The 144,179-nt window shown below is 45.2% G+C and overlaps 1 protein-coding gene across 1 annotated transcript; it reads left to right on the top strand.

The window, feature by feature from the left end:
• Positions 1-57,165: 57,165 nt before the first annotated feature.
• Tmem178a (transmembrane protein 178A) lies at positions 57,166-123,432 on the top strand. The gene is made up of 4 exons (XM_004660112.3): positions 57,166-57,583; positions 105,113-105,226; positions 108,496-108,633; positions 122,491-123,432. Exons 1-4 carry the CDS (start codon positions 57,172-57,174, stop codon positions 122,730-122,732), a joined length of 906 nt encoding a protein of 301 aa, XP_004660169.1. The 5' UTR covers positions 57,166-57,171; the 3' UTR covers positions 122,733-123,432.
• Positions 123,433-144,179: the final 20,747 nt, after the last annotated feature.

The raw sequence follows: 144,179 nt of genomic DNA, 5'->3' as shown, positions 1-144,179 counted from the left end.
GTTTGCTGATCCAGAGCGCCACCAAGAGTGGAGGAGGATGGGAAGTTAATTACAGGTAGCCATTCCTGTGTGTGTGTGGGGGGGGGGAGTTCATGGGGACAGCTCTGTCTTTCACCCAGTCATGTGTTGCGTCACGTGACCTCTCCAGGGCTCCGCTAACCCCTCAGCCTCCTTCCTTCCGACCGTGTGTTGATGACCAGTCCTGTGGCTCTTTGTACCTTGCCCGCCCCTTCTTCATCTGCTCAGCTTTGCCATCTGTTTCCTACAAAGACCTTGAACATGCTGGGACAATGGGGGCTTGTCTTGTTCACTCTTGATTTCAAGTGTCCTGGCATGAAATGGAAGCTTAATGAAATTCTCTGGTATTCATGAATGGAGTTCATGAATGGATTCAGAATTTGAGGTCTGAAGCATTGGGGAGAATTGTGCTCCCGGAAAGAAACAGAGTAGAAAATGTGGCAGAGACAGAAAGCAGTATTTTCAGTAAGAACAACAACAAAAACTATTATGGCTTAAGTGCGAGACTATGAGACATGAGTCTTAAGAAGAAAAGCTGAGTTTGTTCCCACAGTTCTTGTCAGCTGCGCTATGTTAGGAGTTTTGCCTGTATTATTAATGTGGAGGTAATACCAGTTTGTATGAGCTGCAATTGGATGCTATAACAAAAATACACAAAGCTGCAAAAAAAAAAAAAAAAAAGGGCAGGGGATATGGCTTAGCAGCTGTGAAGCCTAAGGACCCACAATTTCACGTGAGCCAGACACACAAGGTGACATACGCACAAGGTTGCACACACAGACAAGGTAATGCACGCGCCTGGAGTTTGGTCACAGTGGCTGGAGGCCCTGGCATGCCAGTTCTCTTTCTCGTGTTCTCACTCTCTTAAAAGAAAAAAAAAAAGGCCTCGTGCTGGAGAGATGGCTTAGCAGTTAAGCACTTGCCTGTGAAGCCTAAGGACCCCGGTTCAAGGCTCGATTCCCCAGGACCCACGTTAGCCAGATGCACAAGGGGACGCACGTGTCTGGAGTTTCGTTTGCAGTGGCTGGAGGCCCTGGCGTGCCCATCCTCTCTCTCTCTCTCTTTCTCTGTCTGTTGCTTTCAAATAAATAAATAAAAATAAACAAAAAAAATTTTTTTTAAGGCCAGTCTGTGGGGCTTACTTCAAAAAAATACACTATTTTTTTTTGTTTGTCATAAACAACAGAAATTTGTTTCTTAGAGTTCAAGAGTCCAAAATGAAGGTGCCAGTCACTTTCATGTCTGGTCAGGGCCCGCTCTCTGGACAGGTGGCACTGTCTCCCTATGCTCAACTGGTGGCAGGGGCAAGCACTTCTCTGGGGCCACTTGTACCAAGGACATTATCCATGCTCATGACCTTATCACTTTCTGGAGGCTCCACCTCTTACATGATCACATCAGGGTTAGGTTTCCACATAGGAGCTTTGTGGGGGCGGAGAGCACAAACATTCAGACCGTAGTGAATAATGAAGGAGGAAGGTTTCATACCCACTTATTTATGAAAAGCACGGACATGGCATACATCTTTTTAAAGAGCCCTTTGTTTTTATAATGGAAGCGATGAGGCAGATTTGAATAGCACGGAAAAATATTTAAAAAGATAATAAAAGGTGCTTTGAGTTTCAAAACCCTATGATAGTTTTGTCTAGATCATATAATAAAGGCCGTCCCAAGAGCTACCTGTGCCCCAGCGCTCACTGTGGGTGGGTACTGGTGCCCTTAGGCAGCCCCATGGAGTAGGCACGGCCATCATTTCTATTTTGCAAAGGAAGCACCTGAGGCACAGGGAACACATTGATTTTCCAAAGCACAGAGTGCTACTGAGCAATGATTCACACAAGGTGCCGTGGCCTCGTGGACGCCGGGCCTCACGTCTTACCAAGTTATATTGCCGTGTTCGATTTTCTTTTCTTTTTTTTCTTAGTGCTGGGCAGGGCATTGAACTCAGGGGCCTCATGCATACCAGGCAAGCTTTCTGCCAGTGAGCCACAATCTCAGCGCTTTCCCATGTTTGAGTTCTAATATTTGGCATGAGAACATTTACAGCTCTAGATGGGATTTGCTGTGCAAAATGTTTGTGGCTTTGGTGTTAATTTTTAAAACATAGCACTTCAAACTTCAAGAAATGATGATCTTGTTCTAAGTGTCTTTTTCTTTGTGTGGCATGAGTGTCCCTTCACAGTGATTAATTGTGATGGCCTGCCTGCGGTGACTCATCAAACGCGTAAATGGGGTTGGAGGGAAGGCACTTGCTTATTAAAGCCTGTAGGCCTGGGTTCAGTTCCCCAGTACCCATGGAAAGGCAGATATGTAAAGTGATGCATGTGTTTAGACTTTATTTGCAGTGGTAAGATGCCCTGGTGCACCCGTACAAATACACACTCTCCTTTTCTCTCTAGCTCTCTCCTCAGAAATAAATAAAAATATATTTGAAAATGATAGGGGCATACAATCTAAACTGGGCCACTCAAAGCTCCTAAATTCACATCCACGTATGGAGCGTGGGCCACAGGGATGAAGAGTCGGGCTTCCAGTGACTGTCTTGCCCATCATTGAATGTGGCTCATCTGTAGCAGGGGAAAGAAGGCCAACGCAAGCTAAATTAAATAAGCAAACATATCTAAGAGATTCAGAGAACGAGAGGTATAGACAGACTGCCAGGTAGTTAGGTAACTAGTGTGAGGGAGAGAGGATAAGAAAAGTGAAAGTGAACTCTGGGAAATTATTTAAAATTCTTTTTCTTTTCTATTTTCACATGTGAGAGAAAGAGAGAGAGAATTGGTACATCAGGGCCTCAACTACTGCAATTGAACTCCAGACACTTGTGCCATCTAGTGGGCATGTGTGACCTTTCACCTGCCTCACCTTTGTGTATCTGGCTTATGTGGGATCTGGAGAGGCAGACATGGGTCTGTAGGCTTTTCAGGCAAGCGTCTTAACTGTTAGGCCACCTCTTCAGCTCTGTTTAAAATTCTTGATACAGATGTGTTTGAAGCCTCACTCTTGGGCTTCCCAGGCACATAAAGTTTCCTTAGCCTTTCTGTTCTTTACAACTGGAAAGCCATATAGACTTCGTAGTAGAGATAAACCATTGCTTTCTAAGAGATTCTCCAGTGAGGAGTTGGTTGAGTGTCACTGTGGTGCACAATGGTCTCTTCTACTAAGAGTAGGAAAATTCACAATCCCTGTCATGCTTTCTGAAACATATGGCTCAGCGGGCACCTCTTGTTTCTTTACACTTGGATCAGATGCTGGCTGAGATTCAAGCTTTAGGGGAATCATCAAGATGTCAGGATGTTGTCTGCCTCTTGCATGTCTGTCAAGGAAAGAAACAAGCTTCAGTATAAATTGGTCCCTCAGAAAGCAGGAGGTAAGCTTATAACTTCATTAAGAGACACCTTTCTCCCATTAGGAAGCAAAGGTAATCTAAGACCATGTGTGTCAGATGATCAGGAACTCCATGGGACTGCAGGAGCCAATCTCCCTGCCAAACCTGAAGTCAGTGTTGACAGAGCTCGGTCATGGGAGACAGTGTGTGTCTGTGTTGGGGGGGGATATGACTGGGACCCTGGAGGAATTAGAGCAATCGAGAAACCTAATCCTTTAAATCCAACTCCAAACGCTCCTGTTCATTCCATAGAAAAGAGCCAATCAATGGGATTCAGCCCAGGGACAGGGCTTGAATAGTTCTGACTCCACACCAGAGTCACTGGGAGTTTAGCTAAGACTTGCTAAGGGACGAAGAGCCAGAGAACCCAGTCCATAGTTGGTGATAAGACAAGAGTTCCAATGTTTGCTTGCAGAGGTATCCTCAAACAGTCGATGCTGGTTGGCCTGAGATATGACAAGCCAGGGAAGCTGGGAGTTGCTATGTTTCTCCAGCAACAAGACCAAAAAATAGGAGGGATACGCAGGAGAGGGGGGAAGGGACTCAGCCCTGGAAACTATTTCAGGTGTAACCTTGGAGAATAAGGAGTTTGGAGAGAATCCTCAGTGCACAGCCTGGAGAAGCCTGGTTGGTTCCACTGTCAAGATGCAAAGCCTTACCAGGTTCTAGCACAGGTCATATAACCCTTTCTAAATGGAGTTTTTTATTTGTTTTACAGAGAGAGAGAGAGAGAGAGAGAAACATAGACAGACAGAGAGAGAGAGAGAGAGAGAGAGAGAGAGAGACAGAGAGAATTGATGCACCAGGACCTCAGTCACTGCAATCAACCCCCAGATGCTTGCACCACCTAGTGGCCATGTGTGACCTTGAGCTTGCCTCAGCTTTGTGCATGTGGCTTATGTGGGATCTGGAGAGTTGAACATGGGTCTTTAGGCTTTGCAGGCAAGCGTCTTAACCACTAAGCCATCTCTCCAGCCCCTAAATGGAGTTTTAATTGAAGATATACTGTTTCCCTTTATCCTCAGTATAATGGAAGAGTAAGGCCTTGAAGTATTAATCATTTACTCTGTGATTGTTTGACCACATGAGAACCATATGTAGTACCTGGATACCCTAGATACTGAGTCATGTGAGGGTGAGCCATGTGTCTCTGGAGTAGATGTGATTTGGGATACACACACACACACACACACACACACACACACACACACACACACACTTAGGTGGAGGCACTCCTGACATGTGCAAAGTTGTGTTTGAGTGTGTGTTGAGCCAAGCTGTAGGAGGAAAGGAGTGAACCCTTTTGTTCTGTGAAGAAATGCTTTAGGAGGAAAGGAGTGAACCCTTTTGTTCTGTGAAGAAATGGCCTCTCCCCATCTTGCTAGGTTCTGTGGGACTGTTAATCACAGCTTCACATCCCTCGGTTACAGTGGCTGAAGCCCTGGCTAGCAATTCTCTCTCTCTCCTATTGTCTCTTTCTCTCTCACTCTCTCTAAAATAAAAATTAAAAAAATTTTAAAAAAGAAAAATGAAGAAAGGAAGAAGCAAGAGAGGGTTAGAGAAAGGTCCACCTGTACCATATTCTTGTAAAGTTTTGTGAACAAGTATATTGATTTATTTCCACAGAAGTTTGAACTGAGTTTTTAAGAGCTTGGTATCATACTTTTTGCTTTTATATCTGTGGTGTGTGTGCATGTATGTGTGCTTGGGTGTGCATGTGCACATTTGTGCATGTGAGTGGAGGTCAGAAATTAAAACTGGGAGTCTTTCTCAAAATCACTCCTACCGTTTTTTTAATTTTAGAGACAGACAGACAGAGAGAGAAATGGCACACCAGGGCCTCAGCCCCTGCAATCGAACCCCAGGTGCTTGAGCCACCCAGTGGGCATGTGCGACCTTGCACTTGCCTCACCTTTGTGTGTCTGGCTTAAGTGGGATCTGGAGAGTCGAACATGGGTTCTTAGGCTTTGCAGGCAAGCACCTTAACCGCTAAGCCATCTCTCCAGCCCCTCTTCCCCAGGTTTTGAGGCAAAGTCTTTCACTGAATCTGATTTGGCTAGATTAGCTAGTCATTGGGCCTCCTCTCTCTACCGTGTTTACACTGGGATGGCTGGTGTGTACTTCACACTTGGCTTTTACATGGATGCTTGGGGTTTAAACTCAGGTCTTGATGCTTGGGTGGGAAGATCTTTATGGACTCAATCATCCCCACAGCCCCGAGGTATCACACCGTTACAACTTTCATTCCTCAAAGTCCTTTGCTTTTTGCTTAATTTCTTTCCAAAGCAAAGTCAAATGTAAAGTTTCCCTCACTTAAAAAAAAAAAAGTTTACCTGTCTGCATGCTTGAAGAGTTTTTCTTTAATAGTCACTCATACATATGAATTTTTGTTGCAAGAATGCACGTGTGTATGTATGTGTACACACACACACACACACACACATATTTTTTTCTTGGAAACATTGTAAATCTTTTAAACATGCACACTTAAGGCATACTTTTATGATTCATTGTTATTTTCAATTATGTTGTTATTTATGGTTTTCGTTCAATGTACTTTGGCTTTTCGTACCTCAAACTCATACATTTAATATCATAAATTGAGGAAAGTGAGGAATAACATTCTGACAATCTAAAAACCAGCAATAAAGGCAAATATCCAGTTTTTGGATTGGCACCGATCTTGCATTCTTATTCTGGGAAGCCAGCTTATTTCTCTCTCTCTCTCCCTCCATATATTTATATACATATACATATACGTATACATATATGTATACACACACACACACACACACACACACACACACAACTTTTTTAACAAATTGTGCTAGCAAAGTGGATATCCTCTCACACAAACTGCTTCTAGGCCAGTCCTGACAAAGCTATTTCTCACCTTCATAAGCCAAACCTCACAGTCCATAGTTCTTACTGCATTCAGGTCTTTCAACAATGACCAGAATAGTCCATCAAGCTGTACTTACAGCACCACAAGGCATCTCTTAGGCCAAGAATTCAAAGGCATCCACATTCCTCCCATAAATCAGTTCTAAAAGGCCAAGAGGTACACAGTCCGGTTTTCAGCAGCCGCTGTCTCATTTTTCTGATACCAGTTTTACTGTCGCAGTGAGCTTCATGTTTCTGGCACAAAGAACCTGAACAAAAGCAGTTTACGGGAGAAAAGGGTTTATTTTGGCTTACAGGCTCAAGGGGAAGCTCCATGATGGCAGGGGAAAACTATGGCATGAGCAGAGGGTGGACATCACCTCCTGGCTAACATCAGCTGGGTAGCTGCAGGAGAGTGTGCCAAACATGGGCACCCATAAGCCCACCCTCAACAAGACACCCCTCCAGGAAGATCCAGTTCCCAACTTGCCACCAGCTGGAGACTTAGGATTCAGTTTATGGGGGACACTTGAATCAAAGCACCGCATCTCCATAAACTCATGTGTTCTGAATGCTTGGTCTCCCATTTGATGGCCTCTTCCCCCTGCAAATGGACTCCAGATGCGTGCACCACTCTGAGCGTCTGACTTTTCCATGGGTACTGGGCAATTGAACCCAGGCCCACAGGCCCTGCAAGCAAGTGCTTTTAACAACTGAGATATCTCTCCATCACTTATCAAGTACACTCTTTAGCAAAGTTCCATGGTTAATGGAAACGACCTTCCTTTCAAGATATTGTGCTTTTATGTCTTTATCTCCTTCAGATTTGGAGATCTTTTAAGAGAAATTCAGAAAGCTAGTGTCAGATGCTATTTAAAGCTAGAAGGGTTTTTTTTTTTTTTTTGCTGTTGTTGTTATTGATTTAAAAGACAGCTATTGGGACTGGGGAGATGGCTTAGTGGTTAAGGTGTTTGGCTGCAAAGGCAAAGGACCTCCATTTGGTTCCCCAGGACCCACGTAAGCCAAATGCACAAGGGGGCTCATGCGTCTGGAGTTCCTTTGCAATTTGCAATGGCTGAAAGACCTGGTGCACCCATTCTCTCTTTCCCTCTATGCTTCTTTCTCTCTTGCCCTCTCAAAAAAACCTAATACATTAAAAATAAAAGCCAGCTAGACAAAGCACCATGCTTTCATCATGTAGTTAATTAATTCACAAAGTAGCATCATTAGGAACCTTGTATGCACCGGTCCCATGTTTGCTAGGCTAGAAAGTTAAGTATAATGCTAATAATCTCAGTCTTATGGAGCTAGCCGTTTCCAGGCGTTTCCATCATCTTGTGCATCGGGCTTTACGTGGGGACTGGGAAATTGAACTCTGGTCATTAGGCTTTGCAAGCAAGCACCTAAACCATCGAGCCATTTCTCCAACTACCCGAGTTATTTTAAAATATCATATTAGCCAGGCATGATGGTGCACGCCTTTAATCCCAGCACTTGGGAGGCAGATGTAGGAGGATCTCCATGAGTTCGAGGCCACCCTGAGACTGCATACTGAGTTTCAGGTCAGCCCGAGCTACAGTGAGACCCAACCTCAAAAAACTGAAACAAATAAAATATCATATTAAACCTCTGGACTTTCAACCTAGTATTTTCCTTTTTACTCAATGACACTTCATTGTTTGATTTGGTTTGTTTGTTTGTTCAGCTGAATTCTAGTTAAAAGCACTTCCAAAACTGGCAAAAAGATTTATTTTAAAAGTCCACAAGCGGTAATTAGCACCTACACGTAGTTTCTTTTGCATCGTGTACTCAGTCTGATACTTCCTACGCCACCCTGTTTTGTGTTCTTGTATAGTGTCTTGTATATGATTTGTGTTGTCTGAGCAAAAAGACCTTTTTTTTTTTTTAAAGTGGATTTCTTTGTGACTTCCTTTAAGTTCACCACATCTCAGCTCTTCCTTGCCTCTCTGTGGCAGAATGCCAGGCTTCATTTATCATGCCTTTGGCTGTTTTTATCAGCCATTGCAGCAGAATTTTTGCAAGAACCTTATCCACTGTGTGTTGCAATGTCAGCGGCCTTTGCCACTTAGACCTTCTTCACTGCCTTTGAAACTAACGCCGAGACCCTCTCTTAGGCTGCTTATTGCTTCTACAGTGGTACAGCAGTGATTGGGTCATTTATAAAAAAAAAAAAGAGGGGGGCGGAGAGATGGCTTAGCGATTACGCGCTTGCCTATGAAGCCTAAGGACCCCTGTTCGAGACTCGATTCCCCAGGACCCACATTAGCCAGATGCACAAGGGGGCTCAAGCGTCTGGAGTTTGTTTGTAGTGGCTGGAGGCCCTGGCATGCCCATTCTCTTTCTCTGTCTGTTGTTCTCAAATAAATAAATAAAAATAACAACAAAAAATTTAAAAAAGAGAGAGAGAGTTTATTTGAGCTCATAGTTCTGCAGGTCAGAAGTCCAAGATAAGATGGCCAGCCACATCTGGCAAAGACCTTGTGTTGTGTCAAAACATGGCAGTATATATGTATAGGCAAGAAGTCCAGAAGTGGGAGAACCCAGGGTAACGTGCTTTCAAACAACCTTCTCACCATGATTACTCCACTAGCAATGAGATGCCACTGGGGTGAGGAAGGCATCAATCCGTTCATGTGGGCGGCTCTTCCACGACGCACACACCTGTACTCAGCCCCATCTCCATGCTGAGGGGTTAAAGCCATAGTAGGCTTTTCATCTTAAGAGTCACACTATTCCATCTTTAAAAAAAAAATATTTTATTTTTATTTATTTGAGAGAGATACAGAAATAAGCAGGGAGGGAGAGCGAGAAAGAATGGGTGCGCCAGGGCCTCCAGCCATTGCAAGCGAACTCCAGATGTGTGCGCCCCCTTGTGCATCTGGTTACGTGGGTCCTAGGGAGTTGAACCTGGGTCCTTTGGCTTTGCAGGCAAGCGCCTTCACTGCTAAGCCATCTCTCCAGCCCCTATTTCCTCTTCTGTCCAGGGACAATCAGAATTTTCTTGTGCATTTAGTAGAAGCGGATCCTGAATTTTTCATGGTCAAATACATCCCTTTTGCAGTAAGTCAATGCTTCTGTTCCCTAAATCTCATGTTCCTTTAGTTCCAGCTAGGATGCCAGTGGGAGAGGTGCAGTGTTGAACACTCAGCACACACTGAGATCTGGTTCAAATCCTGGCTGTCCCACTTTCGGGTTGTGTCATCTTGGGCAGACCTCTGCAAGTGGATCTGTGAAATGGAATCACACTGTACACATATACCCAATAGAACCGAGAACAGGAAGGATGTGAGAAAGAAGCTACCTATATACATCACGACACTAAAAATGTTAATTTCTGCATTCATCATTCCTGTGAATAAGTCTGGCTGAAGCTTCTGTTTGCTGTCATGCTAAACATTCAGTTGAATGCCACAGATTTATGCATATCTCCGTTTAAAAACATTGTGCATGGACTGGAGAGATGGCTTAGTGGTTAATGTGCTCGCTTGAGAAGCCTAAGGACCCGTGTGTTAGCTCTCTCCAGATCCCACATAAGCCAGATGCACAGAGATGATGCAAGTACAAGGTCACACATACACACTAGGTGGCGCAAGCATCTGGAGTTCGATCGCAGTGGCTGAGACCCTGGCGCACCAATTCTCTCTCTCTCTCTCTCTCTCTCTCTCAAGCTCTGTAACATAATAATAATAAAAAACATTGTGTTAATAATAATAAAAAAATTTGCTTTTGGGGGGGGATTATTTATTTATTTATTTCCAATTTCATTTGCTTTTTTGGGTCAGTGTTTTATTTTTTTATTTTTTAAGTTAATTAATTTATTTATTTTTGTTTTTCGAGGTAGGGTTTCACTCTGGCCCAGGCTGACCTGGAATTAACTATGGAGTCTCAGGGTGGCCTCGAACTCACGGTGATCCTCCTACCTCTGCCTCCCGAGTGCTGGGATTAAAGCGTGCGCCACCACGCCTGGCTCCGGTTCAGTGTTTTACTTATTGCGTGTGTCCACGTATGTGTTTGTGCCAATGCACGGGTGCTGTAGAACATGCATGGAGAGCGGTTGACAACTTTCAGTTTGATCCTTGCCGGTCCATCTCGTTAGAGGCAGTCTCTCTTGATGGATTTAAGCTCTGCTGGTGCTCTTTGCTCCGCGGGCCAGAAGCTCCCAGAAATTCTCCTGTTTCCACCCCGCGTCTCACTGCCAGGGTGCTGGCATGACAGAAGCCTCCCAAAGCTTCTTATGTGGGGATCCAGGGATTGAGTGTGTGACTTCCAGTTTGACCAGCGGGGGCTTAATCGAGTGAGGCATCTCTCCAGACTCCCTCCAATGCTCTGTGCTTCTTTTTTATTTAACCATTTTATCGAAAACTTCCATAAACAAAACAATATGCCATGGTCATAATTCCTTCCCATCACCTTCCCTTCTCTTCTTCCTAGTCCCCCCTCCACTGAATCCCTCCTTCTTTCCCACTGGTCTTTCTTATATTTTGACGTCATCATTTTCCCCCTCCTGTTGTGCAGGCCATGTCAGCCACCGTGAGGACACAAATGTCAAGGCCGCTTTGGATCTAGCAGTCAAGGTTGTAAGCACCCCTCCCCTTCCCTTGGCTCTTACATTCTCCCCGCCACCTCTTCCTCAGTGATGATGTCTCATTTAGTGCTGAACACTTCACGGTCACTTCTCAGCACTTTGGTGAGTTTTGAGTCACCCCAAGTGGCCACCGCCATCTGAAAGGAAAAACTTGTCTCACCAAAAGCGAGAGTAGCATTAATAGATGGATATAAACATAAGTAAGCATTTATAGGGCAGTTTGGTGGGCCTAATATATCCATTCAGCTGACCTCTCAAGCCATAGACTTTTTTTAAAAAATGTATTTTTATTTATTTATTTGAGAGCAACAGAGAGAGAGAGAGAGAGAGAGAGAGGGAGGGAGAATGGGCGTGCCAGGGCCTCTAGCCACTGCAAACGAACTCCAGACCCGTGTGCCCCCTCTTGCATCTGACTTCCGTGGGTCCTGGGGAATCGAGCCTGGAACCGAACCAGGGTTCTTAGGATTCACAGGCAAGCGCTTAACCGCCAATCCATCTCTCCAGCCCCAAGCCATAGACTTCTGAGTAGGTTTTCAGTACCAGGCAGGAATTCCTTCCTGTGAGCAGGCCTCAAGTCTAATCAGAGAGCAAGTGGTTTCTTTCATAACAGACATGCCACCATCGTATGGGTTGTCCCATTCGGATTGGCTGGCCAAATGCTGTATTTCTTGGACACTTTATCCAACACACACACTCTCTCTCTCTGAATTTCATATATCCCAGGCTGGCCTTGAACTTACTATGTAGCTGAGGATGGGCTTGAAGTCCTGATCGTCCTGCTTCTAGCACCCAAGAGCTGGGATTACAGGCATGGGTCACCACATCTGGTTTAGGAAGCACTGGGGATCCAGCCCAGGGCTCCATGCATTCCTGACAAGCATTCTATCAAGTTAACGACATCTCTAGGTCCAACTTTTTTTTTTTTTTCTAAAACATTTTCCCTATTTTGTACCTTAGGAGTTGGCATGGCCTACTACACGCTCTGGTGTCTTTGACTGAAAAGGATGGTCCCACTTGGTCACTTCTCGGGTGTTTTGAGTCCCTTTTCATCTCATAACACTCTGACTAGTCCACATGTCATCTGATGAGGCAGTTTCTGAGAGGAAAATTTTCACCAAGATTGTGGCATAATCAGTTTCTGTCACTGTATAGTGATGTGTCCTGGTACTTATATGGGCTCACTTTCCATTTTTCCTAGGTTCTTAGAAAATGTATTCAAAGACATATTTCTTTTTTCAATCCTGTATCCTTCACATTAGCTCACAGGCTGTGACTGATTACTTTCAGCCTTGTCTCCTGTAGATGAAGGGCGATCACGTTCCTCTTCTAATTTTAAAATTTCTTCTTATATCGAGGAAAAGCACCACTTAACACATATTCATTTATCTTTTTTTAAATATTGAGTTTGTAAAATTTGTTATTTATTTATTTACTTGTACGTGTGTGTGTGCATGCGCACCAGAGCCTCTTACTGCTGCAAACAAGTGTTAGATGCGTGTGCCACTTTGCATCTGGGCTTTACATGGGTACTAGGGAATCAAGCTCAGGGCATCAAGCAGGTTGGCAGGTGTTGCAGTCAGGTTCACATTGCTAGAAGAAATCACCCAACCAAGAGCAGATTGTGGGGAAAAAAGAGGTTTATTTAGTCTTACAGGCTTGGGGGGGGGGGGCTCCATGATGGCAAGGAAGACAATGGCATGACCAGAGGGTGGACATCAGCTCCTGGTCGATATAAGGTGGACCATAGCAACAGGAGAGTGTGCCAAACACTGGCAAGGGGAAACTGGCTACAATGCCCATAAGCCCGCCCCCAACAATGCACTCCCTCCAGGAGGCTTTAATTTCCAATTGCTATCAGCTGGGAAACCTAGCATCCAAAACACCTAAGTTTATGGGGGACACCTAAATCAAACCACCACATTCCACCCCTGGCCTCCGTCAACTGATAACCATACATGATTTAAAATGCAATGCATTCATCCAACTTTAAAAGTCCCCATAGTTTTTATGAATCCCAATGATGATCAAATATCCCCATAGTCCAAGATCTTTCAACTGGGCCATAACCACAAAAAATCCCCCCCCCCCCAAACCATAATGGCACAGAATAAATAACTGCCAAAGATGGCATTGGGCATAGGAGAGAAGCATTCAACCAATACAAGATTTAAAACAACCAGGGCAACCATCAAACTGTAACTTCAAGTCCAACAACTCTAGCCAGTGACAAATCTCCAAGTCCGATAATTCTAACCAGCAACAAGTCTCTGGAATTCCAATTCTGCCCCGCCAGCTAGGCTACTCACACTGCTGGAAAACTTCATTGGGGCCAGCAGCTTTCCTTGGCAGCCATCTTGTGGTCCCAGCATCTCCACTGGGTCTCCACTGCAATCCATGGTTCATCTTGGCTACATTGGGTCTCCATGCAGGCATCCAGCAAACCTGCTTCATACTGCCCATGGCCATTTCCAAAACACAAGACCATGTTGCAAACTCAATGACCCTCTCTTTCCTGCATTTCTTATATACCACAATACCAGGTCGGGTGCCAATTTGTTAATCCAGGGGGGAATAAAGCAGACTCTGAAGAATAGCACATTTCTTGAGCACTCAGGCCCCTTCAAAAGAGTCTACATTCTTCCTATTGTCCTATTGCAGGTCAGCTGGCCCATTCTCAAAGGTTGTAATCTCTCAAAAAATTTGCAGGTGAATAGGTCACAGTTTAGGCCCAAAGATTTCATTTTCTTCTGTGCCATATCTCTCTGTTCACACCAGTGCATTGCTATGCAAAACAATCCTACACAACTTCTCAGGACACAGGCATAACAGCAAGCTTTTCACACAAACTTCTAGGCCAGTCCAAGCAAAGTTCTTTCTCACCCTCATAAGCCAAACCTCACAGTCCGTAGTTCTTACTGCCTTCAGGTCTCTGACCAGAACAGTCCGTCAAGCTGTACTTACAGCACTGCAAGGCATCTCTTAGGCCAAGGTTTCAAATCCTTCCACATTCCTCTGAAAATCAGCTCCAGAAGGCCAAAGCCACACAGTCAGGTTTCTAGCAGCAATCCCACTCCTCAGTACTTTACTGTTGCAGTCAGGTTTACGTTGCTGGTAGAAATCATCCAACCAAGAGCAGATTGTGGGGAAAAAAGAGGTTTATTTTGGATTACAGGCTCAAGGGGGAAGTTCCATGATGGCAGGGAAAATTAAAACATGAGCAGAGGGTGGACATCACCCCCTGGCCAACATCAGATGGACAATAGCAACAGGAGAGTGTGCCAAACACTAGCAAGGGGAATCTGGTTATAACACCCATACGCCTGCCCCCAACCATACACACCATACACAATCTCCAGGAGGCTTTAATTTCCAATTGCCATCAGCTGGGGAACCTAGCATGCAGAACACCTAAGTTTATGGGGGCCACCTGAAGCAAACCACCACAGCAGGCTTTGCAAACTAGCACCTCTAACCACTGAGATACCTCCCCAGCTTCTTGACAAATATATATTGATAATAACAACCACAAATATTCACTGATAACAATAGTCAACCATAAATAAGTTATTGCTTTCAGGGACATGAGGGTAAGTAATCCTTTAGAAAACTCACAAAAATTAAGTTGTTCTTTTTTATACTTAAAAAAACCCCATATCTTTTTAATTTTAATATCATGAAAACTTGGCTTCTTATGCCAATGTCAAAACAGTATTCTAAGTGGCAATTCTCACCACAAAAATTATCTTAAGGGCTACTTGAAGATGAAAAACTTTGGTGCCCTCAAAGAAGTGGTTTACATCGGGATATAATTTGTCTAATTTTTGTATGTGCCTATTTTGATAAAAATGTTTTATTTCAACTTGAAACACTATGGTTACACATGACCGTGGTCTGTGTGCTTGATATTTGGATAGCATAATCACCATAGATTGCCATTTTAGAAACATCTAAGTCAGAAGTTATTTGACCATTAAACGGAGCAGAGAAGGTAGAGATAGAGAAAGGGGGGAAAAAGTCATGAAATCTTATAAGACAGTAATAGCTTCCATCTGGAATGTTCCTCTTATTTCTTTGTGCATGAGCTTTTTAGTTAATTAATTGTAGTAGTTAATTAGTAGTTAATTAGAGTGTTAGGAGGATGAGAGGGAACTTGCTCCGTCCACACAATGGGTTTATGGTGGCACCAAGTCAGCCCTATGTTGAAGTTTCCCCCTTGCCCACCTTAGGGCTATGTAGCACGGGAGAACATCTTGTCAGAATAGAAACAGCTAACCACAGAATCATAACGCTGCAAGGATCTGTATGAGTCAGGGTTCTGTGGAGGAGCAGAACTGATAAAATGAATGTGTATTCTTAGGAGGAGGTGGTGATGGTGGTAGTGGAGGAGAAGGAGGAATTCCAGACACATGCAACCACTTTGTGAGCTGGCTTTATGTGGGCACTGGGGAATCGAACCAGGGTCATTAGGCTTTGCAAGCACCTTAACCGCTAAGCCGTCTCTCCAGCTCAGCTCCATGTTTGATACTTTTTTTAAAAAAATATTTATTTATTACAGAGAGAAAGAGAAAGAGAGAGAGAGAGAGAGAGAATGGGTGTGCCAGAGCCTCCAGCCACTACAAATGAACTCCAGACGCATGCACCACCATATGCAGCTGGCTTACATGGGACCTGAGAATTGAACTGGGGTCCTTAGGCTTTGCAGGCATGCGCCTTAATCGCTAAGGCATCTCTCCAGCCCTTCTGTTTATTTTTAATTTTTATTTATTTATTCATGTTTGGTACTTTTTAACCTGTAAAGTAAACTTGGGGAAATGTTAGTTTTCTGTCCACAGACAACCCTTTCATTCCTTAAAAGAGCAGAGGAAAAAAATCTTAAAAGTTTAAAGCTTAAGGATTCTTGGCAATGTGCAGGCACAAAAGTCATCAAGAATGGTCATCCTGCACTTCTGCCAAATTGAGAGAAAACAGTTTTGGCTGCCAGGCATGACAGATATCACCAGCCAAATATTACATTATAACATTGGCAAATATTACATTATAACATTGGGGGACGAATATTACATTATCACATTGGCAGGCAGGAGGAAGAGTGTGGAAGACATTAAAAAGCCATTCTATGGGAGAATGACTCAACTCAGCTGGAGAAAGATGAAAAAGAAAACAACTAATATTCCTTGGAGGGTTTAAAATTTTTTTTTTGTTTTATGTTTATTTATTTATTTGAAAGTGACAGACAAAGAGGCAGAGAGAGAGGGAGAGAGAGAGAGAGAGTGGGCACGCCAGGGCCTCCAGCCATTGCAAAGGAACTCCAGACGCGTGTGCCCCCTTGTGCATCTGGCTAACATGGGTCCTGGGGAATCAAGCCTCGAACCGGGGTCCTTAGGCTTCACAGGCAAGTGCTTAAACACTAAGCCATCTCTCCAGCCCCTTGGAGGATTTTTAACATTTAGATACAAGTGGACATCTCAAGACCGGCCAGGGTTTCCATGGGTGATTCATGTGATGCTAAGGATGTTGAACTGAATGCTGATCAGTCTCATGTTCCCTCTCCCTAGATTACCCATTTATGCTAGCTCTGCTCTGCCTTAAGAGAGTTTCAGGGGCTTCACAGATTAACCTCAGGGGTGCAATGACTGAACAGCCCAGCGTTGACAAACCCCATGAAAATATGGGTCTTTTGGGGGCACATTCTTGGTCACCAGTCTGGTCTTTTTTGTGGATATAGTAACCATGAAGGTTCATCCAGTTAGATCCAACTGTGCCTCAAGAAGATAAAAACTAATGATGTAGATATTGTTTTGTATTGATAAAGGATTGATCTTGGGCGAGAGAGATCGCTTAGCCATTAAGGCACTTGCCTGCAAAGCCTGAGGATCCAGATGTGATTTGACAGTACCCACATAAAGCCATGCGCACAAGGTGGGCATGTGTGCCTGGAGTTTGTTTGCAGTGCCTAGAGGTCATGGAATGACCACTCTCTCCCCGCCCCCCCCGACTCTCTCTCTCTCTCCCAAATAAATAAATAAATATTTTAAAAGAATTTATCTTATAATTTCACTTCAACCAAATGATTCAAAGCTATGAGTTTCATAAGCAATCTTGGGGAGGGTAGAGCCAAGCATGCATAAGTCCTTGCCTGTCACCTGGCGAAACAACTCCCTCTGCATCGTCTTCGAGGACAAGCACATCTGGGATTTTAGACAAGCAAAGATTCAACATAATTGGTGTTGACAGAGAAGCTGTGCAAACAGACCACAGTGAATTCCCTAGCCTTGGCAGCTAAGTATAATAAAATTGGGGTCTGGGGAGCATCACTGTGCATTCAGGTTTCCCTCCCTCTCAGTGCCTAGGTTCCCAGAAGTTCCGTTGAGGGAGCAGTGTTTACCATGGAGCTGAAACCCTTTCTCTCCCCAGCATCTCTTCCCACAGGGCTGCAGGGCCGGCAGCCATCCCGAGAAGGGTTCTGCACAGAGAGCTGGTTGACAGGAGCATTTTCACTGCAGGCAGGTTCCCCTTGTGCATCTGAAGGGCTCATCTATTCCCTGGGAGGGGGACCACTTGCGCTCACCCAGGCGTGGCCCCCATAAGAAACCCGAGAGACTGGCGAGGCAGTGCCAGGCGAACTGTGAACACTTAAGAATATGTGGATCTGAATACGTTATTCTCTACCATTCTAAGAGGACTCGCTCTTGGGAGAGAAGTTGTTGGAGCAAAGTGTGAGGCTGTGGCCCGAATGGTGAATGGAGGGGAAGGAGAGGGAAAGGAGAGCATAGGATGGAATAATGATGCTATTGGGGCCAAGGGTGGGGGGCGGTGAGATGTTCTTATCAGTTGCCCTAGGTGGAAAGCTTTGGGGGGAGAACTGTCTCAAAGCGATTTTGAGGGACCAGGAGCAATGGCTCGGCAGTTAAAGGTGAATATGTAGGGCTGAAATGATGGCTTAGCAGTTAAGGCGCATGCCTGGGAAGCCTAAGGACCCAGGTTCAATTCTCCAGGTCCCACATAAGCCGGATGCACGTGGTGGCTCATGCATCTGGAGTTTGTTTGCAGTGTCTAGAGGTCCCGGCATGCCCATTCTCTCTCTTTCTCTCTGTCTGTCTGTAACAAATAAAATTATTTTTAAAAAACAAATCTTTTAAAAATAAGTAAATATGTAGTCCTGTGGGCCTTGGCCTAATAAATTTTATCTTCTCCAGAAAGTCTAAAAAAATTGCTTAAAGTTCTCACAGAATCTAGATGGTACAATGACTTTCAAAGCTACCAGTTAGTTAAGGGGAATCCTGTTTGGGGTACAGTTTTTTTTTTTTTTTTTTTTTTTTTGCATTTTGCTTCATGTATTGTGATTAGAAAAATACTGATGCCAGAAAATTTATTTGAGAGTCTATATTCCAGAAACAACACATACTTAACTTAGAAATTTATTCCAGATAATTGAGATAATTGTGTTGTAACTGACAAAGGAAAGTAGTGTTTTTTAAGATGTGGAGTAAGATGTTTTGATACATGTATACATTTTGAAATAATTACCGCCGTTGAGCTAATCAACACATATATCATCTCACACAGTCACCTTGCGTGTGTGTGTGTGTGTGTGTTGGGAAGATTTAATATATGCTCTTAGCAAATTTCAAGTATAGTGTATGATGTTATTAATTACAGTTACCGTACCGTGCATTAGATATTCCAACCTTGTTCTTGGAGGTCTAGCTGCTGTGACTCAAGTTAACTTGAGTCAAGGAGACGTCTTTCACGGTGGGGACGCCTCAGGCCTCCTGGAGCACTCGCTCTGTTTTCCTCCTTTGCTATGTTCTAGTCTAGTCTGTGAACAAGGGTCCTTCTAACTCCTCTCCAGTGGCCAAACCAGCCTTGATTTGAAGATGCCCTTTGGCGATGCCCTTTGGTGCCCATGCCAACAGCTGTGTGAACCTGCTCCTTGCAGTCTACCTCTAATTACCCGGAAGGAGAATTCCAGGCTACTAATTGGCCCCTCACAGCAACCTGCCAAGGACAGGTAGTCATGAGAAGGAAGAACCAGGACGTCGCATTTGAGCGAGAGCTGGGGAGGAGGAGAGCGGTTCCAAACGCAGCCCTTGGTCTCTTCGGGAGGTTGGACCTGGGACTGCTTCCCATTCCACACCAGTGCCTTAACCGCAGAACCATCTCCCCAGCCCTCAAACCAAGCCTTGATTCCCCATCCCTGTCCCGCTGAACCTTCATGAGGAGCTTTCTAGGAAAGCTTGTGACCAAAAACATCTGACGCCAGAATTCCTGGGTGGATTAGAAAGTGAGGGTGAAGGGAGAAAGTGACAGATATTGGATTAATCTACTTGCGCAGACTGTGAAGTTCTTAAAAGGGTTTTTCTTACCATCTTAGTGGCTAAGGAAGAAGAGAGAAATGTTTATGGGATGTTGTCTGCTTCTTTTTCTTTTTTTTTTTTTTAAAGTCCTTGGTGTATGTTTACACTGTGTGTGTATGAGAGAGAAAAAGAGAGGGAGAGGGCTGGAGAGATGGCTTAGTGGTTAAGCGCTTGCCTGTGAAGCCTAAGGACCCCGGTTCGAGGCTCGGTTCCCCAGGTCCCACGTTAGCCAGATGCACAAGGGGGCGCACGCATCTGGAGTTCATTTGCAGAAGCTGGAAGCCCTGGCGCGTCCATTCTCTCTCTCCCTCTATCTGTCTTTCTCTCTGTGTCTGTCGCTCTCAAATAAATAAATAAATAATTTAAAAAAAAAAAAAGAGAGGGAGAGGGCACATGTTAGAGTCTGAGAGGGTAGGCGTATGCATGCTATAGTGTGCACATGCAGGCCAAAGGCAGAGCCTGCCTTCCTCATTACTTACGGCTGGGGCTTTTGCTGGCCAGCGAGCCTGTGAGCTTCTGGGGAGTCTCCTGTCTCTGTCTCCCATCTTGCCATAGAAATCCCTGGCTTATAGCTGCATGCTCTCACAGTCACCTTTACGTGGGTTCCGGTGACCCAAAGTGGCCCTGGTACTTTCTCAGCAAGCACTTTACCCAACGAGCCATCACCACAGCTGGCTTATTTTCAGACCTTTCAACATTGTAAACGTGGACCACCACCTCTGTTAAAGTTGAAGCATATTCTCACAAATAGGTTCCAAAAACTTGAGATGGAAGGATAGAAAATTCCCAGGGTGACAGACTGAGGAGAGGGGAGGCTTGCTGAGAAAGAACCACGGGCCAAGGCATTTTGAGGTGGAGGCCCAGGATGGTGAGAATGGGCCATGCTACTCAGAAACATCCTTCTGTGTCGCCAGTAGCCTCTGTGGTTTGAAGAATCCCCAAGCTTCCTTCATGATAAAAATCACCTGAAGCTCTTACTGAAAACATGCATTCCCAGGCTCCGTCGCTGACTCGCTGTTCAGGCAAGGGTTTGATGAAGCCGGAAGTTTAGAAAATCTGTTTAAATAACTGAAGAAAGGTGCCTTGTGGGAGATAGCTTTTGGGATGTCCTTCTAGCCTATAGGTAGTTTCCAACCAAACACCTAACTCATAGGGAGGACCCTGACAGTCGTGTGTGTGTGTGTGTGTGTGTATGTATCTGTATGTGCAGACCAGGAGACAACTTGGATGCTATTCCACTCAGGCTCTGTCCACCTTTTCTTTTTCTTTTTTGGTTTTTTTTTTTTTTTTAGATTTTATTTTTATTTATTAGAGGCAGAGAGGGGGAGAGTGTGAGAATGGGTGCGCCAGGACCTCTAGTCACTGCAAACAAACTCCAGACGCATGCACCACCATATGCATCTGGCTTACGTGGGTCCTGGAGAATTGAACCAGGGTCCTTAGGCTTCGCAGGCAAGCGCCTTAATCGCTAAGCCACCTCTCCAGCCCTGTCCACCTTTTCTTTTGGAGACATGGTCTCTCATTAGCCTAGAGTTTGCCAAGTAGGCTAGATTGGGTGTCTAGGAGGCGCCGAGTTTCCTCTACAGTGCTGGGCTTACAAGCACGTACCACCACACCTGGCTTTTTTCATGGATTCTGGGGCGCGGGAGGGAATGGGTGGGTGTCAAGCTCGGATCTTCGTGCTTTTAAGTCAAGCACTTTAACAAGTGGCCCCTCTACCCAGCTCCCAAAATTTGTGTCTAAATTACATCATCTCTATGTCCCTGGAGATGAAGGGAGCCCAGGCTGTGTGAGTCAGATACTCTCTGCCGGTGAACTACAGGTGGAATTTAGAGACAGCCAGTCTTCTTTAAAACTCCAACAAGGACTATCAAGAACACGAGGCAGCCTTATGTTGCCATTTGGATGGAGAGGCAGTTCCCATGGCCTACAGGGAAGCAGAAGAGTGGAATGCAGACGAGCTTTTAGCTTGAAGTAGCTCGATTTGATTTCAACGACCTGCATCCCAAGCCTATGACTCTCTCGACAGTCACCCGTACATCACTAAAACTTTTAAGCTGAAGATGAGTTGAAGTTAATGGGCCTTTTCTTTTAACATGCCAATTCTTCTGGGAAATACTATGAAGCATTCGTAATTTAGTATGAATTACTCTATCAGGAGAAGTACAGTGGTGTTTGCAGGGGGAAGAAGTGGGGGGAGGCAACGAAGTGAAAGTAATGGTGAAGCCATGACTGGGTGGAAAGCGGCAGTGGGGGTTTTGGGGACCACAGGGCAGCAGGCATACCGGATGTGGTCAGCACGTCACTTCTTGAGGAAGAGTGCCATCATTTCCAGCATAGACTTAAAAACCTGTCCCCTAGGGCTGGAGAGATGGCTTAGCGGTTGAGCGCTTGCCTGTGAAGCCTAAGGACCCCGGTTCAAGGCTCGGTTCCCCAGGAGCCACATTAGCCAGATGCACAAGGGGGCGCACGCATCTGGAGTTCATTTGCAGGTGCTGGAAGCCCTGGTGCTCTCTCTCTGTCTCTCTCTCTCTCTCTTCCTCTTTCTTTCTCTGTCTGTTGCTCTCAAATTAAAAAAAAAAAAAATCTGTCCGGTTAAGATGGCGGCGAAGGTACCATGCTAAAACAGTCCAGGGGGGAGAAAGACCATAAAAACTCAGCAAAATACACACTTCTACTAAAAAGTGAGGTGTATAGGAAATTGAAGCAGCAGCGGAGAAGTAGGAGAGATCCAGAGCATCCAGAGCCCCCACAGGCGGGAAAAGCGGCTCCGGCAGCTCCGCCAACCGCGGCGGCGGCGGGGCACCAGAAAGCCGCCAGACTCGGCTCGAGCCGCAGGAAAAGCCAGGTGCGGGCGCTTCCCTCACACCGCGCTCTCCGCAACTCGGAAACGTGAGGGGAGAGCGGCAGCGAGCAGCGGAGGAGCAGACCGCGAGGGAGAAGAACACGTGGAGCAGCGAGACAACCAGAGCAGCCGCGGCTCCCTCCCCTCCCCCACCGCCTGAGCCCAGCTCCGGCGAACAGAGCAGCGGCCCGGGACCGGCCACGCCAACTTGGGCTGACAGCGGGACCCAAGCAGGAGCAGAGTTCGGGAGCAACATCAGCAGCTCCGACACCAGCAGCAGCGGCCCCAGCAGCGGCAGATCCAGTAGTAGCAGCTTCAGAGGCAGCAGTCACAGATCCAGCAGCAGCAGTGGAGGATCCAGCAGTGGCAGCAGCAGCAGCAGCAGCAGAGGCGACAGACCCAGCAGCAACAGCTTTAGCAGCAGTGGCGGTTCCAGCAGCGGGGGTGCCAATCTGCAGGGCCACAGTTGCCAGGCTCGGTTTGCCCCACAGGAAAAGCCAGTGCCCAGCTCCAGAAATCAGAACAGAAGCCTGACGACCCAGCCAGCAACTTGACTGAGACCAAAATCATCCAAAAAGGTAACTGGAATTGATTGCACCAGGGAAGGGTCTCTCTTGGTCACAAGCTGACTTGGATCCCTCAACAGACCAGAAATCTTAACCTCTTTGTTGCTACAGGACCTGGTTGTTATAATAACTACTCTTGCATAAATATTCGGTACTGTTTTTGATTGAATGTGTACAGTGTTTAGTTAAATTTTAAATAGTTTCAGATTTTTTTTATTTTTTATTTTTTATTTTTATTTATTTGAGAGCGACAGACACAGAGAGAAAGACAGATAGAGGGAGAGAGAGAATGGGCGCGCCAGGGCTTCCAGCCTCTGCAAATGAACTCCAGACACGTGCGCCCCCTTGTGCATCTGGCTAACGTGGGACCTGGGGAACCGAGCCTCGAACCGGGGTCCTTAGGCTTCACAGGCAAGCACTTAACCGCTAAGCCATCTCTCCAGCCCTTAGTTAAATTTTAGAATCTACCTGTATTTTATTCCACTCAGCATACTTGAATACTCCCATAGCAGGGAAACTCTGAGATACTCTGAGAGCCTTAAGAGCCACACCTAAAAAAAATCTGTCCCCCGTATATGATGTAGCTTGGGTGTCAGCATTTAGGAATTGCTAGGTTCAATTTTCAGCTATAAACAATATCTGGGCAGCATTCTTTTTTTTTTTTTTTTTTGAATCAAAGCTTAAAAACATGAAGAGGTTATTTCAATATGACTTGCCGTGTTCAGCCAGCTGAAGTGAGTTGATAATTAATTGCCTCATCAATCGATACCACTAATGACTTTGCTCAGTCCTTACTCACAGAAATGTGAGCCAGGTTCTCCCTGAACAGACATATAGTTGCCCATCTCTTGAGGCTGAGTATATGTTTGTCCTGGGTATCTTTTTTTAATTAAAATTTTTTTTTTTCATTTTGTGGGGGGGGGGGCGGGTAGAATCAGCATGCCAGGGCCTCAGTCGTTGAAATTGAATTCCAGACCCTTGTGCCACCTAGTGGGCATGTGTGACCTTGTGCTTATTTCCATGCTCCAAGATCACAATTTCTAGATTCTTCTATGAAATTAGTTATGTTCTTAAAAACCTACCATATGGTTCCTGAAATGTCTTTAGTTTTCTGAACAGAAAATCAGAAATACCCCATTCTCAGTCTTTTTTTTTTTTTTTCATGCTGCCATCTCCAGCCTTCTCCCTGGTTACTGTTTATTAGCTTATGTATTAGGCATGCCAGAAGTAGATGGGTTACCCCCTGGGAAGGCTTTTGTTGAAGAGGGAAATATCTTATGTCTCTTTAAAGTTCTTATGTAGATCTTGACAAATATTTTTTTAGAGAGAGAAAGCCAGAGAGAGAAAAAGAATTGGTGTGCCAGGCCCTCAGCCACTGAAATCGAACTCCAGATGCTTACGCCACCTAGTGGTCATGTATGACCTTGCGCTTGCCTCACCTGTGTGCGTCTGGCTTACATGGGATTTGGAAATTCTAACATGGGTCCCTAGGCTTCATAGGTAAGCACTTTAACTGCCCATCCATCTATTTTTTAAAGGGAGCCCACCCCCAAGGAGAGGGGAAACTACTGAACTCTGAAGATATGGACCAGCCTGATAAGAGTCTGATGCACATTTACCTAGGAGATAGCTTCAAGTTTCATTTTAAGCTCCCCTCAAAAATTAACATATGGAATTAGTGTAGAGCGGTGTTTTTTTTTTTTTTTTTGGTTTTTCAAGGTAGGATCTCACTCTGGCCCAGGCTGACCTGGAATTCACTCTATAGTCTCAGGGTGGTCTTGAACTTATGGTGATCCTCCTACCTCTGTCTCCCGAGTGCTGGGATTAAAGGCATAGATGAAACTCCTTGGCTAAAATCTGTGCTTTCTTGACATGGGTACAGCATTACACAATAATTTGCATATAAATGCAACCCTGCCCCTTTTTTAACTTCTTGTTTCGGCCTTTAGGTTCTTTGCAAAGTATGAGCTCCCAATTCTTGTTAAATCTATAAATTATTTCCCTTACTAATGGCTGGGCAAACACGTGTGTGGAGATGACTTTCCTGAGACCTTGAAGTAAGCGGAACAGGCAGAGCTGAGAGCCCGACATCTCTCTGTAGTCCTTGCCCAGCCAGCCTGCCTCACACACGATCTTAGGAGACAGCTGCTGTCCACAGCTTCCCGGAGTAAAGGAGAAAGAAGCCTGGGCACAGATGAAGGAAGAGGAAGTTGTCCCAGCCCAGCACTCTCTACATTTAGTCTATACCTGTTCCACTGGACCCGTAGCACACACTTGATTTAATATAATCATGATGTAAAATTACTGTACAGAAAGTATTTTATAAAGAGAGCATACCAACGTGAATGAACATTGGGTGAGAAAACCGCAGATTCGGGGAAAAATCTAACATATAGTTCATCTACAAAGCGGCAAAGGCTGCTAGTTATTTCCTTCTGTCCAGTGAGAGATTAAATTGAGACCTAAAAGCCTGGAGGGTGCGGGGTCCAGGGTTTAAGGCTTTGGGCTCTTTTGAGGCCCTTCTGCAGACTGACTTACGTGTGAGTTGACGGTGACGTCAGAAATAAAGCGGCGTGATGTAGAGGTGTGTGAGCCTGCGCTTCAGAGGCAAACGGCCTTCGGTTCAGATTCTGAACCTTAGTAATGGTGTCACTGGGAAGTCCCTGTGTGTATCTTTCAGGAGATGAGCAAACAGCGTCTTGCAGATGGGTCGTGGTGATAATCGTTATTAGATTAGTGTACTAGGTAGGTCCTCTAGAGGAGCAGAACTGATTGAACACACACACACACACACACACCCTTGGTTCTAATAGCAGGTGAGGGGTGGGGCCCACGTGCCCCACATCACAGCTGGAGTATAGCATTTGATAGCAGCTGGCTTCCAAACCAAAGCAAGCGTTATTGTTGCTATGATGCTATGATCAGATTTGCATTTTGCATATATGTTTTTTAAAAAATTTTTTATTAATCAGTTTTGTATTCAGCAAATACAGTCAGTTTAGTACCATTATTAGGCTCATCCATGACCTACACCCTCCACTTGGCCCCTCCTTGTTGAGGTATACAGGTCCTGCATTGTGGAGTTAGCCCACAGTTAAGGGTAGGATAAATGTCTCTGCATATCATAATCTAACATGTGGCTCAGACATTCTTTCTGCCCCCTCCTCCGCAAAATTTCCCTGAGCCATGTTGGATTCTCTTTTGGTCTGCTTCAGTGATGAGGTTTTGGGGGCCTCTGGGTCTCTGGCTCTCTGATTTGGTAGGAGTTGATTTTTCTCTGTGTTGGTCTCCTTCACCTTTGTGCTGGTACCCAGTTCACCACGAAAACAGCACCCTTGCTTGTTTCACCAATTTTTCTTAGTTTTAGCCCGGGCCCTTTTGAGGTATGATGGGGTGGCTCTCTCCTTAGGATCCACATATATCTGAAAAAAGAGAAGCAGATTCTCCAACGGAGAGTAACTTAGCACCAGGACAAATGAGATAACCCTTACTTTTTTTTTTTTTTGTAGAGAATTTAATAGGTGTAGGCCCTCTTGTAGCCCATGATTGATGGTAGCTTGATACTGGATAGCAGGCTTATGTTTGGATATGGTTCTGACTTGCTTCCCAGCTCCAGCTATGGGTCCCATACCACTGAGGGGATCAGTTAACTAAATCAAGAGCAGCTGGTTCCCCACCATGGCTGTGCGTCACTATTGCACTGTGTGGGCATCGCAACAGGTTATTTGCTGTTAAGTAGGTTAGACCATGAGTTGCTTGGACAGATATTGGTAATTTTCCCCCAGTCACCCATGTAGCACCTTCTGGCACTAGACGCGCTGACTGTCTGGGGACTGACTCTCTTCTAGCTTCCAGCCATGCCATTCCATTTTACGTGTCAACCACATAAGGTGTCTTTAGCAGTAGGGTCTTACCACTAACCTTTGGTGGGTCATCAAGTACTCAGATGAAAATCTGTCTTTCTTTTAGGAAACCTTGCATATATTTTTAAAATTATTTTTATTTATTTGAGAGTGATAGAGAGAGAGAGAGAGAGAGAGAGAGAATGGGTGCACCAAGGCCTCCAGTCACTGCAAATGAACTGCAGATGCGTGTGCCCTCTTGTGCACCTGACTAACGTGGGTCCTAGGGTCCTTAGGCTTTACAAGCAAACACTTAACCACTAAGCCATGTCACCAGCCCATTTTTTAAAAAATGTGTAACTTCACTGGCTTGTTGAACAGTCATTCAATCATTGTGTGGCTGGTGTGCTACAGGCATCTTTAATAAGTACATTAGCCTGCTGGACATTGATGCTGGACCACATCAGGACACCACATCTATGACTCGGTAATTCTCTGGTGAACTGTAAGCATGATTGTGAAAGTAGAGATGACATTCATTCTTTTCTTTTCTTCTTTCTTTATTTATTCCTTCTTTCTTTTCTTTCATCCTTCTTTCTTTTTTTAAATTTTCTTAAATTATAATCTTTCCTCTACCAGCCCCAGCCCCTGGAAAGGAGACTGTGTCAGGAAGCATGCCCTGAGTGGCAATTTCAGAGATAGGAAAAAGTTTAAACATTGGATGTTTTGCCTGCTAATTTGTGGCATTTAATTTGTGGTGTATTTCTTTGGGTTATAAAAGAATTGATTGAGTTTATGAAACTAGAGTCAGACCATGTCTGTAAGTGAGTCATTTTTGGTATTCAGTGAGGAGACCGGTGTTCACTGAAGTTTGAAAAGTCCTACTTTTGTAAAAAGGAGGGAATAATGTACAGGAGAAAGAAAGCATGTTGGATTGTTAGATGGGAGACCCGAGTTCAAGCTCTGGGCTCTTCTTTGATGAGCCTGTAGGTATTTCTTTGCCAAGGCATCTTATACTTGTGTACCTCAGTATTTTAATCTGTTAGCTATGTTGATTTTAGAAAATCTTACTTAATCTTATTGTTCTCCATTTGCACCATCTGTAAAAAGGGCACAAGCCACAGCCACGTTTGTCCTACAGGTTAAATGTGCTTAAAAGTGTAGAACCTGAGGCTTGGAGACATAGCTTAGCAGTTAGGGCACTTGCCTGTGAAGTCTAAGGATCCGTGTTCGACTCTCCAGATCCCATGTTAGCCAGACGCACAAAGGTGAGGCATGCACAAGGTCGCACATGTTCACTAGGTGGCGCAAGCGTCTGGAGTTTGATTGCAGTGACTGTGGCACGGATGTGCCGGTTCTCTGTCTTGTTGCCATTCTCTTAAAAAAAAAAAAAAAAGTGTAGAGCCTGGCACATTTAACCCGTCAATAAATAGGTATTATCAGTGTTATGCACCCTTGTCACATCTATATCATCACCTGCCTAAATAATCAGTTCAGGAAGAAAAAATTAGATCCCTTTGCAGTTTTACAGAAAAATAAAATATTTGCATTCAGCTGGCCTTATTTTGGTGAGCGTAGGGCTCCGCTGCAGTGTGACCATTCTCGAAGCGAGGAGGCATCATTAGCTCTTGCTCAAATGGATGTTCATAGTCAATTTCATCCACTTAAACCACGAGTTGGCATCACCAAGTGCCTTCCAGCTTCTTGACATTCAGCTGACCTCTGGGGAATGCTGCTTGCTGCCGTGGGGCTTGTGGTAGAAATGGCAGAATTAGACATAAGCAGTGTGCTACTTAATCAAGCTTCTTCCCATCTTCGGAGCTCGGGAGCCTGGACCAACTTTTAAGTTTGCTCGAAAATCAGTTTTCTCAGTGATGTTTATGTCACTACTCGTGTTACTAAGTCCATTCAACCTCAGATTTCCCTTGTAGAAGCCTAAACTTGGGAGAATTCTTCACTTATAACAAAACCGTTTCTTATAGTTATTTGACACAAGCAAGCAAAGGAAACAGGAAGAGGGACACTCCAGTTCCAGTTCCAGGTATCTCGGTGGTTAAACGTATTAGCTTGCAAAGTCTGCAGGCCTGAGTTTCATTCCTACAAGCCAGATGCGCCAAGGGGCCAAGGGGCACATGCGTCTGGAGTATGGTAGCAGTGGCAAGAGGCCGTGCCTCTCTCTCTCTCTGCTTGAAAAAAAGAAAAACCCATATATATATTTAAAATATTAAACACAGTTAATAGTTGCTGGGAGAAGGGGAGTCACGTTCATAGAGGTGCAGCCACTGGTATAAGTTGTCCATTCCACAGTAAACAACCTCCCAGTCATGATTATGCAAACAAGCTTAACTCAATTCAGTGGGTTAAAAAAAAAAGGCATGAAAATAAGATGGGAATTAGTAGAGGGAAAAGGTATTAGTGGGAGGGGGATAAAAGTGGGCAATTGGGGGTAATATGATAAAAATATATGTATGAAAATGCTAAAAATGAAAAAAAAATTAAAAACACACACCCAGAAGCCATGGATTACTACTAGAAAATTTTCAGTGCCAGGGATGGGATACCTTCCAGTGAGTTGTTTGCCAGGGAGGGCCTTGCTGTTTCCAAAACATTATAGGCTATTGCCAAGGCTCTTGGTTTCCCACCAGAAACAGATGGCAAGACATTATTGCTGAAGACTCCACATGCCTGGGCTGCAAGGTCACTGAGAAATCAAGCTGGGGCTGAGCTGAAAACCTTCTCCCTATAGACCAGTCAACTGAACACTAGAAAAAGCTGCACTGCATGCACCCCTATGGGAGACAGAACTCATCAGCAGTGAGAACAGTGGACACTGGAAACCTCAAGTTTGACTAGACAGGCCAAATGACCAAGCAGGTGCAATAGTGGCATGTCTGCTCTGGGGGAAACCAATCGCTCTATAATTGGTCTGGAGGCCCTTTCCATGGGAGGTTAGTACACGCCTGGTACTGAAAACCTAATCAAAAGCCTATGGCAGGGGAGGTCATGAGCCTTAGGACTGTAAAGTCTGCTCTTGTCTGGATAAATGCATATTTTATGCTCACCAAACTGCCCTGAAAGCACTACACTTAGTGTTCATATTCGTATAGTAATGCTACTCTCACTTTTGGTTAGAGAAGCTTCTCTTTTCAAATGGCAGCAACCACTAGGATGACCCAAAAGGCACCATAGTGCTGAGAAAAAGTAATGAAGGCGTGTCCAGCACTGAAACATCTCTATCGCACCTTCCAAGGCTCAGGGTCCATTGCAGAAGAGGTGGTGGAAAGAATGTAAGAGCCAAAGGAAGGGTACGATTCCTGCCAATGCAACTGTCCAGACAGAAATTGGCCTTGATATCCATGACCTCACAGTGCTTAGCATTACCTTCTAAAGATCCTCATAATAGGAGAAAAAGATGATGACATCAAAATGAAAGAAAGACTTATGGAGAGAGGGAGGGAATATGATTGAGAGGGAAGTAGTGAAGGGAAAATTGGGGAAGGAATTGTCATGGTTTATTGTCTGTAAGTATAGAAGCTGTCAATAAAAAATTATACATTAGGGCTGAGGAAATGGCTCAGTGGTTAAAGCATTTGCCTGCGAAGCCTAAGGACCCCAGTTCGATTCCCCAGGACCCATGTAAGCTAGATGCATAAAGGGATGCATGCATCTGGAGTTCTTTTGCAGTGGCTGGAGGCCCTGGAGCACCCGTTTTATCTTTCTCTCTATCTGCCTCTTCCTTTCTCTCTCTCTTCAAATAAATAAATAAATAATAAAATATTTTTAAAATTATACATTGAAAAAAATAAAAGTACAGCAAAAAGTAGCTAGCTCTCTGACTCCTCATGATACGTCAAGCAGTGGTCTAAACTCTTCATGTGTAATGTAATTCATGAAGAATCTTCTCAACAGAAATGTTAAGTAGATTTGCTTCTGGTCCCTTTATAACTGGTGAGAAAACCGAGGGACAGACAGATTGAATGGTCTGTTAGACAACTAGTTAACAAGCTAAATCACAATTTAATCTCTTTCCATGTGGGCTTACAGCCAGGCAGGTCAACAGCTGTTCTTGAATGGCACAAGATACTTGTAATGGTTGATTTTATTGTTTTATTAAATATCGAACCCAAGAAAATTAAATCGCAGCAGGCTGCCAATATAATTCAAAGTTTTATTAAATGTCAGAATATTGGATGCTTGGATGCGTTTTATTTCTGGGCAATTATCCAGGTTTGAAAAATATATTTACATATTTGCTGCTGTGATTATGTCATTGACTTAACAGTAGCGAATCGGATTATGCAGTGAGGAGAATGGAATTACAGACACACTCTTGGGAGCATGCCTTTTGATCTCTGTGTGTGAGTTCAAATGTTGCCTCAGAACCAGAAGACTTCTTTTTCCCTTATCCGGGTATTTCTTCTGAACTAGATATTCTATGGAAACTAACAGACTTTGTGAATTTCAAAAGGGGAATTAAATTTTTATTCTTCAGCCAGGTGCATTCCTGCTGTGGATAAATAATTGTGGTTTATGAGCAAATTTATGGATACTATTAAAACTATTTTCTGTTTAATTTGGAAGACCTAAAATAGCTTCAATATTTCAACTTTTTTTTTTCCTTCCTAAACGTTCTCCAAAACATTATTCTTGGAGTGGGAAGAAAGAGCTTTCAGGTCCATTTTACTTTACTATGGTAAAATAAAGTAATAGAATAATTTCTTTCTCTGTGTGTGTGTATTTGTGCGCACGTAAGTATGTGTGTAGTCAATGTGTGTGCATGTCTGTGTGTGCACATGAATGTGTGTGCATGTGTGTGCATAGATGTTGCCTACTCATGCATGTGGAGACCAGAGGAGGACAACAGAGGCCCTCCTTCATCAATCATCCATGTATTTCCTTGAACTCTGAGTCCAGAGCTGCCTTTTTTGGTGATGGTGTTTGTTTGTTTTTTGTGAGCTCCAGATTCTCCAGTCTCTGCTCCCCATAGGGCTGGAGTTACAGGCATGTGTGGCCACATCCAGATGTTTACATGGGTGCTGATCGAACTTGGGACCTCATGCTTGCACAAGTGATCTTACCAGATGGAACCATGTCCCCTCAGCTTCTAGAATAATTCCTAAGGCTATGTCATCCCCAAACACATCCACATTGCTTACTTCTTATACCATCTTTTTAAATTTTTTCCAGGTAGGGTCTCACTCTAGTTCAGGTCTTTTTTTGTGTTAAATATTTTAGAAAGAGAGAGAGGGAGAGAATTGGCACGCCAGGGCCTCAGCCACTGCAGTCAAACTCCAGACACTTGTGCCACCTAGTGGGCATGTGTGACCTTGCGCTTGCCTCACCTTTGTGTGTTTGGCTTAGGTGGGATCTGGAGAGTCGAATGTCAGTCCTTAGGCTTTGCCGGGAAGTGCCTTAACCTCTAAGCCATCTCTCCAGCCCTCCTCACGCTTGTCTTAAATCCCAACTTCAAATCTTACTCAGTCACAATATCAACCTGGCAGGATGTACGGCAGCCCCCCCACTTCTCAATGCCCTTTGAAGATCAGGGCGTCAGGCTGAATTTGGTTCCTCTATGCCCAAAGGGACAAGAAAGATGACGGCCTCAATGGCTGTGTCTTTTTTTTTTTTTAAGCGGGGGTGGGGAGGACAATCACAACAATGATTCTTTTTTTTTTTTTTTGAATAAATTTTTATTTATTTATTTGAGAGCGACAGACACAGAGAGAAAGACAGATAGGGGGAGAGAGAGAGAATGGGCGCGCCAGGGCCTCCAGCCTCTGCAAACGAACTCTAGACGCGTGCGCCCCCTTGTGCATCTGGCTAACGTGGGACCTGGGGAACCGAGCCTCGAACCGGGGTCCTTAGGCTTCACAGGCAAGCGCTTAACCGCTAAGCCATCTCTCCAGCCCACAACAACGAATCTTGAAGACAGGCTAGAAGGAAAGAGCAGTTGAGGCATTGCCAACGGAGGGAGGAGAAGCAACGTGAGCCTAGAAGTGAACTGGCAGGCTGCTGGGGAAAGAACAGGGAGACAGAAGGAAGGGCAGGGGGAGAATCCTGCGGGTCGAGAGATCTTTTTACCAGCAGTGAGTGGCACCTGTCAGCCTGGACGCCAGGGCTCCACGTTGGCAGCTGGCCTGGCTGGCACTCTGTTATCTCTGCCTGGTTTTGCCTGCCCTTTGCTGCCAAGGCCCCAGCAAGCCTCCTGCGTGCTGGAGTCTGTGCTCCATTCCATTTCCAGCTTAATAGAATCGATGTTGCTCAGTGCTCCCTGGACATGTGGCATGGCTCGGCTTAGCTCTGGCACCAGTCGTGGCAGGAGGGGAAAAAGAAAAGATGAGTGCCAGCGAGGCCATTTCCTTCAGCTGCCATCCCGCTGTGCCTCGTCCGTCTTCTGAGTGGCAGGACTGGAAGATGCCAAGCAGGCTTGTGGAATTGAAATATTTGATGCTTTCTGCCGCGAAACACAGAGATCGTCTCTTCTAGTTAAAGCCACCAAGTGTTTGTTGAATTGTAATTAGCTCCATAAACTCGGCATAGACTCACAGAAGCCAAAGCAATGCAAAGGGCATCTCCAGAAGTCATGGTGATAGTCGCCCCTCCCTCCATTCCTCTTTCATTCCTTTCGCCATCTCCCTCTCTTTTGTTGCTGGGAATCAAACATAAGGCCTTTTAGGCAAGCTCTCTACAACTGAGCTACAAACCCAACTGCATTATGATATGAAATCATCTAATGCATACGGAAATGTTTTGCTATATCATGACTCGAATCATGTCGACTGAAAATAAACCATGCAAAGAACATTTATTTCACTCCACTTTCCATAACCAGTCTTTAAAATAACACTTTTTTTTTAAAAAAAATTATTTTTATTTATTTATTTGACAGAGAAAGAGGGAGAGAATGGGCACACCGGGGCCTCCAGCCACCGCAGACGAACTCCAGACGCGTGGGCCCCCTTGTGCATCTGGCTAATGTGGGTCTGGGGAATCGAACCAACTGCTAAGCCATCCCTCCAGCCCGAATTCTGATTTTTTTTTTTTAATTCAGCTTCATTGACGTATAATTGGCAACACTGGAATTGTACATATATAAGGTATTTAAGGTGTGCAACTTGATGTATTGATATATGTATACGTGATTAAATGAACACCACCAACTATTAACACACCCATCACCTCACTGAGTTGCCATTTTCTATGGTATCTTCAGGGAGAACATTTAATATCTACCCTTTTAGCACTTCAAGCATGCAGCACAGTACTGAACTGTAGTCACTATGGTATATTTTATATTTCCATAATGTATTCATTTTTGCATATCTGAAACCTCTACCCTTTGACATCTATTTCCTCTTCCATCCTAGTACCTATAACACACTCCACGGACACCAGAATTCCATTCTGCTCCTGTGATCTGTATGTCAGATTCCACATAGAAGTAAATCCTGGGGCTGGAGAGATGGCTCAGCAGTTAAGGCACTTGCCTGCAAAGCCTAAGGACCCATGTTCAACTCTCCAGATCCTACATTAGCCAGATGCACAAAAGTGAGGCAAGTGCAAGGTCGCACATGCCCACTGGGTGGCGCAAGCACCTGGAGTTCGATTGCAGTGCCTAGGCCCTGGCCTGCCAATTCTCTCTCTAAAATAAAAAAAAAAAATTAAAAAAAGAAGTAAATCATGGCATAATTGTCTTTCCATGGTATATTTGACTTAATGTGAGACATTTGGCTTTGCATGGCTATTGTGACCTGGGTTGAATGCACCCTTTTGCCCGCTACTCTGTAAATTCTTGGTGAATGGCTCTTTGTGCCATCCTGCCTCTTTCTTTGGTTCATGGCACCTTTTACCTTCAGTAGCCAATTCTGACACATCAGAACTGGGCTTTTCTGAAACCCTATGCTTTCACAAATAGAATAATTTCCTTCAATATTCCAATGGTTGTGTGTATTGTTTCTGCCTCTGTGTGTGTGTGTATGTGTTTGTGTTTTGCTGGGCAACAAATCCAGAGCATCACACATGATAAGCAAATATTCTACCATTGAGCTATATATCCCTAGCCCTATATCACGTTTTAAAATTATTCTATGCTGTAGATGGAACTATAGTTTCTGCTTGGCCTGAAGCCCTTCTGCACTGTATTCAATAAAATATTTTTTTCCTGAAAAAAAAAGAAATAAACAAAAGCATTCTAACTTTAATCTGTAATGCCAGCACTCAGGAGGTTGAGGCAGTTGGCTAGCTGTGAATTTGATACCAGCCTGTCTTGAAAAAAAAAAAAAAGAACAAGCAAAAAACAATTTTAATTTTAAATTTCTATGAGTTCTTGGAGTTATAAGTAGCAATAAACACACACACACAGCTACTTTGTATTACCACCAAGTCAGATCGATTTTGTAGCTGACTAATCAATAGCTAATGCATGGATGGATGATCAGCCCATATATGGTGTGACAAATTGAAGTAAACCATAGATAAGTGACCTCAAACTAAGTGCAGAGCTTACCATCATTTACTCTCCCCTATCAGGAGGCTCTACTTAATTTTTCACATGTCTGTGTCAGTGTCCTTTGAGGAAGTATGGTAGTCTGTGTCTCAGAACTTCCCTGCTGGTAAAAAGACATGCATGTATTTTTAAATATGTTCTTAATTTCTGGTCTATAGGAATAAACTAGGCCTTGGGGGTAAGAAATGCATTGCATGGGCACACTTTGTGAAGGTAAACACACAGAGGCATTCTGCTCTGTTAATTAATGATAGCAATGCCAAGTTCTTATAGCAAACCAATTTTGCTTTTGAACACCAGGGAGATCTTTGAGCCTAAGAAATGTTTCAATTTAGGAAAACTATCACTCAGCCAAAAGTCCAAATGTAACAGGTGAATTATAGTTAGTCTAGAAAATTGGATACATTAAGAATTGGTCCATGAATACTCGGGAAGTACAACTGAGTGCCTGAAAGTATTTTCTCCAAACTAAGGACAGCTCTGAAAGTTCAGATTTGTTCCAGCATTTCCCCAGGAGTTGGAATTCACATGCATAGGCTGGGACCATGGGAACTCAGAGAGTCTGGAGCTGTGAGCAGCCCTTCGGGTAGAACCTTGCCTTGGGCTTGTGAGGGCCTCGCCTGGCTGATGGGGGATAGATGTTTCCCGTATCCAGTGAAGACTGAACCTGACCTCTTTTTCAGAGGGTACGTTGGGGCATCCTCTTGTGTTTATTCATCAGGAAGTCATTTATGAGTGCTAACTGTGACTTGATCTCCTTGCTGTATTTAAAGCAATCCTAGGCTAGTGTTTTCAAGTTTCACTGTAGACATAGGTGCCACTTGTCAGCAGAAAAGAAGGTGGGAAGTGAAGGATAAGAAGGCTGAACCTGGGCTGGAGAGATGGCATAGTGGTTAAGCGCTTGCCTGTGAAGCCTAAGGACCCCAGTTCGAGGCTTGATTCCCCAGGACCCATGTTAGCTAGGTGCACAAGGGGGTGCACGCGTCTGGAGTTCATTTGCAGTGGCTGGAGGCCCTGGCGTGCCCATTCTCTCTCTCTCTCTCTCTCTCTGTCTCAAATAAATAAATAAAAATAAACAAAAATTAATTAAAAAACCAAAAAAATTATTTAAAAAAAGGAGGCTGAACCCCTCTGCAGAGTTCTCCAGAGCTCCCTCCTCAGATGCACGGTTGAGGCTGTGGCTGCCGTGGGCTTGGGCGTCCTTGTCTATACGGAGGGCATGGCTGGGGAGCCAAGGAAAAATAGAAAGCGGCTTCCCTACTTACAGTGGAAACATGAGCCTGAGCCCCCTGGAGCCCATCCAGAGGTATCTACTGACCACTAGGCATCTATTCTTCAGAAATACTCAAAGAAGTGTCCGCAAGAACTCATACAATGAAAGGAATTATAATATCATGTACAAGAACCAAGATTGGCAGTGACCTGAATGGAAGAAGAGGGCATCAATGATGACATTTATATGAGGGGTATGATGTAACTATGTAAAACAGCTTGGGACCCATGGAAGGGTGAAGATGGCCACCACAGAAAGCTGAGGAAAAGCATCAAGTGCACCAAAGTGCGTGCGTGTGTGTGTGTGTGTGTGTGTGTGTGTGTGTGTGTGTGTGTGTTACCCCATTCTGCCCTGGGACATACCATGTATGGAGGCCATTGTTACTTTGGGGAGATTGGCATTGAAGAAGGTGAGAAGAGCATCATCCCTTTGTCTTTCTGTATTCTTATATGATTGGAAAGTTTTGCAGTTAACATGTATTATTCATGTTGCCAAATATACGTACACACACACACACACCTACATGCAGATATTTGAAAAAGAAGCTTAAATAATTTAAAAGTGTTTCAGTGAAGTTCCCCAGAGCAATCTTGGGATTACCTAGTAACCCAAACCAACACGTCCATAATGGCAAACTGAACTTCCGTGGTATCCCAAGGCTATCGGGGAAGCTGCTCATCAGAGTGTATTTCTGCGATGTGTGTCCCACCTTCTGAGAAGGGGCAGGGCTGGAGCTCCAAACAGTTCTTTGGCCTGGCCCCTTCCTCCTGTCAGCTTAAGAAGATGACTGCAGACACCCCGTCCCTTATGTCCTGTCTTGTAGTGCACAAAGCACTCTTACATGTCGCATAGGAAACTGTGAGGGGCTCCTCTCATCCCTGAAAGGTAACTGTGGTTCAGAAGACAGCTGATGTGCTTTCGAGGACACCAGCAGGTAACGCAAAATCGCTCAAGGAGTCAAGGAGGGATTTTATCCCCAGAGAGGCCATTAATTCCAGGTAAATCTCTGTTTTTCTAGGTCTCAAGCTCCTCAGCTGTAAAAGCAGCACAGGGTAGTTTTCTAAGGATACTGTTTAAAGAACATGAAGGCGTCCATCCCAGTTACCTGTGATCCAGTCCGAGGTGTGCTTAAAGATATTTATATTGTGTACACATGCCAGGTGTTTTTTCCATTAACATGTTTAATTATAAGGGAAAAAGCTGAATATTCTGAAGTGACTTGGAGGCCAGATTGCTTTTTTCGTTTCGTTTTGTTTTCTGAGGTAGGGTCTCACTCTAGCTCAGGCTGACCTGGAATCCACTATGTAGTCTCAGGGTGGCCTCGAACTCTCAGCGATCCTCCTACCTCTGCCTCCCGAGTGCTGGGATTAAAGGCGTGCGCCACCATAGATTGGGTTCTTATGGAGTGGGTGGGAAGAACCCGAGGTGGCGTGGTCATGAGGCCCCTGCTGTGGCCCTCCCCACAGGGTGGAGGTGGGAGATGAGGCAGTTCCAGTTCTCTGCATCTGTACTGCCTCGGGGAGTGGTGGCCCCCTGGAGGTGAGTTCCTGTTTGCTGCTGACTTTGGGAACTTCAGCTGCTTGCATAAAGGTTCCACTGGAACTTGGAGGCGACAGATAGCTTTCTACAGCTCTAGCTGGTACCTGAGGACTCTAAATAAACATATGCTAAATAACGGAATAAGCCGCCACCTTAGTAATAATTGTTTTTTAAGCAACTGAACCCTAATCCTGAATCTTAATCCTGAGCTAAAATGTTCATGAGCCTGTTCCCACCGGCTTCTGCTTTAAGGTAGTAGGATTTTTTGTTTTGTTTTTGTTTTTCTAGGTAGGGTCTCGTTCTAGCTCAGGCTGTCCTGGAATTCACTATGTAGTCTCAGGGTGGCCTCAAACTCCCGATGATCCTCCTACCTCTGCCTCCCGAGTGCTGAGATTAAAGGCGTGCGCCACCATGCCCGGCTTAAGGTATAGGTTTTATTATTACTCAGATATGCTGAGGCCAACAAATTATGAGATGACTGCCATTGAAAAGGGAATTTCTTATTTATTTATTTGAAAGCAACACACACAGAGAGAGAAAGAGGCACATAGAGAGAGAGAGAATGGGCACACCAGGGCTTCCAGCCACTGCAAACGAACTCCAGACGCATGCCATCTATCCAGTCCCGAACCTCTCTTCTTTATCACATTATTTTTTTTTTGAACCTAGAACTCAGTGACTGAGCTAGATTGGCTACTCAGTAAACCCTAGGGATCTTTCTGTCTCTGCCTCCCCAGAGCTGGGATTTCAAGCTCATGATGCCACGCTTGGCATTTTCACAGGAGCACTGAGCAGATGAGCTTGGGTCCTCAGGCTTGGGCAGAAGCAAACTGACCCACCGAGCAATCTCAGCGTGGTTCACTTTTACTCACTGTGTGAAGGTTCTTGAGTCTTTAATTCTTTCTTCCTTTTATTTTTGGTTTTCATTGTTTTCTCCATAATCTCTCTCTGTCTAGGAATTCCCCTGCACTTATTAACTTAGCTCCTTGTATGTTAACTTGTTAATTTTGATGTCTTTTCTTCCTCTCCTACAACATAGCTGCATAAAAATGGCTCACTCAGAACAGACCCAATGGGTCCTTTTGTGGAGCCCTTATGCAGAACCCAAAGTGGCCTGTTGGATCTTGGTAACTTGGGTTTAGGTAGTTAGACAACAGTGACATACACTTTATTCTGTTTAAATGCCAGATGAAAATCTATTCTGATGGTATTCTGTGACTGGAGAGGGAAAATGTCTTCATGCCTGTTTGATACAGGACACAGCTCATGGTTCTGAAAAAACAAAAACAAAAACAAAAACAAAAACCAACTTCCTGGATGTATCTTTTCTGGGGCTATAACAGACACAATAATTTGCACTTGGGCTTCTGTGGTGCTTTCTGGAGCATCCACTACAATAACTCTCAAACCTTCCCGGTCCTGGATGGCAGACAGAGCGGTGCCTTGGGCGACAGAGTGAGAGCGTGCAAGTGAAATAAAAGAGGGAAGAAAAAGGATGCCTGGAGCAAGAGAGGACCCACTCAGTCGCTGTCTGGTTGTTAGACACAGAAGATACCCTTTCTGTTAAGAATTTTAATGTTTGTATCTCCTGGAATTCAGCACTCGATCAGAGAGAGAGAGAGAGAAGGTCTGGGGGTTGGGGGGGGGGGAGCTATGGTGAGGCTGCCTGTCTGACAAAGGAAGCAGTTTAATAACTGTATTTGTTCCCAGTCATTGCTACAGTGAATCAGCGGCAAGTTGCGCCACAATTCGGTAGGTCAGAAGCCCCAAAGTGGTGGAAACGTTCCCAAAATGAAGTTCCAGGTCCAGCCCTGCTGCAATGCCCCATCACATCAGTTATTCAAATAGGCCTTCTGCTGGCCTTTCTGGGTTTTCTTGTTATTTCATCTTAATATCATCACCTGGATTCCTATAACTCTACAATGGTGGTTCTTTTTAAATTTATGTGTTCATTTTTACTTATTTGAGAGTGACAGACAGAGAAAGAGGCAGATAGAGAGATAGAGAGAGAGAGAGAGAGAGAGAGGGAGAATGGTGGGCATGTCAGGGCCTCCAGCCACTGCAAACAAACTCCAGACACGTGCGCCCCCTTGTGCATCTGGCTAACGTGGGTCCTGGGGAACCGAGCCTCGAACCGGGGTCCTTAGGCTTCACAGGCAAGCGCTTAACCGCTAAGCCATCTCTCCAGCCCCTGCCTGCTTTTTTAATGTTCACTGTCTCCCAAGAAATAGGAAATGTTTAGGGCAAGCCTATGAGAGGCCAGTCCCAACATAAAATTCATAGAGCCTTTTCACATTATGAAGACAAAAAAGCCTCAAATACATTTCAATCATCTTAAAATTGCAGATAAAAACTCATATTATATAAGAAAATATCAGCAGAGGTTGACTAATCTTAAAAAAAAAAAAAAAGATGGCAGTTGAGAACAAAAGCCCAGCAGCTAGTCTTCTTGGGCTGAGGTGAAGGTGCTCCTCCTTGGGAGTCAGGGGGGGAAGCCTTCCCATGCTTTTCCACGCGCTGGGGGCTGCCTGAGGTCCTGAGCTCAAGGCCAGTTTCCACCTTCAAAGGCAGCACTATCAGGTCTCCTTTCTGCTGTCATTCTTCTCCCTCTCCCACACGATGGCTAGGAAAGTGTCTCTGGTTTAAAGAATACATGTGAGGGCTGGAGAGATTGCCTAGCGGTTAAGGCACTTACCTGCAAAGCCAAAGGACCCAGGGTTGATTCCCCAGGACCCACGTTAGTCAGATGCACAAGGGAGTTCATTTGCAGTGGCTGGAGATCCTGGGTGCACCCATTCTCTCCCCCCCCCATCTCTCTCTCTCTCTATGCCTCTTTCTCTTTCTTAAATAAATAAATAAAATATATAAAGAAAAGAATACATGTGATTCGATGAAAAATTACACAGATTAGATCTGTATCATTCATCATTATCTCCCCACCAGAAGAAAAGTCCTTAATCACCTCTGAAAACCCCCTCTGCCATGTCAGGTAACATGTTCACTGGATCCTACTGCAACCACAAAGGTAATATCCCTTTTATAAAAAGGCGGCTTTTACTTTGGACTTAACTTTTCCATTTCCTGAGATCTAATGGATATTGACTAATGGATATTTGCAGCTTAAAAAAAAAAAAAACTGTCCATTTGATTTGACATCAAATCAGCATGGGACAAATATCTCTACTTTTAAGATAACTTTAGGGGCTAGGCACTTAGTTCAGTGGTAGACTGCTTGTTTAGCATGCATGAGGGCCTTGATTTTTTCCCCTTTCACTTGAAAAAAAAAGCAAATGAAATTTTATAGGCCAGTAATAATAATATTGATGAGTAAAATTTGTTCTTGAAGGTATAATTTTAATTTCAGTTGTAGGGTGTTTGATCCTATTTTCTCCGTCTTCTAACATACATGAGCTTTCCCTACCTACAGAAAGATAGCTTAGCAGTTAAGCCCAAGGGCTCATTTTCTACTCTCCAGAACCCATGGAAGCCAGACCCACAAAGGTGACTCAAGCGCAAGGTCACACATGCGCACTAGGTGGTGCAAGGGTCTGGAGTTCGACTGCAGAGGGTGAGGCCCTGGTGTACCAATTCTCTCCCTTTCCTTGCTTTCTCTGAAAACAAAAAAATGAAAACAGCAACCAAAAAAACAAAGCTTTAAGGGCTGGGGCTATAGCTCAGTGGTAGAGTGATTGGTTAGCATAGGGCCTCAGTTTGGTCCTCAGCAGTGAGGGTAAAAAAGGAAGAAAAAAAGAAACAACAACAACAAAAAACCCTTTTACTCTTCCTGTTCTCTGTAGCTATAGATGCCACTCCTTTTTTTTTTTTTTGCCAAAGTTCTCAAAACAAACATTTAAAAAATCATCAATTTTACTCTTCAGAACCTAGGCTTAAGTTCTGCTTTTAACTGTTGACATACTTGGACTTTTGGGGTTACACCTCTGGAGTCTCTTTTACACCAGAGACTGGATATATTCCTGTAACTTTTGGTCCCATTGACCTTGAAACTCCACACCCTTCGCTTGTGAAGTTCTCCTTGTTTGTGCATATCACACTACCAGACCCTGGTTTCTCTTCCTCCTCCACCTAGTCTTACCCAGGGACCCCACATCTACCCTTATTTTCTTACCTCCTTTTTCTCCACATGGGTGGCTCTAGATGGCCACTATCTGGTGGACATTTCTACGTAGCTATTTCTTCTGCCTTCTCAAATTCAAGTGGTCAGAGCTGCAGTCTTCAAATCTGTTCTCCCTTGTGATTTATTTACCCATATGTTTACTTAAAATTGTTTTATTCATTTTAGCCAACAGATGCAGTGTTGCCTAGCTGCCTTGGCTTAAGTATTAGACCCTCAGCATTTCCCATGATTCCTTTGCTTCTTTTGGTTGACTTGTTCATTGTTTGTCATCCGTCATACCTGACTTTCCCTTGGTTTCCAATATCAATATTTATCATTAATCATTCCTATTAGTATGCAAACACACTGTTTTGCTCATTCTCGATAAAATAAACTCTCTTGTAATCCCACCCCACCTCCGGTCATTATTTTTCTCCTTCTCCTATGGCAAAGCTACTTGAAAAAGAAATCTATACACACTGCTGTACATTTCCCCTCATGTGCTTTTGTAAACCCATCCCCATAATAATGTCTTTCCCTTTGTTTCCAGTGCAGTTTCATCTCCCAACCTGTTACTATGTACTTCATCACCACAGCCACGTGAATCCTTAATCTTCAATCTCTCCTCTTCCACGATGTCATTCTTCCTCTTCATTGCCTAAGATCTTGGTGTTGTCTAAACCTTCTGTGATCTGAATCGAATCAACATTTCCAGATGGATACAGTTTTGTTTTGTCACAAGTCCTCCATCTTAGCTGGATCAGGGTCAGTAACCTATGAACACACCTTGCCCATTACTGTCTCTGGGTTCATATGGTTTTCCATTTCTGAAATGCATCTTCCTCACCACCAGTTCTTGGCATTGCCTCTTTGAAAGCCTAACTACCTGCGTGGCCATCTCTCTATATAAATTCTCCTTCCTCTGAACACGTTAACATTTTCTGACCATGCCACAGCTTGGCAGAGAGCTTCTGTCAGGCACATCATCATAGTCCATCTTTCTTCACTGCTATGCCCTCATTCTTTCCACTTGTTTCTACAGGTGACAGTGACCTGCCTAGCTAAGTCGCTGCTCCATGCGTCACCAGACCCTTTCTCTTCTTGCCCACACATGATCTTTGCCCAGAAAAAAATCTCTCCCTTTCTTGTATGTATCAATATTTATCGTTCCTCATTCCTATTAGTATGCAACCACACTGTTTTGCTCATTCTCAATAAAATAAGCCCTCTTGTAATCCCACCCCACCTCCGGTCATTATTTCTCTCCTTCCCCTATGGCAAAGCTCCTTGAAAGAGAAATCTATACGCACTGCTCTACATTCCCCCTCCTGTGCTTTTGTAAACCCATTCCCATCAAGCTGACCCTCCCAACACTCGGCGGTAGCTGCTAATGCTGTGAAGGTCACCAGAGAGCCTGTGCTGTTGATTTCTAAGTTCTCATCTGGCTTGGCGAACCAGCAACTGTGAGATGTCAGCAATTCTCTCCTGTTTAAAACACATTCTGCTCTTGCTCCTAGAGCCCCTCGTCTCTTTATCTGCTTCCCTTCTGCCTCTTTTGTTGGCTCCTAACTGATCTCCTAAATTTCAACAGAAAGTGGTTTTCCATGTCTCCGTCCTTGACCTTCTCGTCTATCCACACATCCTCCCTGGGTGACATCATCCAGTCTCGTGGTGGAAGTCTCATCTATATTTGGATCTTCTTGGCTCCAAATTTATATCTTCAGCTGAACTTCTTCCTTCAACTCTCAGCTTGTGTATCCCACGGTTCAGTCAGCATCTTCACTGGGTAGCTAATAAGAATCTCAAATTTAGTGTACCCCACCTGAGTTCCCCATATGGTCACTACTCCAACTTGTATTTCCATAGCCTTTCCTCCATTAACAGCAGCTCTGCTTACTCCTTTCCTTTCTCTGTTGCCAGACCTCCTACTTATCAGCAAGCCCGATTGTCTCTGCTTTCAATATCCTTCCAGAAGCTAACCACTTAACAGCTTTATTTTTACCAACTTGTCTAAACAGCATCATCTGACCATAAAATATAAAATAACTGCTCCAAGTGTGGACTCTGAAGTCACTGGAATGCCGAAGCTGCCATTTAGCAAGTTAGTTATTCACCATGCCTCCCCAGTTTGTTCACTGATAAAATGGGTGTATTAATCATAGCAATACTGCTGCTACTCCTCATGTGGAAAAAATTAAAGATGAAAAACACAGGGCTGAAGAGACAGCTTAGCAGTCAAGGCACATGCCTGCAAAAAGCCAAAGGACCCAGGTTTGATTCCTCAAGGCCCACATAAGCCAAATGCACAAGGTGGCGTATGTGTCTGGAGTTCGTTTGCAGTGGCTGGAAGCCCTGATGTGCCCATTCTATCTGTCTCTCTCTCTCTCTCTCTCTCTGTCTAATAAATAAAAATAAAAGAAATTTTAAAAAGATAAAAAACATAGAGTACCTACAGTGCCTACGAATAGTATGTGATCAATGCAGGTTAACCACTTACTATTTGAGAACAGTATAATGGCTCTATAAAAGCAATGACAAGAAGATCAGGGAAATGATGGAAATGCCCATTCTCCCATGCAAAAACCAGGCAGATCGTTAAGTACTCAAACTCAAGCTTGACACACATGCCTGAAAAGCCAGCAGTTGGAAGATAGAGGTATGAGGGTCAGGAACTCAGCATCATCTCCGCTATATAACAAGTTTGAGGCCAGCCTGGGCTACATGAGACCATATTACAAAAAAAAAACCCCAACAAACTAAAGGAGGGATGGAGAGATAGCGCAGCAGTTAAAGACACTTGCTCTCAAAGCCTGAGGGTCCAGGTTCGATTCCCCAGCACCCATATGAAGCCAGATGCACAAAGTGGCACGTGGGTGTGGCAGGCACTTGCAGTGGCAGGAGGCCCTGGCATGCCCATTCTCTCTCTCTCTATGACTCTTTCTATCTCTGTCTCCCCCTCTGTGTCAAATAAATAAATAAATACAAATATTTTTTTAAAAAAAGTTTTAAAATGCGGCTAAGAGATGGCTTAGCAGTTAAGGCATTTGTCTGCAAAGATGAAGGACTCAGGTTCAATTCCCCAGTACCCATGTAAGGCAGATGCACAAGGTGGCATATGCATCTGGAGTTCATTTGCAGTGGCCAGAGGCCCTGGTGCATCCATTCTCTCTGTTACGCACACATGAAAATAAACAAATGAATCAATAAATAAACTGAAAAAAAAAGAAAAAAAAACAAAGAAAACATATTTTTCAAAAACACTGAAGGAAACCAAACTGAACAGCTGAACTAAATTAAACCAAAATAGTAGCCAAACTGCACCGAGCCGGGCTGAGCACGGTTGTGCGAAGCCACTGATTGCTGGGTCCAGATCCGTCGCTTCTTTCATGCAGCTTTGCTCTGTCTAAAGATTTGCAAATACCACTCCCCCAGCTGATATTTTTTTATCTTGTGCTATTTGCTCTTATTACTTGTTCTCCCTCTGTCTTGCGAAATCATTTCCACAGCATTCCTTCTCTCCCGATCTCCTGCTGGAGTTCAGCCATCTCAGTTGCCTTTACTCGTGATCCTGGCTGTATTTTGGGTTGACTCCTGTTCATCCCCCGCCCCACCCCACCCCGCAGCCCCCCCTTTCAGGACTCCCATCTCTGGCTTTCTGTCACAGTCACCAATTATGACATTTAGAAAGGAGTCCTGTCAACCCAACAGCTGCTTCCATGCAAACCATTTTAAGTTCTCATTTTATTGGCTCAAAGAACCCGGCAAAAGCCATTTTGCTTTTGGTTGATACAGGAAGAGGTTAAGCTCTGAGTGAGAATGGTTAAAGACAAAAACATAAACAAACAAACAACAACAACAACAAAAAAAAAAACCCATGCCTGCAGATTTCAGAGAGCCAGGCACGTTTCAGAAGGAGATCGAATAATGCACGAAGTCCTCGTCTACTCCGTAGTAATGTTTCATATTTGGAATTAAAACTCCAGTATTGGAAATGTCAGGGACCTGTTTTGGCTAAGTATGATGATTTTGGGGAGAGAAACCTCTCTCTGTTGTGCTTGGATTTCATCAGGGTTCCTACGAGCACATAGCAACTTGGCTGGAAATCACCTGCCCTCCACTCTTCCCTCTGCCTTGCCACTCACACAGCCTGAGGTTCTCCATCACACGCAGCTTGCAGACACCAAGTAAATTAGGCAGGTTGTGCTCATGCACCAACGCCATCTACTTGGATTCCTTTCTGGCCCTTGCATTTCGTTCCTCTCCTTTTTAATCAGCTTCATAAATCTGACCCTGACAAGGTCTTGCCTCCCCACACCACAGTCGGACACGAGATGGTAATTTGTCCCTGAGCTTTCATTGGCTTCTCTCCTTGAGTGCCCATCAATGACATGTGGTGCCCATTCGTTACAGGGGCTCAGGTGTGGCCGCGAGGGGGGTGGTTCCAAATCCTGCCAACTGTGACTCCTTCCAAAAGGACTGGAGGGTTCTCCGAGCACTGTGCGCACCCGGGGATTACGTTACCCGGAGCCTAATGAGCTGGGAACTGCAAGGGACGGAGCACACGGCGAGGACTTCCTCTGAGTTATCTGGCCGGAAGGTAAGTTTTTCAAGTTTTCCAAATCAAGAATTTAAGACAGGGGCCTGGAGAAGATGGCTTAGCGGTGAAGGCACTTGCCTGCAAAGCCGAAGGACCCTGGTTCAGTTCCCCAGGTCCCCATGTCAGCCAGATGCACAAGGACAGGCATGCATCTGGAGTTCATTTGCAGTGGCTGGAGATCCTGACATGCCCCGTTCTCTCTCTCTCTCTCTTGCTGTCAAATAAATAAATCAATAAAATATTTAAAATATTTTTGAAAAGAATGTAAGATGGAAACAGAGCTAGCTGTGAGGGTGATAGCGCTCTCTCAGGTGGGGGCAGCTGTGTAGGGACTGGTGTTGAATTTAATATGTTCAGGGACACCTGACTCAGCCCTTGTCTCCTGCTCCTAACGATGAGAGTCTGGAGTGCTGATCCAGCTCACGTGGGCAGAGCGTGCGTGTCTCACGACTTACCTTCTGTTCTCTAGGAGCCGCCGCGTTGAGTCTCGGGTCTTTTCTTCTGAGTTCTTCTCTTTCTCTCATTCCCTTTCTTAAGGAGAGGCCTTTTTTTTTTTTTTTTTTTTTTGAGGTAGGGTTTCACTCTAGCCCAGGCTGACCTGGACTTCACTCTATAGTCTCAGGGTGGCCTCGAACTCACGGCGATCTTCCTACCTCTGCCTCCTGAGTGCTGGGATTAAAGGCGTGCCACCACCACGCCCGGCTTGAGAAGCATTTCTTTTTCTCTTCTTAGGCAGGTGTTGTCTAAAGCTGACTTAATGTCCCCTTGTCCTCCTAGAGCGCCTCTTGTTCCTTAGTCAAGGAAGGGAATGTCCAGACACTCTCTTCTCCACCTAACATGATTTGTGCCCATAAAAATGCAGTTGCCGTGGGCAGTCATTTTTCACAGGAGCCTTTCTGACTCATCCTTTTTAAAGACCTTGGGAGGTGGAGACACCTTATCACACTCTGGAAGCTTATTTCTGCTATTCACAAAATAGCATTAAAACCCCTTTTATGGGCTCATAACAAAATAGCCTATTGAAAGAGCGTAATGACTCCTTGTACTTTTGAATGTGCATCACCAATAAGACGACTGATGATTTAAGGGCTTTGTGTAGACCTTCATTCCCCACCTGGCCTGATTCTTGAGAGAGTGATGCTCTGACCCCTTCCAACTGTGAAGTCTCCAAATACTTGGGTCACAAACACTGAATGACAATGACAATGGCTGCCATTTATATAATGAGCACTTACTATATATATTAGCCTTCACATTCATTAGGTTGAGACGTGTTTTGTGTCCATTATGTTTTAGGTTCCTCTAGCATCCCTATGAAATGTCTAATTATTCCTGTCCCCCTTCAAAAATGAAGAAGTAGAGTCTTGGAACCTTCTGTAATGGAGTTTTGTATTTCCCAGGACCTCAAACTCATAGATTAAAAAAAATTGTTTATTTTTATTTATTTATTTGAGAGTAACAGAGAAAAAAAGAGGCGGGGGAGGGGGGAGAGAATGGGTGTGCCAAGGCCTCCAGCCACTGCAAACAAACTCCAGATGCCTGTGCCACCTACCTTGTGCATCTGGCGCATGTGGGTCCTGGGGAATCGAGCCTTGAACCAGGCTCCTTAGGCTTCACAGGCAAGCTCCTTAACTGCTAAGCCATCTCTCCAGCCCTAGATGGAATTTCTTAAGGAAGAATATACTGTAAAAATCTTTGAGTTTGGGCTGGACAGATGGCTTAGCAGTTAAGTGCTTGCCTGTGAAGCCTAAGGACTCATGTTCAAATCTCCAGGTCCCATATAAGCCAGACACACAGTGACACAAGCATGCAATACACCACAAGGGGGCAGATGAGTCTGGTGTTTGTTCACAGCAGCTGATGGCCCTGGCGTGCCCACTCTCTCTCTCTCAAAATAAATAACTTTAACAAAATATTTTAAAATATATTTTATTTATTTATTTATTTGATACAGAGAAAGAGGCAGAGAGAAAGAGAGAGGGAGAGAACCAGGCAGCCACTGTAAACGAACTCCAAATGCATGCGCCTCTTTGTGCATCTGGCTTACATGGGCCCTGGAGAATCAAACCAGGATCCTTAGGCTTCGCAGGCAAACGCCTTAACTGCTAAGCCATCTCTCCAGCCCAACAAAATATTTTCTTTTTTTTTCTAATATTTATTTATTTATTTATTTATTTGAGAGCGACAGACACAGAGAGAAAGACAGATAGAGGGAGAGAGAGAGAATGGGCACGCCAGGGCTTCCAGCCTCTGCAAACGAACTCCAGACGCGTGCGCCCCCTTGTGCATCTGGCTAACGTGGGACCTGGGGAACCGAGCCTCGAACCGGGGTCCTTAGGCTTCACAGACAAGCGCTTAACTGCTAAGCCATCTCTCCAGCCCAATATTTTCTAATAAAGAAATTCTATCTAGACCAGGAATTTGTGTATATCAATAAGCATATACCATCTATATGCTCCCATCTCTAAACTGAAATCCTAAATCTAATCTCTCTCTCCAACCCCCCGACCCCTGCCTTGTACATGCTATGCAAGGGATCTTTGATGACTGAGCCACGCCCCCAGCCAGATTTTTCTCTTGGTCTCAGAGTCACCCATCCAATTGCCTAGCCCGCTTGAATTGCTAAGCAACATCTCAGACTCATCACAGAGAAAACATTGTTCTACTTCCTCCAAGTATATTTCTCCTCTCACTATGCCACACCCCGTTCAGGAGCTCACACTGCTGGGAATGTAGAATGGTTCTGTTCTCAATTTCTACTTTTCCTCATCTGCACTGGTGGTGTGTCTGTTTTTGCTGCAGCTTCCTTCGTCCACACAACCAATGCTACTTCTTGTCTGGACAGTTGCCTCAGCTCCCTCACTGCCTTCTGCTTGCCAGCCAGCCATCTTCCACACAATACTCTGAGTGACATTTATGGCTTAGCTGTTCGACTCTCCAGATCTCACCCAAGCCATATGCACAAAAGGTGAGGCAAACGCAAGGTCGCACATGCCCACTAGGTGGCGCAAGCATCTGGAATGCGATTGCAGTGGCTGAGGCCCTGGTGCACCAATTCTCTCTCCTCGCCCTCTCTAAAAAAATGAAATAAAATAATGACTTGTTACTCTTTCCCTGCCCCAAACTCATCAAAGACTGTCTTTTTAATTTTTTTAAAAAATGTATTTGCAAGCAGAGAGAGAAAGAGGGGATATGGGAATGTGCATGCCAGGGCCTCTTGGCCACTGTAGACAAACTCCAGGTGAACGTGCCATTCTGTGCATCTGGATTTACATGGGTACTGGGGAATCAAACCCGGGCTTCCAGGCTCAGAAAGCAAGCACCTTTAGCTGCTGAACAATCTCTGGAGCCCAAAAATCTTTCTTTGGATTCAAGTCCAAACTCCATGGCATGATCTTCAGGGCCACACAGCCCTGTGAGTTCAGCTCATAGTAACTAGTCTTCACTTGTTGCTCTGTAGACACACTGGTCTGCTTTCAGATCCTTGGTGAGCTAGAGCTCCTCGGGGTCTCAGAGCCTTTCACGGGTTACTATTCCCTGTCTAGCCCATGAGTAAGAAATGTTGCTTTCTCTGCTTGAACGTAACCGGTAGCATGGAAAATTATCATGAATAAATTATTTAGCCATAAATCTATGACATTTCAATTAGATGGTGTTGTAGTCAGCTCCACGTTGCTGAGATGAACTTCCAAACACACACAGTTTATGGAAGGAACGGGATTTATCTCAGGCTTGCCGGTCCAGGGACAGCTCCATAACAGCTGGCTCCCATTCATAAATCCAGGCAGAGAGACAGTACCAAACAGCCAGCCCCACAAGCACGCATGAACAGGCAACAGGACACAAACAGAAGGGACCCAGGCAGAGCTGTCTGAGCTCTGCATATACCTTTGGGCTAGAAATCAGATCTGCTCCAGTGATGCCTTAGGGTTAGACTCCAGAATCCGCACCCACCCCCCATCCCCCCAACCCCGTGACACCTCCTCCAGCCAGGCAGCTGGAAATCCAAGTTAACACCTGAGTCTAGCGGGAGACATGCATGCGAACTATCATAGATGGTATTCATAGAATCAAGGTCAGGAGGGGAAGGGAATGGAAGGATGTACCTAGCACTTGACAGTTATTAATCATTTAATCCTGTGAAGTTGATATCCCAGTTACTAGGAATTAAGTAACTGGGAGGTTGTGGGATGCCTCAGGGCACATTGGTAGAAGGCAGCAGCTCTGGAATTGTGCAGGTTATTTGACCTTATTACCTACGTGCACCCCCACATCCTGGTGCCCTTGCATAGGCACAGCCGTGAGAGACAACGGGCTCTTCTGTGAATCCAGGCAACATCACCGATGGCTGTGGGTCAGAGACACTGCATATCTTAGGTTGTCAATCATGGCCCAAGTGAGCTGAAGTGAACCCTGACTTCAAGGACCAGCATCTGCCCACACGGATAAGCTGGTGAGTACAGTTAGGTATGGCAATTAATAAGCCACCATCTGCTAACACCTCACTCATACTTTGAGTGGGATTTAACATGGTTATAGGCTTCTTTGAACATCCTCACCCCGCCCCCCAAACCATATGTGCTTGAAAGATCCAAAAAGGAAATAGCTTAATCCAGGAGTGTGAAAAGGAATGGTGACATTCTGCTGTGTGTTGGTGAAATGTGAATCTTTTCAGGCACCAGCTCGTTCAGGGCTTTTGTGGTATTTGTGATTCCAGGCATCGAGTCTGTGACAAAATGGCACTGCCAGGATGACTTAAGCCACATGCGTGGGGTAGAGAAAAGCACTATGATGTGGGACTGACTTCTGAAATTCACTTTTAGCTTTGCCCTGGATTGAGTCGCCACGCATACCGAAGGCATTCCCTTTCCTCCGAGGGCCTGAGACAGCATCTGTGCTATATGGCTCACCAGTACTCTTCCCAATGGAAACTTGTCTCTCTGGACTGCCTTCCCTCTTGTACTCTGTTTGTATGCATCCCAAGCTGGCCCTCTGATCATCCTATGCACTTCTATTTTCCCCTACCACTAGCTACAGCTCCCTGAGGGCACAGACCTGGTCTTTGCGTAGGCCAGTGGAGCCCAGCACCATGACTTACATTGGAAGTGCTTAATGGCAAATCGCTTCAAAAATAAATAAATAAATTGACTATTTTAATTGAAAATACCTCCAAGTATTTTTAGAAATGATATATTGTAGATCAATGACATCATTGACTATAGCCTTCCATTAAATACTGAAAAGAAAGTTTGATATTACCAGGCAAAGCAAAACAAAACACCTTCATTCACAGCGCGTGGTTTTGGATAAGACTACATAGGCTCAATCCAAAGGGTTGAAATAAGGGAGACTATTGCTTTGAATCTTACCACTTGCACAGAAAGGGGAACGTCTCTTGGAATATTCGTAGTTAGCATGGCTAGCTTAGCATAGGAATGTCAATTAATCATTGTCACAGATCTGGGAAACATGCAAAGAGGTGTGTGGGTGTGTGTTTTAAATAGTTTTTTTTAATTCATTTGCAAACTCAGAAGGAGAGAGACAGATAGAGAGAATGGGCACACCAAGGCCTCTTGCTGCAAACGAACTCCAGTTGCATGTGCCACTTTGTGCATCTGGTAATGGAATTGGCATTGCAAGCACCACTGAGCCATCTCTTCAGCCCTGTTTGTATGTGTGTATTTAAAATCATTTATGAGAGAGAGAGAGAGGCCTCTAGCCCCTGCAGATGAAATCCAGACTTCCAGACTCATGTGCCACCATGTGCATTTGGCTTACGTGGGCTCTGGGGAAGCCAACCCGGGTCCTCAGCTTCTTTGCAAGCAAGTGCCTTAACTGCTAAGCTATCTCTCCATCCCTGTGTATATATTTTTCTTATGAAGGAATATTTATTTAAAGAACTTCTGCCTGTGTGTTTAAAGAAGGCAAAAGAAAAAAAAATGTTTTGTTTTCTAAACATTCAAACAACATGGCCAATACAGCAGTTGTGATGTTTAAATGCTATGGGAACGCTTATGGTAATGAGGAATTTAGAGGAACGGAGTTGGTAATTCTAGCTATGTTAGAGAATGGGAAGCTGCAAAGTGAAACCGGAGCATTTGAGGAAGATGCATCTGGCCGCAGAATCTGTGGTAACCACAGGAAGGGTTGGTCCTGGAATCCTGAGGACCGTGGAGGAAGCTGTCGTGCCAATCCAGATGTGAGGTGCAGAAGATAAGGTGATAGCACGTGGCAGGGACACAGAGGCAAGCGTGGGTAGAAAAGAAGACATTTCAAAGAAAAAAAATAACCCTCTACAACTTTGATCATTCTAACGTGTTGAGCGGCAGATGTGACATGTCAACAAGAGAAAAAGAGAAGTTGGGAGGCGCAGCTCGACTTCAGGGAAGCGGGAGACTTGGGCTTTGGATGTGTTGAGTTCAACATCGTGAGATACCCAGGGGGGAAATTCTCCCAGTCTCTCTGTCACTTCAGGACAGGGCTGCTTTGTGAGGGATGCACTGGGGACTTTGAGAGGGTCTTTTTGAGGGAGGCACTGGGGACTTTGCAGCGTGGCATTCACAAGGGATGCAGTGGGGTCTTTATGATGGGTGCAGTGGGGTCATTGTGAGGATACCACGGGGCATTTGTGACCGGTGCAGTGGGATCTGTCTATGTAAGGGTCCCTGTGAGGGACGCGGTGGGGGAACTGATCTGGAGACAGGAACGAGCTATTTTAGAGAAGTGGAGACAGCAGTCTGCAAATGTTGAGTGTTCACGGGTCAGTACCAACACATGCCATGGAACTCTGGCACATAGCTGACTGACTCCCCACCATCTTAACTCGGTGCCAGGGTAAGCACCCTCATACGTTGCCCATGGTGTGGTTTATGCTTCTACTTTCACTCATCTGCAAGTATCCAGTTTGTCAGAAGTTGTTAGAATGATCCAACTATATGACTTAAAAATATAGCAAAAAAAAACCCACCTATTTTACAATGACCGTAAACACAGATGCCTCCAAGTGTACTGTATAGACATAATGTCAAAGAGTTAAAATAGGGCTGGAGAGATGGCTTAGTGGTTAAGCACTTGTTTGTGAAGCCTAAGGACCCCGGTTCGAGGCTCAATTCCCCAGGACCCACGTAAGCCAGATGCACAAGGTGGTGCATGCATCTGGAGTTCGTTTTCAGTGGCTGGAGGCCCTGGCATGCCCAATCTCTCTCTGTCACTCTCAAATAATAAAAACAATAAAATAATTTTTTTTTAAAAAAAAGAGTTGTAATAAACATGCAATGTTAGTATTTGTTCTTCTTGACAAAGGTTAATCCAGTCCTTGAGAACGAGCTCAAAACTCTCTGTGCAGCTTGCTTGGCTGCCCTGGGCCATTAGTCTTTTCATTGTCCATCTACCCACCACATCTGGCTGTATGTCTACAGCACTTGCCTCTTGTTCTGTCTATGGGTTTTTGTTGTTGTAAGATGAGAACCATTTACTCATGTCCGTATTCCTCACTCCCTTAATAGAGCAGAGGTTGTTGGGTGATAGATTGCTGTTGGAAATAATCCAACAGAGGATTTTGTTTGTTTGTTTTTTTAACATGGATGGAGCACTTGCTGTAGTGGACGCAGAATGCATGTCACACATCACCTCTCCTGGACAACGAACCCTAAGACTGCACCAGCGGAGGCAGCTCTCTCATTATATGCTGCTGGCCCGTGTTTGTAACGTGTGAAATTTTTTTTATGAAGTGCTGTCAAAGGCAATCCATCACATAGTAGCCTCTAGATTATATGCTGAGACTGGCTTTAAACAGAGACAAAATGAACCTTGAGGATAATGCTATTTTCTAAGAATGTGATCACAGTATCCCGGCTAGGAAAAAATGAGGCAGAACAGTATGTTCTTTTAAGTAAACAGCAGTTCTTGAAAAAGGCTCCCTCTGCCTAGCCCCACGTGGGGATGGTAATTGTGACAATGCTCAGGTGACTATGAAATGTGGCTGAAAACTTGTTTCCTGTCGTGCGTCAGGTGAGGAGGTCACGGAGGGATGTGGACATGCTCTGTGGACATGTGCGGGCTCCCCGGGTTGGTATTAACATTATCTCAAGAGGTATTCTTTTTCTTTTTCTTTTTTTTTTTTTTTTGTATGGTCTCACTCTAGCCCAGGCTGACCTGGAATTCACTATGTAGTCTCAGGGTGGCCTCAAACTCCTACCTCTGCTGGGATTAACGGCGGGTGCCCACCACATCTGGCTTCAAGATTCTTTTTTTTTAAATGTTTTATTTTTATTTATTCATTTGATAGAAAAAGAAGGAGACACAAGAGAGGGAGAGAGAATGGGAGTGCCAGGGCCTCCAGCTGCTGCAAATGAACTCCAGACGCATGTGCCAACTTGTGTATCTGGTTTACATGGGTCCTGGGGAATCAAACCTGGGTCCTTTGGTTTTGCAGGCAAGCGCCTTAACCACTAAGCCATCCATACAGTCCCCAAGAGGTAATTCTTAGTCTAAAAGGACATGGACTAGTTCAGTGAATTCCACATGTCAACTGTGGACTCATGGTTCAAGGTACTCTCTGTGGTCATCTGTAAAGAGGTAGAATCACATTATGGAATATAAATAAGAGAAAGCCTCTAAGACTCATCACTTTTGGGTAAATCCTGGTAAGATGCCTTTGATGAGCTTAGTGTTTCCTGTTCAGGAAAAGCAAATTGTGAGAGGAGCACTAAAATCGCAATTCTTTGTCTTCCTTAATTAGAGTGAAGCTCACCACAGTTTTCAATGAAGCTGTGAGAAAATCCAAGAAATTATTCACATTGTCAGGTCAGCAGAAGCGAGCACAAGGATCTGATATGACAAGGATTTGTTTAAGGGATCTATCTGTGAATTGAATGGCTCCCCCCCCCCATGGAAGATGGCAGCATCTATTCTAGTATTTATTCTCATAACACAAACAGCAAGCATCTCTTTTCAAGCCACCTTCACAGATGTCATTCCGGGGGGGAAAAAGATAAATCACATTAATACCAATTGATGTGGGGCACTAATTAATAAGTCCCATTAAATCACGGAGTGGTGACATTTAGCATCTAATGAATGCCTCATAATCTCTTGAATCATTAATATTTCATAGCATCAGGACCCGAGGATGGCCAGCCTGGGCTCATGCAGCATGTAGATTTCCTGTCTCTGACATGGCCCCAAAGGCTAGGAGGGACGAGGGTACTGCACCTTGCTGCGCAGACTATGTACCATGCACAATTAACTCCCAGTACCCTGGTGCTGGAACGGGAGGGCCTGCCTGCCATTCTTGGAATTAGCATCTTTAGCATCTGTGGCTACCCACGAGCCTGGAGGAGCAGAACCGACCCGAAGCTGCCTGCGGCGAGCAACACTGCTTTGTTGTTGAGCGACCCTCTCGGCACCCCGGAGCAACTTGCACAGGGAAAGGAAAAAAAAAAAATCATTACCTTTGATTTATCACTGGGGCTCGCTTTATTCAAAGGTAATCATCACTTCACAGAGCAGGTGCCATTGCAAGGCCGTTATTGATCCGGGAGGCCTGACACTCGGGAGGTGGAGACGGGCCCGGGAAACAGAAGTCCACGTCTAAAGCAGACAGAAGTGAAGTGGGAGGGAAATCTCTGACCGCTGTTGTGGCGCCTCGAGGGACACTGAACGTCTTCTTCAAGAAAAGGGGGGGGGGTCTGGAGCGGTCAGAGGGAGAAGCTGCCGAGGGGCCTGGGGGGTTGCGAGCACCCTTCAGCCAGCTGGAGGACCATTTGCAGGTCAAGCTTCCAAAAGAGTTCAATTCCGGCCACGCAGCCGGGGGAGAGCCTGGATAGGATTTAATTCCTGGGGTGAGAGGGGTGGGGGGGGAGAGAGATGTCCAACGTGGGCACAGATCACAATCAACTTCGACAACTGACGGGGCTGAGCCTGACGTTGGTGGACGTGTCGTGAGGTCGTGGGTGGGGAAGAGGAGGAGGATGGAAGGCAGGGGTGTGCTGGAAGTACATGGGGAGATGCTTGGATCTAGGGCCCGTGTGTGTGTGTGCGGGGTGGGGGGGGGGGATTTAAAAGCACAAGGAGGAGGAGGAGGAGGAGGCGGGGATACCCACCACGGGGAGGGGGGTGCAGCAGGAGTGAGGAAAGAACGTCAGGGAAGAGTTGAAGCAAAGTCACAGCAAAGTAGGGAAGAGGTTCGGGGTGGGGGTGGGGGTACAGTGGAAAGGGAGGGAGAAGGGAGAGGGCGGCGGAGCAGGGGTGAGGGAGAGGAAGAGAGCTGTCCAGGGAAGAGCGTGGACGGTGGGACCAGGAGGCAGAGAGAGAGGGGGCTGGGAGGAAGAGAAGGAGGAGGGCGCACGGGCCTGGCCACCCCACCTCCCCACCTCCCCGTGGGAGGCAGCGGGGAGCAGGTGGCGGCTGGGAGAGAGAGAGAGAGAGAGAGAGAGAGAGAGAGAGAGAGAGAGAGAGAGAGAGAGAGAGAGAGAGAGAGAGAGAGACAGAGAGGGAGGAAGGGAGGGAGGGAGGGAGGGAGAGAGAGAGAGGGAAGAGAGAGGGAGGGAGGGAGGGCGCACGGCGCAGCGCCGAGGCCAAGTGCATTGTGTCTGGCGGCGGCGGCGGAGCCCACGGCGGGGCGCGCAGCAGCGGCCATGGAGCGGCGGGCGCTCATCACGGCGCTCAGCCTCGGCCTGAGCCTCTGCTCCCTGGGGCTGCTGGTCACGGCCATCTTCACTGACCACTGGTACGAGACCGACCCCCGGCGCCACAAGGAGAGCTGCGAGCGCAGCCGGGCTGGAGCCGCCGAGCCCCCGGATCAGAAGAACCGCCTGATGCCCCTGTCGCACCTGCCGCTGCGCGATTCCCCTCCCCTGGGGCGCCGGCTGCTGCTCCCCGGCGGCCCCGGGGGACGCACGGACCCCGAGTCCTGGCGCTCGCTCCTGGGGCTCGGAGGTGGACTGGACGCCGAGTGTGGACGGCCGCTCTTCGCCACCTACTCGGGCCTCTGGAGGAAGTGTTACTTCCTGGGCATCGACCGGGACATAGACACCCTCATCCTGAAAGGTGAGAGGCAGGTGCGCCCTGCGCGCGCGCGCGTGGAGGAGGGCGGGATGCCCGGGCATGGGCGGGCGGGTGCGGGGGGGGTGGACGGGGGTATCCCCAGGTCGCCTGCCCGCTGCCCGCTTCCATCCCCGCCTTCCTCCTCACCGGGTCCTCCCAGCTCGTCTCTCCTCCTCCTTCCTCTTATCTTGCTTACGTGGGGACTCCCTGTCCTTTCCGCCTCTTCTCCTCTCTTGCGTGTGGGCACCTGACCCTGTGACTTGGAAGGCATGGGTGGTTTTCCTTGACGCTGCCAACCCCCGCGAGAGGACCGGTCACTAAGACCCCGGTCCTCCTCACCTGGGCTCCTTCCCTCAAGTTTGTGGGGTTTTTTTTTTTTTTCCTTTGAGAAAAATCTCCTTTGAAAGGGAAGTGTATGCAAACCTCAGGAGATGGGGTCAGACAGGGCTTGCTCTTGGTTTGCGCTGATGGTGTTGGCTGGCATCTCATGGAGCCGTGCTGCTGCGGTTGTTGGTGGTGGTCGTGGGGGGCACCCCAGCCTGCAAGGCAGGTTAATGAGACACCCGTGTTCTGGAGCTTCGGCCTTTCTGATGACCCCACCCCACCCTCCTCCTGGTGTGTGTGTTGACGGGGAAGGTTCTAGGCTGAAGAGAGAAGGTGGTCAAGTCTTGGAAAGTAGAGCTGTCTATACCTGGGCATGGAGTCTCCGCGTGTCATGCTCTTGTGAGTGTGGCTCTTTGTAAGGCTGCGTGTGTATTGTCTTGACGTTTGGCACCGAGTTGGTAAAGCGTCTCTTTACTCTTGTGAAATCAAACACCTGGCGCCCATACGTGGAATCAGCTACTTTGAATCGATTTTCTTTCTTTCTTTGTATTTTTTTTTTTTTGTAATCTCATTCATGTAAAAGTATTCAACTTGACAGTCTTATTTATAGGGCTTCCTCCAACTTGTCTTAATAGAATTTTTTCCCCCCTAAAAGAAAAATAAACCTCCTTCCCTTTGGCCAGTATTCCAAAATGAAGTCCAAAGAGAGTGTATTTTAAATATTGAGTAGCAAACGAACAGATGCATGTTGGATTACAGCTTGAGATGGAATTACAAAGAAAGTAGGGAGTTAATGGTGTTGGCCTTCCCCCTCTTGTTAGCTGGCATAGCCTTCATTTCTCAAACATGTCAACTTCCTCCTTCCCGTGGCTAGCCCAGCTGGGGACTGCTACCCAAATCTGTGTATGTGGAAGGACTCCAGCAGTGTGTGTGTGTGTGTGTGTGTGTGTGTGTGTGTGTGTGTGTGTGTGTGTGTGGTGGGGGAGGGGGCGATCAGGCACAGCAGTCTTCCTTCGGGGAAATGCGCCCTTTTCTTTTCTCTCCTAACTTGCCTCCAAATCTGATTCCTCCTCGTGAACGCACTGCATAATTAATTCTGATAGTGGCACGGAGCATGAACGAACTGTAAAAGCTGGCGATGGAGGCTCAGTGATGGAATGCTCATTTAGGCAAGGCGATCTGGAAAGCCAAGCAGTGTGTATGTAGTCTGTCCTCGGAAACGACAGGGTTGCATGTTCCACTCTTGTGTGCCACTTGGGTAGAGCGTCATGCCTGTAACATCAGGGGAAGAGCCCAGCCCACAGCAGCGGAGTTCCCGTGGGATCTGCTACAGGACACTCTGGCTGGCTGGAGTGCCCAGCTCCTGGACGGTGTGCGATCAGATGATCTTGGAGCTGGAGGGACTCTACTGGAAATCAGTGAAGCTGACCCCTCACTTCTAATTCTCTTCCACCCGTTCCGACAAAGGTTGTCCAGCCCAGTAGCACATCTGGACAGAACTTGCATGCTAGTTATGTGAAAGAGATTGTCCTGGTCATGGGTGAATCTCCCTCATGAAAAAAAAAAAAAAAAGAAAGTCTCAGACTTATCCGTCACGTGTAGTGGATCCTTGGTGGAGATCACGGGGGTGGTGTAGGAAGGCAGCAGTCACGGAATCCCACAGTGACCATTGGTACCTTGTAGGGTTCTCCCCACGAGTGTCTGAAACGCCTTGGCCTCTGCTTTCATCGTCACCAGTATTCGAAAGGCCATTTTATTTATTTATTTATCATAGAGAACTTGCCGGGTCTCAAATGTATCATTGTTTTAAAAGCAATGCTGTAAAACGCCTGCACGACGACGTTCTACAGGGTTTCGTGACTCCTCTACCTGAACCTGACTGTATGACTCCCGAACCTCCGCTGCGTCATCTGGGAAATGAATGGATGGCACAAACCACATGCAATTCTGATTTTGTAAATAATCTCAGAGAGGAAAATGTCACTGACATTTACCTACCTCTAGCAGATAATTTTGGCACTCATGAAAAGTAAACAAAATTCCCTTTGCTTTGGCGTCTGACATCCTTGGCTGTTGCATGGCTTTCCTAAATGAGCCATGTTGAGCTAGAAATTGACATTGTATGTAGTTAAAACATTTGTGTAACTAGAGACCCAAGTTCTAGTTTTAATTTCCTCTCTGAATTGCCTTATGAAGTCCTTTAATAACTTAGAAATTTTACTTCTTTTTAAAAGTTGGCTCAGGGGCTGGAGAGATGGCTTAGCAGTTAAGGCGCTTGCCTGTAAAGCCAAAGGACCTCAGTTCAGTTCCCCAGTATCCACGTAAACCAGATGCATAAGGTGGCGCATGTGTCTGGAATTTGTTTACAGTGGCTGGAAGCCCTGGTGTACCCATTCTCTCTCTTTCTCTCTCACTCTGCCTCTTTCCCTCTCTTAAATAAATAAATAAAAATAAAAAATATTTTTTAAAGTTTGCTCAGAAGGGAGGGTGGACAGGGGTCAAAGAAAAGGAGGGCAAAGAATATTCTGGCATGGTTAGTGAGCTTTTGAGAGGAAAACAGGTCAAACCTTTGGACCCAGAAGGCCAAGCCAAGAAGTAGGTGAAAGTTACAGAGAAGGCAACATGGAAAACATTTTTGACATTCTCACAATCACAATTATTTGTATTTCCTATTCCTGGGAGCATGACAAATATTTCTGATAGATGTATGAGATAGAAGTATACAATATGGGCAATAACAAATCAGTTCAGAAATGATATGTATAAATGCATTTATTTATTTATTAGAGAGAGAGAGAGAGAGAGAGAGAGAGAGAGAGAGAGAGAATGAATGGGTGCACCAGGGCCTTCTGTCTCTGCAAATAAACTCCAGATGCATGTGCCATCTTGTGCATCTGGCTCACATGGGTCCTGGGAAATTGAACCTGGGTCCTTTGGCTTTGCAGGCAAGTGTCTTTACCACTAAGCCATCTTTCCATCCTGTATAAACTCTTCAATCTACTTAAGAGAAGTCATACGTGCCAGTAAAACATTTATCAGTGGCACAGACATTCTGAGAAGCCATCAAGTTCTGATTTTTTGCTCTCTGTATGATATCCATTCATGTGTATCTAGATCACAATGTATTGTTGTTTTGTTTTTTGAGGTAGGGTCTTGCTCTTGCCCTTTGAGGTAGGGTCTCACTCTAGCCCAGGCTGACCTGGAATTAACTATGTAGTCTCTGGATGGTCTTGAACTCATGGCGATCCTCCTACCTTTGCCTCCCGATTGCTGGGATTAAAGGTGTGCGCCACCACGCCCCCCGCTTTTACTTCCATTCTTGCTGAAGGTATTTGGAGGGCCAATTTAGACCCTTCTAAACTGTGATCTCACAGGGCATGGTGGTGCACGCCTTTAATCCCAGCACTTGGGAGGCAGAGGTAGGAGGATTGCCATGAGTTTGAGGCCACCCTGAGACTACATACTGAATTCCACCTGAACTAGAGTGAGACTCTACCTAGGAGCAAAAAAAAAAAAAAAGAATGGAAGTAAAATGTTCTGTTCATTTGTTTATTTTAGACAGGGTCTCATGGATTCTAGGCTGGCCTCAGATTTACTGTGCAGCTGAGGATGACCTTGAACTTCTGATCCTCCTGCTTCTTCCTCCTCAGTGTTGGGGATTACAGGTGTGTGCCCCACATCCAGTTTACGTAGTGCAGGGGATGACACCCAGGGCTTTGGGAATGCTAGGTATCAACCATCTGAGGCACGTCCCCAGCCTGAAGTAAAGTTACTAACAGACTGACAGACTGTTTAGGGACTGAAACTGGAACCCAGTTGCTTTCTTAGGCCGACTAAGGTCTAACCACCAGCAGTTTGAATGCAGTTTTTTGGTTTTCTTTCAACATCAAGTCCTGTACTGTCTTGCTCCCTAGGTATATTAGGTAGCTTGAGAAAATGCCTAGAAAAACAACTCAAGGGAGGGAAATTCATCTTGGCTGATTGGTTACAGTGGTTAGCTAGTTCCACTTAAGGTCTGTTACAAGACAGAAACATCATCGTGGAAGGAAGTATTGGAGGAAATCTACTCACATCACGATGGCCAGAAAGCAGAGAATCAGAGATGACGGGGAAGCGGGGGATACATACCGTTTTCAAGGCACGGCCATGCACGAGCGCACCCTCACTGACCTACTTCTCCCAACGAGGTCCTGCCTCCTGGTTTGCACCACCTCCAAATAGTGCTATCAGATTATGAATCCATCAGTGCATGAATCCATTGGTCAGGTCTTTTCAAAGCCTCACCTCTGAGCGTTGAACAGGACTGGGTACATGAACTCAGAAGGAGGGCAGGCATTTTCATTCAAACCAGCTCTTGTCAAATGCTTTAGAGAAATTTGGTTCATGCTGTAATTTACTTTCCATTTCAATTAAAAAAAAAAAAAGCCAACCAAGGGCCTGTTATATACAAAGTGATTACTAAGAAGACTTTTGGCTACATGTCAGGACTTTTTAGGTTGATCTTTCACATATGTCTTTCTTGCAGCCCGGGCTAACAGGGTTGCTTTCCTGGTCAGAGGCCCAGCTCTAGGAACATGCAAATGTAGCCATCTTCCACCCCAGCACAGAAGGTGTGGCCTAGTTGAGAGAACTAAGTGACAATTTGAAGAGATTGGACTTAAAGCTTAGTCCCCGCCCCCCCCCCCCCATCATGCTGGCTGGGAACGCAACAGGTTTGCAAGGTGCCTTTACGTGTAAAAGCCACAGGGTTCAGCATGGTTTATACGAGGGTCCCAGAAAATGAAAGGTAAGCAAAAGATAGGTTCTTCATTTAGTCACCAGCCTTTTATTTACTTAACACGTCGGTGTCAGAGTACCAGATACTGTCCAAGTGTAGAAGATACACCTAGAGCGAATGAAATGGATCACAGTCTCTGTTTTCTTAAGTGCATTTCAAGTAGTGGAGTTTGTTTTTCTAATGGATTCCAGAGTGACCATTCCTAGTGGCTTATGGAAGATTACCTGGCTAGAAAGGAGAGCACTTCGGGAAGGCTGAGGGCGCTGGGGAGGAAATGAAAGAAAATGAGTGCCCTGCGATGGTGTGTCTCGCTCTTTGGGGACTGCCAACCACTGTGTACCAAGTGCAACAGCAGGTCCTCTGGGTGGACCATGAGACAGGAGGGGAGATGTAGGGAGAGTCCCTTGGAGACATTACATGGTGCTCCTTTTAGTTACTGTAAGCACTGACTATGTTGGTGAGACTCTGTAAATACATTCTGTATAAACTTGGAGAAATCATTTTTTTTAAAGATATATAGTTAATTTATTTATTTGATAGATAGTGAGAAAGAGAGAGAGGAGAGAGAGACAATAGGTACTCCCTTCCAGCCACTGCAAACAAACTCCGGATGCATGTGCCATTTTGTGCATCTGGCTTTACGTGGGTATGGGGGAATTGAACCTCCTTAGGCTTTGCAGGCAAGCACCTTAATTGGTGAGCAATCTCTCCAGCCCTGAAATCAGTTTTGAATGGGAATCAGAATCATTGAAATGATATTGGGAATCCGAATCATTCTGCTCATTTTAATTTTAAAACTTTTTAAAAGAATTATGCATCTGGCTTTATGTGGGTACTAGGCAATTGAACCAGGGTCCTTAGGCTTTATAGGCAAGTACCTTAACTGCTGATCCATCTCTCCAGCTCTTAGAAACTTTTTAAATTAAAATTTTAGCCACTAAAGACATTTCTTTTCAGATACATGTATTTAACACATGGAAATCAAACTCTAATATTTATGTACTGCCAGCAATAAATAAGAGGAACATTAATGTAGTACTTTGTTTTCATGATATTAAAAATTATAGGATTTCAGAAAAGTGGCAGTATTCTATAATGCAGTGTTAACTGGTATAAATCATTAAGGATTGAATTCTTAAGATCTGAAATAGAACTATGTCCTTGTGGTTTTAGAAACAGTTTGCCTCTAATGAGATAAACAGAGATGTCAAAGACAGTGGGACATAAATACTTTGTCATGTTGCTCTCTGTGTGAAGAGGAGAGTGAGAGCTTTTGGTAGGAATTCATTGGGTCTGCTCTGCACTGTGCTAATGATTTATCTGCTTCCCCTGTTGCTTATTCTCCACAAAATTAATAGTCTGTACAGGACCCACCAAGTTCTACCTGACACAGAAATAGATTGATGATTCTCTTCAGCTCATTTCTAGACCAAAGTATCATTGGTGTGGGAATAATTATCTCCCAAGAGCAGATCTATCTAGGGAAGCTGAGAGGCCAGCATTCTTTTTCTTTCTTGACCCAAATGTCCACCAATTGTTTTCAGTTTCAGACCTTGTCTCTGGGCCAGGGGCACTACTGGTGAGGGGAGTCCTCAGTTTGGGCTGTGCCGGGGGAAGTGAGTAATATTTCCTTTATGCGGGGCGTGGTGGCGCACGCCTTTAATCCCAGCACTCAGGAGGCAGAGGTAGGGGGATCGCCATGAGTTCGAGGCCACCCTAAGACTACATAGTGAATTCCAAGTCAGCCTGGGCTAGAGTGAGACCCTACCTCAAAAAACAACAAAACAAAACAAAGATTTCCTTTACTTCTCAAGACAATTGGTGTCTATAATTTTTTTTAATTAATTAATTATTTATTTATTTGAGAACGACAGACACAGAGAGAAAGACAGATAGAGGGAGAGAGAGAGAATGGGCGCGCCAGGGCTTCCAGCCACTGCAAACGAACTCCAGACACGTGCGCCCCCTTGTGCATCTGGCTAACGTGGGACCTGGGGAACTGAGCCTCGAACTGGGGTCCTTAAGCTTCACAGGCAAGCGCTTAACCGCTAAGCCATCTCTCCAGCCCGTCTATAATATTTTTTGAGTGTGCACTCATCTCATGCTCACATACATATAATTTATATTCATTTTAAAATTACATGCATGGAGCTGGAGAGATGGCTCAATGGTTAAAGAAGCTTGCTTGTAAAGCCTGAAGGGCCTAGGTTCGATTCCCCAGTACCCATGTAAAGCTAGGTGCACAAAGTGGCCCATGCATCATGTGATTGTTTGGCCTGGCACGCCCATTCTACGCCTCTCTCTCTCTCTATCTCTCCTGGCAAATAATGAATAAATATTAGAGGGAAAAATTACTTGCATGGATAGTATTAGTATATGCATCCTATAACATGGAGAAAAGCACATTTTGGGGCTGTCGAGGTTGCTCAGTTGTTTAAGTGCTTGCCTGGTAAGCATAAGGATCTGAGTTTGATTCCTGGTACTCACGTGCAGCGCTAGTCCTGATGTGAGGAACCTTTCATCCCTGAGCTGGGGACATGGAGATAGGCTGAGGCCTGAGGCTTGTTGGTCAGCCGGTCTAGCAGATTGGTGAGGCTGCAGGCCAAAGGGAGACCCTGTCTCACAGGAGGTAGAGGTGCTCCTGGAAGTGTCACCCAAGATTGTCTGTCCTCTGGCCTATACTGGGACACACACACACATACAACACACACTCATACACAGTGTTTTGTGGGGTTTTTTTGTTGGTTGTTTTTTCTTTTTTCCTGTTTTTCTTTTTTTAAAAAATTTCTTATTTATTTATTTGAGAGCAACAGACACAGAGAGAAAGACAGGTAGAGGGAGAGAGAGAGAATGGGCGCGCCAGGGCTTCCAGCTTCTGCAAACGAACTCCAGACGCGTGCGCCCCCTTGTGCATCTGGCTAACGTGGGACCTGGGGAACCGAGCCTCGAACCGGGGTCCTTAGGCTTCACAGGCAAGCGCTTAACCGCTAAGCCATCTCTCCAGCCCATGTTTTTTCTTTCTTTTTTTTTTTTTTTGTTTATTTTCATTTATTTATTGGAGAGTGACAGAGAGAGGGAAAGAGAGAGAGAGAAAGAATGGGCGTGCCAGGGCCTCCAGCCACCGCAAATGACTCCAGACACGTGCGTCCCCCCCTTGTGCATCTGGCTAACGTAGGTCCCGGGAAATTGAGCCTTTAACCGGGGTCCTTAGGCTTCTCAGGCAAGCGCCTAACCGCTAAGCCATCTCTCCAGCGCTGTTTTTTTTTTTACAAAGCAAATTTTGAGGGAGTAGGGAACAAAAAGGTATAGCTGGAAGTTGGACTATTTATATCCAACATTCGACAGACTCAGCAGCGCACCCCCATGCTCCCCTCCCCCCCCCCACTTTAAAGCCTGTTTCTCTCAGTGCTGTAGCAGAGCTTCCTATCTCCTCTGGGCAAAGGAAGGGGATTTCTTTGGTGCTTGAGATTTATGGCAGGACTCCCCAAGCTCTGTTCTCTCGTGCATTTATCTTACACAGGGGAGAAAAGACGATGCATTTTATTTCTACATCAATTCCGACATCAGGCGCGGTACTAAATGAGCCCTTTTGACTAAACAACTGCTACCTACGACACAACCCTTAATGACTGGATTTGCACTTTCGTCTTGTCCCACAGAGTGTTGAGGCTGAGCATACCCGAGTGTGATATTCTGTTTCAACACATTCTCTTTCTGACACTCACGAAGGTTATCTGGAACCAAAATTCAATTCTTGGCACTAAGTCATCAGAAGAAGCGACTGGCTTTTCATTCTTGCCATTTGCACACAGGAAGTATCTTTTTAAAGTTAATTTATAAACACAAAAACGGATGGCACTTTAAGTGGTTTGCCATCAGAATGTCCAGAATCGCTGACATTTTCATTCCCCGTGTTCTGTGGATAACATTTAGCAGTGGCCTCCGGGGGAAAAACAGAAGAGTTTTTGCTATGTCACGGAAAGTTCACATCCAATTATACCTGAGTCGTGGTGATTTTTTTTTTCCGCCTTAGCTTCTGATTTTTCTTCTTCAAAGCTCAAGAAGAGCCCTCAAACTCCATCAGGAAGACTGCTTCTAATTGTAAGTGTTCTTGATTGCTGTACAAGACAAGTTTTTTGCTGGGGAATCATCTGGAGTCACAGACGTTCCCTGCATCACTGCTGAGTGAGAGATCCAGAGGAGTGGGACATGGTGATGGGATTTGGGCCGGTTTGGGCTTTTCCCACCAATAACCCAAGAAGGGACTCTTTCATTGCCATGTGTAGCTGCTGAGCTCTATACGTCACACGATCAGATTGTAACCACGGATCGTTACTACTGAAGCCTCTGCCAACTGAACCATGCCCCGAGCTTGGCTGTGCCTGCTTTCCCTCTAATCACCTTCCGTGTGCCCACCTTATCTCTCAGGGGCAGTTCCACTGTCTTTCTACGGATCTCACTGGTGTGAGCATCGGTGGTCTGTTTTCTTGTACAATTTGCTGGTTCAGAGAACAAAAGTAATCAGATTGGGTCTGATCATCCTCCCCACATCACATCCCCTTCCAATGGCAACTGACGGGATGAGAGAAAAAAAGTTGAAAACCAACCAACCAGAGCTTGGCAGATAATATGAGTAGCCAGTATGTCTCCTGTGAAGCAAAAACGCTCGCTCATTGTTTTGGTAATGCAGATAAGATCATTTCTAACTACATGGGACTGATGTTGCTTTTATATTATCTTCCAGTTATTATTATTCTTGTTTTTAAACATCAAGGATTGATAGTGTCTAAATCTGTGCATAGCTGGTTATAAAGATATTTTAAAGTCAAAATAAAAAGCCTAAACAGAAAAATGGACTTTATCTTCCAAACCTGGAAAAATTTATCACAGCTTAGTAGCTGTTGCTCTCTCATAGTGTTTCCCTGTGGTTAGAAGGGATGGCGGTGATTAATCTGCTTTAAAAAAAAAATTGTATTTATTTGACAGAGAAAGAGGGAGAGAGAGAGAGAATGGGTGCTCCAGGACCTCCAGCCGCTGCAAATGAACTCCAGGCATGTGCACCCCCTTGTCCATCTGGCTAACGAGAGTCCTGGGGAATCGAACCTGGGTCCTTTGTCTTTGTAGGCAAATGCGTTAACCACTAAGCCATCACTCCAGCCCAATTAATCTGTTTTGTTGCAAGTTTTAACTAAAAGGATGTAACTGAACTTCTCCAAGCAGGAGAGAGGGCTTGGGTGCTGGTGAGGCCGGAAGCTGTTGTTTGCTGCAGGGTCCATCTTTTCTGTAACTCAGCCAGATAGGGTGACTGCAGACCAAACAACCATGTCATGAGGACACCCATCAGGGAACGCATTAGCAAGCGACAAAAGGGAACAATGGAAATCATACTTTGCTTTCCATTTGCTTGAATTCCCATGGAGACGCCAAATTATTTTCTAGAACTCGCTGGATGTCCTCCCCACCCACCACGGGGGGGCTCAAACTTTTGAATATTTTGCTCATCATCGAAAAAAATCAGTCATCGTTTCCCCTTTGAGTGGAAAGAATCTGTGTTTCCTTTTGCTTTCTCCAAGTCAGCTGATGCCATGCAGGTAGAAAACAATCTTCAAATGGCTGGAAGTGGGAAACTGTGTACGTGGAGATGATTCCAGAAGGTCTGTTTCTTTACCTCAGGTCATGAATCAGTAGTGACGCTTGCATCCGCCCGAGATGAGGCTGACTCTCAGACAGGCTCTGTCCTCATCAATCATAGAGCAAGGGGCGAGCAGTCAGTGTGGGAGGCTTTATTTGGTCAGGACCTCATTTGTCTACATGATAATATATTTTTATTTGGCGTGGGAGATGTGAACATTTCCTTCACTCCACAGTCAATGAATGTTACTGTTTGAATTTCTGTTTTCAAGTTTTTTTGAGACAAGCCCAACAGACTGGCTTTTTTTTTTTTTTTTTTTAAATAAGAGAGAGAGAAGCCACTGTGGTGGCACACACCTCTAATCCCAGCACTGGGAAGACCGAGGTAAGAGAATTGCTGTGAGTTCGAGGCCACCCTGAGACTCCAAAGCGAATTCCAGGTCAGCCTGGACTAGAGTGAGACTCTATCTCGAAAACCAAAAGAAAAATAAATAAATAAATAAAAAGAGAGACAGAGAGAGAATTGGCAAGCCAGGGCCTCCAGCCCCTGCAATTGAACTGCAGACATGTGTGTCCCCCGTGTGCACATGCGACCTCACGTACTTGCATCACTGTGTGTCTGGCTTACATGGGACCTGGGGAGTCGAACATGAGTCCTGAGGCTTTTCAGGGAACCACCTTAATTGCTAAGCCATCTCTCCAGCTCAGAATTTTTCTTTTAAATAAGAGACTTGGGTCTGGGGAGATTGTTCAGGGGGAAAGTGCTTGTCTTGTAAGCATGAAGACCAGAGCCCATGGAAAACGCTGGTACAGATAGTGTATGCTGTAATCTCAGGGCTGGAAAAGCAGAGACAAGAGGATGTCTGAGTCTCTTTGGCCAACCGGTCTAGACTAACTGGTAAGTTCTGTGCATACACACACATATGGGCCCACACAGATATGAACACATATGCACACATGCAGGAATCACTTGGTAGTCTCAGGGTGGCCTTGAACTCACAGTGATCCTCCTACCTCTGCCTCCCTAGTGTTGGGATTAAAGGTGTGCTCCACCACGCCCGGCTTGTCAGAATTTTAAGTATGAGAATCCTCTCAAATATTACTCAACACAGTTATCTCGGAGAAGCAACAAGATTGACCACTTGTCTTGTGATTGAAAAATCATGAAAGAAATTGTCTGAACAATTCCTTCAGGGGGTCAGAAAACGTACTGGCCAATTGGAATCATGTAGTTTCTCATTTGTTTCTGTGACTTAATCCTGGGCACCTAGAATGTTGTAGACAAGCTTTGCCTAGTGTTCAAACAATGGGAAATGTTGGCTAAAGGAAGCTGAAACTGACAAGTGTTAGGAAAATAAAGAGAATGGGTGAATGAAAGGGTGACAGATTGCTAACATGAATGGCTCTGAACAATATATTTTTTTTCTGCAAGTATTTGAAACATAAGGCACGGGGTTACCATTTCCAACTCAGCAGTAGCAGGTACAATCCACCGATGTCTGCTGAGGAAGCATCAAAGTTGTGTTGTGTTTCGGTCCTTCCCCCTATACCCCAGTTCTCTTTTCTTTCTGAAAGAGGCTCAGATTGGTAAGGGGGCAAGTGGGAAACTACAGGCAGGATCAAAGATTCATGCAGCTGAAAGGAACCGGCAAGTCGTGATGCCCACCTGATTTTTACACTCCAGTAATGAGTGATTTGCACTTGCTGCAAACTCCTGTCAATTACACGCAGTTTCTCTAACTGCCTCCTTTTTTTTTTTTCCCCTCTGAAAGCTTGTTATGAGAGCGCCCGTGAGCCAGGGGGGATGTTTTATCAGCCTAATCTCAAATTGGTTTTAATATAAGGAGAATGGACCTTGTGGGAGAAGGTCCTTAGATTTTATATAGAAGTGGGGTCGGGGCTTAATCTCAATGTGTTTTCTGGGGGTGGCGATTGCCGGGGTACAACGATGCATGGCATAACATGGGCGCTTCTGTCCCTCAAAGCCTCCCCCGGGTACCGCCGCTGATTTAGAAAATTGGCAGCTGTATAAATAACTCATTTCCTGTCGGTGTTCTGAACAGGTCCCCAAACACCTGATTTGGGAGAGTTCAGAAGAAAATGACAGGGGAAACCATAGAAAGGGCACTGCTGTGTATGTCCTCCAAATGTGACGACAGTCATTGAAATAAATGTGTCCGAGAGGCATTAAATAGAGCAGTCCCTTATTCTCCTAGGCACACATACAGATGACTGTGTGGTCATGTTTTGATTTTGTCATGGGGGAAATTGAGTACTTTTTACTAATAGGTCCCAGATTTTCATGTTGATAATTTGTGGCCAGGGTGCTCTTGAGAGTGTGTGTTTATTTCTAAACCATCACACAATTCTTATTTTAGCACACTTCCAGTCCTATTCATAGGTTAAAATGCAGAGCCATTTTTTTCCTTTTTTTTTTTTTTTGCTCCCAATCGATTATTTCCCCATATATGTAGTTTTCTAGAGTCGTTTTTATTTCTAAAAGGCTCAGCTGCCGCAGTATTTCTGGTGAGGTCTGACATACTATAAATTGGGTAGTGGGTATAGTATTTTTATGAGAGAGAGAAAGTGAGAGAGTGAGAGCGAGAGAGAGAGAGAGAGAAAATTGGCACGCCAGAGCCTCCAGCCACTGCTGCTGTGCGCCACCTTGCGTGCTGTGTGCCACCTTGTGGTTCTGGGGACTTGGATCTGGATCCTTAGGCTTCACAGGCAAGTGCCTTAACCACTAAGCCATCTCTCCAGCCCATAATTTCTTTTTAAAGTAAATGACTAAACCGCTTGATAAACATGTATGCACTCCTATGGGCAAGTTCGTTAAGATTCTTTTAGTGTCAAGTAACAGACTATCCCAATGAACATAGCTTAACCCACAAAGGAAACTCATCGGCTTGCATAATACAGCGTCTGGAGGATCCAACGCACAGGCTAGTTAGCTCCAGAGACTGGGTGCTGTAAGGATTTAGCCCTGAGCCTTGCCCCTTCCTAGTCACAATAGTTCTAAGTCACTTCCCCATCCGATGACAGTTCAGGAGCCAGGTGATAGGAGAGACCAGTATCTCATGTTTGGGGCCCTGTTAACACTACACGTAATTCCTCCCAAGTGTTCAGCAGACCTTGCACAAGTCTCATTGGTCGGAATGATGTCACATGGCCATTCCTTAAACATTCCCCAGGCAAGTGGAATGGACTTACTCTAATTCCCTGATCCTTCAAGCTTAGGTAAGGCTCTAGGCCTGGAGAGCTGCCAATCTTCCCTAGAAGCTCTTGGCTATCTGGCCTCTGTACAAAAATCTAGCTGCTCCTAGTTACGGAAAAGGAGGTACTGTGGACCTAACCGTGGAGGCTGACCTAGCAAGGACACTGAAATGGCAGTCACATCCCACCCATGGCCATTCCGCTATAGAGCATCCATATCTCCTGCTGGTTCTTGTAGCTTTACCACTTCTTTACATCCCACTCCCTGGGAGCGGAGGAATGCTCTGACGGCCCTATGTATTTCTTTCTGAAACAGCATTTTTTGTCTCCTTAATCTCTAGTGACTCACGGACAGCACAGTTCTCCCCCCACTTTGTTTAACATGCAGTATAAAATATTCAGAGTTGTACATTTTAGTGAATATCTATGGGATCTAAGATCAGAGAGTACAGGTATTAAAATTTAGCATATATATTAGATTGGTTAAGTCAGTGTTAAAACACTTTCCGGACAGGTAGCTTCTGCCCCTCTTGGCCTGTCCCCTATCCGTGGAAGTCCACTGTGGTCCAGAGAAGACACCGTGGAGACCATTTGGAACATGCCTGGCCCCACTGAGATCTCAAGCCAGTGCCATTAATAAGATCTGTTCAAGCTATGCAAGGACTAATTTTTAAAAGATATTTTCATTTATTTATCTGAGAGACATAGGGGCAGAGAGAGAGAGAGAGAGAAAGAGAGAATAGGTGCATCAAAGCCTTTAGCCACTGCAAACAAATGCCAGATGCATGTGCCACCTTGTGCATCAGGCTTTACATGGGAACTGGGGAGTGGAACCTGCGTTCTATAGAGGAAAACAACGTGATGAGTGTATTTCATTCCCATCAATGTCTATCAACCGCTTGCAAGTAACCACCACACCAATTTCCAAAAACATCTCTAATAAATGTGAGAAGAAAAAAATAACAACAATAAAAAGAACTTTCTAATGTTTTATTTTTATTTATTTATTTGACAGAGAAAGAGGGAGAGGGAGGAAGGGAGAATGGGTGCACCAGGGCCTCCAGCCACTGCAGACGAACTCCAGATGTGTGCGCTCCCTTGCGCGTCTGGCTAACGTGGGTCCTGGGGAATCGAACCTGGGCCCTTTGGCTTTGTAGGCAAATGCCTTAACCACTAAGCCATCCCTCCAGCCCTCACAGGAGCCCTTTTTGCTACTGCCTGCGTCCATGTGTATTGATAGAGTTACGTTGTTCAAACTTTGAGAAACTAAACCAGTTCTGATGCAAAGAAATGTCTCCTGCCTTTACAATGACCCATCTAGAAGGGCAGCTGAGGAGGCGGCTGCTTAGCCAAGCATGTTTGTGTGTCTGAAGGGAGGAAGGCTGTATGAAAGAGTCATATCCCAGGAGAACCTACGTCAAACCACTCCAGCGGGCCAAGTGTATCCTGCTGGAATTGCCCTTCTCTGACATACCTCTTCAGGAGTGCCGAGAGGTCTGTTTTTTTTTTTTTTTTAAAAGCTTATTATCTGCTCAGAGCAGGAATTACGAAGCAAGAAAGCTGGAGCCGCTGCAGATGGATCTGAGCTAGCGGGATTTTTGAGTTACAGAAGTCTTAGAAGATGCTGGAAAGCCACAAGGTGTGTGGGTGGACACATATTTGGACCACCAGATTGCATGCCAACTTGTGGGAGAGAGAGTGAGTGAGTTAGAGGAAAGGATTCTGGGGGTGGGGTGGGGTGAGGGGGAAGGACACGGGAAGGCCAGGAGATCTTTGCTGAAGCAGTTCCAGAGACTCTTCATTTCTTGAAATATCCATTAGGTACACTGAGCTCTCTGAAATGCAGTCTCATTTATGCCTTTCCTTTGACTAATAGACCCTGGTGTATTCCTTAATAAGTTAAATATAATGTTACCTAATCATCCAGCATTTCTACTCATAGACACATACCCAAATGAACTGAAAACAGAGACTCGGGGCTGGGGCGATGGCTCAGTTTGTAAAGCAACTGCTGTGCACACATGAGGACCCGGGTTTGGGAGCCAGCACCCCTGTGCTGGTGCCCATCTGTAATCCTAGCAACAAGGACGCCAGACACTGGAGGGTCCCCGAGGCAAGCTGGCTTGCTGGCTAGACTCTCAGAATCAACCAGCTCCGCTTTCGCTGAGACCTAGTCTCAGTAACGAGGCTGAGAGCAATGGACGCGGTACCTGAACTTGATCTCCGGCCTCCCCATGCACACACAGCCTCACACACATGACCCGCACATATATGAACATGCACACACAGATGCACGCACACATACCGCTCACATGCACATACGCACCTGCACATATATGAATATGCACATGCATATGCATGCACACATACTGCTTACATATATACATGCAAAGAAAAACAGAAACAGAAACAGGGCTGGAGAGATGGCTTAGCAATCAAGCCGCTTGCCTGTGAAGCCTACGGACCCAGGTTTGATTCCCCAGGACCCATGTCAGCCAGATGCACAAGCTGGCGCATGCGTCTGGAGTTCGTTCACAGTGGCTGGAGGCCCTGGTGCGCCCTTCCTCTATATGTGACTTTCTCTCTGTCTCTAATAAAATAAAATAAACAGAAATAAAACACTCGGAAATTTTTTTTTCTGTTTTCCTATTCATAACAACACTCTTCAAAATAGCCAAAAGGTGGAAATATCCCATAAGTCCATCACCTGATAGATGCATAAAGTGTGGTATGTCCATACAGTCAGTCATTCAACATGATAACCATGTAAACATCATGTTAAGACCAATACACAACGTCATGTATTGTATGATTAAATTTATACAAAAGGTCCACAGAACACAGACCCATAGAGACAGACAAGAGGGAGGGAGAGGGCTGGAGAGATGGCTTAGCGGTTAAGCGCTTGCCTGTGAAGCCTAAGGACCCCGGTTCGAGGCTCGGTTCCCCAAGTCCCACGTTAGCCAGATGCACAAGGGGGCGCACGTGTCTGGAGTTCGTTTGCAGAGGCTGGAAGCCCTGGCGTGCCCATTCTCTCTCTCTCCCTCTATCTGTCTTTCTCTCTGTGTCTCTCGCTCTCAAATAAATAAATAAAAAATTTAAAAAAAAAAGAGGGAGGGAGAGTGGGGAGCTGTTGCTTCACGGGTATGACATTTTCTTCTGGGTTTGTGAAAATGTGCTGGAAATAGAGGGAGACTGCACAGGACACTGTCACTAAATCGCACACTTTAAAATGGTAAATGACAACAAAAATCCTCAAACTGGTGCTTTCCACTGTGCACAGCCACAAGTCTGAAGAAAAAAACCAAACAAACAGCTTTCACCGGGTTGGAGGGATGGCTTAGTGATTATGGCACCCACCTGCAAAGCCAAAGCACCCAGGTTCGATTCCCCAGGACTCATGTAAGCCAGATGCACAAGGGGGCGCACGCGTCTGGAGCTCGTTTGCAGTGGCTGGAGGCCCTGGGTGCACCCATTCTCTCTCTCTTTCTCTTTCCTATGTAAATAAACAAACGAATAAATAAACAAAGCTTCGACCTTGAGGTTCCATTTCCCTCTCTGGTTGCCCAGCTGACAGCTCCCCCCTGAAGTCACGGTCCAGGCCACCTGGGACCGCTTGCCATCCCCTTGGGACATGAGTGCCTGTCACCTTTCAGTTTCGTTGTATGGCCCGTTTCTTCTGCCTGACATCCCACCGCGTCCCTTCCATCTACATGGTGTCCATTTTTCCTTGGACACTTAGGGCCAGTCTTTTTTCTTTTCTTGACTCCGTGCCTAGCATTTTTCTTATTTTTGGCAGAATTAATTGCTTTACAATAGTCCACTCTTAACTACGCTTCTGCTTCCCATGTTCAATCGTGGTCCAGCAATATTAAATGTGATGAAACCTTGTACCTTCCTGCTTCACAATACCACTCCCTTGATCTGTGTCACAGAATGATATATGCTTCCTCCCACCTAGACACCCAGTAGCCTCCTCATCATTGTAGCCACCCATCATGGTAGCTTGGTCATGCTTGTGTGCGAAGCTTACTTAACAAAGACCTCAAAGTGCAAAAGTCGCCATGCTAGTAACTTTATTACTGTATATAAATACATGTTTTTCTTTCTTCTAATTTCTTATATTTATTTATTTGCAAGCAGAGAAAGAGAGAGAGAGAAATACAGAGAAGAGAGACAGACAGAGAAAATGGCATGCCAGGGCCTCTCACCACTGCAAATGAACTTCAGAAGCAGGCTTCCCTTTGTGCATCTGGCGTACGTGGGTACTGGGGAATTGAACCTGAGTCCTTAGGCTTTGCAGGCAAGTACCTTAACTGGTAAGCCATCTCTCCAGCCCACTGTGTGTGTGTGTGTGTGTGTGTGTGTGTGTGTGTGTGTGTGTGTATTTAACTTATTTATTTATTTTAGTAGAGAAAGAGGCAGAGAGAGAGAGAGAGAAAATGGGTGCTCTAGGACCTCTAGCCACTGCAAATGAACTCCAGACACATGCGCCACTTTGTGCATCTGGCTTATGTAGGTCCTGGGGAATTGAACCTAGGTCCTTAGGCTTCGCAGGTAAGCACCTTAACCACTAAGCCATCTCTCCAGCCCCTTTATTACAGTATATTATTGTACATTTGTTTTATTGCTGTTGTTAAACTCTTACCATTTCTAAGGCATAAAATAAACTTTATCATTGTTAGGTACGTGTGGGGAAAAAAAGCCTAGGTAATGCTATTAACCCCAGTTTCAGGCATCCATTGGAAGCTTGGAGCATGTCCCCCTTGAATAAAGGGGATAAAAGCAATATATATATTGCACACCCACACACAAGCTCAAGGGTGATTTCTACATTGCACTGTAATTTATTTGCTTGTCTGTTTTTCTTTGTTTCTTAAGACTGGGAAGAAATGTCATCTAGCTCAGTATCTGCATCTGTAGATCTTTCTGGTGAATGGCTGCTGAGGAAAAAAAATAAATTGTGTTGGGTTGATTCAAATCAGTCCTAGCTGACCCATTGTCTTCTCACCCACTCCAGAGTTTTCGTTCAATTCAAGAGCAAGGAGAAGGGGAGAATCTGCAACACTAAAGGCACTAATAATTAATTACACTAAGACACTAATCGTTAATTAGAGTAAGACACTAATAATTAAAAGACAAAGCACTTGGCATTTAGCATGCAGTAATAGCAGCGGGCACCAAAAGCTCAAACCACCAAAAGGGCAAAAAAGCCAGCATCCATGGCATTCTTTTATTTTTCAAAGAATTCAAAATATCAGTGTAGAACGGATGGAGACCTTCCTAACAGGAGTTTTCCTCATAAAATACTCTCAATCCTTAACCGCAGGACTCAAGGGCGATTTGGGCTTTCTTATCTGGCCGCTTCTCTCCATAGGAAACCCCTCTCTCCAGGAACCGGTTGGTCTTTTGTTCAGTCGCTGTGCCCGGTGGGGTGGTTTTCAAGCCAGAGCTCTTCCCATGCTGCCTCGTTTGTGCTGTGCTTGCCCACACAGCTGTTACTTATCAAATATCCTCGATCAGTTATTCCGAGTCCAGTGATCTGCTTCATATTGCCAGAGAAAACTTCTGGGGGGCTCGTGGTTGCTTCCGTAGCCTGGCCCCTGGGCAAGCTGTTTCACTGCTGTCCAGCTCCTTCCTAGCAAACGTCCCCAGGTGATAAGCAACCTGCAGAGCCCCCAGGTGATAAGCAACCTGGAAAGACCCCAAGTTGTGGGGGTGGGGGGTGGGGATGAGTGTTCTGCCGGCTCTTGGGCACGGTGGTTCTTTATTTTGAAGTGAACTTCCGCCAGGACGTTTATTTCGCAGTTTACTGAGGTGACCAGACTCAAGAGACTTGGGGTTTTTCGTCACTCTGCCCTCACTTAACCTGCTGTGTGACCTTGAGCATGCCCACTCACAACTCCAGGTCTTGATTTGCTCATCGGTACAGGTAGGGATTGGATGAGTCGAAACTGGTTTGGGTCTCTTCGCTCCATTAACTCCTACAACCGTAAGCTGGCTAGAAGGCAGCGGCTGAATGAACTTAGCCAAGTGTCAAGCCAGGGAAAGGTCATTTTTGTCTAGATGGAACTATTAGGGGCTGGAGAGATGGCTGAGCAGTTAAGGTGCTTGCCTGCAAAGCCAAAGAACCCAGGTTTGAAATCCCAGGACCCATATAAGCCAGATGTATAAGGTAGCATCTGGAGTTCGTTTGTAGTGGCTGGAGGCCCTGGCGTGATCATTCTCTCTCTCTCTCTCTCCCCCTGCATATTTCTCTCTGTCAAATAAATAAAGAATAAAATATAAAAAAGGAACTGTTAGGACAAGCCACTTTACAGTTGTTTTCAAATTGTTCACATAGCTTTGCTCTGCTCTGTTTTCCTGTCATTAGTTTTCTCTTTCATTTCCTGAGAGTTTTAAGGGAGAAATCAGGACTTTCTGTAACACCTCAGGAATTGCATTTTGTCAGAACAACGTTTGCCATTTGGCTGGAAGGACTCAGCTGTATAATTTTTTTCTTTTCCTTCTTAGTTGATTTCCTAGGGAATTGGTATTAATCAGGCATATCTGGTTTTAGGAAAGGGAATCTGAGTTTATAATGGAGAACCAAAGTGGAGACTGCTCTTTAGAAAATTTCATAGTATGCATAATTTAACCGTGCTTTACCTACTCAGTCCAAACTTCTTTGAAGGACATTTGATAAAAGAAAGAAACCTACTTTTTTTTTTCTTCCTTTTACTACAGGGGGGAAAAAAACCCAAAACTCACCTAGGTTAATTTCCTTCTTTGCTTCCTAAAAGCATTTAATTTGCATAATCCACATACAGTCAAAGAGAAGTCCACAATTAGGCCTCAATTTCTTTTCCAGTTTCCGGGGTGTGCTTTCTGAACCTAATAGCCTCCTGTGTTGAATACCTGAAGTTATATTTGATCTCTTTAATTCATATTATGAGTCTTGATTATTCATTTCACTTTCTTTCATTTCCCTTTCAATGATGTCTCTAGGTAGTTTGCCTGCAGCTATTGTAACTGGCATAATAATTAATTTCATTGAAAGTCCCACTCCAAGAAGTTGAGCATACATTGAATGACTTTTCTCGACCACTCCCAACTCCCCCCGTTTGAGCAGATGGAAGTTGGTACCTGGTCCCTCTTCAGGGTCAGCCACAAGCTGGTCTGTTGCTCTGCCTTTGATGCTTGTCAGTACTGTTCCCCTCCCCCCTCAAATCCTTCCATATCAAGCAGACAGGAAGTGGGAAAGCAAAGCCAATCCCCTGCATCAAGCCGGTTGTCACTGGGCGTGACACAGCGTGACTTTCAGCAGACCCACTATGTATGGGCCCTAGTTCTGAACATATCATGTCGCTGGGTCCCTGTCACAGGCATTGGAGTCAGAGGGAGCTGTCACATGTTGGTCTTAACTTTGTCTCTTGGTTTGAGAATATGTTTCTTAAGATTTTTTTTTTTTTTCATTCTACGAGACATTGGTTAGTTCGTTTTCTGTTACAAATAATAGCAGTAGGGTGGAGAATTATTAAATCTATGGGAGATTATCAAGTTGGAATTCTATAGTGGCCATCTGATGAGGAATGCGTTACTCATGACTATGAGAAAATGCACCTTGAGCCAGGCGTGGTGGCGCACGCCTTTAATCCCAGCACTCGGGAGGCAGAGGTAGGAGGATCACCATGAGTTCAAGGCCACCCTGAGATGACAGAGTTAATTCCAGGTCAGCCTGGACCAGAGTGAGACCCTACCTCGAAAAACTAAAAAAAAAAAAAAAAAATGCACCTTAATGTTCACATCATATTCCTTCCATGATTTCAAGCAGTTTTTACTAAGAGACAAGAATGTCCTCTGACTCAGCCCACATGTTTGGGGAGAGTAACTGTAGAACTGCTGGTAGTTGCTGTTTGTATACAGTGCAGAGTATATTTCTCTGGGAGAGTGGAGGTAGAATTGGGGACCCTGGGATTTAGGAGCTGTTGGACTGACTGTGGCTCTTCTTGTGCCCGCTGGGACATGACAAGTCATTTGAACCTCTCTAGACCTCAGGTCCTCATTTATTTATCTATTTATTCAAAATATTTTACTTGTTTACTTATGTATGATAGAAAGAGAGGCAGATAGAGAGAAAGAGAATGAGCATGCCGAGGCCTCCAGCCACTGCAAATGAGCTCCAGATACATATGCCACCTTGTGCATCTGGCTTTACGTGGGCCCTGGGGAATTGAACACGGGTCCTTAGGCTTTGAAGGAAAGTGCCTTAACTACTGAGCCATCTCTACAGCCCCAGCTCCTCATTTTCAAATCTGCTTTCTAGAGCCTGGGGAGGTGACTCAGTGGCTAAAGTTACTTGCTTACAAAGCCTGCTGGCCTGGGTTTGATTCCCCAGTACCCACATAAGCCAGATACACAACATGGTGCAGGTGTCTGGAGTTTGCTTGTACTCACAAGAGGCTCTGATGTATCCATGCTCTCTCTCTCTCTTATAAATAAACAAATAAAATAAACAAATAAATGTAATTTCTAAGAGCTTTTTGATTGTTACATTTTATGATTCATGTAGTACAACAGGAAGCAAAGAATGAGTTTCCCAAAGAGCTCCAATCTACCTTTTTGTGTGCGGCAAAGCATGTGTTTATCTAGCTGGATGGATGTATTTATTCAGTGTCTTATGTACATTTCTGCCTTCTTGCACAGAGAACACATCTAACCCTTGCTTAGCGAGTCAGTTATCATTATGAACTGTGACGTGGTTCTGAAATGTCTGAGGAAATGCGGATAGATGAGAGCCGTGAGCCTTGAAGTGAAATGACGTGTATATTGTGCATGCTCTGATTTTCTTTTCTTTGTTTTTTTTTTTTTAGTTTTTTTACTTCTTGTTTTGCTAATTATCATTTCCATCTTTCTATTGTCCACCTCCCTAGCTGTCCAGTTTAATATTCCACTTTGCTCCTTCTCAGGGGTGGGAAGGCAGGAGTTACAGATGAAGCAAGCTGATCGTGTGTCTGAATTTAGGGCAGGTAGTCCCAGGTGACATTTCTGTGAGTGAACACTGCTGGACTTTCTTGTCACTGCCTGAGGCCTTTGTGACATTTTTTTTCTATGTTGTGATAAGTGACCCTTATTAAGTACAGTGTTAGGGCATGTGGCATTTCCTATATAGAGAGTGATGGAGAGCGTGTGGCTGTCCTTCTAGAGGGGAAAATGGAATGAGAGCCGGGCAAGTCCAAGGGACCACAGGAGGGCAGAGGAAGAGAAAAAGAGGTCTGACGGAGGGCACATCTGTAGGGTCTTGTGAGGTATCCCAGTGACTGACAGGCATGACCAGCTCTTATCTGTGGGGCATCCCACACAGTCACCCCATTGTCCAGAGCCGTGGCTTGTCCGTCACCAACCTCTGTGCAGTAAAGTGAACAAAGAGAATTGGTAGGGGCAGAGGTCACATTAGGACCCGCGGAAGAAGAACTTGTGGTTCGTTGTTATTCTGTGGATCCTCGGTGCTCCTTGCAGTACATGAAGAAAATTTAAATTGGTTGTCCACTTTCTGCGAATTGACAAATAAGGGCCATTCTATTAGCTGGCACTCTGCAGATTGTCCATTTCAGCATAAATCTGGATGCGGAGTAATTTGCAACTGTTTAATCTACAAGGTTGGCAGTTTTGGGGAAGCCTCCCACCTCCTCTTGGCTTCTCTCCCTGTGGCCTCACCTCACCCATCCAACAACAAAGCCAACAGGGCTATTTTAGGCGATGGAAGCCACATTAAAAATAACCCTGGGGTTTTCTCTAAGCTTTTCTGAATTTTTAAAAAAAAGAATTTATTTTTATTTTTTTATTTTAGAGAGAGATAAAGAGGCAGAAAGAGAGAGAATGGACACACCAGGGACTTCAGCTACTGCAAACGAACTCCAGATGCATGTGCCACCTTGTGCATCTGGCTTACGTGGGTCATGGGGAATTGAACCTGGGTCCTTTGGCTTTGCAGGCAAGCGCCTTAACCGCTAAGCCATCTCTCCAGCCCTGAAGTCTTAAAAGAAGACTAGGACCAGTCTTAAGTGGGGCTTTGCTGTGTTCTGTGGGTCCTATGGGTAGAGAACCAACATTCATTGAGTGACACCTCCACACTTGCTGGGATCACACGTTCCCCACTAGGAGGAGGAGGAGGGAGCTCAGCCCAACCTGGGCAGGTCTGAGCTCCCATTGTCTTGTACTATCTGTGGTTTTAGTTTCGTAGCTCACAAAGATGATGAAGTGTTTGGGAAAGTGACCAGCCATTTGAGAACTAAGACTTTCCATATTGTCCCTTTTGGCATGGTATTTAAACATGTCATAACTGTGCTGTGTCCCTACTTCCTTTCCTCCCTCCCTCTCTTTCTCACCTTTCTTAAAAAAATTATTTTAGAGAGAGAGAGAGAGAGAGAGAGAGAGAGAGAGAGAGAGAATTGGCACGCCAGGGCCTCAGCCACTGAAATTGAACTCCAGAAGCTTGTGCCACCTAGTGGGCATGTGTGACCTTGCGCTTGCCTCACCTCGGTGGGTCTGGCTTATGTGGGATCTGGAGAGTCGAATATGGGTCCTTAGGCTTTGCTGGCAAATGCCTTAACTACTAAGCCATCTCTCCAGCCCTCTTTCTTGCTTTTGAGACACGGTCTCATATACCTCAGGTTAGCTCCATACTCTCTATGTAGAAAAGGATTCCTCAAACTCCTTATCCTCCTGTCTCCATCTCCTGAGTGCTGGGATCACAGGTGTGAGCCACCACACTCGGTTCACATAGTGCTGGGGATTGAACCCTGGGTCTTGTTCATGTTAGGCCAACACTCCACTGACTAAGCCACATTCCTAGGCCTGTGCTCGCTCACTCTCTTTCTCTCTCTCTCCCTCCCTACCCCCTCTCTCTCCGTAACACAATCCATGTGGATGTGGATAGTCACAATGTGAAGGCAACTTCTGCTTTCTTCCCTTCTAAAGTTGACCTCGGGCTGGAGAGATGGCTTAGCAGTTAAGTGCTTGCCTGTGAAGCCTAAGGACCCCGGTTTGAGGCTCGGTTCCCCAGGTCCCACGTTAGCCAGATGCACAAGGGGGCGCATGCGTCTGGAGTTTGTTTGCAGAGGCTGGAAGCCCTGGCGCGCCCATTCTCTCTCTCTCCCTCTATCTGTCTTTCTCTCTGTCTGTCGCTCTCAAATAAATTAAAAAAAGAAAAAAAAGTCTACTAAAGTTGACCTCATCCTCAGCAGAAGAACACTGCCTTAATTAAGCACAGGATTCCAAAATTACAGTCCCCATAGACTCCCAGCCTGCCTTATTTATCTAAGGCTTGGGATTGACTTCTTCTTTATTGATTTGGGCTGCTAATCATGCAGTCTATTGGGCTGTTTCTAATTATTTTGGCTATCTTAATTATTGGATTGTGCATGATCCGTTCCGTTCAAATAATTCCTCAGTAGAGAGAAGTGAACCAGAGGAAGAGTGCGCACATCTCCCTAATTCCTGTCTGCCTTTGCCTCCAGCCCTTGTGTCGTGCTAAATGAATCAATTTGCTTCCCTGTTTTTCATTTTTCTATGAGCAACAAAGAGAACGATATTTATCTTGTGGCTTATGATTTAGGGTCACTGAGCATCAGGTGCTATCAAAATGTAAATTGTTGCTATCAGTTTGATAGACTCATTCGCACTGACTTCGCTGTTAATTTAAATCTTGATTTTTTTTTTCCCCTCATTTGAACTCTTGTAAATATATACTCAGTGGAGAAATTACAGCAAACTGTAAAGAAGGAAACAAAAACCATTTATAACCCCTAACTTAGTTATGTAAACCTGTTAAGAGATTTGTTTTCACTCAGTCCCCATGCATACGTTGAACACTTATTTGAGATAATATGAAATATACTGCCTCGGATCCAGCATTAAGCCACAAGAATGTTCCAGTTTTAATCGTATCATTTCATATCTATTTTAGTGTGTGGATGCATAGCTATCTAGATAGTGAATCTTTCTGTCTCCCATATTTCCTCATATCCCCTATTCCTCCAGCTGACAGAATCAGTGGTGGAAAATAAACTTGATCCTATCACTGCCTAGCTTAAATTCCTGTGCGGCTCCTGATAACCCGTGGACCCAGTCTGTGGGGGGGGGGGTGCACAGCCTCTCGGTCTGGCCGCTGTGGACAGTATCTCTCAGCACTGGCCATCACCCACTTGCGGCTGCAGCAACACCGACGAACTCTTGCCAGTTCCTGCAGACATCCCCTATCTCTGCACTCCACCCGGGCTGCTCTTCTGCCTGAAATGCCCTTCCCTTCCCTCCATGCCAGCTAGATGCCAGATTCCACAGGGCGCCCCTCCCTCCTCACCTCCCTTCTGCAGCAATAATGGCCTATTTTTTCTCTCTATCACTTCAAAATATGGCTGGACTCCCTTAATCTGCTCTCCATGGGTCAGAATGAAATAGCTCTTTGTTTGTTTGTTTTTTAAAAAAAAAAATCAATCGTGGGGAAAAGAATTAATTCTGATCATGTCTTCTAGTATATGATCTGGGCCATGATAGAGATGAAGTCTCAACCTGGACATTAGATTCTCCATCTACAGTGCACCCGCACCCGCACTTCCTTCTTAGCCCCCCGTTTCCTAACATCCCTCCTACTGTCTGTCCCACAGAGCTCTTCCTTCTGCTGCTGGAGTTCCTCCTGGGGGCCTCAGCCTGTCATTTCCCTTGTGGCTCAGGCGCCCTATTTTACCTGCTTCTCTTTAATGCTGCAGTTGTGATTTGACCTCTCTTTTTGCTCTTATTTTAAGAATACCTATGCCCCTCACTGTCAGAGAGGACCTGTCCTTGTTTTCACACAGTTTCCAGGTAGAATGGCACTAAAGAGGCAAAAAAATCAATGGGCCCTTGGCTGGGGCCAGACAAGCTTTTTCAGAAACCACTGGGGCTGGGTAAGATTAGTTAAGTTACATTTGACTAAGTCGGGTCAGACAGGAGGCCTGGATGAGAAATGATCATGCATCGGAAATGTCTGGACACTTACGGTCCGTTGAGTAACCAGCAGAATCAATTACCAGCCCCATTTCAATGATCAGGACTCAGAATTATTTTTTCTCTGAAGGCCCTGAAGTTAGGGAGGAGTAGGCCATCATTACCTCCAGGGTAAGGAGGCGATGTGGAGTGAAGCACACTGGTCCAGGCTGTGTCTTAGGAAGTGGCGTGATAGACTTCCTGGTGGACAGTCGGCAGGGGCTGTGTTTGGTTTGTCTGTCTGTGGTGAACATTGGCAACTGGCCAGGCGGGGAGGGGTCGTAAACCAGCTAGACGGGGAATGACGCTGTGAGAAACCCAGGAGCACCTGCAGAAACTGATTGGACTTACCTTGCCTTCCTTGTGTGCCGGAATGGATGGCTCCTGGCTGGTGTGCACCGTACTGTGTCCCAGCAGGAAGTCACCAGGTGCTCAGACTTTGGAAAACTCGGGAAGTTCAGAGTCCGGCGGGAGAAACAGACAAACTCACGGCTCCCAGCCCTGGGCTCTTGTGCCAACCCCTAGGAGACATGAGGCTGTGGATGCCCCAGAGTGGTACCTATCTAGCTAGCCCCAGTCTTTTTGCAAAAACAAACAGATTCAAACCAACAGTCTTCTGGAAACAGAAGATGTGGCCTGAGAGAATTAAAAAAAAAAAAAAAAGTCTTCAGAATTTTCTTAAATCAGGTTTTTCTTTTAATTACCTACTTATCCTTCAGAAACATGGAGCAGTCCCATTCCTTATCAACATATTCCTTGTCAATTATGCACAGGCTTGGGCTTACAGTGCCAAGGGTGATGCTTAAGTACCAGGCAGCTGGAAATGTTTCCCCCTTGGGGTGAGGGGAGTGAAGGGAATGCTGATGTGCAGCAGCTCCGGGCAGACTCTGGTGCTGGCAGTCAGCTGCTGAGGAGCCCACGGAGGGCTGCGCCTGGGGGCAGGGTGCCAAGCTGGGGGGGCAGACGCCTGGACTGGGGATGTATGTGTGGCTGGAGGAGATGGGGTGGGTGGTGGGGTAGCTAACCCTTGAATGTTGTGATCTGGTGAACTCTGCGTACCCAGTGCTTCTTAAAGCACCAAATTTTCAAATAGCTAATTTAAGGGATGCTAAATAAAACCACTTACTGGCACTTTTCCCCCTTTGCTTGACTGGCCATAACATGCGGCTTGAGATGCTATTGACGTAAGATTAATGCTGGAGACATTGCGTGGGGTTACTTTGATAAGAGGTAGGGTGAATAGCGTGGCGTGTGTGCGTGCGTGCATGCGTGCGTGTGTGCGTGTGTGCGTGTGTGTGTTTTATAAGATGCAATGAGAAGAGTGAGGTACAGTCTGGACTATTCACCAGTTATCTTGTTCTCTCTTTGTCCATGATCAGGCAATGTGTATGTCCTTGTTAGGAATAGATGTGATAAGGACTGTGCTAAACAGAAAGAGAATTATGGTCCCCTTTCATTCTGTCATTAGAACTTGATCAAATGCCATTTATTTATTTATTATTTCTTAGAGCGAGAGAGACAAAGAGGAAGAAAAAGAGAGAGAGAATCGGCCTACCAGGGCCTCAGCCACTGCAATCGGACGCCAGGTGCTTGCGCCACCTAGTGGGCACGTGTGAACTTGCGAATCCCTCACCTTTGTGCGTCTGGCTTATGAGGGATCTGGAGAGTCGAACATGGGTCCTTAGGCTTTGCAGGCAAGCGCCTTAACTGCTAAGCCAACTCTCCAGTAAACCCCCCCCCCCCATTTTTTTTTAGGCTCAAGAACTCAATGGCTATTTGGACTCTTTGAACTGTATGGGTGGGTGGGTAACTCTGCAAGAAGAAAGAATTGGGAATCTGGTTTTATAAGTGGGCCTCCAAGCCCCATGCACAAAGTCTCATTCAGAGATACTAGTTTTACTTGGACCAATCATGAAGGTTTCCCTTCCACTGTTACATTAGAGTTTGAACTTCTGGGCTGGAGACATGGATTAGCAGCTAAGGCATCTGCCTGCAAAACTAAAGGATTTTGGTTCTATTCCCCAGGACCCATGTAAGCCAGATACACAAGGTAGCACATGTGTCTGGGGTTCCTTTGCAGTGACTGGAGGCCCTGGCATGCCTAATCTCTCTCTTTCTCTGTGCCTCTTTCTGTCTAGATCTCTCAAATAAATAAATAAAATTAAAAAAAAAAAGAGTTTGAATTCCTGTCTCCTCTGTCCCCATATCTTTGATGTATGTCTGGGGCTCTGGAATTACCTTTCCAGTAATCCTTCTTTTCTTCACCCACTTCCCATATCACCCCCCTTTCTACACACTGCTGTGCCCCTTGCTTTGGTTTTGCTCAGCCCCAGCCAAGGGTCCAAATCCTTGAAAACCTCCTGCACCGTTGGGTAGAGGTCTCTGGGCAGTAGATCCCCTCTGCCTCCATTGCTCCCTCAGTGTGGGTAGAGGGCACCCTGGGAGTCGCGGCGGGAGAGCAAAGCGGGTAGGAATGAAAAGCCACATGCCGGTGTGGCTGGCCAGCTCTGTCCTTATCCATTTCAGAGGATTAATCACGCATGATCAGATGTCGTCATAGTGATTCCTATCTGAGCCAGTCTGTTCCCAAACCCAAAATGTGGTTTTGGTGGGCGGTGCGTGTTTACTCCAGCCCTGTGACTATCCACAGTCTTCACTTGATCTTAGACAAAAGGCCAAAAACAATTTTAATGAGCATCTTTAAAAAAAAAATACTTTATTTATTATTTAAATATTTATTTGAGAGAGAGAGAGAAAAAGAGAGAGAGAGAGAGAGAGAATGAGTGTATCAGGTTCTCCAGCCACTGCAAACGAACTCCAGACCTATGTGCCACCTTGTGCATCTGGCTTACGTGGGCCCTGGGGAGTGGAACCTGGGTCCTTTGGCTTTTGTAGGCAAATGCCTTAACCGCTAAGCCATGCCCCCCAGCCCTTTCATGGGAATCTTTAGCAGAGTGTTTCACGTTGCTGAGCCTCGGTTTCCTCCTGTGGAATGTATACAAAGAAATATGAGGACTCTGCATGGAGTATGCCGCATGGAAGGCCCCAGTAAATTCTTTTTTTAAATTTTTTGTTAATTTTTACATATTTATTTGAGAGTGACAGACAGAGAGAGGAATAGGCAGGTAGAGAGAGAGAGAGAGAGAGAGAGAGAATTTGCGCACCAGGGCCTCCAGCTACTGCAAACGAACTCCAGACGTGTGCGCCCCCTTGTGCATCTGGCTAACATGGGTCCTGGGGAATCGAGCCTCAAACTCGGGTCCTTAGGCTTCACAGGCAAGCGCTTAACCGCTAAGCCATCTCTCCAGCCCACCCCAGTAAATTCTTATCCCTGCTATTTAGCTATGTGGCCTTGGATTGTTTCTTTAGTGTGCCATGCCTCGTTCTCCTTATTTGTGAGAGGGCAACACTGTCTGCCTCATGTCACTGACAGTGATGGTGAACAATACGCAGCATGCTGTATAGTAAATACAAGCACGATTATCATTTTTTCCTATGGCTATAGACAGTTGTCCTGGTGGCTGGAAAGTGAGCTTATCGCTGTAGATTGATGTCGTGATTGGCAGGTGTGTGTGGAGCTGTTGGGAAAAGTGGAGCCCATCGGGGAAACACATGCTGTGCTGATTGTCACTTTCTTTTTCTTTTTTTTTTTAAAAAAATTTATTTTTATTTATTGATTTGAGAGACAGAGGGAAAGAGGCAGACAGAGAGAGAGAGAGAGAGAGAGAACAGGTGTACCAGGGCCTCCAGCCACTGCAACTGAACTCAGATGCATGCGCCACCTTGTGTATCTGGCTTATGTGGGCCCTGGGGAATTGAACCTGGGTCCTTAGGCTTCATAGGCAAGTGCCTTAACTGCTAAGCCATCTCTCCAGCTCCCTGATTTCCTTCTACTTTCTGCCATGGACACTAATGGCTTTGGGTTTGGCTTGTTCCTACCATAAGGCCCCCTCAATTGGAAGGTGGAAAATCCACCTCAGGTCTTGTTGGGATGCAGTCTTTATTTAATTGCAATGTTTATATGCAGTGTTTATTTATTTGACAGAGAAAAAGAGGCAGAGAGAGAAAGAGAGATGGAGAATGGGTGTGTTATGGCCTCCAGCCACTGCAAACAAACTCCAGACACATGCACCACCTTGTGCATCTGGCTTATGTGGGTCCTGGGGAATTGAACCTGGGCCCTTTGGCTTTGCAGGTAAACACCTTAACTGCTAAGCCATCCCTCCAGCCATGGAATGAGAGCTTGATAATGCAACCAATCTGTAGACTTTATTATCGCTCCTTGACTTCTTTTTCTCTGGCACTTACTGGGCCATTGGTCTATGAGAGACTGGCTGAAGAAGTGATGGAAAAGGGAATCCAGATGACAGTTGTGGTTGATTACCACTTAAAAATAGTTTAAAATATTGTTTAAAGTCAATTTGTGTTGGTTTAGTCTTTGAAATTGATTTCAGTAATCCATATAAGCCCAGTGGCATCCTTCTGTCAATTATAAAGCTAGCTACATACTCAACCCTCTTTTATAAAAATCATTTGAATGGACACCTAGTAATTGTTCATATGTACAGGGCCTGATGAGACATTTCAATACATGCATACACTGGGGAATGATGAGCTCAAAGCAGGTGGCAGTATTTATCACTTCAGGCGTTTATTATTTGTGCTGGGGACATTCAGAATCCTCTCTACTAGCTACTTTTGAAATAGTGAATTAATTGCTGTTAATCATTGTTACCCCACTATGCTCTAGAGCGTTCAAAGGAGTTCCTTCCAGCCAATTCCACCCCTGCACCTATTGGCCATCCTCTTTTGCACCCATGCTCTTGCATACCCTTCCCTGCTTGAGTAAATGCTCTTCAGATCTTTCAGATCAGCTTCAGGAAGGTTCCTGGTTTCCATTTATCTTAATATGTGTCTGTGACACATCCCATCGTAAACCCAGTGGCCCATCTGGTGATGAAGGGGCCAAGAGAATATTGTTCATGCCAGCAAATATTTTTAATCATTTTTTTTTTTACAGTGTGAGCAGGGCTATTGCCCTTGCCTGCATTTTCATAAATTAGCTGTACCAAATGTCACTTTCCCAATCTCCCTATATAGTAGCAATTAGTCAATTAAACTCAATCCCAGGTTTATTTTGTAAGGCAAACAAACTTCAAAAAGTGTAGTGCAATTAAAATTATTCTACCAAGATACCTGGAAAAGACCAACAGCACATTGTCTTAGGATCATTTTCCTTGGCACACTGCCAAACCATTCTAAAATGTGTAGCCTCTCTCTAGTAAGTTGTTGTTTTTTGAGGACTTGGGAAACTGCTGAAGTCATAGGGCTTGATGGAAGGTCATCACAAAGTCAGTACATCTCTCTCTCTCTTCCTCTCTCTTCCCTGCCCTGCTTCATAGCTCTCCCATCTTCTAGACCAGAAGGCAATTGCTCAGTTTAAAAGGCACCAGCACAATAAATATTTTGAATGAATGAATGGACAAATGAAAGCAAGAACAAATGGTGTGATGAGTGACCTTTGAATGCCAAAGGTCATGCTTGACATAAACACAGAAAATACAAGAGGGGTTGTCAGGAGGTGCTGGAGGGAGACACCCTGACACGGCCACCGTGGATAGAGTTTCGTATGGTGGTGAAGGCTGTTGTCACAGTATGAATGTGCTCAACACTCCTGCGTTACTTCTGTAACACAGGTCAAGACAGGGGAATGTTAACAAGATAGCCAAAGGAGAGATTCCAATCCTAAAACTCTGCATGGTTAGAAGTACCTCTGTTGAAACTGAAATTATCATGGGAGAGATTTCAGTGTCCTGTTTCACAAATAAATGGCATGAAAATCTGAAGATAGATGTGTGGACGAAGGTAATGAGTATAGGTGCCTTGTGCCCATATTACCTCTTCTACATGATGGCACAGGTCAAAATCAAAAAACAAAAATAAAAAGACTACCAAGGGCTGGAGAGATGGCTTAGCAGTTAAGGCACCTGTCCACAAAGCCTGAGGACCCATGTTCGACTCTTCAGATCCCATGTAAGCCAGGCACACAGAGGTGAGGCAAGCACAAGGTCGCACATGCCCACTAGGTGGCACAAGCATCTGGTGTTCCATGGCAGTGGCTGAGACCCTGGTGCGCCAATTCTCTCTTTCTGTTTTGTCTCTCTCTTGTTGCCCTCTTAAAAACAAAAAAGGAAGAGAGAGACTGCTGGGCTGGAGAGATGACTCAGTGCTGAAAGCCACTTGCTTGAAACTCCTGCCAGCCTGTGTTTGATTCCCAAGAATCCATGTAAAGCCAAATGCACAAAGTGGCACGTGTCTGGAGTTCGTTTACAGCGGCAAGAAGCCCTGGCATACCCACAGTCAATCTCTCTCCCTTGCAAATAAATAAGTAAAAATAAAAAGGAGGCTATTTCGACCCATAATTTCCTTCATGAAGAAATGTAGAGTATAGCGCATGCCTCCCTGCTCTGGCCTCACATCGTTTAAACAGCTTACTTCTGCTTGGCTCCAGCAAGATCGTTATGTCGATCAGTATGCTTGGATGCAGTTGGGGGTCTAGGAGCAGAGGCTGATACACCGTTACCATACAGATCTCAAACTCTGACCACATATTCTAACTGTGAACTTCACCAGAGGCCCGCTCATGAATTCTGTGGGATGCCTACAACTGAATGTTTATTCGGGGAAATCACTAGACACAAAGGCAGTCAGGAAGAGAAAGAAAAGAGCAAAGGAATTACAAAAGAGAAAGCACAAGAACAAAGCAAATGCTGCCTATGGGAGACCACCACAGGAGGCAAGACCACATTGGCTTTAATGATGGTCGTGGAGTGAGAGTGAAGAGATGGAAAAAACAGGTCATTAAATAGCAGTCCACAGAGAGCTGATACGTTTTGAGTAGTCTTTTCCGAAGTGATAAAGATATCCATAACAGCCAGTCATGGATATCCCAAGGAGTTCAGAGTTAGTACGGTCTCTGGCCAGATTTCGAGATCCGTGTGGTGACTATTATAAGCGTCTGCTCCGATACCCCTGCAACCATTCCCTGACTTCAGGGAAGAATGACCTTGACTGCAGTAAACGCCATCACCACCACCACCACCAAAACCACTATCATGTGACGCAAGAGTCACTTTTGATGTCAGAGCAAGCAGTTCATCAGGAGGATTTAGTAACTATGAATACATGTACATCCACACTAGGACTCCTGAATAAACAAAGCAATGCTCAAAGAACTGAAAAGGAATAGAGAGCAGTACAGTAACACTAGGAGACTTGAATATGCCACTTTCAACACAGAGCAGATGATCCAGACAGAAAATCAATAAGGAAGAAGCAGTCTTGAGCAACACTATAGGCCAGATGGACCAAACAGACAGGTACACAACATCTAACCCAATAGTAACAGAATACACATCTTCCCCAAGCACACAAGGGACATTCTCCATGATAGATTATATGTTCAGTCACAAAACAAGCTTTGATTGAAACCATATCATCTTTTGATATACACTTGTATGAAAGTAGAAATAAATAGGAGGATGACAATTTACCAAAAATGTTTTAGGATAGAAAGTCAACTGCAGGTTCAATTCCTCAGGACCCACGTAAGCCAGATGCATGAGGTGGTACTTGCATCTGCAGTTCCTTTGCAGCCACTGGAGGCCCTGGCACACCCATTCTCCCTCTCTACCTGCCTCTTTCTGTCTCTCTCTCTCTCATATAATAGATAAATAAAAAAGAATATCATTACTTGTAGTGAGTAGAGATACAAATATCTTCTTGCAAACAGTAACACCAAAATTAATCAGGCTTGGGCTGGAGAGATGGCTTAATGGTTAAGGCACTTTCCTGCAAAGCCAAAGGACCTAGGTTCAATTCCCTAGTACCCACATAAAGCGGAGTTCATTTGCAGTGACTGGAAGCTCTTGCATTGTCTATCTCCCTCCCTCTCTCTAATAAATAAAATAATTAAAAAAATTTAAATCGAGTCCATCAGCATGTCATCATGGATGATGGAAGAGGAGAGAAATAACATCAAAATAGAAGAGGGTCTGGTGGGAAAGAAGGGGTTCAGTGAAACAGAGATGGGGAGGGGCAACAAAAGAAAAGTCATGGCCGGGGATCATGAACAAAATACTTTAGGTTCAGATATGAAAATTGTCAATTAAACATATTAACTCAGAATGGGTTTTCATACTTACTTTCTCATTGCTGCCACAAAGCATATGGCCACAGGCAGCGTGTGGAAGGCACTGGGCCCTAATTCCCAAATTGCCACCAGCTGGGGACCTAGCGTTCAGATCGCCTGAGTTTATGGAGGGCGCCTAACCCAAATCGCCAAATTCCACCCCCGGCCCAATAAACTGATAACTACCCATGATATGAAATGCATGCATTCAGTTTCTCTAAGGGAGGGGAGAGAGTTGATAGAAACTAACTCTTTTTCCTTTGAGACTGGCATTTTTGTTTTGTTTTTAGAAGTAGGGTCTCACTCTAGCCCAGGCCGACCTGGAATTCACTATGGAGTCTCAGGGTGTCCTCGAACTTACGGTGATCCTCCTACCTCTGCCTCCCGAGTGCTGGGATTAAAGGTGTGCACCACCATGCCTGGCAAGATTGGCATTTTTTTTTTATGCGAGAGAACAAGGGTAAGAGAGAGAGGATTGGCGTGCCAGGGCCTCTGCAGTCAAGCTGCAGACCCTTCTGCGCATGCGCAACATTGCGTGCTTGCGTTGCTTTCTGTGTCTGGCTTACATGGAATCTGGACTGTCAAACATGAGTCCTTAGGACTTTGCAGGCAAGCGTCTTAACCACTCAGCCATCTCTCCAACCTGTCAGTAATTTTTGTTTTTTTTTTTTTAGGTATGATCTTGCTCTAGCTCAGGCTGACCTGGAATTCACTATGGAGTCTCAGGGTGGCCTCTAACTCACCGTGATCCTCCTACCTCTGCCTCCCGAGTGCTGGGATTAGAGGTGTGTGCCACCACGCCCTGCTTGTCACTAACTTTTATTAAGCATCAGCTGTGGGCTAGGGTCTGTGTCATGTTTGCTCAGTCAGTCTTAAAAGACAGTTCTGTGAAAGTTGTCAATCACCTGTTTTACAAAGAGAACACACACCCTGAAAGTGGTTGAATCTGTTGTTTTAACACAGTTGGTTCCAAAGCTAATATTGTGGTTCATACTCTTCATAAGCTGCTGCTAATATGCACATGTTAAATGCATTCCCAAGTTTGCGTGTGCGTGTCTGTGCGCATGCGCGTGCACATAGGTGCACACTTACAATTTAAAAAACTCAACGGAGGGCCGGGTGTGGTGGTGCACATTTTTAATTCCAGCACTCAGGAGGCAGAGGTAGAAGGATCGCTGTGAGTTCGAGGCCACCCTGAGAAGACATCGTGAATTCCAGATCATCTGGGTTAGAGTGAGTCCCTACCTTGAAAAACCAAAACAAACAAGCAAACAAACAAACCTCAATGGTATTCAGATTAGTTGAAAAAAAAAAAACAATCATACTAGAGGAGGAAGAAAGCTTAGAGCTGCTCCCTACAGCGATGAGAAACAATCCTACCTTTCCCAGTCCAGGGCACTGCAGACCAGGTGTGAATTCACACGATTACACCCATTGCTCTTCAGACAGCATCTGGTTTGACTGTATTGGCCTGAGGTCTGAATGTGGTGACCAGAGCAAGCTTAACCAACAGCAACTGGCGGCCTGTCCCCGTGGCATGGTGCTCCCTGTGGAAAAGAGACCACAGTGTGTTCAGGGGTTGTCACCAGTGAGGTGACAGCTGTGTTCACTTACACATGAGGTGGTGGCTCAGGAACAAGGCATAGACGGGTGCTGGTTCCTGACTGCCTCTCTTTCTTACTCTCCAATGGTGGCATCTCGTCACCTTTCTTACCTTTGCAGGGGACGAGGGGAAGAAACGTCTCTGCTTGGTGGTTCTCCTGTCTTCCGCTAGAGAAGGAAGGTAAAGGAGCAGAGGGGAAGGAGGAGGAGGAGCAGGGTTGGAGGAAAAAACTCAGCTAGTGTTGAAATCCTTCACAAGCCATGTGAAATCACACCCCTGTTTGGCCTGAAGTCTTGACTATGTGCTGCAATGGTTGTGAGAAGCTAAGAACTCCTGGTTTTAAAATTGGAAGCACTTTGTTATTTATTTTTTTAAAATATATTTTATTTATGTATTTCTTTGAGAGAAAGAGGTAGAGAGAGAGGGCACACCAGGGCCTCCAGCCACTGCAAATGAACTCCAGAGGCATGCGCCCCCGTGTGCATCTGGCTTATGTGGGACCTAGAGAATTGAACCGGGATCATTTGGTTTTGCAGGCAAATGCCTTAACCACTAAGCCATCTCTCCGCCCTTGTTGTTTATTTTTTTATACGCTTTGTAAACACAATGTAATTGCACCACTAAAGGCGATTTGGGAATTAAGTCAAAACAGCAGAGATCATCCACCACCTCACCCAAAGACAAGTCAAATTTCCCCTTTCACACGGGATCATTTTTGTTTAGGCATTCGTATCTCTGGTTCATTCCAATGCCACTTCGATTCTTGAACTTCCTGTAGAATGTTCTCTATTTCTGGCATGGGTTGAATCTGTCTGACTTGTCATTGAACTTCCGTCTTTGCCTCAAAGCAATCATGTATTTGTAATTCTAAAAGCCCAGTTGTTTGGGATTGTTCAGTTTTTTTTTTTTTTTTTTTTAATTTGGTTTTTCGAGGTAGGGTCTCCCTCTAGCCAGGATGACTTGGAATTCACTATGGAGTCTCAGGGTGGCCTGGAACTCACAGCGATCCTCCTGCCTCTGCATCCCGAGTGCTGGGATTAAAGGCGTGCGCCACCACACCTGGCTCTGTTCAGATTTTTTTTTTTTTAAAGCAACACAAATAATAATAGAAGCTGACACTAATATAGTCTCTTCACTTAATCCTCCTATGAGATAAATGCGCTATTCTGTCCACATACTATCACTTGGAAAAAATGGTATTCATAGAGTATAAATAACTTTCCAAGGGCTCATTGCTGGCAAACGTGAGGCCAGGGTGCAGATTCATACTGTTTTGCTCCATAAAGAATATACTGTGAGGGCTGGAGAGATGGCTTAGCACGTTCTGAAGGGAAGATACAAACAAAGCATGGCTTTCACACTGCTCGGGTGCTTTCATTTATTTATTTCTTGAAATAAATAAACTTATTTAGTTCTTGAAATAAGATCTCGTGTAGCTCAGGATGACCTTGAAGTTTCCATGGAGGCTAAGAACTCCTGTTCCTCCTGCCTCCACCTACCAAGTGCTGAGATTACAGGCATGCACTACCATATTTGGCTTGTGCTATACTTTGTGTGTGTATGTGTGTGTGTGTGTGTGTGTATGCACACATATGTGTGAGAATGCATATATGCATGCATGTACAGATAAGAGGACAACTTCAAGTGCTATTCCTCAGGCTCAGTTCATCTTTTTCTTAAATGCTGTATTCATTTATTTGAGAGTGACAGACAGACAGAGAGAGGAGGCAGAGAGAGAGAATGGGTGCTCCAGGACCTCCAGCCACTGCAAATGAACTCCAGATGTGTGCGTCCCCTTGTGCATCTGGCTAACGTGGGTCCTAGGGAATCGGGCCTCAAACCAGGGTCCTTAGGCTTCACAGGCAAGTGTTTAACTGCTAAGCCATCTCTCTAGCCCTGTCCATGTTTTTTTTGAGACAGGATCCCTTGCTGGCCTAGAACTTGTCAAGTAGGTTAGACTGGCTTACCAGCAAGCTCCAGGGATCCAGTGTGATATTTGTTTATTAAACATTCTTGCTCTCAGTTGCTTTTGTTTATTAGCTTTTAGCTGAGTATGTTTGCTTGGGGTCAAAGATGGAAGTTCAATGACAAGTCACAGAGATTCGACCCATGCCAGAGATAGAAAATCTCATCACAGGAAGTTTGAAGAAATGATAGTGGAGCAAATCAGTAACAAGAGTTTCTAAGCAAGAATGTTCTTGTACAAGAGTGGAAATGTCCTTTGGGTTAGGACAGTGGGTGACTACTGGTGTGCCAATTTAATTTCCAAATCTTTTTTTAAACTAAATTATTATATTTATTTATGGACATAAAGAGCCAAGGGGAGGGCTGGAGGGATGGCTTAGCAGTTAAGGCGTTTGCCTACAAAGCCAAAGGACCCAGGTTTGATTCCCCAGGACCAAGATGCACAAGGGGCACATGCATCTGGGAGGCCCTGGAGCACCCATTCTCTTTCTCCCTCTTTCTCTGTCAAATAAATAAATAAAAATAAAATATTAAAAAAGAGAGAGAGAGCCAAGGGAAGGGCACCCACGTGGTTTGAGAGCCCACATGGAGGGCCGGGAAAAACTGTGGAGAGGACAGAAAAGAAAGTTCAGGCCAAGTATGGTGGCTCACGCCTTTAATCCCAGCACTCGGGAGGCAGAGGTAGGAGGATCACCATGAGTTCGAGGCCACCCTGAAACTCCATAGTGAATTCCAGGTCAGCCTGAGCTAGAGTGAGACCCTACCTAGAAAAACAAAACCAAACAAACAAACAAACAAAAAGTTCAGAGAACTCTTGCCATGTGGAAAGTAAGGGCTAAGAAGGTTCTTCCCTCACCTTGGGTCCAACTGGGCAGAGTCGAGGGGAAAGACACCAGACACTGGAGTTCACGAGTCGTCAGGCAGCCCAGAGCTAATTTCTAAATCTATCTGATTCAGAGGTTTGAAGACAAAGAATGAGAAGCAGAGTATGTAAAAATGGCATTCGTAATTTTTTGTTTGTTTGTTTTTTGTTTTTCCAAGGTAGGGTCTCACTCTAGCTCAGGGCTGACCTGGAATTCACTCTGTAGTCTCAGGGTGGCCTTGAACTCATGGCGATCCTCCTACCTCTGCCTCCTGAGTGCTAGGATTAAAGGCATGCGCCACCACGCCCGGGGGCATTGATAATTTTTAAAGTGAAAAATAACTTTCAAGGTATTGATTGTGTATTAAAGATCTGAAATGTACCTGAGGGCATACTGCAGTTGGTAGAGTGCCTGCCTGATGTGCCCGGAGCCCTGTGTTCAGTCCCCAGCGCTGCATAGAACTGGGAATGGTGGTGCATGTTGGTGCTCAGGGGGTGAAGGCAGGAGGATTAGAAGTCTCAGAAGTTCAAGGTCATCATACTTGACTACATAGTGATCTTGAAAAAAGCCTCTGGTTATATGACACTCTGTATCAAAAAAAATGCTAAAATTGCTGGGTGTGGTGGCGCACGCCTTTAATCCCAGTACTCGGGAGGCAGAGGTAGGAGGATCGCCATGAGTTCAAGGCTGCCCTGAGACTACAGAGTGAATTCTAGGTCAGCCTGGGCCAGAGTGAGACCCTACCTTGAAAAGCAAAACAAAACAAAAATGCTAAGATCATGGATCTGTTTACATATGCAATATGAAACTTAACTCCCAGTTTGATTTTTTTTTAATTTTTTTTTGTTCATTTTTTATTTTATTTATTTGAGAGCGACAGACATAGAGAGAAAGACAGATAGAGGGAGAGAGAGAGAATGGGCGCGCCAGGGCTTCCAGCCACTGCAAACGAACTCCAGACGCGTGCGCCCCCTTGTGCATCTGGCTAACGTGGGACCTGGGGAACTGAGCCTCGAACCGGGGTCCTTAGGCTTCACAGGCAAGCGCTTAACCACTAAGCCATCTCTCCAGCCCCCAGTTTGATTTTTTAAAATAAAAGAAAAAAATTATATAGATAGATATGTACAATTTGCAAGCAGAGACAGACAGACAGGCAGAGAGAATAGGTACTGCCGGACCTCTTGGTACTGCAAACAAACTCCAGACACCCACACCACTTTGTGCATCTGGCTCTACGTGGGTGCTGGGGAATTGAACCCAGGTTGTCAGGCTTTGTAAACAAGTGCCTTAACCACCGATCCATCTCTCCATCACCCTGTTTGCTTTTTAATATATTAGAAAATTTACTTCTCATTTTATTTCTCCTGGGCAGTGTTCACTCCTTAAGCCTTTCCCTGCTTTTTATTTTCTTAAATATATGTTTTATTTATTTATTGGAGAGTGAGAGAGAGAGGCAGATAGAGAGAATGGACACGCCAGGGCCTCTAGCCACTGCAGATGAACTCCAGGTACATGCCCCGCCTCTTGCATCTCGGTTACATGGGTCCTGGGGAATTGCACAGGCAAGTGCCTTAACCACTAAGCCATCTCCCCAGCCCCCTCTCCTTGCTTTTGACAGTGCCGAGTGCATGGGCTTGCCTTCCAGCCTTTGCTGTTGACCATCTGATGCCTTCTAAGTTAGCAGCAGCCATGAAGTCTACCGTAGTTGCCTCACTCTGGAATGAAATCTCTCCGAAAAGAACATGGCTTCAACTCTTCCACAGGACCCTGTGATGCAAAAAAAAAAAAAAAAAAAAGAAAGAAAAAAGAAAAAAAAAATCTTGATTTTTCTGCGTGTGAGCCAGTTGCCCTTAAAATGTTTTCTGGAACAATGCAGACTGGCGTGGATTTGTCACTAGTGACCCTTAGGCATTGGTACTGCTGCTGCCATCGACTGTTATGGACACATCCCTTAAATGTCATATATTGGGAAATTCACAGCCTTTGCTCACAAGGAACTTGGATCGTCAATAGGGAAGCTGGTTTTCTGATCTATTAAGGAACAACAAATTTGGACTACGGAACCAAGGTGTGAGCCTTCACCTCCAACTCCGGTAGAGAATCAGAAAAGAGTTTGTTACATAGCTGCAGCGTTTGGGGACAGTGTGTGTGTGTGTGTGTGTGTGTGTGTTTCAAGGCAGAAATCTGGAGGCCTTAGTAGGCTTTGAAATGCTTTAAGGTGAGTGTGGTACATGTAAGAAGATCGCCAAATGGGGCAGATCACATCCAGGGAATACTGCTGAGAAAGACAGAGGTAGCCACTGGGAACCAGTGCCAGGTAATTTTATATGAGGAGGTGGCCAGAGATAGATGAGAGATTTCAATAAACGCAAGCCACTCATCGGTTCTTGCATAGGGACGTGACAGCCAGGCAATGAAACCTCAGTCTTATGCTCTGAAAGACCACGAGAGAATTTCTCATCCTCTGATCATCAGAGTTTGAAACTGGCACATTGGCAGAGTATTAAAGTGATTTAATAAATAAGTACATAGCACGTATATGTGCCAGGCACTTTATTTTTTAAATAAATGCAGAATCATGTCATAGCTAATAAAGCTGTCACTTACAGTCATCAGCTTAAAGCAACATAAACTGATGGTGGCGGCAGGACATGTCTATAATCCAAACACTTGGAAGACAGAGCCAGGATTGCATAAGTTCAAGGCAAGCCTGGTTTACATGAGCAAGTTCCGGGCCAGCCAGAGCTACATAAGTGAGACCCTGTCTCAAAAATAAAAACAAATCAAAAATATATATAAATAAAATGTAACGGCTCAGGTGGTGGCTCAGTGGTTAAAGACACTTGCTTACAAAGCCTGGTGGCCCAGGTTCAATTCCCAAGACCCACATAAAGCCAGATGCACAACGTGGTGGGCATATATATGTGGAGCCCATTTGCAGCAGCAAAAGGCCACGGCATGCCTTTTCTTTCTGTCTAATCCAAATAAAGAAATATGAATATTTTTAAAAAAAGAAACTTTTAAAAAGGTCTGGAGGGATGGTTTTAGTGGTTGAGGTGCTTGCCTGCAAAGCCCAAGGACCCAGATTTGATTCTCCAAGACCCACGTTAGCCAGATGCACAAGGGGGCGCATGCGTCTGGAGTTTGTTTGCAGTGGCTGGAGGCCCTGTCACACCCATTCTCTCTCTCCCTCTCCTTCTTTCTCTGTCAAATAAATAAATTTAAAAAAGCCAAAATATTAGATAAAAAACTTTAAAAAATATAGCAATATAAATTTATGATATGGTCAAAGGTAGGTAGATAGAGCAGATATCTTAAGGGTCTTTGCATTCTGGTGGGCTTTGGAGTCCCTAGAAATGCTGGGCCTTCACGCAGCAGTGGCAGAAGCATGGGCTGAGGTGTGAGGCCGAATGGAGGTCAGCTAGCCATCTCTTCAGGGGTGGGGTGACGGGAATCCTGCACAGAGGCTGAGAATGGAGAGGAAATATGACAAGCGATGGTCGAGTCACTGCTTGGACCACCATTGCGTGTTGCTGCTTATCATGGGTTAATCAATCTGTGATGGCCATTTAAGGTATAGACTCTTGCTGTGTGACAGTGGCCTGTGTAACGAACATGGGAAATGGCCAAGATTTATCTCACAATCTGGCGTTGACAGCGACCGAGTGCTTCCACCAGGCCACATCCTAGGCTAAATCCTGTGACACTTTTTCTTTCCTCACCACCGTCCCCCACCCACCGATGAAGTCTCTGCCATCATTTACAGGCAAGGAAACTCGGGCTCAGGTGAAGTAATTTGCCAAAGGTCACACGGTTGGGATTCAAACCCAAGTCCTGTCTGCCTGGAAGGCCTTTAAAGCACCACCTATAAGGTCTCACTGTTAACGGCTAATACGGACTTTTTAGAGCATCTTGCTCCGTGTCTTGTGTTTCTCCTCCAGTGTGGGTTTCTGTGACTCATCTTGGAACTGGTTCATTCCCCGCCCCCCAGCGCCTTAGCATTAGAAACTATAGCCATTCACCAACCCAAAGCTCTGAGCCTCACCTTAGTGCAATATGTTTATTTATCTAGCTTAGTCTATGGCTTATCTCATCATTACAGTGGCTCTGCTTGGCTCTTTAAGAAGCTAATTAATCACTAAATATAGACCACAACTTGTTCTTTTCAGCCCTCTGCATGCTCCTTCCCCACATTGTGCGAGGCCATCTGGTGCAATGAGCTCATGCGTTCTGTGTTTCTTCGCGGAGAGCCAGACTCATCACTGTAAGCCCAGAGAGCCAGCGGGACTTCTGAGGGTGGCTCTGAAAGCACTGGGATCTAACGCCTCCTTGTGGATTTTCCCAGAATCACTCCTTAACATAACCACAGCACTTTTGTCTTTATGCTAATATACGTAGAGTGTATGTGTAGACTTGTCTGGTTTTTCTTCTTTTGATCAGTAGGGCAAACTTTGTGCTGGAGAGATGGCTTAGTGGTTAAGGCGCTTACCCGCAAAGCCAAGGAACCTTGGTTTGATTCCCCAGGACCTCACGTAAGCCAGGTGCACAAGGTGACATCTGCATCTAGAGTTCGTTTGCAGTGGCTGAAGGCCACTTTCTCTCTCTCAAATAAATAAATAAATATTTTAAAAATATGACTTACTTTTTCACTGGCTCACCATAGAAAAACTGAAGTCTTTCCCTGTGTGATTTTTGTCAAGTTCTATTTTGTCAGTGCAATGTGTATGTCATAGGAAGCCACACTTTCATCATACGCTTCCCCCTTCAAATCTTTCCGTCTTTCTGCTATGACAGTGGAACAAGTACTTAAGAAGAAGGACATAAAAGAGCTAGTGAGGGCTGAAGAGATGGCTTGGCGGTTAAGGCACTTGCCTGCAAAGCCAAAGGACCTAGGTTCAACTCCCCAGGACCCACGTAAGCCAGATGCACAAGGGGGCGCATGCATCTCGAGTTCATTTGCAGTGGCTGGAGGCCCTGGCACACCCATCCTGCCTCTCTCTCTTTCTCTACCTGCCTATTTCTGTATCTCTCTCACACAAATAATTAAATGAAAATAAAATAGTAAAAAGGACTAAAAAAGAAAAGAGGTAATGGCTGGTCCCTGACACTGCAGGTGAGCCACCCATCACTCTCACTTTCTCTTCTCATTCTGCTGAAATCTGTTATCATCATTTTGTTTTTAAGGCTCTGGAGCACTAGAACCACAGGACATTTTCTTGCAAACTCAGCTTGGAAGCTCCAGGCTCACCACTAGAGTGCTAATCTCAGGGATATTGGAGTGTTGTTTGTTACTATGCAGGGCTAGACCAAGACGCTCCTTCTACCTCCTGTCTCTCCTCGCTTCAGAGTTCTTACCATCTAAAGGTTGGGCTGAGGTCCTAGTGGGAAAGGAAAGGCCATTTGGTGATGTCGGCATCATTTATCTCATTCTTGACACGCACCTGGCCAGCTTCCCACCTTCTTCTTGCTATGCCCTCTGCCTGGTAGGAATTTGAAAGGAACCATACACTTCCCTCAGCACAGAGAAGATGTTCTAGGGCCAGTTCCTGTGAGTCTCAGAGAACTGTCTCTCCCATTCTACACCTCATCTCCAGCATGAAACAGCTTCTGAGAGACATAGGTAGGGAAAGGTAAAGTAGACCATGGGGCAATCCAGTGTCCAAACACTATGCATGAACAAAATCTTTGGTTAGGAATCACCTTTGTTTAAAAAAAAAAAAAAAAAAAAAAAAAAGCCCATGTTGGAAGTAAGCTGATTTTTTTTTTAAATTTCAAGTTGACTATATATTTTAGAACCATAGCTTTGGAAACTCTACAGAACTGATAGGGATTTATAAAAAGTTAATGAATTCTAGCTTTTGTGAGTAGAGTTTGGCTAACAGCATATGCATTAAAGCTTGGTTATTTCTTGTACTATTAATCTCTCTGAACTTCACATTTTTCTGCTTAGTAGAAGTAAAATAGATTTTTGTAGAATGCTTTTCCTGTGTCTTTGAGAAGATCAGATGGTTTCTGTTTCCTGTGTCATTGATACATTATACTGCATCAATTGATCTGTCTGCAGTGAACCAACCTTGCATTCCTGAGATAAATCTCAGTCGGTCATAATGTGTAACTCTTTTTGAATGTTGCTAGATTCAGTTTGATAGTATTTTGTTAAGGAATTTTCTTATATATTTATGATGTCTTTGGTTTTTCAACCCGAGAAAGACCATCCTCATAGAGTGAGTTAGGAAGTACTCCCTCCACTTTTTTTTTTTTTTTTTTTGATGAATATGAAGTATTGAAGTCCTCTGAAAGGTTTGGTAAAACTGACCAGTGAAGCCATGTAGACTTTTTCTTGAGGGAAATTTTTTTTTTTTACTAAGTTGATTACAAATTCAGCCTCCTTACTTTGTTACAGATAGATTTAGATCTTCTATGATGTCTTCAGTTAGTCTTGGAGTTTGTGTCTTTCTAGGAATTTGCTGTTTCATGTGCCTTATTTAATGTTTTGGCATGTAAGTTTTCACACTAGCCTCATATTTCTTTTTTATTTCTATAAGCTTGATTTCCTCCTTTTACTGTCCATGTTTTTTTTAATTCACCTTATAGTTATACTTACTTAGATTCTGTCTGTTGTAGCCAGATTCACATTGCTAGACAAACACTTTCTTCAGGCTGACAGGATCCAGGGAAAACACCATCAGTGGTGAAGAAGCCGGCTCCCTTCCTCAGATCACAGCAGGGGACACGGTCAAAGAGTCAGCAAACGTTCAACGGCAACAAGCGTGAGCAGCCAGAGTTCCAGCTACACTCCATATACCTTAGGGCAAGACTTGATATCTGCCCCCAGTGACATATCTCTTCCCCAGCAGGGTTCTGCCCACTGAACACTCCAGTTTCAAGTCTGAGTCTATGGGACTGACTGTACATTCAAACCATACACCACCCATTAGAGATTAGTTTCTCCCCCCTTTCTGTCTGTCTGTCACTCTCAAATAAATAAATAAAAATAAAAATACTATAAAAAAACAAAAAACAACAATATATATATGTGTGTGTGTGTGTGTATAGATATAGATAGCTATAGATATATTAAGAGAAGATAATGTCTTCCTTCTTTCAACTTTTTAAAAAAATTTTTTTTGTTTATTTAATTTATTTATTTGAGAGCAACAGACAGAGAGAGAGAAAGAGGCAGAGACAGAAAGAATGGGCGCATCAGGGCTTCCAGCCACTGCAAACGAACTCCAGACGCATGCGCCCCCTTGTGCATCTGGCTAACGTGGGACCTGGGGAATTGAGCCTCGAATGGGGGTCTTTAGGCTTCACAGGCAAGCGCTCAACCACTAAGCCATCTCTCCAGCCCACCTTCTTTCAACTTTTGACATTACCCTTTCATTCAAGATCTAAACTTCAAGCCAGTGACATTCCGGACATGAATTTTACTAGCTGTCTGAGGGTTAAATAGACTTTTGTCTGGTTATATAATTACTACATAAACCGCCATGTAGACGTTTCTTTATGTGGAAATGTCTTCTGGTTTCCAAACAATACGCTTTCTGATAATTTTTTTTTTAATGTAACCCATTTGTAGGTTTGAGACTTGGTTAAATTTAGGCATGTAATTTACATGTTAATTTAAAGTTCTAGGCTGGTTTTCTCCAACGATCTAAATACCTTTAGGCCATTTTCCCTTGAGTAGTTTTGTGTTTGGGTCATACAAATCCACTATTGAAAAGCATTTAGGGACACACACACACATACACACTTATAAAATTTAATGCCTTCAAAAATAGGAAATTAGTAAAATTTTTCTGTCATATTTTAGGCTTTTGCTGCTATGTCTTGCCTCTGAATCATCATACTGTTCTATCCCTTCTCCCATTCAATCTGGTTTAGGATAAATTATTCTGCCTTGGGCTCCAGAATTCTATTACAAATGAAAGACTAGTGAATCGCGTTTCTTATTCCCTTCAAGGTATTGCACAACGATGCACGGCTATCAAGTACCACTTTTCTCAGCCAATCCGTTTAAGGAACATCCCTTTCAATTTAACCAAGACGATACAGCAAGATGAATGGCACCTGCTTCGTAAGTATTTCTGGGGAAGAACCCGACAGGAAATGATGTTTTACCAAGCAAAAAAAAAAAAAAAAAAAAAGGCCTCCCCATCAACCTCTTAGGTTTGGACTCAAAGCTTTTATTCTGTTTGTCTTTGGATCCACTTGAATTCTGTCTGACACTCCAAGGATCAGTACCCTGTATGGCTTGTTTACAAGCCAAGTGTGGAAGAGTCCGGTGTGAATCTCTGTGAGACAGTGCGGTGTGTCTGTCTGCCCCGGTGGGTGGTACTTGTACATACCAAGTGACTGAATCTTTTCACCGAGTCACAAGGTACAAAGATCTGCCCTTTTCACTTGTCTTGTAAGCCAAGAAGATTCTGCCTTCATTGCCCTTGTTTTCGTTTTGGTTACACAGGATTTATTTTAACTTCGGTGCTAAGCTCAGACCATAGTATTTTTGCTGACACACCTGAAAGTGTGTGTGATAATTTTCTCAGAGAGGGTCTGTTGCTTGGACATCTCAACGAAAGGAACAAGGGTTTATTTTGTTGTTGTTTTGTTTTGTTTTTGCTATCAGGAAAATGTGAAAATCTAGATAGGACCATGTAATGTGCAATCACAGAGGGTCGATATTTACTTGAAAATTGTTGATTTTGGATGCTTGGTAATAGGTGACACCTAAAAATAAGACACTCAACTCTTGTCAACGTTTCCTTGAGTCACAGGACGATAATAACATTTTATTTCCAAAAGGACTTGTCTGGCCAGTTAGAGAGGAAAATAAAATCATCACAGGGTCTTCTAACAGTCCCTTGTCCCATTAACTCTAAAAGTTTGTTATACCCCAGCCAGGCAATATTTGAGCATTTTCCTCTTCTTTCTTTCTTTCTTTCTTTCTTTCTTTCTTTCTTTCTTTCTTTCTTTCTTTTTTTTTTTGAGGTAGGGTCTCACTCTACCCCAGGCTGACTTGGGATTCACTATGGAGTCTCAGGGTGGCCTTGAACTCACGGCGATCTTCCTACCTCTGCCTCCTGAGTGCTGGGATTAAAGGTGTGCGCCACCACGCCCAGCTTCCATCTTAATTTTTGGGGGGAGGGATTCTCACAGAGGGGCTTTTGGCAGTCTCACCACAGTTCTTTCTAAGAACGTCATGCTTGGTGGTCTATACCACACTAACTAGATAAAGTTAACATGTCTGGAACTAATGTTCACTCATGGCTTGTGCCTGGCTCTTGAAAGGCTGCGAGATTATCGTGGCTGCACTATTATTGCAGTTTTCTGTTCTGATAGAACTATGTTCAAAATGCTTATGCCCATAATATGAAACTAAATATCCTGAATTTTCACCATTTCTGGACCCTTGCTTTGTGACGTTACACTTCCTTTTCTGGGCAGAGACATCCTGCTTTAGTTTAGATTCACGAGTAGAAAGCTCTGAGCTGGAAATGAGGAATGCCTTTTAAGAAAGCAGGGCAGTCTGCCTGTGGGTAAGATGCTAAGGCCAAGACCAGAAGCCCCCAGTAACCCAACTTCCTTCATGCGGTGCCAGTAGGATCCCGAGGAGCTGTACAAACACAGAGCGAGGTGGCAGCTACCTGGGCACTTCCTTGATTATTTTCCTTTTTATTGACAGCTTCCATAAATCATGATAACCCCTTCCTCTCCCCCCACTTTCCCCTTCACAAATCCACACTCCATCCTATCCCCTCCCTCTCTCCATTAGTCTCTTTTGTTTTGATGTCATCATCTTTTCCTTGTATTATGAGGGTCTTGTGAAGATAGTGCCAGGCACTGTGAGGTCATGGATATCGAGGCCAACCTCTGTCTGCTCAGTTGCATTGTAAACAGTCCCGGCCTTCCTTTGGCTCTTAACATTCTTTCCGCCACCTCTTCCACAATGGACCCTGAGCCTTGGAGGGTGTGATAGAGAGATGTTTCAGTTGTGAGCACTCCTCCATCACGTCTTCTCAGCACTAAGGTGGCTTTTGGGTCATCTCAGTGGTTACCACCATCTGAAAAGGGAAGCTTTTCTAACTGAAAGCGAGAGTAGCATTAATATATGAATGTGAACATTAAGTAAAGTGCTTACAGGGCAGTTTGGTGAGATTAACATATGCATTTAGCCAGACAACAGCAGGCATTACACTCCTAATGCTCACCACCTCCCCCACCATAGGCTTTTGGTTAGGTTTTCAGTACCAAGCATGTATTCCCTCCCATAGAGCGGGCCTCCAGTCCAGTTAGAGAGCAGTTGGTTTCCCCCATAGCAGATGCCACTATTGCACCCATTGACTCATTTGGCCTGGCTGGCCAAACCCGAGTCTTGTAGTGTCCACTGTTGACACCACTGATGGCTTCTGTCTCCCATAAGGCTGCATGTAACACAGCTTTTTCTGGCTCTCTGCCAGCTGGTCTACCAGGAGGAGGTTTTCGGCTCAGCCCCAGTTTGACTTCTCGGTGACCTTACAGCCCAGGCACGTAGAGTCTTCAGCAATAGGGTCTTATCCTCTGTTCCTGGTGGAAAACCGAGAGCCTGCTGCCTGGGTGCTTTGACAATGGCAGAGAAGCCCATATTGTCAAGCATGCTGGCTGAATCTTACTTTGGCTCCGTGTGCCAAGACACGATGCCACAGTTTTATTTAGCCCAGACCTATTGCCTAGCCTTAGGGAAAGGCAGGGGGGGTGGTGTGTGCTTGGGGTCTGTTTGTTTTAAAATGCATTATTTGAATTCTATCATGTAGCTATAACTTTGTTGAACAAAACAACAGGGGCAGAAAAGAATCAATAAAAACATGAACTCAGCAGCAGGTTGGCAATCCTAGGACTGTTACTGTGCACTTTGGCAAGTGGAAAGGAAGCCTCTACATAGCTGTCATGAGGTTTTGCCAGAGACTTGTCCCGTGGGAACAGTCCCTCTCTACCCTGGGCAGATCGGGGTTTGGCTGGTGGGACTTGTATTTTGGGGGAGAGGGTGTTTGCGAGTGGGCATCTCAAGAGGGCAGGTTGCCTTCATTTTCTCAAACTTCACAAATAACTTCTGTAGCCCGTTTCCCAGGTCTGCCCTGGGCTTGTCAACCTCGTCTGCCCGCCCCGTGGTTATGACGCAGTCCTCCAAGGACTTAGAGGATGAGCCCCCCCGACCACGCCACTGGTTGAACCCACAGATAAAATCTGGGAGAATTCCCCGAGCCTGTGCACCACGTCACTCATTTGCACAATGTACACCAAGTTCTCCAACCTGTACTTTCTCCCGACCCTCCTTCAGATTTCCGCATGTCTGTTTCTGTTTGAGACCAGATTTAAGAAGAATCACGGCCGGCTTCCTGGGCATGGCGGTGGCTGTCCTGCTTTGCGGCTGCATCGTGGCCACTGTCAGCTTCTTCTGGGAGGAGAGCCTCACCCAGCACGTGGCCGGGCTCCTGTTCCTCATGACAGGTAGGCTGGGTACCTCAGGCCGCCTCTCGGGTGCAGAGGATGCTGCTTTGCCTGTGTTTAGCTTGTCTCACTTTATCATGCCCCCATCAGTTTCAGGGCTTTGCTTTTTTGGTTGGTTGTTTTTTGAGATAAGCTCTAGCTCTAGCCCAGGCTGACCAGGAACTCACTATGTAGCTTCAGGGTGGCCTTGAACTCACGGCCATCCTCCTACCTCTGCCTCCCAAAAGTGTTTCTGGATTCGTTTTGGAATCAGTGTATTAGAGAGGGAAGGGAAGGATAGGAAAAGAGAGTGTCAGATGAGCTAGGAGCCACAGGCAGGGCTGGAATTTGAAGCTGAGGTGGTGTAGCAGACAGCTTCAGGTTCGCTGACATGAATTCCCAGACCAGGCACAGTTATGGAGGAAGGGATATTTACTGAAGCTCACAGATCCAGAGGAAGTTCCAGAATGGCACAAGAAGCTGGCCCTGGTGTTTACAGGGTCAAGCAGGGAGCGAGAAGCCACAAGCCTCAAAGCCAAAAGGCACACAGCACACTTCAGGAACTCCTGACTGAACTAGGCACTTTGCTTATCTTGAGATTGGAATTTCAACCCCCCCACCACCCCACATTAAGACCCACCCAGTGACACCTCCTCCAGCCAGGTGGCCGCAGATCCAAACTACAAACTAATAAAACACTGAATATATTGGGGGCCATCTATTCAAACTACCACAGGTGATAGAAGCTACTGGAAGGTTTTACACAGAGGAATGACTTTACTTAAAGAACGAAATTGGGATAGGTGTGGAGACATGGCTAGGGAGTTTTTTGATTAGCACGTGAAGGATATTTTTGACTGGAAAGGAGTCAGAAACGGAGTGGACGGCTAATGCTAACTAAAAGCGGCTGTAGGGAACAAATCTTGCCTTCTCACCCTTTACAAGTTAATGTGTTAACAATGAGTGAGTGCCAAATTAAGTTTCACAAACTTTTCCCAGCATGAGAATAGTATCTGAGATGGCCATTTCTAATAAGTTTATTTTCACTTCCCGGAGTTTGGTTACCCAGGTGACCGTGACAAGATTTTTCTAGCATTTCCCAGTATAATGGGTCACTTATCAAGCTCATGTTCACACGAGACAGCGATGTGTCTCTAGGGCTGATGCCATCTGTTTCTCTTTATGTTGTATTATTAGCATATATAAACTGTACACAATAGTGGGCTTCAGGATGACATTTTCCTACATGTCAATGCCATCTGTTTAAACATTCTAAACTTTTTTTATTTATTTGAGTGGCAAAAAAAAAAAAAAGAGAGAGAGAAAAAGAGACCGATAGAGAAGGGAGAGACAGAGAGAGAGAATGGGCATGCCAGGGCCTCCAGCCACTGCAAAAGAACTCCAGATGCGTGTGCCCCTTGTACATCTGGTTTATGTGGGTCTTGGCGGACTAGAATCTCGGTTGTTAGGCTTTGCAGGCAAGCGCCTTAATGGCTGAGCCATCTCTCCAGTATTGCTCTGTTTTTGTTTTTAAAGGTAGGTTCAGTAAGGTCTCATTCTAGCTCAGGCTGACCTGGAATTCACTATGTAGTCTCAGGGAAGTCTTGAGCTCACGATGATCCTCCTATCTCTCCCTAGAGCTGGGATTAAAGGTGTACACACCACACCCAGCGCTCATGTGTTTTTTAAAAATATATATATATTTTTTTAAATTTTTTTATTTTTATTTTTATTTATTTGAGAGCGACAGACACAGAGAGAAAGACAGATAGAGGGAGAGAGAGAGAATGGGCGTGTCAGGGCTTCCAGCCTCTGCAAACGAACACCAGATGCGTGCGCCCCCTTGTGCATCTGGCTAACGTGGGACCTGGGGAACCGAGCCTCGAACCAGAATCCTTAGGCTTCACAGGCAAGCGCTTAACCGCTAAGCCATCTCTCCAGCCCTAAAAATATTTTTATTTATTTGAAAGAGAGAAACAGGCACAGAGAGAGTGAAAGAGAGGGAGAGAGAGAGAATAGGTGTGCCAGAGCCTCTGGCCACTGCAAATGAACTTCAGATGCATGCGCTACCTTGTGCATCTGGCTTATGGGCGTCCTGGGGAATTGAATCAAGGTCCTTTGGTTTTGTAGGCAAACACCTTAACCTCTAAGCCATCTCTCCAGCTCTCATTTGTTTTTGTTTTCAATATTTTTTGTTTATTTTTATTTATTTGAGAATGACAGACAGAGAGAGAAAGAGGCAGAAAGAGAGAGGCACAGAGAGACAGAATGGGTGCACCAGGGTCTTCAGCCACTGCAAATGAACTCCAGATGCATGCGCCCCCTTGTGCATCTGGCTAATGTGGGTCCTGAGGAACTGAGCCTCGAACTGGGGTCCTTAGGCTTCACAGGCAAGCGCTTAACCGCTAAGCCATCTCTCCAGCTCTCATTTGTTTTTGAAATGGTTTCACTGTGTTGCCTTGGCTGGCCTGGGACTTCCTATGTTTATCAAGCTGACCTTGGACATGTGCTCTCTCATCTTGGTCTTCCTCAGTGCTGAGATTACAGGCGTGTGTGAGCAGGTCCCGCAGCTTCCCTCTAAGTCTAGAAATTTTTTGTTGGTGTTTTGTTTTGTTTTTTTAAGGTAGTATCTCACTGTAGCCCAGGCTGACCTGGAACTCACTCGCACTATAGTCTCAGGGAGGCCTTGAACTCACAGCAATCCTCCTGCCTCTGCCTCCCAAGTGCTGGGCTTAAAGGCGTGTGCCACCACGCCTGGTCTCTCTAACTCTAAAAGAGGCCCCATGCCACAATCCCTTCATAGAAAAACACAAGAACTTCTAGATTTGACAAAAGCTTCAGTGGTAGTATTTTTAAAGTTTATTTTATTTATTTTATTTTATTTATTTCAGAGAGAGAGAGAATGGGCACACCAGGGCCTCCAGCCACTGCAAATGAACTCCAGATGCATGTGCCACCTTGGGCATCTGGTTTACGTGGGTTCTGGGGAATCGAACTGAGGTCCTTTGGCTTTGCAGGCAAGTGCCCTAACCACTAGACCATCTCTCCAACCCCCTAGTAGTACTTTTTTTTAAGGGCACCTAAAAAAATATTTTATTTCTGTTTATTTGATAGAGAGAGAGAGAGAGAGAATGGGCACACCAGGGCCTCCAGCCACTGCAAATGAACTCCAAGTGCATGCACCACCTTGTGCATCTGGCTTACGTGGGTTCTGGGGAATCGAACTGAGGTCCTTTGGCTTTGCAGGCAAATGCCTTAACCACTAAATTATTTCTCCAGTAAGGGCACTTTTAATATAGGTGGTGCATGAATAGTTTAGGACACTCAGCATAGGAAGCTGGTGTTACCACCGAAGTAGTAAATCACAAGACCATGCAAGGGAAGCCCTGGGTCGTCACAGCGGGAGAGGCAGCAGCTGTCCCCTGAACTGTCACCCTCTGTAGCTTGCATTGGGATTTAGAGAGGTTTGTTTTTGGTTTTGTTGCCACAAACAATGCCTTGAAATCTCCATTGTAAATGCTGAAACAACTGCCTTCACTGCATGCCTTGCCCAGGCCGTGAGAGCAAGGAAGGGTTAAAAGAATTGATTTTAGTTAAGCAGACTGTCGTCAGCAGCTCTAGACAGCGGCCCTCCCACAGATATTAGATGCTAAACTTAGCCTCTTCTAATATGCAGGCGCCTTCATTCTGTGCCTGAACTTAGCAGCCAAACCGTCAATGGGGAACATCCATCGGTGATGCGACAGGTTGAAAGGTTAAAACGGAAACTCTAGGGAACAGCTTCTCTTGATTGCGTGCAGAGAAGCCTTGATGGCCCACAGATGGGACTGTCAGCTCTCGTCTGGGAGTTTGCACCCTCCTTCCCTTTCCTCTCCTCTGGGGTCTTGCAAGAGTTCTTGAGCCAGACCAGGGGCACACAGGTCACCCTGGGCTTTGGATGGCCTGTGTTCTGAGGTTGCACGTGCCGTCCCAGTGACATATACAGGGCAGTCAGACTCTCCTCTCCCAGCCTGAGCTTCTGCCTGCCTGTGACTCATCTGGTGCACTTCGAATGATTATTTCCATCCACTTAAATTCTATTAGATGGCTTTTGTTCCATAGCTGTAATTGTTGTTATTTAAATTATAACTATTTTAAAGGGCTAATTTTTCAATACTGTCATTACATATATATTTTTATTGTTAATAGAGTTTTTAATTATCTTTTAAATATATGTATTCAAAGACTTATTTTTATTTATTTATTAGAGACACAGAGAGAGAGAGAGAATGGGTGTGCCAGGGCCTCTAGCCACTGCAAACAAATTCCAGATGTATGTGCCACCATGTGCATCTGGCTTACATGGGACCTGGAGAATGGACCCTGGATCATTGGGCTTCACAGGCAAGCATCTTTACTGCTAAGCCATCTCTCCAGCCTGTAAAAATATTTTTAACATTATTATTTATTTATTTATTTATTAGAGAGAGAGAGAGAGAATGGGCACACCAGGGCCTCCAGTCACTGCAAACGAACTCCAGACACACGGATCATCTTGTGCATCTGCCTTTGCGTTCATCCTAAGGAATCAATCCTGGGTCCGTTGGCTTTGCTGACAAGCACCTTAACTGCCAAGCCACCTCTCCAGCCCTTCAATTATCTTTTAATGCACCAGAAGTCTAAAAATCAGATAAAGCTTGAATGTCCCCTGGTTCAGGTCTCACTGACCTCTTGGTCCTGTGCAGAGAGTGACCTCTGTCATTCTGGAAGAGCATGAAATGACATGTGACACTCTCATGTTGAGAGGAGAGGAAGAGATGGAGTCCAGGCAGCCCACTGAAGAAAACATCCGGGAAGTCAGTGCCCACCCTAGGCTTGCCCTTCCTTGGCTGCCATCAACTGTGATCTAGAACTACAGATCCTTTCTTAGTTTCTTATCTAAAAGTCAAATGAATGCTGGAATTCAAGACTTAAAAGATTTTATGTATAAAGATAACACAGGGCATGATCTAACACCGTCATCAAATTCTGGGCAGTGTACAAAATCAATTTCACTAACATTTCTGCAACAAAACATATGAATATTCACACTAAACAGGATCAATAAGGACTAGAGTAGCCTTGTGTTAGGGCAGGACCCCTCTGTTACTCAAAGAAATTACTGCGATCTGGCAGGGAAATATTTGCTTTTATTATTACTACTTTACTTTTTTAAAAAACAACAAAAGTTACTTATTTATTTGAGAGTGACAGACAGACAGAGGAAGAGACAGAGAGATGAGAGAGAGAATGGATGCCTCAGGGCCTCCAGCCCCTGCAAATGAACTCCAGATGCACGCGCCTCCTTGCGCATCTGGCTAACGTGGGTCCTAGGGAATCGAACCTTGAACCGAGGTCCTTAGGCTTCACAGGAAAGTGCTTAACTGCTAAGCCATCTCTCCAGCCCTCTATTATTATTATTTTATTTTAAGGTAAGGTCTTGCTCTAGCCCATTCTAACCTGAAATTCACTGTATAGTGTCAAGGTGGCCTTGAACTCGTAGTGATCCTCCTTACCTATGCCTCCCAAGTGCTGGGGTTAAAGGTGTGCATCAACCATGCCCAACTTTTGCTTTTAATTCAGGAAACACAAATTATAGATAGTTTGGGTATGTGTGCATGTATTTGCCTATTTAATGATTTTTTAACAAGGGTTTGTTACTCAGTCATGTATTGAAAACAATGTAGGCATGACTTCTTGAATAATCCGCCTGAAAAATAACAGCAGGCATTTTTTTTTTTCTTTTTTTGCTGGAAGGGCAGAGAGAGCAGAATGATGAGCAGGCCATCTTTTGAAGGAGTGGAGAGAAGAAAAATCAATGTTTATGCCTTTGGGTATTGTAGTTTGGGTATTTATCAAGCAGGCTTAACCAGAAGGTAGTAGCTTCTACTCTTTTGAGAGCCATTTAGACACCTCAAAGGAGAGAAGTCAGAGACTAGGCCTGGTCACCCTAGTTACATCTTACCAGTGAGCCACTGGCATCTTGGAGATTTGAGGGTTGGAAACTATGCCGATGGGGATGGCAAGTTTAAATTTACTGCTGTCCCACTCTGAAAGCGTTCCTTCCAGTCCTGCGCTGCTCTGATACCATGGCATCTTCTAATTAAGAATGTTGGCAGGGCTGGAGAGATGGCTTAGTGGTTAAACGCTTGCCTGTGAAGCCTAAGGATCCCGGTTCGAGGCTCGATTCCCCAGGACCCACGTTAGCCAGATGCACAAGGGGGCGCATGCGTCTGGAATTCGTCTTCAGTGGTTGGAGGCCCTGGCGCGCCCATTCTCTCTCTCTCTCTCTACCTCTTTCTCTCTCTGTTGCTCTCAAATAAATAAATAAAAATGAACAAAAAAATTTAGAAAATAAAGAATGTTGGCAGAGGGGCTGGAGAGATGGCTTAGCAGTTTTGGCGTTTGCTTGCAAAGCCAAAGGACCCTGGTTTGATTCCCTCGGACCTATGTTAGCCAGATGCACAAGGGGGCGCTCGCATCTGGAGTTCGTTTGCAGAGGCTGGAAGCCCTGGCGCGCCCATTCTCTCTCTCTCTCTCTCTCTCTCTCTCTCTCTCCCCTTTCTCTGTCAAATAAATAAATAAGAATGTTGGCACAAAACCTTTTAATATTTAATAAATAAAGTGGCAGCACATAGGGTTTGTTTGGGAGCCAGTGATTAGTATCTCCTCTTGAAGATCCCCCAAGCCATAGCCCAGAGCAGGCTTAGGAATGTGAATCTTTCCCTTGGAGCCACCAGCTGGGCTGGAATGTCATCAGTTCATGAGGGAGAAGAGGAAGCCAGAGGGAAGAATGCAGATGTGTCAAGACAGAATACTCACACATGTAACCACTATCGAATGTGACTATGGAACCTAAAACGGAATTCAGTGTCAAAACTGACCCAAGAGATGATCCGAAGTTATGGACTCTGTTGCAACAAACAAGCTTGCATTGTTTATAATGCACGTTTCTTCTTTTAAAAACAATCTGGGCTGAAGAGATGGCTTAGCGGTTAAGGCGCTTGCCTGCGAAGCCTAAGGACCCAGGTTTTATTCTCCAGGTCCCATGTAAGCCAGATGCACCCATACACACACATGCTCTTTCTTTCTCCCTCTCTGTCTGTATCTCTCTGCTTACAAATAAAGAAATGAATTTTTTCCATTTTTATTTATTTATTTGAGAGAGAGAATGGGCATGCCAGGGCCTCCAGACACTGCAAACGAACACCAGATGCATGTGCCACTTTGTGCATGTGGCTTACGTGGGACCTGGAGAATCGAACCTGGGTCCTTAGGCTTTGCAGGCAAGCGCCTGAACCACTGTGCTATCTCTCCAGCCCCGGTAATGCTTTTTCTTCCTGTGTTCAAATTTTGTAAGTATCTCTTAGGAACTGTTTAAGGAAAAGATGGAATCAATGCTTTGTCTTGTCACAGTGCCTTCCCCTGGATAATTCTAAGTGAGCCTGCCCATCTCCCACATAAAAGCTGTGACAGCAAATTCTTTCAGACTTCTGAGACATATAAGGGTCTGGAAGAGCAGCTGTACTCATTGGCCTCTCCTTCACTTTCCTCTCACCCAGAGCGATACCAAGGGCATCTTGGACGGAAGAAAGATATTACCAGAGGGTGGCAGCTCATGTGGGAATGAGGGAAGGGCATATTTGCGGGATATAAGCCTACTGTCCTCTACTCTTTGCTTGCTGAAGTAACAGAACATAAAGCAAATCTCACCTATTCCAAAAAGGACCCGAGGGCTGGAGAGGTGGCTTAGTGGTTAAGGCTCTTGCCTGCAAAGCCTAAGGACTCATGTTCAACTCTCCATATCCCACGTAAGCCAGACACACAAAGGTGAAACAAGCACAAGGTCCCACATGACCACTAGGTGGTACAAGTGTCTTGCGTTCCATTTCAGTGGCTGAGGCCCTGGCATACCAATTCTCTTTCTCTCTCCAAAATAAAAACAATAAAAAAGGACCCGAAGTCGGGGCGTGGTGGCGCGTGCCTTTAACCCCAGCACTCGGGAGGCAGAGGTAGGAGGATCACCGTGAGTTCGAGGCCACCCTGAGACTGCATAGTGAATTCCAGGTCAGCCTGGGCTAGAGTGAGACCCTACCTCGGAAAAAATAAAATATAAAAGGACCTGGGAGGCTCAGAGAAGCATGTGCTTTTTCATGGCAAAGTCAGTGCAAACCCTAAGAAGACAGAGGGACAGCCAGATTTGCAAGGGTGCAAGTCAGCATTTTGCTCCCGTGACAAAATACCTGGAAAAATCAATTTAAAGAGGAAAGGTTTACTTTGGTTCATGGTTTCATAGGTTTTTTATAGTTCATGGCTTTCTTGGTTCCACTGCTTTGGGCCTTTGCTTAGGCACCACACCGTGGTAGGAAGTGTATGCACAGCAAAGCCCTCTACATGGCCAGGAAGGAGAGGAGAGAGAAAATGGGAGTGGGAATCCCAGTATCTCCTTCCGAGGTCCACTTCAGTGACTTAATTTCCTTCTACTGCCCCCACCTCCTAGCTGCCCATTGCCTCCCCATAGTAGCCACAACAAGCTTTCAACACATGGCCTTTGGGGGACATTCAAGGTCTAAACTCCAATGCAAGGCAGATGAATCCAAGAATGAAAGTTACAGCAAAAAAAAAAAAAAAAAAAAAAAAAAAAAAAAAAAAAAAAAAATTCCCCATGGGATTGGGTTACAGATTTAGCTTTCGGGATCTTAAGAACTCTGGAAACTTGGACAAGGAAAGAAATCCTGTTAGAGATCTCATTCATTCAGTGTCTGTGAGGTCAGCACACACCAAGAGCCTGGAGAAAGCACCCCCCATATGAAACAGGGAAGAAGAGAGATGTCATGTATGTCCTTTTCAGTTTTTCTATTCAGTATGCACCTATAGGGTAATAGTAAAATTTGTTTTCCCAAAATTAGTTTCAGGAAGTTGATGGGGGAAGGGTACTAATGAAAAAAATCAACTTTCTAGTATGAAATCAAAGGGAATATGTTCAGAAAGAAAAATGTAGAGGATAGTCCATTTTTACCGAGTATTAAATTCACCAAGAAGTCTTAGGGAACGCATTTATTCCCTGTCTCTATTTTGGAGTAACAGACTCGACAAAAGCTTGACACGGTGAGAGACTTTTAGTAACCCAGCTCCCATTTGCCTTTTCTCAGATAAGGCCACTAAGGCTCAGGAAGTGGATAGGTAATTTCAAGGTCGCATAGTGTTTGGCGGTTCAGCTGGAGACGAAAATGCATATTTCGAAAGTCCCAGCCCAATGCATTTAGACATCAAAGGATGCTTGAAAAGTCCGAGTTTGAACTCAAGCTTTCAGAGGTCATTAACACCATGTTCCTCATGAAAAACATTTGCTTTTAGGCAGTCAGCTGTGTGAAGAGAGCTAATGCAGAATGAATTTTTTTTTTTTTTCTGTGAACAGGTCATTGCCCTATGATGTATCACCTGTTGCTACTCCAGAGACATTATCTTCTTCTCCCATCAGCCTTATGGTTCTGTTCCCAGCAGTCATGAAAGGGGTCTTGTATGCAAACACGGGCTTTCTCCTGGTGTCGGTGAAAGCATCGGTGTAGATGTAAGAACATTTGCTCCTCCCAAGGCTTGGCAACAGCAGTAAATGAAAGGATGATTTCCAACTTGATTTTCTTTTTGGAAAATTCCAAGTGATATGTCTGCTATTGCTTTAAAAAGCATAGCAGGCCTGGGAGATGGTTTAGCAGTTGAAGACACTTACTTGTAAAGCCCTGCCGGTCCAGATTCGATTTCCCAGTGCACACATAAAGCTAAGTGCATACAGTGATGTTTTAGAGTTCATTAGCAGCTTTGATGTTTATTCTCTCTCTCTCTCAAAGAAGGAAGAAAGGAAGGAAGGAAGTAAGGAAAGAAGGAAAGAAGGAAAGAAGGAAGGAAGGAAGGAAGGAAAATAAAACAGTGGATAAGATTTTACCTGTTTTAGAAAAACAAAATGACTTTAGAGTTTAACAACCGAATTAGGCAGAGTTGGAAATGTCAAATTATCTCAGATCAAGTAACCTTTTAATTTGGAACATTCATTTTCTAAATGCACACTTGGAAAAAGATTCAGGCAATGCGCCGATTTGAACGGAGACAGAATTCTAGTGCTTTATAAAATGGCATTAAGATGATCTTTATTTTCCTCCAACATATTCTGAATTTTTCTGCTAGTGTTTTTGATCTCCAAAGCTATAGATGAAAAGAAGGGAAGGAGGCTTTCCCTGCTTCTTCTTCTCCTTTTTTTTTTTTTTTGGCTATTTTCAGTCCTAAGTCTGTGTTTGTTTTCGATGGAGGTGCTGCACATCCCTGAGGATACAGAAGCAATTTTCCCAACAAATGGATATCACCTCCGTTGTCCACAGAGATAAACCAGAGCCTGATGGAGGGATGTATAGGGCTCAGAATGGAACTGGACATTTTGACATTTGACTGGGTTTCAGCTTCTGTTTTCATCACCCACCGTCAACTGAGCAATTGCCTGAACAAAACAAAAAACAAAACAAAACAAAAACAACAAAACCAAAAAATCCCAGTGTGGGCCAGAGAGATGGCTTAGCGGATAAGCGCTTGCCTGTGAAGCCTAAGGACCCCAGTTCGAGGCTCAATTCTCCAGGACCCACGTTAGCCAGATGTACAAGGGGGCGCACGTGTCTGGAGTTCATCTGCAGTGGCTGGAAGCCCTGGCGCGCTCATTCTCTCTCTCTCTCTCTCATCTGCCTCTTTCTGTCTCTGTCACTCTCCAATAAATAAATAAAAATGAACAAAAAACTTTTTTTTAAGTCCCAGCGCATCCTTGGGGATCCACTGTGGATAAAAACATCTGAATCACAGGCATGTTGCTTGAGCACTGAAAACTCAAGAGGTTTGGGGCTTGGAGAATTTTTATCAGAGTCCTAATTTTAGTATTCTTGAGGGACAATCATACACACGTGATTGATGTAAGAAAGAAAGAATTTTGGTTGTGAATATTTTTCCTGTCTCCCTCAGATTAGCTACAGTTTGCACGGTCGGCGGCATAGGTGATCTCTTTTTGTGGCATGTGTATGTGTGTGTGGTGTGCATATACATATGCATGTTCGTATGTGTGTGGGTTCACGTGTGTGCGGGGTTACTCACGTATATGTGGCTGCATGCATGTGGATACCGGGGGTCAATGTCTTGCCAATTTTGACATATATGATTGGAGACGGAATGTCCTACTGCACCCAAGGCTTAGTTGACTCGGTAGACCTAAGTCGCAAGTAAGTGACGAGGAGGATCTTCCTGTCCCCATCTCCCCAGAGCTGGTGTGACAGTCACACAACGCCAGGCGCTGTAGTCACCTTCTCATGTCTGGGATAAAGCACCCAACCAAAAACAGCTGATGGGAGCAAAGTTTATTATGATTATGATTATTATTATTTTTGTTTTTGAGGAAGGGTCTCACTCTAGCCCAGGCTGACCTGGAATTCACTATGGAGTCTCAGGCTGGCCTCAAACTCACGGCGATCCTCCTACCTCTGCCTCCCGAGTGCTGGGATTAAAGGCGTGCCCCACCATGCCCGGCTCTATTATTATTATTATTATTATTATTATTATTATTATTATTATTATTAGCTTACAGTCTTAAAGGGAAGCTCTATGATGACATAATCAGAGGCTGGGCATCGCCTCTGCCACAGCAGGTGGACAACAGCAGCTGGCTGTGACAGTCCTGGGCCCACGCCTCTTCTTGCAAGGCCCAGCTCCTAAATGCCCTCAGCTAAGGACCAGGCCTTCAGAACACACGAGTTCACCAGGGGCCTCTGCCTCCCCCTGCCGCTCCAAGCCTGAGCATTTTTCATGTGTGCTGGTGACTCAAAATCAGGTCCTCACACTTGGGGGCCCTTGACCCACCGAGCCATCACCGTGCTCAGCTGTTTACATCAATTCCAAAGTCCTGGACTTGATTTCTATTATTTGAAAGCATTCACTCCGGGGCTGGGGAGATGGCTCAGTCGTTAAAGGACCCTGCTCCGTAAGCCCATAAGCCCGACAGCCAGATCCCCAGCACCTGCGTAAGGCCGGACGCACGGTGGTGAATGGGTCAGTAATCCCAGCAGCAGTGGAAGGTGGGCCAGCTGGTACTGCCTTTGCAGCAACAAGCAACGAGAGAAACCTTGCCTCAGACAAGGTGGAAGGAGAGGACCAACACCTTAAGGATGTCCTCTGACCTCCACATGCACACCATGGCGCACACATGCCCCCACACACGTCACACACGTACATATTACACACACAAATTTGTAATTTCATGTACACACAAATAAACAAGAAAGTATCCTTTCATCAAGAAAACTACTGAGGGCCCTGGAGGGACGGCTTAGCAGTTAAGGTGCTTGCCTGCGAGGCCTAGGGACCCATGTTCAACCCTCCAGGTCCCACATAAGCCAGACACACAAAAGTGATGGCAAGCGCACAAGGTCGCACATGCCCACTAGGTGGCGCAAGCGTCTGGAGTTCGATTCCAGTGGCAGAGGCCCTGGCGTGCCAATTCCCTCTCGCTCTCACTTTTTTAAAAAAAGGCCAGTCTATTGGGGTTGGCTCCAAAAAAATTTTTCTTTTAAAGAAAACTTCTGGGCTGGAGAGATGGCTTAGTGGTTAAGGTGCTTGCCTGTGAAACCTCCAGACGCACAAAGGTGAGGCAAGCACAAGGTCGCACCTGCCCACTAGGTGGCGCAAGCGTCTGGAGTTTGATTGCACTGGCTGAAGTTCTGGGGTGCCAATTCTCTCCCTGTCTCTCTCTCTCTATTTTTTTTTTTTTTAAAAAAGGAAAACTTCTGAGGCTTTCGTATGTGCTGTGCTTTGTACCTTCCAAAAAGGTTCAGCTATCTGTAGTACATCATTTGAATTATTTACAGGCTACATGATAAATATGACAGTTATCACTGAAAAAGAAAGAAAACTGTATAATGATGGCAACTACATTAAAATGTGTTAGCTCTGGTATAAAGCAAAGGAAATAATGGTTTTGATTAGACTTGAAGATTATAGAAGATATTTTTCCTTAGAAACAGAACTTTGGGAGCTGGAGAGATGGCTTAGCGGTTAAGGCACTTGCTTGCAAAGCCAAAGGATCTCCGTTTGATTTGCCAGGACCCACGTAAGCCAGGTGCACAAGGTGACACACGTGTCTGGAGTTCGTTTGCAGTGGCTGGAGGCCCTGGTGTGCCCATGCTCTCCGTCTCTGCCTCTTTCTCTCTTGCTTTCTCAAATAAATAAATAATAAAACAAGTGGTCATCTGTTAAAAAATACAGAACTTTTAGGGCCCGAGGATGTAGCTCAGGTGGTAGAATGCTCCTATCCCCTCTCCCACCCACACTACATAAAACCAGGTATAGTAACACACACTTGTAACCTAACATTCAAGAGACAGAGGCAGGAGGATCAGAAGTTCAAGGTCATCCTCAGCTGTATAGTGAGTTTGAGGTCAGACTAGGCTACTACATGAGACCCTATGTTTAAAAAAAACAAGCAAAAATAAAAACAAAACAAAACAAACAAACAAACAAAAACCTCTAGAAAAACAAAAACGGAATTTTTATGGTTTCTGGGAATAAAAACAAAGATAAATTCAAGCATGCATAACCATTCAAACTACATAAATATGAATGCTTCAAATTTTCCAAATTTTTACTGCTCCGTTTTCAATGTTTGCTGAATGATTTCATTCAAGTAAAAAAAAAAAAAAAAAAGTTACATAGATGTTTGCGAATTTGGAGTGATTGCCTTACAGGTTGATCTGAATTTTTGCGAAGGGCCTGTCTGGCATTTGCCTCGTAGCAGGCAAAGCCGTAACTGATCATTCTGTTCTCTTTTATTATTTATAGGGATATTTTGCACCATTTCACTCTGCACGTATGCTGCCAGCATCTCGTACGATCTGAACCGGCTCCCGAAGCTGATTTATAGCTTGCCTCATGATGTGGAACATGGCTACAGCTGGTCCATCTTTTGTGCCTGGTGCAGTTTAGGGTTTATTGTGGCAGCTGGAGGTCTCTGCATCGCTTATCCGTTTATTAGCCGGACCAAGATTACACAGCTAAAGTCTGGCAGAGACTCTTCGGTATGACTGCCCCCTGCTAGGGCATGGGTGACTCCTGAAGGGAGAGAAAAACGAGTTCACATCAGGATTCCAAGCACAAAGAGGTCTTTTACATTCCAACTTGTTGCCTGCAGCCCTTTCTGGATGACTGATTAAAAAAAAAAAAAATACAAAAAATCATGCAAAACCTCCCAACCTTTCTAAGGACAAGATGACTGTGGGTCCAAGTGCTTTAATGATTATTTATGCTTCGGACGTGGAGCGGTGCCCTGGAGTCAGAAGAGAGGAACTGCAATGGAAAGATTTGTACGACTTTCCACTTCTTTCAGAAAGTTTGTACATAACGATTACCGGAGAGTCATTTCTATTTGCAGAAGGATTCGTAACGAAGCAATGATAATTTTCGTGTCACCGTGCCATGCTTGTGCAGTTTTAATGCAGCATTTTCAGAACTTGTCCCGACGGTGTCTTGTGTCAGCACCCACCGTCTGTGCACTCCTCGTGGACGTTCCTCATCACATGAGGTTCTTCTCTTGCCTTATGATTATGTTTATGAATTGAGATCTGTTCTGTCCCTGTACTGGACTTGAAAGCATAGGGAAAACAGATCAACCGTGTATGAGCTAATATGTGACACTCTGCAGTATTGTTTGAAGTCCTCTCTGTCACAGCTGGTGTCTCTTTATGTGAACTGGATTTCTGCATTAAATGACTGCCCCCTTGGTTATTCAGGTGTGTTCTCACTGTCTCTTAGCTGGATCAGCTAGTGTTCCTTGCCACAGGACATATGAAAGCTGTGATTTTTGTTTGTTTGGTTGGTTTTGTTTTAATTTGTCTTAGAGAGAGCGAGCAAGAGGGAGACAGAGAACAGGCGTGCCAGGGCCTCAGCCACTGCAATCGAACTCCAGATGCTTGCGCCACCTAGTGGGCATGTGCGACCTTGTGCTTGCCTCACCTTTGTGCATCCGGCTTACGTGGATCTGGGGAGTCGAACATGTGTCCTTAGGCTTCGCAGGCAAGCGCCTTAACTGCTAAGCCATCTCCTCCAGCCCTGGTTTTGCTTTTTGAAGCAGGATCTCAGTATGTAGCCTGGCTCTGTCACTTACCGTGTAGCCCAGGTTGGCATCAAACTCTCAGTGATTCTCCTGCCTCGGCCTCCTGGGTGCTGGAACTTGCGTGAGCCACCACCTGACTTACTAAGCCTCATCAAGTCAGTTCAATTAAGCTGGCTCATTATGCATCTTGTGTAACAATCACATAAGGTCATTTTTAAGCTGTGAGTTTTGCTACAACATTTATTTAACTTTCCATCTCTTTAGCACTGCCTCATGCTTATCTAGTCACAAGGGCACAAGGGCCTCTGGCTTTGTTCTTGAACTTCTGGACCACTGTTTTTTCAGTTTGGTCTGCATATTAGAATCACCTAGCAATGCCTTCAGCTGAAGCTAAGCTGGGCTCCATGCTAGGACAGTTAACTCAAGGCCCACAGGTGAGCCTAGGTTTGAATTTTGAAAGAAAAGAAAATTGGAGAGGGGGGGGAAAAAAAAGCCCAGGTAATTCTGATGTGCAGCCAGGATTGATAAGGACCACGACTTGGTGCCAGAATGTGACTTGCTTCCTCGGATACTAATTGAGTTGGTTCTCTGATTTATCACTTAACTGAGTGCCAGTAACTGGGCCATGCTTTTTCCAGATGCTGTTGCATGTGGTCCCTGGCACATAATTCCATGGAAGCCGAGGATCCCACTTGGAACATTTGCTTCATTTTGTTTTCCTCTTAAGATTCTTGCATTGTGTTTATTTTCAGTGGAGGGGTGGGTTATAACTTCTAAGTTTTTCCCTTTCCCCTTTCTACCCATGACACATATAAAGTTGCTCTGCAAATAGGGGATAAGGCCATACACTGAATAGACTGTTTCAGATTTTAATTTCACAAAAGGAACTTTCCTTATAAAAATCAATTTGGGTTCTAGGAATGATGTAGCTTCATTGGTAGGGTGCTTCCCTGACATGCACCTGACCCTTGCTTTCCCTCCTCAGCACTGCGTAAACTGGGCATGCTTTTGTAATCCCAACCCTTGAAGGGAGGCCGAGGTAGGAGGATCAGAAGTTTAAGACCGTCTCTGAGGCTAGCCTGGGCTACTTGAGTCCCTGGTCTCAAACAACAATAACCAAACTGATTTAGTTCTCGGCAAAGGAAAAAAGGACAGTTAGCCCCCAGAGAGAATAAAGTTGATTTCTACGTGTTTCCAGGAAGAGATGGGCGATGCTTTTGGCTCCCTGAGCACTCTCCTTCCTTTGAATGCTCCGCCCAGCAGAGGCTGGGACCATAATCCGAGCACTCTCTGTGGCCTGCTTAACAAACGGGTCTCTCTGGATGAGATCAGAGACGTATAGAAAGGGGCGATTATTTTCATCTATTACTTATGTGGGAAATTCTCAAAGCAGGCGAGCTCTTTCTTTGAAGTCGTTTTTTTTTTGAAAGACCCTCATAGAAGATTCCAGGGCTCTTGGACATTGGTATTCCACCCACCACTGCAGTGTCTGAGTGAGTAACTTTTGAAGCGTCAGAGAAGCTTCCTAGGGGTTTGAGGTGGAAATTGAAGAAAGCCTCATGGTGGCAGAGGTGGATGGGTTCACGCGCCAGAAACTTTTCATAGGAAGCGGGGGTGGGGGGTGGGGGGTGGAGTTCACTTAGGATTCAAACCTGGGCTGGCAAGAGCCCTCCGGTCTTTTCAGCTCTTGGAGCTGGGAGCAAGGAGCTATGTGTACTTGGCCAAGGTTCCTCCGTTTCTGTTTACTTTCCAGGAGGTATGAGCAAATTACCATCAATATTGGGCATCTGTTCCCTCCCTTAGGGCCCTCCTTGGGGGATGCTTCCTTAATTGGCTGCACGGTCTGTGTGGGATAAATAATTTCTAGACGCGCTGAGCTTGTTCTCCCTGGGTCGGCTTGGTACCGCTTCGCCCTGTGTGCATGTGGTCAGACTCTTGCTTTGCCTCGGGGGTTTTTGCTGGGCAGAAAGGAGAGGGAGGTGAGCGCTTTGAAGTGAGGATACAGCTGGTCCAAAAAGGGGGGAAGGGGACAGAGGAGGGACTTCACAGACTGGAAGTGCCCAAGGGCCTCTGAAAAACTGCAAAGGGAAGAGGATGGCAGCTTCCTGATGAGCTGCATCCTTCCTGAAGGTACTAGGATGTCAAGGGATCCCTGGGGCCTTTGTTACCATAGCTCCCACATCCCAAGAGCAGATTCAAGGTGCTGAGAACAAGCGAGCTTTGGGTGGTGGCTTCTCAGTACTTAAAAAGTTCGGGGGGGTGGGGGAGAATCAGGCCGGCTGTAGTTGCGTACACCTTTAATCCCAGCACTTGGGAGGCAGAAGTAGGAGGATCGCCAAGAGTTCAAAGCCATCCTGAGACTACATAGTGAGTTCCAGGTCAGCTTGAGCTAGTGTGAGACCCTACCTCAGAAAAAAAAAAAAAGTCCAGGGACATTGGACCAACTGTGGATATGTGTCCCTAATAGTGAGGAATCCCTAAGGTGTGCAAAGAGCTCTGCTGGGCACTTGGAAAACATCGGTGAAGGAGAAAGGTTCTTGCCCTGTGATTTGCAAAATGTAATAAAGTACATGTGAGAATATTAGTCATCCTTCCTGGCTCTAAATTGCATAAATGCAGAATTAAAGGAATTCAGATAGTTGCCAACACAGGAGCTCTTGATTATTATCACCGTTGCCTGGGTATCGTTCTCTTCACAGCATTAATTTACAGTTTTTTGGAGGTGCACCTTGAAAAGTTCCTCTTGAAACTCAAATATAAGAATGACAAAAGTTGGGACTGGAGAGATGGCTTAGTAGTTAAGCGCTTGCCTGTGAAGCGTAAGGACCCCGGTTTGAGGCTCGATTCCCTAGGACCCACGTTAGCCAGATGCACAAGGGGGTGGACACATCTGGAGTTCGTTTGCAGTGGCTGGAGGTCCTGGCACACCCATTTTCTTTCTCTCTATCTGCCTCTTTCTCTTTTTCTCTCTCAAATAAATAAAAATGAACAAAAATTTTTTTTTAAAAAAGAATGACAAAAGTGTACTACATAGGTGAGCTAATTGGAGGGAGAGAGAGAAGCCTGCAATCTGGAAGACAGGTAAATGGAGGTTCGTGACCTCCAGGGAATAGATGTGATGCAGATTTGTGGGCTCAGGAGGGGTCCCCCAGAATTTATGAACCCCAAGCTTTGGGTTCTGTCCCTTTAATAAAGAATTAATAAAGACAGACTCAGAAGGAAAAATTATGAATTGTTAAGTTTATTTGGGGAGAAACCACAAGTTGTGGAGTTTTAGTGGAATCAGGATCTAGAGGGAAGGCAAGAGCAGAGAGAGTCATAAGTGCACGGGAGGCAGGAAACACACACCCGTGTGGAAAACACAGCGTAGTCCATGAGGTTCACCTCAGAGACACGACTGGGGCCAGGCGTGGTGGCGCACGCCTTTAATCAATCCCAGCACTCGGGAGGCAGAGGTAGGAGGATCGCCATGAGTTCGAGGCCACCCTGAGACTACATAGCGAATTCCAGGTCAGCCTGGGCTAGAGCAAAACTCTACCTCAAAAAAAAAAAAGAAAAGAAAAGGAGAGACATGGCTGGAGCAGAGGCATAAACACGTGGTAGATAGAATCTAGGTGCTTGTGCAGGGAGATTTAGAAGGAACACCCATAGCAACTATAACAGAGAGAAAATATTAAAGCCGAGACCAAGCACTTCAGATGAGAAATCTTAATGAGGAAAGAGAGCCATACCCTGGGTTACCCCAAGTTTAGAGTAATTACACAGGCACCTGGCCTAGTGTTAGAGAAAGTTTGCGCGTGGCAGATCTTAAGTGTATGGAAAACACTCACGTGGTAGATTCAGAGACCAGAGGAAAATCATACATGGAATTAAAGTGAGAAATGATCGCAAATTATGAAGCAGAGGCAAGCAGAAAACCCATCCAGGCCAGGCCAGGATCCTATTCCCATACCCAGCTGGGCGAGGGGAGCCACCCGGGTGTCCAAGAAGAGAGGAGAAGAAATCCAGAGAGAGAGAGAGAGAGAGAGACGCCTCTATGGTATAGAAAGTGTATTCTTTCATCAGATTCACGTATGTACGGGAAAGAGCTGATTGATTTGTAGATTGGGAGGGTGGACCCCAGGGCCAGCCTACCCAGGCAGCTAATTCAGGTAGTGTGCTAGACCGTGGGTGGCATGGCTCCCTTGGTCAGTCTCGGTCAGGCGCATTTCATTTCCGTTCTTGGGTCAGGTGGCAGTGACCTCTCTGGGTTCCCTGGGCTTCGGTCCCTGGCAGAAAATGCCTAAAAGAAGCCAGCTTTCTCCTTTCCTCCCTCAAATCTACCTGATGGAGGCTGAGCATCTGGGATGCGTGGCGTCTGAGTGGCACCTCCAGGTCTGCCCGCGCTGTGCCCACTCCTGGGAACACCCAATGCTGTTTGACTTTGTCCTGCATCCCAGTCCTCTTGGCTGCCTTCCTCTAACAGGCTACATCGCCATCACCCCTTTCCTGGCTGGTCACTCTCCACATGCTAATTACCTGTCCACCCGTAACCAGACTGCTTTATTATTATCATTATTATTATTTTTGTTGTTTCAAGGAAGAGTTTCACTCTGGTCCAGGCTGACCTGGAATTCACTATGTAGTCTCAGGGTGGCCTCGAACTCACGGTGATCCTCCTACCTCTGCCTCATGCCTGACTCAGACTGACTCTTACAAGGTTCAGTGGCCTTTCGCACGCTCTGCGTCCAGTGCTTAGCCCAGTGGCTGGTGCACAATAAGTATTCTCAGGTCTCTGCAGAATCACTGAATGAATTCAGAGTCAAGAGAAGCTTTCCCTAGACATTTCTGACTTCCCTGACACCAAGTTTTATTTATTTTTAATTTATTTTATTTTAGTTTTTGTTTTTTGAGGTAAGGTCTTGTAGCCCAGGCTGACCTGGTAGTCACCATGTAGACTCATAGTGACCTTCCTCCTACCTCTGCCTCCCGAGTGCTGGGTTAAAGACATGTGCCACCACGCCTGGCTGCTGACACCAGTTGTAGGGAAGTCATTAAACGTAGACAGCAGGACTGGAGAGATGGCTCAGCAGTTAAGGCACTTGCCTGCAAAGCCTAAGGATCCAGGTTTGACTCCCCAGAATGCATGCAAGCCAGATGCATGTGCGTGTAGTGTTTGTTTGCAGTGGCTAGAGGCCCTGGCGTGCTCATTCTCTGTCTCTCACTCTTTCTCCCTCCCCTGTCTGTCTCTGTCTCTAATAATAAATAAATAAACATTAGAAAAAAATAGACAGTAGTATGACGAGGCTGAGTGGAAAGAATGTAGCTTGGCAAGCAAGCAGTCCCCGTTAGAACAATTAAAAGGTCTATGAACCCCAACTAACCCAGCTGTAACCTGAAATGTGTTGGGAACCAAGTACTACGGAATGTTGATTTGATGGCATAAACATTACTAAGTTAGTCACCTCAATAGGGTTCTGCACCCCAATTTAAGCTTGTCTGTTTATGTGCAGTTATTTTAAACCTTTAATTGGAATTCTGAAAGGAATGTTTCAGAAGTGATTTCTTTTGAATACAAATAGCTACGCTGACCAAGAACTCTTTGAAATTGCACTTGGATTTCTCCAGGGCTCTGTCCTTTGGCTGGAAGGAGAGGACGCTCTCTGTGCTGCGAACGCTTGGAGGTGGCGCAGGGCACCAGCTGCATGCTGGGAATAAGACCACCCCCCTCCTCTTGAGACGCAGCCTGTATTTTGCAAACTTCCAAAGCAAGAATTTTAATTGTTCTAACTCCTATTTGAGTATGCCTACCTGGAACTCCTATAAGAGAAAAATCAAATTGAAATGTTTTATTAAGTCAGATATTTTTCTCTGTCTTCATTTTTTCCTTTTTCTCTTCTTTGGCACTTGCTGTTAAAACAGCGCCTGCTCTGTGTAAGGCCCTGGACTAGCTCTGGTCTCCCTCAGGGCTCTAAGAACTCCCTGGAGACAGGAGCCAGAGAAGAGCATCGACCTGGAGTGGAGAAAACAAGGGGACAGGGCTACAGGTGACGGTCCCGAGTCTGGAGGCTGGGCCCTATTCTGGCAATGGAAGGCCATTAAAGATGGTAAAGGAAGAAGACGGCATGATCCCATTTCTAGCTTAAGACCAGCATTGGTGGAGTGAGAAGGCCAGAGTTACTGAAGGTAGCAAGGCCGGAGGAGATAAGCCACCCCTCCCATTCCAGCCAAGGCCCAGGTGAAACCAGACAGGAATTGGGGAGATGAGCAAGAGCGCTGCTTCCATGGTGAGCCTGACGATCAGCGCCAGGGTGAAGGAGACGGATGCTGAGGATACTCAACACCTACCAAAGCAGAGATCTGGATGCTCCTTAGAGCTCGTCACTGAAGTAGAATTAAAACAAGCCCACCACGGCTCTGGGAATTTTGTGGCAGAGGGCGAGGAAAGATTGTAAGAGCCACAGGTCTGGATGGCATACCCAGATGCATTCCGTCACCCCCAATAACTGCCTGCTGCTCCCACAACACATAACCCACAACCCCGTGGGGAATACCAGCAGCCCCACTGAGGAGGGCCCCCAGCAGAATGGGGGCAGGGAGGAGGGAAAAGATGGTACTAACACATGATGTAGTCATACAAAGTATGTGCCTAAAATATGTAAAATAGGACTGGAGAGATGACTTAGCAGTTAAGGCACTTGCCCTCAAAGCCAAAGGACCCCAGTTCAATTCCCCAGGACCTACATAAACCAGATGCTCAATGTGGCACATGTGTCTGGAGTTCATTTGCAGTGGCTGAAAGTCCTGGCATGCCCATTCTTTCTCTGTCTGCCTGTCTCTCTTTCTCTCTCAAATATATATATATATATAAATATATATAAATATAAATATATATATAAATATATATATAAATATAAATATATATATAAATATAAATATATATAAATATAAATATATATAAATATATATATAAATATAAATATATATATAAATATATATATAAATATATATATAAATATATATATATATGTATATATATATATATATATATATATATATATATATATATGGAATACCAGCATTACAGCTGGGTGGAGAAGACATATATCTAGTGGCACATCTGTGAATCATGCAAGAGTAGAGATGGAGAAGCCAGCAGGGAGCAGAGATGTCATAGGAACCCAGGAGAAAGGATAGTGTCCTAGATAGAGGTGAGGGTGGTAAAGAGAGAAGTGAGTGGCTGGTAAGTCATATGGAGGGAAGAGAAGAGAGACTCTGATGCCTTTGAAATTTCTGAGTTAGGTTACTTACTAAGAAAACTGTGGTGCTTGTACTAAGACTGGATAAAAATAATTTGATGAGCAAGGGGGAAATTGCAGTTTCATTGTAAAATCTCTGGTGTATAGGATAGTACCTATCCTGAATGTGGTGGAGTCTTGGACTGAAAATCGTCATTAAGAATATGGTTCAGGACTGCAGAGATGGCTTAGCGGTTAAGGTGCTTGCCTGCAAAGCCTAAGGACTCATGTTCAAATCTCCAGGTCCCACGTAGCCAGACACACAGTGACACAAAGTGTGCAATGTCACACATGCGCACAAAGGGGCACATGTGTCTGGAGTGCGTTTGCAGCTTGCCCATTCTCTCTCTTTTGTTTTCTCAAAGAAAAGACTAGGGTCAAGATGGTGGTCCACCTACCTGCACCGCACCTCCCAGGGAAGCAAGATGTTGAGAGTGCATTAGGTCTTCTAAGGATGGATGCAGATCCTAATGAGAGAATCAGCCCATCGCGCCTCACCAGGGCCCCAGCTAAAACCACAGAGTAATCGGGGAAATGAGCAAGAGTGCTGCTTTCTCAGTGAACCTGGTACCAGCACAAGGGGAAGGAGACAGACACAGAGAACACTCAACTCCTACCAAACCAGAGATCCAGAGACACAGAGGCTCCCAAGACCTCATCACTGAAGCAGACCTAAAACGAACCCAACATGGCTCAAGGAAATTCGTGGAAGAGGGGGCAGAAAGAATGTTAGAGCCACACGTTGGGCCATTATGCACAGAGACATTGGCTCTTCCCCATAACTGATGGCTAACCCCACAATGCACGACCCGTATTCCCCAACGAGGAGGGTCCCTGTGGAGTGGGGAGGATAGGGAGGAGGCTAACAATGGTACCAACATGGCTGTACACACACTGTGTACATAACTAATAATTAAAAAAAGAGACTCTGGTTCATGGTCACAACCCTCTTCTAAAATCGACCCAACTTTCAGCTGAGTCCACTTTCATTTCTCTAGGAGGTAACCTTGGGAAGAATTCTGCTCAGGTTCAAGGGGACAGCCCACCGTGATGGTGGGTGGATGTTTTTGTGTGGATGGGAAAGGCAGATGTCGCATCGTTGTGACCCCTAACTTAAGCCTGGTAGGCTCTTGGTCTCCGGGGCAGCGTCTGGAGCTTACTGAAGTTGTGAGAATAAGAACCCACGGTGTCTTAGGGCTGGCATTCCTGAAATTCTTAAAAAGCCCAAGTCATTGTTCACTTAAGTGGCCGAGACTCTCACCACACCGCCTTATGTGAGAGTCCTTGGAAGCCAAGTGAACTTGACCCTCAAGTTTCTCAAAGGGGTTCTAGGTACACAGAGGACCTCAGAGGCCCGTTCCCTTGGCATTTGCGTACCCGTGGAGTGACAGCCTCTGGGGGTTTCAGAAAGTGCGCAGAGCCTTGCAAGATTCATGAGGCACCACTAGGTTCTGACAAGGAGGCCTGGGGCTCTGCTGACCACGTTCCTAGAACACACCCTGGAGTCACACACATGACGCTCAGCCAGTTTCATTGTTAAACCATAAAATGCCTTCTACTTCTATCTTTATGGCTTTTCACACATAAGTCCTTGCTTTGGGAGCTTGGCCATGCCTGAAAATGAACTTCCCTCAGCCCAGGCCTCAGTGGGCTTCACACTCATCCCCCCTGCCCCCAACAAAACATATCATGCTTGTCACACTCACGGCTCCATCTGTTAAACATTAAGTATTTAACATGCACCCAAAGCCTTGAATAAACTGCTGAAGTTTTCTCATTTCTCCTCTAAGCCTAGTTTTCCACTTGTTAGTTCTGGATTCGGTGGGATGCTCAGAAAATAAATTAGAAAGACAAAAAGTCTCACTTTTTTTTTTTAGGGCATTTTGTTTTAGGAGAATAATGCTAGAATCACATTCAAGATAATTATTAGGTCTTCTTTAGTCTTTTTTAAAATAATTTTTATTTATTTTCAAGAAAGACAGAGAAAGGGCGAGGAGGAAAGAGAGAGAATGGGTGCGCCAGGGCATCCAGCCACTGCAAACGAACTCCAGACCCAGATGTATGTGCCACCTCATGCGTCTGGCTTATGTGGGTCCTGGGGAATCAGACCTGGGTCCTTTGGCTTTGCAGGCAAATACTTAACTGCTAGGCCATCTCTCTAGCCCTGCTCTTTTATTTTATTTTTGAGTGACAGGAAGAAAGAGGGAGAGAGAGAGAGAATGGGCATGCCAGGGCCTTTCAAGCCACTGGGAATGAACTCCAGACACGTGCGCCCCCTTGTGGTGCATGTACAATATTGCTTGCCTGTGTCACTGTGCGTCTGACTGCACGGGACCTGGAGATTTGAACATGCGTTCTTAGGCTTTGCAGGCAAGCGCCTTAACTGCTAAGCCATCTCTCCAGCCCAGGTCTTCTTTACCTTTATTAAACACAAACAGAAAGTGGAGAAAAAGCCCCAATGCTCCAAGTCCTTTCCGATTCTGCCCTCTTGGTATTAATGAGAGTCCCATGTGAGTGTTGTCTCCTCAGTGATTATTTTCAGGCCATGTTCTGTAGCATATCTTGTTATTATTGCTTCTTCCTTAAGGATAGAGAAACTAAGTCTTACACAAGTTTGCCTCTTTCCTTAAAGTACTAGGTGGCTGGGCTGAGATTTAGTTTCCAGCCTTCTCACCCCAAAGTCTTTCCATCTCCCTACACAGCTCAAGCATCCACGTCAACACCCCTGCACACACACTGATACTGCATTGCTAACCCCTCCATACAACCAGATGGAGTCACGTTCCCCCGCGTGTCCTTTACCGTTCGCCTTGAATGTAATTGCTCTGTACTTTTTAATCAAGCAGCTGCATTTCTACACCAGAGCAATGCTGCTTTTTGTTACTCTTCAGCGAATGCCGCATCTATTTTTATAAGCACAGACTTTTCTTTACATGACTGACCTTCAAGAGACCCAGTGAGTTTATAGTAGCCTAAAGGTATGACAGCAATTTTAATTACCTTCTTGGCACTACCCCTATGACATATTTTAGAGTGACAGACAGAGAGAAAGAGAGAGAGAGAAGAAAGAGAATGGGCACATCAGGGCCTCCAGATACTGCAAAGGAATTCCAGATACATGCACCACCTTGTGCATCTGGCTAATGTGGGTCCTGGGGAATCAGGCCTTGAACAGAGGTCCTTAGGTTTCAAAGGCAAGTGCTTAACCGCTAAGCCATCTCTGCAGCCTCTGTCTTAATTTTTTTTAAATTACATATCAGGGCGTGAGAGATGGTTTAGTAATTAAAGCACTTGCCTACAAAGCCTAAGGACCAAGTTTGACCTTCCAGGTCCCACGTAAGCCAGATGCATGAGGTGATGCAAGGGTGCAAGGTTGCACATGCATATAAGATGGTGTCTGGAGTTTGATTGCAATGGCTGGAGGCCCTGGGTCACCAATTCTCTCCCTCTCTGTCTGATAAAAAATAAAATAAAATAAAATTTAAAAAATGTTAAAAATGTTACCTACCAAGGAGAGCACTTTATTTTAATTTTCTTGTGAAGAGTTTGGTTGGTTATTGTACAATGACAGGAAAATGAAACAAAACACAACATGTCAAATCGACTCTTGACACAGTGTGGGGGGTAAACTGAGGCAGCGACAGGCTTCTTCGATGACCCAGAGCAGCCCACAAAGGAGTAAACTGGGTTCTGAGGTGGGCGTATCTGAGAAGCGTCTGTCTTTCTGCGGACATGTCGATGCGGCCTCGGCCTCTGTTTATACGCCTTCGCCGTGGCTATAGTAAATCACTATCATGCCGACACGTTTCTCAAATAAAATGGACTTGGGAATTGAAATTAAACCAACTGTGAAAGGTAATCTGAGAAGATAGCACAAGTGATTAATGCAGTATTGACTTAAGGGATGAGCCGGTTCTTAAATAAAGAATTCTCCAAATAAAGTAACAGTTTAGAGAGTGCTCACAGCAGTCGGGAATGGTTTTCAAGAGAAATGAAGTGGAGGCCGAGGAAGGAATGAGGAGGAAGACCTTGGAGGGCCACGTGGGGCCCACAGAGAGGGCGTGTGAGTCACCCGCTCTGACAAGCCTGTTCAAAACAATGACAACAGAAAATCGGTTACTGCGGGGATCCATGGGTTAAGAGGAAATTTAGTATAGTTCCGTGACTTTTTTTTTTAAGAGATCGGCTTTTGAGTTTGTGATGTGCTTACATAATCATGGAGGGTGTCACAGAAAATGTCAGGCTCTCCCCCGTCACAGTTGAGCAGATGGCTCTGAGCTGCAGGAGCCCAACCATTCCAATGTCACAAAGGAAAAACGGAAAAGGAAACGTTTCCTTCAGGAATTGTGTGTTGTTGTTTTCTTTTTCAAAAATATATTTTATTTATTTAGTTGAGAGAGAGAGAATGGGCACGTCAGGGCCTCCAGCCACAGCAAACCAATTCCAGACGCATGCGCCCCCTTGTGCATCTGGCTTACGTGGGACCTGGGGAATCGAACGGGGATCCTTTGGCTTTGTAGTCAAACGCCTTAACCTTAGGCTAAGCCATCTCTCCAGCCCTGATTTTTTTCTTTCTTTCTTTCCTTTTTACTGTTATACAATGGGATGCATGGACTTAGTGAAAGCATGAAGAGCTTGCTTTTAACATCCCAGACTTCTCTGGCTCTGTTGACTTTCCAAGCAGTTGGCTGTGAAACATAACTTGCTTGTGGGGATGAGGGGCCAATGAGAAAATGGCTAAAAAGTTGCGTGTTGAAGAAATAAGGGAGTAAGTGAAGTACCGCAGAGATGGCGGTCCTGAGCGTACTGCCTTTGTTTCTCAAGATTATTTGAACGCTCCGCTTGGGAATTTTAGCCTGGAACATTTTTGCGATCTCTTCAAGAGCAGCATCAGCAGCAAAAGAGTTCTGGGCCTCAGTATAAAGGACATCTCCACGGTATGGAATAGGGACACATTACGATCACCGAATGGGTGACCAGAACTATTTATTTGCTCAGTTGTGCCTAAGAGCGAGTGGCAGAGACTGGTTTAAGGGGTAAACAATGAACCAACATGTTCTCTAGGTAGAAAGGCAGGCGGTGAACAAGCCTGTCTTACACAGTGACAGGAAGGAAAGAGGAGAATCAAGTAGGAAGGGTGAGGCGTTGGCTAGATTGGACAGGAAGGCTGCCAATGGCCTCCGTAATTAAGAGACACTCAAGCAGAGAACCTGAGCAATACAGGTGTCCCGGGGCAAGGTCCAGGAGAGGGGAACAATGGAAGTACAGGGGCCATCAGATGGCAACGAGCCTCGCAAAAGACAGAATGACGGGGAAATGCTTGGGTGAAGTGACAAAGGGTAACAGAGGTGGGGTCAAGTCTCCTGCATTCCAGATCTTCCAGTGAGTTCATTCTACTTCGAGCAGAAGGTTAATATATCACGACTTACCATAGACTCGAACACAGATACCTCTGTCTCGGCAAATGAACTTTCCCTGGCTTTCATGCCCATTCGCAGAGGCCAGCACTGAGTTTATGGGGCTCTGTGACAAAACCCACAGTGAGTAGGCACACTCTGTCATGGGCAAGTCGGCCTCAGTGTGCTGGTATGAAGGGCAGGAGTCACCAAAAAGTAACTAGAGGGCTGGTGATGTAGCTCAGGTGGTGGAAAAAAGTTCAAAGTTCAAAGGCAATTAGATGGGTGACCATGGCTCTGCAGGCAAAGGCATTTGCTTGCAGTTACTGATGACATAGGGTTTGTACTCACGTAAAGCCAGGTGCAAAAAGTGATGCGTGCGTCTGAAGTTCGCTCGCAGTGGTTGGAGGTACACCCCTCACTCTTGCTGCCTGTGTGCCTCTTCGTCTCTCTGTCTCAAGTAAATACAAATTTTAAGAAAGAAGTAATAGCTAGGTGATAGGGGAAGGGTCTGGGATAATAGTTCTCATGTGTTCTACCCTTGGGAAGGCAGTTCCTGTTGAAGGAACTTGATTACTACTGGCAATATTAGATGATTGAGGCATTCAGTGGTAGAATCACACTTCAACTCTCTTGATTCTCTTGAACATAATACATTCATGGAACGTTACAAAAAGGCAAAGCTGAGCTCTTCCTGTTCTGAAGTGTGATGGTGGCAGGTTCTCTAATCTTTGCTCCAGGCTCTTCCTAGATTCTGTTCCTCTTTCTCTTGGCATCAAGAATTTTTTCGGAATGGCTTTTATTTAGCCTTTTATTTGCCAAGCCTAAGGATAGCCCTCTTTCATCTAAATCCAGATTTCTGACTGGTGCTCTCTTGCCCTCTGTTCATCTCTCTCTCTCTCTCTTTCTCTCTCTCTCTCTCTCTCTCTCTCTCTCTCTCTCTCTCTCTCTCTCAGAGAAACCACTGTGGCAGCAATTAAGGCTAGTTTTCCAGGCTGTATCTCTGAGCCTGATGCTCCCCAAATGCCCAGTTCACACCTGACAAGTGAATGAATAAAGGGGCGAATGAATGAGTGATGAATAGGGTATTTGAAAGAGAAACATCTATGTATAGGGCAAAATGTGAGCATGCATGAAAACGCTCACTTGAGATTTCTAAGTTGACACTATTTTCTCTGTTACATTCCTGCATCTTACCCATTCTAGTCCAAAGGCCTCCTTGCACAGCTCCCTGAGCAATTACGTCCACCTGACACTGCAGAAAGCAATTCGAGTCACCACACCACTCAGTTTGAAGCCTTCACGAGCCCGACGTTACCTCAGAAGTCAGTGTGTCCCCTTGACAGCTGTCTGTTTCTTGCAAAGCTTTCTGTGTGTCCACTGGTCCCAGATCCACATTTATTTGTTTGCTTTCCATAAGAACCGGTTCAATTTACTTTAAGAAATGTTAGATGTTCTGTACCATACCCCGAGCCATGTTCTGGAGGAGGAAAAAACAGAATACTTTGAGGATGTCTTCCATTTTGGAGAAAATTTCAAAAAGCTTGATGGGCATGTGCATTTAAAAAAATTTCAGATATTAGCCGGGCGTGGTGGCGCACATCTTTAATCCTGGCACTTGGGAGGCAGAGGTAGGGGGGTTACCGAGAGTTCGAGGCTACCCTGAGACTACAAAGTGAATTTCAGGTCAGCCTGGGCAGCAGTGAGACCCTACCTTGAAAAACCAAAAAAAAAAAAAAAAAAAAAAAGTAAGATTTTTTTTTTTTTTTGCAGGCGCGAAAGCCATGATTTGATTCTGGGATGCACATGGAGAACCATGTGAACTGCTCTTTCTCATCATTACTGCTACTGTCACTCGATTCCATGAGAAAACATTTCTGCTTGCCATTTGCTGCACCCCAGGCACACACACAAAGACATCCACTCCTATATGGTGTCCCCCGCCCCATGAAATGGGAAAAGGACATCAAACAACGCTAACACTGATGATACAAAACCTATGAAGCATTCCATTGCTAACGAGATACACAGTGTCTATAGGACAGGCCATGCTCAGTGACCTTAGCATGTGAGACAGGCGTTCCAGTTACAGTCGGCAGAATCCCTGCATGATCCGACTCCGTCTTTTTTTTACCCCAGTGTTCTTGGAGTAAGTTCCCCTATCTCACTCCTGGTTTCTCACTGTCACAATCCATCATCATTAAGGAAGTCTTTCAGCTGTTATGCTGTGAATCCAGATGGACTCCTGGGTTCCACAAACCTGTTCCAAATGAGGAGCAAACATTCCAGCTCACACACTGACTGCCCGTGTGCCTGTCCGCCCAGTGAAATTGGTAATCTAAAATAAATAACCCATGCTTCCTAATCCAGCAGTTTCATGGCTGTGTCTAGGGCAGGGGAAATCCTCTCTCAGAAACTATTTTTGTAAAACACACACACACAAAAAAAAAAAAAAAACAGGCCAGGTGTGGTGGCGCATGCCTTTAATCCCAGCACTTGGGGGGCAGAGGTAGGAGGATCACCGTGAGTTCGAGGCCAGCCTGAGACTCCATAGTGAATTCCAGGTCAGCCTGGGCTACAGTGAGATCCTACCTCGAAAAACAAAAACAACAACAAAACACCCAGCATTTCCTATGACTCACTCTGTACCCAGAGACAGGATGCCCACAGTGGATTCTATGGACAACAACTAGCTGTGAATTTGGGGGTAACCCTTCTCCTAGAAAGAGGGGCTGGCTACATTCAAACCTAGATTCCCACAAAACCAATGGCTTTCTTTCTGTCTGTCCCTCTTCCTAGCAGGGGAACAGAAATATATCATGACATCTCAAGGGTCCTTAGATACTCCCTACTTCCCAGGCACGGTCAGCGTCTGTAAAGAGCTAGATGACTACCTTCAGACTGTCCTACGCCGAGCAGCTTAGGTCCTGGCACATGGGAAATGCTCATGTATCGCGGATGACATCTGAGCAGACCCGCCAACTGGGTTGACAGATGTGGTGACGGCGGTGGCGTGGTCTCAGTAATGTCACTTAACTTTCTACAAGATGATGGAGGGATCAAGAGAAGGTGTGGAATATGTCCTGACCCGTCATGCAATGGTGACAGTCTTAAAGGTTCCCACGTTGAACCAGAGGCATTGCGACCTCCAAACCAGAGAGCCCAGGCATTCCAGCGACGAGATGCCAACACTTCACTAGGGTAATCAGGTAGCTAAGGGCTCTCGCTTTCAGCTCGGGACTCTCTTCTGACCAAGGGAGAAACAGCACCACCTATTGGTCACTGCTTTAGAGCACACATAACACCCCATAGGGCTGATTTGAATACCCAATATCAACATCCGTTCTTTTAAAAAATCTTTCATTTATTTGAAAGAGAGAGAGGCAGATAGAGAGAAAGAGAGAATGGGCACACTAGGGCCTTTAGCCACTGTAAACGAAGTCCAGATGCATGTGCCCTCTTGTGCATCTAGCTGGTGTGGGTCCTGGGGACTTGAACTGGTGTCCTTAGGCTTCGCAGGCAAGTGCCTTAACCACTAAGCCATTTCACCAGCCCCTCAACATCCATTCTTACTCTATAGTTAAAGTTCCAGTGTAGCACAATACAATTATTCTTCATACAAACAAGAACTTGCTCGTCCTTTCTCCTTCTGACATGGGTGACGTTCTACCTCTGGGGTAGTTAGCTCTCTGCTGGAACCATGACTTACTTAACTTGCAATAGGCCAAAGCCTTGACACAGAAGGGAACTATGATTGCAGAGGAGGAAGGGAACCCATAGAAAGGGGAGGGGGCACAAGGGGAGGCAATGGAGGAATTAATATGAGCAAAGTACGATGGTGCGCATGTATGAGAATTCCATAATAATGTCAAAATGAAACCCATCCTTTTTTTTTAATAAGTTTATTTTATTCAAGGTAGAGTTCTGCTGTAGGCCAGGCTGATCTGAAACCCACCATGTAGTCTCAGGCTAGCCTCCAACTCTCCACAATCCTCCTACATCTGCCTCCCAAGTGCTGGGAATGAAGGCATGCACCACCACACCTGGCTCTCATGAAACCCATTCTTTCGTGTACTTAAAAATATTGGGAATTTGGTTGGAGAGATGGCTTAGCAGTTACGGTGCTTGCCTGCAAAGCCAAAGGACCCAGGTTCAATTCCCCAGGACACACGTGAGCCAAGGGGGCACATGTGTCTGGAGTTTGTTTGCAGCAGCTGGAGGTCCTGGTGTGGCCATTCTCTCTCTCTCTGACCTGCCTATTTCTCTCTCTTTCAAATAAATAAAATATACATGTATATATTTCAAATATCGGGTATGTATTCACATCATAGGTCTTCTGTTTTTTCAGGTGATAGGATAATAGGACAAGTAATACTTGTTATTTCACCCATATCACCATAACACGAGGTCTTTGGTGAGAAGATTTATTACGTGGAAATAAAGGGTAGTGAGTGAGGTAATCTGATAAGAACATGCAATGTATTTATGGCGCAGAGAATCCAAATACAGAATTAAATAGTTCATTATTCTAGTGAGCACGAATTATTGCCCAAGGGTCTCTTGTGTCATCCCCCCTCCAGTTGATTGTGTTATAACAAGTTCCAGGTGTTGGCCACAATTGCTAAAATCTAATTAGCAGTGGCAGAAGTCACATCAGCTTTGGTGAGAAGCAGTCCAGGAGGCCCTGAACAAGAGTGAGTTGTGGCCGGAGAAAGGGCAGCCTGGCATCCTCATGGCACAGAGTAGATAGTCTTCACACACTAAGAGCTTCTTCTCAGTGTGCCCTTTCTGTGACCATTTCAGTAGGACTTGCTGAGAAAGACCCATTCACATTTTTTCTTCCTCAAAGTGTTTACCATGTCCTTGACCATTTGTTAGCACTTACTTTCTTGTGACTAGGACAAAATACTGGGACCAGAAGCAGCCTCAGGAACAAATGGGCTTATTTTCACTTTATAGCATGGAGGATATGTGTCTGTGACGGTGGCGTGGAAGGCATGGCAGGTCTGCAAAAGCAGGCTGTGTCACATCTCCACGTTAGCAGGGAGGAGGAAGGGAGAGGGGAGAGGGGAGCACCTCAAAGCCCACCCCCCAGTGACACACTTCCTCCAGCAAGTCTCTGCCTCCCTAAAGTTCCTCAACCTTCCCAAACAGCAACAGCAGCCGAGGATCAAGTATTCAAACACGTGAGCTATGGGAGTCAGCTTACATTCAAAGAACCATCAGCCACCTCCTCAAACTCTCAATCACTCTTTGAGACATGGTGAGGACGCTCTGCTCAGGCCATGGCGTCTTTGGAGGCAAAGTGTCACGGCATACAGCTCTTGTGCCTCCCTGTGAGTGGGGAATTGGCAGACTCATCTGTGAGCCAGATTTCAATCCCCCCACATCCCACCCACCATCAGACTGCCCATTTGGAATCCCTCATGAGACCACAGCTCTGGTGGAAGGCCAACACTGCATCAGGAGGCATTCTTCGAGAACAAAGCACTGACTTTGCCTGCACCTCCCAGGCATGGTCACGTGGACCTCTGCCCTGATATATGCCACCTCCCCATGATGACCTCCGCTGCTGCTTGACCTTGACCGTGGCTTGGAGGAGCATGTCACTCCTTGTTCAACATGTTCAGTTGAGGTCACAGGGATATATGATGTCCTGCAGTCAAGACCTAGAAGCCAACCAGGAGTTATTTCCAAAGGCAGCATCGTTACTCGCGGAAGAGAGCTTGGCTTGGCTCCAAAGGCTAAGAGGCTGCAGCTGTGTTTGCCTCCTGTTGGGATTTCCCACAAGCTCCGTACAACTTCCAGGTCTGCCACAGATGTTCTGAGCACCGTTTCCATCTCCCGGGTCATGAGGACATTAATGTAGAGCTGCTGTCAGCAGGGCCGGGACCAGCTGGAAACTCTCTTAGCCAGGTCCCCATTAACAGTAAATGACAGCAACAACCCCAGAGGTGATGTGGGCTGGCTTCGGGTGCCTTTCTTACTGGTGGCGCTGGTGTCTGCAGCTCCCGTCACGACACAGCATGGCTTCTGTTTGCCTTTTTGGTAGGAACGAGGGTCACGAGTGTGTGACCTTGTCCCTTCCATTCACTGACAGCTTTTCTTCATGGGTCAGACAGCCACCATGAATCTGAAGTTGCTGACGGGAACTATTTCCGCAACCCAGCAGCTGGGTAAATGAACATTTAGTTTTTTCACTGAGAAAAACTGAAGCAGGGCTGGGGAGATGGCCCAGTGGTTAAAAATCACTTCCTGGGTAAGCACGAAGGCCAGAGGAGGCCTGAGAATTCATCCGCTGGTATCCACAGAAAAGGCTGGATGTGGCCACACTCATCTGTAACCTCAGTCCTGAGCAGAGCTCATGAAAAACAGATCTGGTGGTTTGAGTGTGGAAGGTATCCCATAGACTCCTGTGTTTTAAAAATATGTTATTTATTTACTTGAGAGATGGGGAAGAAACAGGCAGAAAGAGAGAGAGAGAGAACAGGTGTACCAGAGCCTCCAGCTGCTGTAAACGAACTCCAGACACATGTGCCACCTTGTGTGGCTGGCTTATGTGAGTCCTGGGGAATCAAAACCTGGTCCTCTGGCTTTACAGGCAAGCTTCTTAACCCGATCTCTTCAGCCCAGACTCATATGTTTTGATGGCTTAGTCCCCCAGCTGGTAGCAATTTGGGAGGTAGAGCCTTGCTGGAGGAGGTATGTTGTTGACGGTGGTATAGCCACCCCTCCTTGTGAGCACTCAGCTCATTCTGTCAGCCGCTATGGAAAGACGTGACGTCCGGCCTCTGCTCTGCCATCCTTTCCCTTCCATGGTAAAACTTTCCCTCAAGACTGTAAGCTAAAACAAACCTTTTCTTCCCATCAGCTGTTTCTGGCGAGGTGTTTTGTCCTAGCAACATGAAGGGTAATTACAACAAAGCAGCAAGCTCTGGGATCAGTAAGAGACTGGCTCAAGTAAAAAAAAACTCCAGTCGGGCTACAGAGATGGCTTAGCAGTTGAGGCGTTTGCCTGCGAAGCTAAGGACCCAGGTTCGATTCTCCAGGTCCCATGTACGCCAGATGCACAAGGTGGCGCAAGCGTCTGGAGTTCGTTTGCAGAGGCTGGAGGTCCTGGGTATGCCGGTTCTCTCTCTCTCCCTCTTTAATAAATGAAATGATTAAAAAAAAAAAAAGAAATAGAAATGGGGCAGGCCCTGGATGCTTCAGGAGAATGCATGCGGCACCTCACTTGGATACACACCACACAAACACATACATTACCCCTACACATGGAAAAGTAAATGAATACCCCAAAGCAGTCAGAAGGGAACTGCCACATCTTTATCATATTGTCTCAGAAACGTCTGTATACTTCCTTTCCACCCATCATCCCTGGTTCATTATTCATGCTGCTATCTATCTCCACTGTGGGCTACATTCAGTGCTCTTATTCAAGGATATTGCCCCAGCATTTTTCCTTTTTTAACACTTTTTCATCCCTCATGGACTATTTTTATTATTACGTATATACACCTATGTACATATACGTGTGCTACCTTCTTTCTCAATTCAAAAAGTATTTTCTGATTCCACATCCAATGTACAGCTCTGTTTCTTTGTTTTTCTTTCCTTCAAAACCAGTTTTTTTTTAAGTTGTGGGCTGGAGGGATGGCTTGGCAGTTAAGGCACTTGCCTGCAAAGCCAAAGGGCCCAGGTTCGACTCCCCAGGACCCACGTAAGCCAGATGCACAGGTGGTGGTA

This window comes from Jaculus jaculus, chromosome 18 (genome assembly GCF_020740685.1).
Source record: "Jaculus jaculus isolate mJacJac1 chromosome 18, mJacJac1.mat.Y.cur, whole genome shotgun sequence".
NCBI classification, from domain to species: domain Eukaryota; kingdom Metazoa; phylum Chordata; class Mammalia; order Rodentia; family Dipodidae; genus Jaculus; species Jaculus jaculus.
Note: the sequence above shows the minus strand (reverse complement) of the source record. Positions and strands in the feature narration are given on the sequence as shown.

Excerpts from the sequence above, each read along its gene's own strand:
- Tmem178a (XM_004660112.3), top strand. The coding sequence starts at position 57,172 with ATGGAGCGGCGGGCGCTCATCACGGCGCTCAGCCTCGGCCTGAGCCTC. Across the intron at positions 57,584-105,112 it reads AGACACCCTCATCCTGAAAG|GTATTGCACAACGATGCACG; the intron begins GTGAGAGGCAGG and ends ATTCCCTTCAAG. Across the intron at positions 105,227-108,495 it reads AGATGAATGGCACCTGCTTC|ATTTAAGAAGAATCACGGCC; the intron begins GTAAGTATTTCT and ends GTTTGAGACCAG.